General features: G+C 45.7%; 4 protein-coding genes across 5 annotated transcripts; 3 read left to right on the top strand and 1 right to left on the bottom strand.

Annotated features, from left to right (window-relative positions):
• Positions 1–203: 203 nt before the first annotated feature.
• On the top strand, positions 204–19086 carry SARM1 (sterile alpha and TIR motif containing 1). The gene is made up of 9 exons (XM_054008368.1): positions 204–1034; positions 11493–12111; positions 12370–12582; positions 13188–13279; positions 14020–14255; positions 14433–14535; positions 14974–15163; positions 15284–15405; positions 17128–19086. The coding sequence occupies exons 1-9, from the start codon at positions 580–582 to the stop codon at positions 17285–17287; spliced, it is 2190 nt and encodes a 729-aa protein (XP_053864343.1). The 5' UTR covers positions 204–579; the 3' UTR covers positions 17288–19086.
• Positions 19087–21549: 2463 nt separating this feature from the next.
• SLC46A1 (solute carrier family 46 member 1) lies at positions 21550–28425 on the bottom strand. 2 transcript variants are annotated; one of them, XM_054008371.1, is made up of 5 exons: positions 27641–28425; positions 26472–27348; positions 25974–26057; positions 24713–24869; positions 21550–23814 (listed from the first exon to the last, which is right to left on the bottom strand). In XM_054008371.1, the coding sequence occupies exons 1-5, from the start codon at positions 28037–28039 to the stop codon at positions 23757–23759; spliced, it is 1575 nt and encodes a 524-aa protein (XP_053864346.1). In that variant the 5' UTR covers positions 28040–28425; the 3' UTR covers positions 21550–23756. The 2 variants fall into 2 exon arrangements, with proteins under 2 accessions (XP_053864346.1, XP_053864347.1); XM_054008372.1 differs by having other exon boundaries at positions 26496–27348; positions 27641–28095.
• An 11671-nt stretch (positions 28426–40096) lies between these two features.
• Positions 40097–67454, top strand: SLC13A2 (solute carrier family 13 member 2). Its single transcript, XM_054008370.1, has 12 exons — positions 40097–40198; positions 50400–50528; positions 50853–50989; positions 52599–52825; positions 53834–54020; positions 54266–54388; positions 60024–60245; positions 60521–60633; positions 61509–61630; positions 63739–63900; positions 64815–64952; positions 66353–67454. Exons 1-12 carry the CDS (start codon positions 40097–40099, stop codon positions 66488–66490), a joined length of 1800 nt encoding a protein of 599 aa, XP_053864345.1. The 3' UTR covers positions 66491–67454.
• Positions 67455–87789: 20335 nt separating this feature from the next.
• Positions 87790–135271, top strand: FOXN1 (forkhead box N1). Its single transcript, XM_054008369.1, has 9 exons — positions 87790–87875; positions 113647–113795; positions 115156–115659; positions 119149–119259; positions 123749–123876; positions 125309–125405; positions 130920–131127; positions 131773–132303; positions 134900–135271. Exons 2-9 carry the CDS (start codon positions 113673–113675, stop codon positions 135169–135171), a joined length of 1974 nt encoding a protein of 657 aa, XP_053864344.1. The 5' UTR covers positions 87790–87875; positions 113647–113672; the 3' UTR covers positions 135172–135271.
• The last annotated feature ends 8908 nt before the right edge of the window (positions 135272–144179 follow it).

A 144179-nucleotide genomic window follows, 5' to 3' on the forward strand; every position in this document is an offset into this window, starting at 1 on the left:
CCATCCCTGCTCAGGGGATTGCTAGAGCATCTCTGGTGGCAGCAGGAGGAGGGGATGTTGTTGTCATGGGGACAGATCCTCCTTGTAGGGGCGGGACCTGAGATGGGTGACATCACCCCCAGGGGACGTGGGAGGATGCGGAACCGGAACAGACAGCAGTGCCTGGAGCAGGCAGTGCAGACAGCAGCTGCCAATCACTCACCTGGTCCTGAGCGCTCTGCATCCCGGCAGCGGCAACAGCATCCGGGTCTGGGAGGGGAGAAGAGCTGGCACACGCCAAGCACTGCAGCTGGTACCCAGCCCAGCTCCACCCCTCCTCCTCCTGCCATTCCAGCCTCCTTCCCCCAGCCTCCACCCGCTTTGTTCTCCATCCCTCCCCTCCTCCATCTCCCCTCTGCTGCAAGGAGCATCTTCCGCTCTCGCCGCTCCGAGGGCACCAGGTCTTGCAGCCACTGGCCTGCCCAGGAGCCCGTGCACAGCGCTTTGCAGCTAACTTCGTGCCCTCCAGGACGAGTCCCAGGCCAAGGCTCCTGTCCCCTACCGTGGAGGCTGAGCTGGGATGCTGCTCTAGGGGTGCCCATGGTTCTCACCCTGCTCGTCTCCATCCATAAACTGTGCCGTTTTTTTGCCATGTCCAGTTCGGAGAGGGTGTCGGTGCCTGAGTACATGAGCCATGCGTGCTTGTGGCCCGGGGCGGGGGCTGCCTGCAACCACCGAGAAGTGTCCCCTGGGGTGAGCACGGATGTCCAGGTCGCTCTGGATCGGATCCTCCCTTACCTGCACCTGGCCATTTCCTCCATGAAGCAGGCAGTCGACCCCGAGGATCTCAGGAAGGGGATCGCAGAGATCTTCCAGCTGGTGGAGGAAGCCTGGGTGATGCCCACCCTGGGGAGAGATGTGGCCAAAGCTCTGTGTGATGTGATCCGCCTGGAGGGGGGCCTGGACCTGCTGCTGAACCTGCTCCAGGCAACAGAGCTGGAAACCAAGTGCCAGGCTAGCAAACTCCTGGAGCAGATCCTGGTGGCAGAAAACAGGTGAGTCTGCAAAGGGCCCACACCCTGCAGAGCCCTGCCCCCAGCACACCCCCACACAGCCCTCCTCCCAGTGCCCCACACAGAGACCTCCCCCAGCACCTTTTTATTAAGCTTTTGCTTTTCCACCCCTCTTGCTTTCCCTGCCACACACCCATCTGCCCAAGGGCCCCGGCACCCCTCCCTTCTGTTGCGGACTGTGATGAGCTCTGGGCTGCAGGCTCCTGGGGCAGGGCGTAGATAGAGTCATTCACACAAACAGGTGACTCCAGCAGCATGTTCCGTTTGTGTGTCACACGTTTGGGGTCTTTGTCACACCTGGCGTCCCCCGTTCAGGCCTCGGCAGTGAGGGGGACGTACCCTTTGGGAGCCGGCTCAGGGCAGAGGCTGCCCAGCGTGCTCGGTAGCTGAGGATAATGAACCATGGTTACAATGGTCATGCCTAGGGCCCTCCATTGCCCCACCGTGCTAGGTGCTGTACAGAGGGATGGGCCAGTGGATTTGACCAGAAGGCCCTAAAGGCTGGGGAGGTGGCAGCCATGAAAGAGGGGCTGAGGCAAAGTCCAAGGGACTCGCTGCCTGGGTCAGAGCTCTGGCTGGGAGGTGTGTTCAGTAACACAGAGGGCATGCAAGCCTCCGGCTCCCTGAGCTCCCAGAGCAAAGTTCCTCTGCCCCTCAGGATGACGCTCCCTAGCTGGGGATCTTAGCACGGCGAGGGAGAGAACTTCCTCCAGGAGGGTCTCTGCAGGGCTGTGCTCAAGAATTAGACTCTTCTGCTGGCCTGGCAGACAAGTGGTTAGTGATAACTGTGTATTCTCCAGCATAGGGATGGGAGCATGTGTGTGGGTCTAGGGTCTAGGACAGCTTGGATTTTCCCTTCTCTAAGTGTGTGCACTCAGATCTCTGCCCCCTTGAGACTGTCAGCTCCTTGGGGTGGCGCTGTGCTGTCCCCCACATCTGTGCACCCCTGCGCATCCACTGCATCACCAGGGATCATGCGTTCATTGGGACGAGTCACCCCAACGAGTGAAGCTTCTACTCCCGCTGACACTTGCTAGCACACTCTGGCTGTCGGAGCTACAGGTCCAAATGCTCAGAACACGTCCCAGGCTCAGCTACCTGGTCTCACAGGTCTCAGCCCTCGGCGGAAGTAGGCAGGGAGACGAGGACTTCTGCCCCTGACATCCATAGGAACCGGCTCAGGCACCTCTTGTATGGGCCAATGCACGTCCTTGGGTTGGGTCTGACAGCTCCCTCCAACCCTCCTGCTTGGATGAAATGAGACCTGCCCTTCATACTCAGTCACACAGCTCTGCCTGCTCAGAGCTGAGCACAGGTTTCTGGAGCAGGCAGCACAGAGGGCAGGTTAGTGCCTGGATGAGTTTTGCCACGGTCCTCTCTTGCTGCAGCCTCTCTCTGGGCTGGGCTGTGATATCATCTCCCGCAGGGTGCGTCTCATCACAGCCAGTGACCTCAGCCTGCTAGCGTGTCCCAGTGTGCTAGACGCTGCGCCAGAGAGCCGCTCTCCTTGTCCCCAGGACACTGAGTGGCTGGGGCCGGGGCAGGTGGTTCAAAGCCCTAACTCCCTGCGAGTTCAGTATGTTCTTCGCCCAAGCCCCGGTGTCAGTGCTGCAGATGACAGGACCATGGGCCGGCAGCTTCACCCAGACTCAGCCCATCTACCCTGAACTCTAGCGTAGGGTGACCAGATCACACAGGTGAAATATCGGGACGCGGGGGGAGGGGGGGAAGAGAGGGGCAGAGAAAAAAAAAAAAACAGCTGCCGGAGCTCCACGCCCTGCCCCCCCACCAGCTTGCCTCCACTCCGTCTCCACCTCCCCCCTCCCTCCAGCGCTTGCGCCGCCATACAGCTGATCAGCGCAAGCCTGGGAGGGAGGGGGGAGGAGGAGGAATGCGGCGTGCTTGGGGAAGAGGCGGGGCCAGGGCGATGATTTGGGGAAGGATCCAATGGGGCAGTGAGGGGGCAGGGCTGGGGGCGCGGGGCCAGGTTGGGGATTTGGGGAGGGATCCAATGGGGCAGTGAGGGGGCAGGGCTGGGGGCGCGGGGCTAGGGCGGGGATTTGGGGAGGGATCCAATGGGAGAAGGAGGGGGCGGAGTCGGGGCGGGGGGGGGCGAGCCCCCTTCAGGCTCCGCTCCGCCTGTGAGTGGAGGCAAAATATCAGGACAATTCGGCTGCCGACCTACCTTCGGTCGGGATGCGGGACAAATAAGCAAATATCAGGACAGTCCCGATAAAATCCGGACGTCTGGTCACCCTACTCTAGCGGTTCCCTCCTGACTGCTGACATTGGCCTTTCTGCCCCGTCTGTGAGCTAGGCTGTTGGTTTCTCTGGTTCCCTACCAATTATCCCCACAACCTTTCCCTGACCCCTGTGCTGGCTGCCCAGAGTCCCAAGCCTGGTTCCTTGCTCCCAGACTGGACTGTATCTGCTCTCGTCTGTTCTGGACAATGCAAACCTAGGGTCTTGGACCCTGCGCGGAGGAGGCCGAGGCAGGAAGACTGCAATCTGACCTGAACTACTTCTTTTAATGGTTCCTGCAAACCTGACAGTCACGTCGTCTAGCCCACCGGTCCTGCCAGCTGCCCCACTGTCACGGAGTATTGGGGGACTCAGGGCCCTGCACCCCCGGCTTCCTGCGATTCACCATGACTCTCAGCCAGCCAGTAAAGCAGAAGGTTTATTTGGATGACAGGAATACAGTCCAAGACAGGTCTTGCAGGCACAGACAACAGGGCCCCCCTCAGTTAGGTCCAGCTTGGGGTCCCAGGCATCCCAGCCCACCCCCCTTTGGGGGGGTCAGAGCCATCTCTGCCTCCCAGCCATCTCTCCAGCCTGCTTCCAGCACTCTCCTTCAGCGACCCCTCCCACAGCCTTTGTTCAGTTTCCCGGGCCCCGGAGTCACCTGGCCTCCAACCCCTTCCTGGGTTCTCATGTTACAAGCTCAGGTATGTTCCCTCGGGCAGACTCCCATCCCCCGATGCAGACCATCCTAGCCACACTCGCCTGTCAGCATTCACACACCCCAGCAAGAACAGTCCCAGTTCGTCACATCTCTCCCCCCTTCGAGACCGAACTGAGCGGGGTCACTTTAGCCAGTGACCTGGGGAAGTTCGAACCTACCCCCGTTCCCATGGATGCCCCCGCATCCCTCCCAGTCCTTGGTGGGAATTACACCAGGCCCCTCCAGTTTCACGCCCCCCCTTAGGTCGGGGGTGCTTGATGGCACTCGCAGTTCGCATGTGGGAAGGTTTATGCGGCCTGTGCCCTTTTTCCACCCCCATACCTCTGGGGTTCCAACTGGGCTGTGGTCTTCTCCCAGCGCTCCAGTCTGGAGGTCTGTGCTTTGGGCTCTCTTGGTTTAGAGCCGCCCTTTTAACCTTGGCCACCCTCCGGAAAGGATCCTTTATGCTGGGCAAGGGTCCTAAAGCTGTTTTCCCCTTGTCCCAGGCCTTCCTCCCCCTCTGACAGGGGTCACAGGATCCGCAGTACTGTCAGACAGTAACAAAGACCCCAGGCCAGTAAAAGCTCCGTAGCAGCCTCTGCTGGGTACGCCAGGTTCCCTGGTGCCCTGAGAGGGGAATGTCATGGGCCCGGTACAGCAGCTGGCGGCGATACTTCTGGGGTACCACCAGCTGCCTCCTGATCCCCCCTGACTCCATTTTCCCTGGGGGAGCCCATTCTCGGTACAGGAACCCCTTCTCCCACAGGAACCTTTTCCGGCCACCTCGTCCCATGGTCTGTACCGCATTGAGGTCGGCCAGGTCCCTTATCTTCCGCAAGGAGGGATCTCTCTGCAACTCGGCCTGGAACTCAGCAGCTGGGACAGGGATGGCCACCTGCTCTTTCTCGCCCGCTGGGTCTGAAGCTGCAGCCTCCCTGAGCCGTGTCCCTGGGCGTTCCCTCCCCACCAGGTTAGGGTCCTGCGCCTCAGGCAAGGCACCCCCCCCAAGGCCAGGGCGCAGTGCCCCTCACCGGCTCTGACTGCGGGTCACAACCAGTGCCTTTTGGGGGTTGCTTGGCCAGTTCTCCAGGTCCGCCCCCATCAATACCTCAGTGGGCAAATACGGGTGTACCCCCACATCCTTGGGGCCCTCCTTGGCCCCCCACTTCAGGTGTACCCTTGCCACGGGCACTTTGACTGGTGTTCCGCCCACCCCCGTCAGGGTCAGGTAGGTGTTGGGCACCACCTGATCTGGGGCCACCACCTCGGGCCAGGCCAGTGTCACCTCTGCGCCCGTATCCCAGTATCCATTGACCGTCCTCCCATCCACCTCCAGGGGAACAAGGTACTCTCTCCGGAGGGACAGCCCCGCGCCCACCGTATAAACCAAAAACCCTGAGTCTGGGGCATCCAGCCCCCTAGAGGAGCTGGCCTGGGGCCCTTCTCTCTCTTGAGCAGTTGATAAGCTGCCAGCCCCTCTTGCGTGAGAAGCCTGCCCCTCGTCCGTCTGGACCTCTACCAAGTTAACCCTGTGCGGGTTCGGTCTGCTCAGTCTGTCCTTGAGCTTGGGGCACTGGGCCCGAACGTGGCCTCTTCGGCCGCAGTAATAGCAGCTCATGTCCTGTGGGTCCCCTCGAGCCGGTCGGTTGTCCCTGACGCTGGGCATTCCCCGTGGGAGGGGATTCCCCATATTCCCCTTTTGGGAGGTCCCAGGGTGACTCTCTCTCTGCATCGCGGCGGGCCTGTTCCTTTGGGGCTCCTCCCTGCCACCCCCTGACCGGCTCTTTACAAACTCATCGGCCAGCTGCCCTGCGTGTCGCGGGTTCTCTGGCTTTCGGTCCACCAACCACAGCCTCAGGTCGGATGGGCACCGCTCATACAGTTGCTCCAGTACCAGCAGTTTAATCAGGTCCTCCTTCGTCTGGGCCCCATCAGCCCACTTGCTGGCGTATCTTTCCATGCGGACGGCTAGTTGCAGATATGAGATCTCAGGGGTTTTATCCTGACTCCGGAACCTTTCCCGGTACATCTCAGGAGTCAGCCCAAACTCCCGTAGCAGGGCCTTTTTGAATAGTTCGTAGTCCCCTTTCTCTGCCTCTCCCAGTTGGCGGTACAATGCCACGGCTTTGGGGTCCAGTAAGGGGGTAAGGACCCGGAGTCTGTCCGCGGGATCAACCCGGTGCAGCTCGCAGGCCGTCTCAAAGGCCTCCAGGAAGTCATCCATGTCCTCCCCCTCCTTGCGTGGGGCCAGGATGCACTTATCAAAGCTCCGTGCAGTCCTGGGTCCCCCCTCACTCACCGCAGCCGGGGGTTCGCTGCCCTTCAATCTCGCCAGTTCCAGTTCATGCTGACGCTGTCTCTCATTCTCCTCCCGTTCATGCTGACGCTGTCTCTCATTCTCCTGTCTCTGTCTCTCTTTCTCCTCCCGTTCATGCTGACGCTGTGTCTGTTGTTCACGATCCTCCAGCTCTCTCAGTTTTAGCTCTTTCTCCCATTCCAGCCAATTCCGCTCCACGGATGCCGAACGTCGCCGGGAGGATCCTCTGCTGGCCGGCGAGCTTCGCCGGGAGGGTCCCCTGCTGGCCGGGGGGGCCACGGCGCCTTCGGTATTTGCTGGGCTCCTCCCCACCCTTCCCCTAGGCATAGGAAGGAGGGGTCTCGGGAAGCCCTCAGCAGCCGGCTGACCACTCCCAGCTGGGACAGACACTGGTGCCTGCGCTGCATTTGCCATGCTGCTTCCCTGAGATATAGGGATCAGTTCATTCGCGCGATCTTCCGCCTCCAGCCGGGCAATGAGCTGTGCTTTGGTGAGCCTCCCAATGCACAGCCCCCTCTGCTTGCACAGCTCCATCAGGTCGCTCTTAAGCCGCTTGGCATACATCTTCCTGCTGGCCACTCCCAGGGCTGGGTGCTCACCGCTCCCCACAGTTCCCAGGGGGACCCCTAGTGTGCCAGCCCTTCTCGAGGTCACCACCTCTCTGCCAGGGTCGAGCTGCAGACTCCTCCGCCCCTGGGACCACTCGCTGCGATCCCCCCGGGGGACCCTGTTACTGCAAAAGTCCTTCTCGCTGGTCACACACTCCCAGGGGTAATAACCGTCTCTCTCTCACTCTCCAGCACGCCTGGTCCCCGTCAATCCCCCTTCGTTTTACTGTTCCCCAGTCACTTACTGCAGGAAGCGCCGTCCACGGGGTGCAGTAGATCCCACCACTGCCACCAGTTGTCACGGAGTATTGGGGGACTCAGGGCCCTGCACCCCCGGCTTCCTGCGATTCACCATGACTCTCAGCCAGCCAGTAAAGCAGAAGGTTTATTTGGATGACAGGAATACAGTCCAAGACAGGTCTTGCAGGCACAGACAACAGGGCCCCCCTCAGTTAGGTCCAGCTTGGGGTCCCAGGCATCCCAGCCCACCCCCCTTTGGGGGGGTCAGAGCCATCTCTGCCTCCCAGCCATCTCTCCAGCCTGCTTCCAGCACTCTCCTTCAGCGACCCCTCCCACAGCCTTTGTTCAGTTTCCCGGGCCCCGGAGTCACCTGGCCTCCAACCCCTTCCTGGGTTCTCATGTTACAAGCTCAGGTATGTTCCCTCGGGCAGACTCCCATCCCCCGATGCAGACCATCCTAGCCACACTCGCCTGTCAGCATTCACACACCCCAGCAAGAACAGTCCCAGTTCGTCACACCCACATGGCAGCTCACGCCAGCTTGGACATTTTCATCCACAATTCCCCTTCCTCTCCTGGTCTCCAGCAGGTTTCTACCCAGCCGCCGTTCTGCCTCCTTTTCCAGGACTCAATGCCTGAGCCATTGTGCTCTGCACGCACCCTCAGCTCCTGCCTGCTAGGGTGGCACTGAGTCCAGGCACCAGCAGGTAGTTGAGACGGACACTGCCTTGACTGTGCAGCTGAGGAGACGCAGAGCTCCCACCACTGTGGGTCTGCACAGCTGGGTGTCCAAAGAGGCTGCCACCGACGGTCAGGACTCACTTTTCTAGGACAGGAACGGAGGCAGAAGGATTCATGCTTAGAAGGTGAATGCACGAGGCACGTTCTTTGCACACGCATCTGTGTGTGAGCGTAGTGGGACTCGTTGCTGTCGGGGAACGGCTGTAATGTGCACGTTCAGCGCAGGAGCAGGGGACATTTCTGAGGGCAAGGTCTCTGCAAACGCTGCTTGGTGCAAGTATCGATCAGCACGTACTGCAGCTGGCCCTGCTATGCGGTCTGGGGCTCATCCAAATTTACAGCCTATTCTGCCCCCTCCACTGCGCCCAGTGGTAACAGCGGGGCCCAGAGAGGCAAAGAGGTTAATGAGGAGAATGCATTAGGATGACATTAACATGGGAGGAAACGTCAGCTCAGAGAGCTTGAATTCAGCCCCTCGGTTCCTGGCAAGAGGGAGCGGCCGTTTGGCCCCGCTGTCGGACTCAGCCAGAACCACACGTCCTGCATCTGGGCCAGGAGACAAGTCTGTTCATTCTGTTCCCAGCCAGACCCCTTGCTGCAGTCTAGCAGGCTGTGCTCTCCCCTAGCAAATGCAGGCTTGGAGGGTCATTGAGCCCAGAACCCCATGGGGGTGAGACCAAGGTACCCCTCCCCCCAGCATTCCCAGGCTGAACACTGAGCCGCAGCACTTCACACTAAACTCAGGTTCTCAGCCTGGTTCCTGCCATGGCCGCACAAGCTGCCAGGTGCAGCCGCTCCTACCCAGAATCCTTTGCAATGATTCCCATGCTGCAACAAGCTCTGGCTGACAGTGCCCTGCCCTAGCCAGAGATTCGGAGAATCTCCGAGCCCCTGGTGAGCCTGGAGCCTGGGTGGAAGGGCCTGGACTCTGGACCCCAGCCCCAGGCTGAGTCCGTTTTCCAGAGCTATCTGAGTGGATTGCTGTCCGATTTAGCCCAAGGTCACTGTGAGCAGCACAGAGAACAGGAGTTCCCAGAACCACCCATCTCACCTGCACTGAGGGGAAAGAGGGGCTGCCTGCGTTGCATCCCTTGAATTTGGCAGACAGAGACTTTGCTGACCCTCCAGCCCACCCCTCTGTGGGCTCCGTGGCCCAGAAACGCAGTGGTTTGTCCCAGCCACTGCCTGGAGCTGTGATCAGTACTGACTGCTCCAGCGCTCCAGCCACGCTTGTACTGGACCTGCACTCCGCATTAGCCTGTTGGTGGCATGGTGCAGAGGCCCCACGCACTCTGTCACAACCTGGCCAGACACCGGTCTGCTGGGAGGGGCCCCACTACTTGTACTGGAGCTGCGTGGCACCCTGGCACTGTTTCTAGCTCTGGGTCTCCAGGGCTCACTCCCAGCTTCCGGTCTCTTGTCCGAGCCCTTCCTTAGGATGAGGGTCTCCATAGTCCTGTTGCCCCAGACCCTGGAACCAGCCGCCCCGGGTGCTTCCAGATGCTCTCCCAGAGCGCTGGGCTCCTGGTTTAACCCCTTCAGGGACAATGGGACAGGGATGCAAGGAGCTTCCTAACCACATCGACTTTACTACAAGAGCACTAGAGAGCTACAGATCTTTGCAAATAACTAAAATCCCAACCCTCCATTCCCACCCCACCAATCTGATCCCTCACCTCCTGGGAGACCAAGGACTGGTCAGCGTTTCCAGCTGGGGAGAGTCCCTCCCGCCCCCCCCCACCCCCAGCCAGTGCCTCTAGCATGTCATGGTGGGTGGCTAAATACAGTCTCTGTTTGCCATGTGGCCAGACGGAGAAAGTCCATCTCCTTCCCCCAGTCAGACGTCTGCACACACAATTCATTGTTCTTGGGCCAGCTGTCAGTTGTGATGGCCCCAGATTGCTTGTCACGACTTCTGTCACAGTCATTCAGCTCAGCGTCCAGGACTTTTCTGGGCTGGGCATCTGGTTGGACTGCGGCCTAACAGACCATGTTCTCGTGGGCACAACCAGAACCGGGGACAGGCTAAGGACAAGGAGACAGTGGCGCTTACAGTTTACTACGACATATGCCCTCCGCCCCCATCACATGCTACACAGTTCCTGGACAGACATCAGAAGTGAGTCATGGGCACGAGCTGTGGGCCCCAGCAGGACATGCCCCAAGTAACCCATCCCTAGTCAGGGTGTTGGGAAGCAAGGAGGCTCTGTGACGTGGCGAGAAAGCCCCTGGACAAGCACTGGAGACCTGGCTGGGGAGCAAGTGTCGCTACCAGAGGCTGCTCCCAGCTTTCATCGAGCGAACGCCCCCCTTGGGCTCAGAGGCAAGTGAGAAGGGAAACAAGAAGCACAGACAGGAACAGGGCCGGCTTCAGGCACCAGCTTCTCAAGCAGGTGCTTGGGGCGGCCGCTCCGGAGAGGGGTGGCAGGTCCAGGTATTTGGCGGCAATTCAGCGGACAGTCCCTCACTCCGCCTGGGAGTGAAGGACCTCCCGCCAAATTGCCACCGCAGATCGCGATCGCGGCTTTTTTTAGATCGCGATCACTGCTTTTTTTTTTTTTTTTTTTTTTGGCTGCTTGGGGCGGCCAAAACCCTGGAGCCGGCCCTGGACAGGAAACAGGCCTGCAAAGCACAAACTCAAGAGCCTTTGAATAAGGGCCTGGCTGGCAGTACCACAATGGCCTGGAGCAGAGAGCCAAACCGCAGCAAACCTGGTGCTCTAGGGAGCTGGGATGAGGCTGACGGACAGAGAGGGCTTTGCCGAGGGTTGTAACCACCTGTGCCAGTCAAATGGACAGAACCACCTGAAGAACACGTGCAGGAGCATGAGAAGTGTAACCGTGTCTGTAGACCCCAGGGGAGCGTGTCCTTACACATTCCTGCTCACAGTGGGGACAGCGAATCGTGGACAATCCAGCTAACATGCCAGAGGAAGGGAGTGTGGGACTCTGCTTGTGTGTGTGTCTATCTGTCTCTCTCCCGTTAACTCCAGGGTGACTCCAGACCACTTCCAGAGCATTAACAGAGCCGGGCACAACGGGCCCGTCTGGGTTCTGAGGACCCATGAAGAAGGGTCCTCTACGGAGTAGGGAGATGGCTGATGGTTGGTGGGAGCTTTGCTGAGAAAATGGGGAAGGCTGGAGGATTTTAGGGACAAGCCTCATTGGGGGAGGGGAGTCAGGTGAGGTGTAAATCAGGAAATTCACTTGCTGCTCATGTGATGGCCTGGGATGGGATCCCTTGGGAGCTGGGTCTCTGGGTCATGCTTCCTCAGGGGGATCCAGGTGCTCTCTGGATCTAAGAGGATTTGTAAGGCTCTTCAGGCATGAGAACAAAGTGGTTCTTTAGTACCAGCCCTGTATGTATCTAACCACACTATGGAGGGGCAGGTATCCTGGCAGCCAGTCTACACGGGAGACAGCATTCCGCCATCTGTGCCCCTTGGAGCCATTCCACTGCCAATAGAAACCTCTGTCCCTCCTGGAGTACATACCGGTCTCTTAGTGCCATGTAAAGGTGACGGGTTCAGTCTCTGGTTGCCCTGGCACTGCCATTCTCTTTGATTTCACCCCTGCTTCTCTTTCACCCAGGGACCGGATTGCCCGGATTGGGCTGGGGGTGATCCTGAATCTGACCAAGGAGCGAGACAGCCCCCAGGTGGCACGCAGCCTCTCAGGTATCCTGGAGCACATGTTCAAACACACTGAGGAGACCTGTTTCCAGCTCATTTCTGACGGGGGCCTGGATGCCATCCTCTACTGGTGCCGCTGGACCGACCTCGTTGTACTGCGCCACTGCGCCATGGCCCTGGCCAACTGCGCCATGTACGGCGGGCAAGCCAACCAGCGGCTGATGATCGAGAAGAACACGGCAGAGTGGCTCTTCCCACTGGTGTTCTCCAAAGATGACGAGCTGATCCGCCTGCATGCATGCCTGGCCATCACAGTGCTGGCCACCAACAAAGAGATCGAGAAAGAGGTGGAGCGGTCGGGGACCTTGGCGCTGGTGGAGCCCTTCATCGCCTCTCTGGACCCGGAGCGGTTTGCATGCGACTTGCTGGACAGCAGTGACAATAGTCAGGGAAGGACAGCAAAGGACCTGCAGCATCTGGTGCCCTTGCTGGACAGCTCGCGGCTGGAGGCGCAGTGCATCGCTCTCTTCTACCTGTGCATAGAAGCCGCCATCAAAGCCAGGCAGAAGAAAACCAAGGTATGGCTGGGTTTGGGGAGGCAGGGTTACCTGGGACAAGTAGATGTGGGAGGAGGAGGGGCACTGAGGTTGCATCCAATCAGCCCTGCAGCCTCTGGGAAATGGGGCATCGCTTGCTCCCCCTGTGTGCTCACAGTTCTGCCTATTAGGGTGCTGTGGTAGTCCTGAAATGCCACGTGCCAGGACTGCGCAGCACGAACCAGCGGGAAGGCACTCGGGGAAACAAGGATGTGATGGCTCCTGCTCTTCTGTGCCCAGATTTTCAGTGAAATTGGGGCTGCTCAGAGCCTGAAGAGGATAGTGTGTTACTCCACCAACACCACCGCCTCGTCGCTGGCCAAGAAGGCGCTGCGCATGATGGGTGAGGAGGTGCCTCGACGGATCCTGCCCACCGTCTCCAGCTGGAAACCCATCGAGGTGCAGACGTGGCTGCAACAGACTGGATTCGACAAATACTGCCAGAGCTTCCTGGTAGGGCCATGCTTGCGGGGAAAAGGGCAATGGAAAGGCCCTTTGCTGGGAACACACAAAGAACCCACCTTGTAACTGTCTGTAATAAGGAACCCTATAGATCCAACGTCACCCAGAGCAATGGAGCAATTCATGGCCACTGCCACTCCAGGGCAACATCTCCACCTGGCACCTTCAGCCTTGAGGAGAGCTAGACGGGACTAGGCCCGTGTCTTGTCTCACCAGTGCTGCAAGCCCCAGAGCAGGAAGCCAGCCCTCCATCCTCATGCACGGCCATCCCAGGGCAGAATCCTGCCTGATCACAGCTGGGGCAATAGGCCGCCGTGTGTCACGTCTCACCCAGACCCGATAGCCAGAGCACGCTGGAATCACAGAGCAGGAGTGTGGAGGGAGAGGCTGTTGACGAGCAGTCCCATCTCTGGATGGCAAAGAGAATGGCTTAGGGCACCGGAGCTGCCCGTGAGCCCCCATGTGGGGCTGCCCACCGTGCACTGCATGAGCATCTCATCCATGCCCCCAGGCTGAGTCTCCTCCCTGGCGCAGGGCTCCATGTGCATTGTGCAGCAGGCCGTGGTGGGCTGCTCTGACACCTCCTCTCTTGGCAGGAGCATGAGGTGGATGGGGACTTGCTGCTGCGACTGACGGAGACGGATCTGCGGGAAGATCTGGGGATGGCCTCTAGCATCATCCGGAAGAGGTAGGACCCTTGTGTCCAACAGCAGTTGCTGCAGAGACAAGTGGGAGAGTCTAGGGCAAAGCTCTTCGACTCTCCCCTCCGCTCCCTGCTGTGACAGGAGCACCAGAGGCAGCTGCCTCTGACCTCACACTGGGAGAGGCTGGGCTCTTGGGGAGGGATAGCTCAGTGGTTTGAGCATTGGCCTGCTAAAGCCAGGGTTGTGAGCTCAATCCTTGAGGGGGCCATTTAGGGAGCTGGGGCAAAAATCAGTCTGGGGATTGGTCCTGCTCTGAGCAGGGGGTTGGACTAGATGAACTCCTGAGGTCCCTTCCAACCCTGAAATTCTATGAACTCTGAGGTTCTACTGTACACAAAATGGACCTAGAGAAACACCACCAAAGGCCCTGTGCCCAGCTGTGACTCCATCCTGCTGCTGGGGGAGTTCTCACAAGGTGGCCAATGCCACAGGGAGTGGCTGAATGGGAGGGGCTCTCCTCAGCACAGGAACTGGGCTGGGGCCCTGTGTGCTACTCAGAAAGCTGCAGACTGACCCTGGATTCTGCTCCCCCGGCTGCAGGTCCTGCCCCTTCACGTCTCAATGCAGAGATGTTCCATCAATCAATCGTCTGTCTGTCTGTCCATCTCTCTCATGCACCCTTCACCACAGGATCTGGGCACTCTCTTCTCTTCCTGAGTGCCTGCCTGACCCCGAGCCCCATCAAATCCCTCTCCCCCTATGCTTACATCCATTGACTTGCCAGGTTTTTCCGGGAGCTGACGGAGCTGAAGACATATGCAAATTACTCCACCTGCGACCGCAGCAACCTGGCCGACTGGCTGGGCAGCGTTGACCCCAAGTTCCGCCAGTACACGTACAATCTGGTGACTTGTGGCATCGACCGCAACTTCCTGCACCGTGTGACGGAGGAGCAGCTGCAGGAGGACTGCCGCATCAATGTGGGCTTCCACCGCGTGCGCATTCTCTCTGCCGCCAGGGGTAAGGACCTGTTCCCTTCTCAGCACAGAGACACCGGGGGCCAGTCTGGTCACTGGTCAGACCTGGCCAGGGCTGGTCAGCTCACTGGGTCGGGGGCCGGATGGGACTAGTCTGACTGCCGGGTGACCATTCACAGATCACCATTAACTCTTCGCTGCTATCCACACTCATATCTAGAAATGCTTCACTCTCCCCTGCCGTGCAGTGGCTGCAAATCCACCTCTGAGGGGCCTGATGTGTTTATCAGCTACCGACGGAGCACTGGCTCCCAGCTGGCCAGGTGAGTGCCGAGGGGATCGCCCCACGTGGACCCACTCCAGGGGTCTGTGTCATGGTGCTGATGGCTTAGGAATGACCCAGGATCTCTCTGTGGGCAGAGAAGGACAGAGCAGAATCTGGAGGGGACAGTGCCTGAGGCTCAGTGAGAGCAGAGCAGACTGGAAGGGGAATTCAGCCCCCAAACCCCATCCTGCTTCCCTGCTGATGCTGACTTGCACCTTCCTCATTCTACCCCCCTGGTGGCCCAGTCAGAGCAGGGCTTAAAGCCTCCCTCCCTGTTAGTTCTGTGACAGCCCACACACCTCGAGCCTGCGCAGGCCTGAGCCAGCAGCTACCGTCTGGAGGCTGCAGTTGGCTCTGTGGAAGCCTGTTCTCTCGGTGCCCCTGGCTCAGATGACAAGGACAGGGGGTGCCCTGATGGTGTCTCTCTTGCCCCCAGCCTGCTGAAGGTCCATCTGCAGCTGCATGGCTTCAGCGTGTTCATAGATGTGGAGAAGCTGGAGGCGGGGAAGTTTGAGGACAAGCTGATCCAGAGCGTGATGAGCGCCCGCAACTTCGTGCTGGTTCTCTCGCCAAACACGCTGGATAAGTGCATGGGGGACCCTGACCGCAAGGACTGGGTGCACAAGGTGAGAACCCCCGGGCAGGAGCGCAGAGGGACTTGGTGGCACCGCGGGAGTGGGAGGGGCTGGAGATGGCTCTGGCTGCCATGTGGGAGCCATGAGGTAAGCTCTGGGCTTTCCCCTCAGGAGATCGTGACGGCCCTGAGCTGTGGGAAGAACATCATCCCTGTGGCTGACCATTTTGAGTGGCCTGATCCCCAGGATCTTCCCGAGGACATGAGGGCTGTCCTGAAATTTAACGGCATCAAGTAAGTGCGGGCGTGGCCCTGTCCCAGCCGTGCTCTTGTGGTGGCTGCTGACTTGTGTGGCGTGCAGGCAGTGCGATGCAATCTGAGGCGGTGGGCGGGTGAGACAGCAGACGCAGGCCGCTGAACGTCACTTCAGGGCAGGGGGTGCCGGCCTCTCTGCAGCTGGGACCCATCTTATCTGGGAGGTGGAATTTTCTTCTCCTGGTCTCCCTTGAATAATTCTCCTCCCTCCTTGGTGTTTTGGCCCCTCAGCTACCTGCAGGCAGATCTCGTGTCTCCTGTTATCCTTCAGCCGAGCAGGGCAGACTGAGCTCTGTCCATCCCTCCTCCTGACCCAATTGCTCCAGCTCCTTCATTGCTTCTCCTCTTCTTCCCTGAGCTCTGCTTGCCACTCGTGCAGGATCCCAGACGCGTCCCAGCACCCGTGGCCCCTTGGCACTTTGAATGGCATCCCAGGAGGAGTGGGGGGGGGTCCCTACTGTGCCCGTGGCCCAGGCTTCCCAGGGTTGCTACCACGGGGCCATAGCATGAAGGAGCCTTTTCTGTGCTGCTGGGGTTCAGCTCCCTGCCTCTGCTAGCCACAGGCAACCCAAACCCTGCCTCTCAGCCCACGTGGGCTCCACTGGCCCCCATGCAGGTGCCAATAGGACACTTCAACCCCCGCAGTGCCCAGCCCCGGGGCACTGGTCACTCGGGATGTTCCCAAAGGAACAGCACGCCAGCTTCCCAGTGACCTGAGACCCCGCTCTGCGTCACACACAGCACTCAGGTTTGCTTCCTGAGAAAGCAAGTGTAAGTAGCAGAGAACAGAGAGTCATAGGGCAGCCAATAGAAACACTGGAAACAAAGGGTTACTTGTAAAATCAAATCTTCACATGCCTGAGCCCTGCTCTGCTGAGCTGCTGTCACCCCGAAGTCTTTCCCCTGCGCTGTCCCACTGGGATGGCCAAGACCCTGCTTTCATGAGGCCCAGCCTGCTGTCTGCACCCCCAGATAGATCCTCTCTCCTCCTTTGCTCTTCACTGGAAAACAGACCCCTGGTTACCTCATGAGCTCCCCCGTAGCGGGTGACTCCACATGCTGCCAGACTCCCACTGGGAGACACACAACACACAATGGCCAATGGGGGAGAGAAGTGGTGGGACCTGACTTAGGGACGCTGCCTGTGGGTGACCTGCCTGTAGCTACAGTGCCCAGCGTAGACAGAGACATGCCTCCTTTCACAGGACCCGCACGGCCCGTTGGCAAGTAGGGTGACCAGACAGCAAGTGTGAAAAATCAGGACAGGGGTGGGCGGTAATATGAGCCTATATAAGAAAAAGACCCAAAAATCGGGACTGTCCCTATAAAATCGGGACATCTGGTCACCCTATTGGCAAGGGGATGATGTAACACCCGTACGTGAGCGCTGGGGAACTAGAATGTAAACACCAGCCCCAGGGTTTCCTGTAACCCGTATGCACCTCTGTGCCCTCTGCCAGTTGGTATCGAGGTTCTTCGGTCACAATGGCATCCGGGGGGGGGGTCTGACAGTGCCCATAACCCGGGCACACTGAACAGCACCCGTGGCCCAGTCTGACAGTACCTGTGGCCCGGGCACATGAACAGCATCCGGGGGGAAGGGGGGTCTGACAGTGCCCGTGGCTGACGCATCGAGCTCACCTGCAGACTTTCGAGTCCATTGAGCAGGGTGTGATAGTCCGTTTTCTCCCCTGGATGCAGATGGTCCCATGAGTACCAGGAGGCCACAATCGAGAAGATTATCCGCTTCCTCCAGGGCCGCTCATCCCGGGATTCTTCAGCTGGCTCAGAGAACAGCCTGGAGTGTGCAGCCCCTCTCGGGCAGACCTACAGCCAGGCAGGGCCACCCCATATCCTCTAGGGCAGTGTTGTTCAACCAGGGACCTGCTTGCTGCTTTCCTACACTGCATCAGGGAGATCTCAGGGCGTGGCGCCGGTCCTCAGCCCGGCAGCTGAGAAACACGGTGCTAGGCACTTCCCAGAAGCGCTCTCCCCAAGTGGGGTTAAATCCTTCCTGTTAGAGCTTCCTGCTTCCAGGGCTGTGCCCTGGGCCTACCCCTGAGGGACCTGGACCACTTCCCTGGCTCAGACAGTGCAAGAGGAAGGGCCCTTGGCTGGGGCAGCAGCCGAATATCAACTCTCTAATTACCCTCCCATCCTCGAATCCAGCCCCGGCACCAAAAGGGATGTTCTCCCCTTAAGAGCAAAGAACACTTCCTATCTGCCTCCTACAGCCTGAGCCTGTGGGGGCCAGACAAGAGGGCCCGTCCCAATGCCCCCGGGGCAGGGAGACAGCTGTTCCCCTTCCCTCGCCATGACACCCACTCGTCTGACTCCCCCAGCCTGCAGAGAAAGTGATGGAGAACGCAGACCCCACCCAGAAATGTTTGCAGGAAGGAGGGGAGGGGGAGGAAGGGGCAGTTGAGAGGAAGTGGCCCATGCATAAGGCTACGATTTAGTCACAGGTATTTTTAGTGAGTCATGGACAGGTCAGAGACAATAAAAGTCATGGCCAGTGATCTGTCCGTGACTTTTATTAAAAACACCCGTGCCTAAATCTTAGGTGCTGAGGGGGGCAGGGGTGCTCTGGCAGTCGCTGCTGCTCCTGGGGGTGGGATCAGCCTGGGGCCCCACCGCCGCTCCTCCGGGCAGTGCCTGGGACCAGTTGCCTGGGGTCGCCTGAGCAGCGACCAGCGTGGCTGGTCCTAGGGACGCCCCAGCTGCTCGGGCGGCCCTGGGCTCAGCCGCACCAGCCGCTGCAGAAGTTACAGAGGTCCCAGAAAGTCATGGACTCCGTCACCTCCGTGAAAGACTCGCACCCTTACCCACGAGCTGTGTATTCACGAGGACTTCACAAGGAGCATCACGCAGCTGGCACAGGCTGCCATGTGGACTCCAGCTCCTGCACTTACACGCCCTGCTGGTGCTTGGGGACCATTACCAAGGGCAGCAGCTCAGGGAGCGAGTGGCACCACAAAGTGCCAATGGGCAGGAGAGGCCAAATGAAAGCAAAGCCCTGGAGCAATCCCCTTGTTTTATGTCAGGTCCCTACAACCTGCCTAGGTGGAGACCTCCCCTCCCCCCATCCCAAACAGCAGCTCCTGCCACCTCCTCGCGGCCTCTCTCCACATGCTGCCCAGCCTGGGGAGCCCTTTGCTTCTAGCTCAGGTAGAAATCTTTCCCGGGGGCCTTTGCAAAGTGCATCTTGTTTTTATCACCTGACGTCTCAGTTCTTGCCACTCTGGTGCCCTTGTAAAGCATTGTCAGGCCCATGTATGCAGGGCACAAAGCTGCCCGGGGCCTGGAGCGCGCTGCTGGGCGCGGCGTGGAAGGACGTTAGCTGCTGCATTGTACCTGTGGGATCATTATACACCGGCAAGGCACTGGGCTGTGGCTGTGTTTTATTCCTGCCGGCTCTGCTCTTCATCCCAGATTGGTCATGGCTCCTGCTCCGCTCAGAGGGAGGGGTCTGCGTGAGCTTCCCTCCAGCTTAGGCTTTGTTGGCTCCAGCGTTAAGTGACAGGCCGTTAAGTGACAGGCCGTTTCCTCACCTCCCCCATCCCGCTCACGAGCCCGATCCTCTGCACATTCAGAATCGGCCAGCAGGGTATTGGGGATGGGAGCAGAGGCCATTGCCAAGGCTGACGGGGGTTTCCTGGGTGTGGGCTGACAGCAGGACCTTGCAAGATGTGGGGCCAGGCACAGTTGTCCCATGTACTCTGGGCCCCGTTCACCGGGGGAGCGGGGGCTGTACTGCAGCTGGAGCTCAAACACAGGGCTTGTTTGCTTTACTTTGCCCCTTTCTGTGGCATCTGTGGGTGCAGGGAGAAGCCTGATGTCAGGCAGCCAATGTGAGATGGTCTCAGCTCGCTGTGCTGGGGCCTGGACCTCACCCTGCACCTACACCTCTGATCTTTGGCTGCTGCTGGAAGCTGCTCTTAACAGGCCCCTTTCTGACGCAGGAACTGGCCGGGGCTTTTCTTGGAGGAGATTTCGTCTCCTCCAAAGGGGTCCCCACTCTGCAGGCTGAAGCTGGCTGCTTGGCGCCACACCAAGCCCAGCCCCGCCCTAGGAAAGGAAAGGTCATTGGCCTATTGATCAGTGACAGCATGGTCCCCCTGCACACCCAGCGAGACAGACTTCCAGCTCCAGGTGATACACTGTGACCGGATGGCCAACAGAGGGCGCTCCTCGGGTACCACAGACATCACTTCTCATCCCCATCTTCACTGCAGCTCTCCTGCCTGTTCCTTCCTGCTTCCATTCACAGGGCAGCTCCTGCAGCAGCCCCTGCAGAGCGCAGCGCAAACACTTCAAGCCTGGCTGGAGCGTCAGGCCCACGGCAGGTAAACGCCCGGAGGCCTTGCACAGCACTCTGGGTACAGGAGCCGCCCACCCGAGCGCTGAGCGGGTTGCTTAGTCCCAGCAACACTGCGGAGCAGTTACAGCCGCTGAGCCCTCTCTGCCCACAAGCCGGCAGGCTCCAGCCACATGAGATGGGTCCAAAGAAAATGGGATGCGGTGAAGGAACATTCATTATTAATGAGTGGAGATGATGGGCTCCTGAATGAAGAACTGCTTTCAATTAGAGGCATTGGGGTTTGAGCGAGTGATGCCACGGGCCAGCAGCAGGTGGGGTGGCACAGCAATGTGTCTGCAGGTGATGTGATCGGAGACAGCCATAGGCACAGGGACACGGCCTGCCTAGGCTCTGCTCCCTCCGGCCTGCACCTTCTCTGCCACCCAGGCCTAGAGGGTGGGGAGGAGCCCAGCGCATGTCACTTTGGCACCCGACTGGAGAGTCTAACCCCAGCAGCACTGCAGGCCCCACTCAGGCCTCTCCTCCCCATGTGCTGAATGAAGGGGTGGAGCCTGTTATACGCTGCACTGGCCCAGAGGCACCTGCGTGGATTTTAGGGCAAGAGGGCACCATTGTTCATCAAGGCCAGCCAGACTTCTCCCTTGGGAAGGCACGAACCATCAGGCCTTAGGAAACTCCAGCTAGTACAAGATGCTGCAGTACGTCTCCTCAGCATCACAGGCTACTGTGAGCCCATTCAGCCTGTCCTCCACCCTTTACACTGGCTTCCCATAGCCAAGAGAGTCAAAGACGAGGACCTGTAAAGCCTAAGGCACAGGATGAGAGCCATGGCAAACAACTCCACCTCTCAGGCACAGTGGAACTTCCTACCATGAGGATAAAGTTGGTCTGTGTGGGAGACAGAGCTTGCTGGGGGGCTGGTAGGAGACTGTGCACAAACTCCCCGGGGAGCTAAGGATCAGCCCAAATTCCCACTCCCCGAGGCACTGTGCCGACCTGCCTTCTCTAACGCAGACCGAGCAGCGTGGCTATAGCGAGGGGGGAACCCTACCAAAACATTCCACTGCCCACATATTCTCTCCCGGAAAGAGGTGAGAGACAGAATAAACCACAAGAGGCAGCTGCTAGCCGTGTTTCTTCATGCGCGAGTAGAAGGTGCTGAGGGCAATACAAGAACCTGTATAATATAGACTAGAAAGGCTCCCAGCCTCCCTTTTACCCTGGCCCTGGATGTCCCGGGCAGGGATTAATGTGAGTGAGCATGGTGCCCATTGTATTCTAAGGACACCCATACCTGCTGCTCACAGCCACACTGTGGTAGGTCGTGCACTGGCCCCATGCTTGAGGATCTGGGAGGAGAGCCAACAAAAAGAGCTGTTGTTCTTCCATAAATCCTATTGGATTCTTCCTTTACACACAGTGGGTGACTGACACACAAAGCGAGCATGGTGGGACCAGTGAAATCGAACTGCACAGACACTGCCAGCTGGTGATCCTGGCCAGGAAAACGGACCTGCAGGCCCAAGGGGACCAGCTAGGATTTAGTGGCCTGATGCTACCTTGAGGAATTCAGATACAAATTCATCCACAGCCCTGAACTCCCGGCATGCCCCGTTTGTAGGGAAAGTCAGCGTTGGCCCTAAGCTCAGAGTTGCACAGGCAGCCCCAGCACTGAGCTTTATATTGACATAAAGCATCCGACCACGGCTCTGCTTCTCCCATTCTCCCCTCACGCACCTTCCTGCTGCCTGCTCCTTCTCTCCCCACTCCCCACTCCAGCAGAGGCGAAACAAGAGCTTGGGCTGATTTGGCAAACACTGCCTATTATATTTACAGGCAGGTAACAGAAACAGAGCTGCTGTGAGCTTCACTCCAGTGCCCAGGAAAAGGTTAACCCAGTGTGTAGCTGCTGCTAGCAAGTCTCAGGGGATCATCTCTAATCTTTATGGCTCCAGGCTCTTTGATGAGCTCATTCTTCACCTGGCATCAAATTATTCGCTGCTGCTTTTCTCTCCAAAGTCTTCAACCCAAGAGAGAAAAGCAGGAGAATAACGGAGAGAGATAAGCGGGGAAGGAAGTCTGGACAAACTGGAGAGAGTCCACAGGATAGCAACACAAATGATAAAAGGTTTAGAAAACCTGACCTATGAGGAAACATTTAGAAAATGGGTATGTTTAGTTTTGAGAAAAGACGACAGTCTTCAAATGTGTTCAGGGCTGTTATAAAGAGGACGGTGATCAATTGTTCTCCATGTAGGACAAGAAGTAATGGGCTTAATCTGCAGCCAGGGAGATTTAGGTTGGACATTAGGGAAAACGTTCTAATGGTAAGGATAGTTAAGTATTGGAATGTGTTACCCTGTAGGATCCCCATCCCTAGAAGTGTTTATAAGCAGACACCTGCCCCAGCTGGTCGAGGTTTCCTTAGTCCTGCCTCAGCACAGGGGGATGAGTTAGAAAACAACTGCTCAAGGTCCCTTCCACCCTTAAACGTTTATGATTCTATAAAAGAACTCTGCTGCCAAGGCCAGCCTTTATGGGCCACGAGAGGAACTAGGGACTTGCTATTCTGGGAATGAGCAATCTTGTCCTTGTCATAAATCTGATTAGAAAACGGCACCGGCAGCACCTTGAAGCCTTGCATAAGGGGTTTGTTATCAGCAGTGCCACTTAGTTACTGTACAGATCATATATTCAAGAGGAAACAAGTTTAACAGCTGTTAGAAGAACAGCTGTGAAGGCTTTGAACACCATGGGCTGGGGAGAGGTGGTACTACCCCAGCAGGGGATAGCTGAGCGAGTGACAACGTGAAGACATGATGGCACCTGTCACCCTCTGGGAAGAGGAGCAGCAGTCAGCTCGCTGACAGAAGAGTACATCCCACAGAACATATATTTTCTCCCTGCAAATACACCCCCCGCCCTGCTCCCGCATCCAGCTCAGCCTAGTGATGGGATGAGACTGGTCCTGGCTCTGCCATTCACTTACTCTGTGGCCTTGGGAAGTCACTTAATCCACAGTTATTGAACTTAGGTGCCCACAGTTATGGATGATGGGACAGGTTTAGCTTTAACCCGTCTACCTCAGGTTCCAACCTGCACAGCCCACCTTTGCAAAGAACATTGAAATCCTGGGCTGAAGGGCACTAGGGGAAGGGCCTTGGCTCTTCCCCGCTCAGCGGCACACACTGCACTGCACCTGATGCGAACAGCTGAGCTCCACGGGACTTGTGTGCAGTGCCATTAGTGCTTCCAAAGGGCCCCATGAATGGGTTCTGCAGCTAGACAGGCAGGAAGGGAGAATGTCCCTCCAGACGCTCACACACTCCTGGGAAGACTTGCTTCTCACTCTCAGCACTGCTACAAGAGCCTGGCCTGAGCAGTAACGTGCAAAACAAGTCTGTTACCCTGGTGCAGATGGGGGCCAGGGGCCTGCCTCCCTCTCTCTACAGTCTATTCAGCCAGTGCTGGGCTTCCTCTACTTCCATTGTGCCCTTCGGGGGCCATCTCTTCCTGGAGGGAGGTGCATTTGGTCTCGAGTTTCTTTTTCCATACTAATGGCTTATTGGCCACTCAACAGGGAAGAGCTCACTCTGTTCAGAGGGGAAGTTGCTCCCTGGCATCACTCACAACCCCTCAGCAGGAGCGTACATTCCCCCCTGGGCCGCCAGCATGCCCTGTTAGTTTTCACTCCTCTGTCACCTGCAAATGGGCATCAACAGCAGCTTTTTCTACCCCTTTATTTTTAAACTCACTGGTGTTTTCCCCGACAGGCCAAGCCAGTAGGACCATGAGGAGCTAGCCCTGCTGGCAGGATCGTGTTTTTACTGGCTGATTAAAGCCATGATTTCCAGCTACTTGGAACTTTAAATAAGCAAGAACCTTAGAGATCTCTCACGCTCATTGGTCAAATCGTCCCAGCAGAATAAGCAGCAGCTTTCCGACCGGTTTGCTCAGCCACACAAATAATTTTCTTTTGGTGAATCAGTGCTTAGCCTTGTGTGGGGGATCAGGAAGCATCTGTAAAGTGACCGTATTCGGGTGTGGTGTCCGAGATTTCTATCCACCTAAGAGAGAATGGACAGCGTCAGAGCTCTGCCTGCACAAAGCAAGGGCTTTAAAATCTCAAGGGAACAGAGAGGAAATGGCCCTGCCAGAAAAACTCCCTAGGGCCAGCCATTAACGCACTTCTCCTGTAAACCCACCCTGGCCTCCCAGCACCGACAAGGTCAAAAGCAACCTCACTCTCTTGCTTTAACTAGGGGGGCAATTGAAGGCAGACAAGCTGTTGAGGGTGCCCAAGCTCTTCGCTACAGCAGCTGCTGGAGGAAGGGGTGAAAGAGCAATATTGCGCCAAAGCTCCCAGCTCCCCGCCTCGCACCGCCGCCGGCGCTCTGTGGATTGGTGCTGACCTCTGGGGCAGCACAGGGCTCAGGAAGATATAAAGCAAGAAAAATAAACAATCATGTTTGAATGGAATGACAGCTAGTGGCTAGAGCCAGCGCAGTGCAGGCAGGCGCCACGTGAGCATTGCATATGTAGCTGGGACAATGTGCCTCAATCCTGAGCTGGCACAGCCCCTGCCGTTCCACTCCCAGGCCCCACATTCAGCGCTTGAAATGCAACTCCGTTCTGAGCCGCTTCCGCCCCCTACCATCCACACTCACATGGAGTGCAGGGTGTGTGTGTAGGGGGGGGCTGCAATGTGGACACATAGTGAGTAGGAAGAATCCCACTGAAATCAATTTACTTGTGAGCCAAGAGAGAACTTGGCAGAGGTTTCCCCAGTTGAGATACTTGGACATCTGCCTCCTGTGGCACCAAACTTCTTCCAATTAGCAGCATTTAGAACAAGCCTTGTAAAGGCCTCTCACAAGCCAGTGTCCTGCAAGGGACACCACCAACCACTACAGAGCCACATACAAAGGCTTTTAGACTGACTTATAAGACCAGGATCTGAGTTACCCAATAAGAGCAGCTGGAACGAGCAGAATGATTGCCCCAAAGAGAAAGGGGAATCCCTTCATGAAGTGCAGGCTTGCAGGGTAGAGAGAGTTGAACACTCCTGTGGCCACAAGTGAGCAGAGACCTTCCACGCAGGCAACAGAGGCAAAAAGAGCACCTGGAAGGACACCAAGGTCAGAGCTTAGCAATGAGGCTCCTCTTTTGGCCCCCTTAGACTGAACACACCTGACCATCTAGGTGCATTTCAATCTGGATCTTAGTAAAATATTTTCACTCCGATCAGGAGGTGGCCCTTTTTCTCTGCAGTGCAGGTGCCAAGGGCTGAGAGCAGAGACAGGCATGATGGGCCAAGTTCAGCCCGAGTGTGAGTAGGATAACTCCACGGCCCTCCATGAGTTGCACTCACCAAGTGCTGAATTTGGATGCTGCATCAGACGGACTGTAAATCCCATGAGGCAGAAACTAGTTCAATGTAAGTGCCCAGGACATTTTATCATTCAATAAATATTAAACACAGCAGAGATACTGCAGGTTTCATTTTATAACCTTGGAATCCAATTTACACTAGCTTCATTCTAAGAGGGGCCCACGTTAGCTGCTTGGAGGAACCAGGACTTTCATTTAATCCCTGGGAAGCCATTTCTGGGCTGCAAGTGACTGCACTAAGCCCCTCCTCCCCTCTCCTGACTCTGCAGTGGCATTTCCAGCCAGGTCCATGTACAGGAGGCAAAGAGGCCCGGCTCTCCCCAGTGTTATGGAGAAGGGTAACCCTACATCCTGTGGTCACATCCTTTAGTAGTGCTGAGTTCTTCCAGTTGTTGCCAGCTCACACAGGCCAAAGCCATACCGGGGGTTACTAGTGTTTCCAGAGTTTATTTTTCAACCCAGTCTAACTCCTGTTCCTGTGAAAGGTTTTGAGACCAGGGGGAGGTCATCAGTGACCCAGCCCCAAACTTTAATGTGATGCTTTTCACTTTGACTACATCTTCCTCTGCACATTCTAGGCCCAAGTAGGTTCACTGTATTGCCTAGAAAAACTGCCCACAATGCCTGTCCTGCGCAGGGCCTGGGGATGTGTGCATGTGCCGGGGGGGAGGGGTCAGAAGAATGCAGAGATTCCCTGACCTGGTCCTTTTGGTGCCTCCTGCCGGGAGAGGCTGAGACACACTCCTTGGGTTGTTTGGTTTTTAATGTGTTGCGCAGACATCACTAGGTTGAATGTTTCAGGGCCTGCTGTGGGTTACATTGGTTGATCACTTACCCTGATCTTTCTCATCCACCAGTTTGGACAGCTTTGCCCGGATCACTGGAGTGGCTGCCATTGAAAGAAACAGGATGCCATAACCTGTGAGTGAGAAATAAGACACACCCAGGAGGTTTTCTTATCTGTGGAATAACATTGCTAGCTTAAAACAAAACCAACCCCACAAATAAAGCACCTGTAGCTGCCAGGGAGACTGCCATCCTCCTGCCCATTAGCCCATGCGTGCCCTTCAGCCCGCCTCCTTCTATGGCCGGCCCCTTTGAGGATAGCTTAAGATACCTGGTTTGTGTGGCTTCTGGTTGGTCTACAACTGTCTGTAGTGACTCCCTCTAGCTGCAGAACCACCACGTGGTGGTGACAGTAAATACAAGGTGTGACAGGCTGGTGATCTCAGCAATTTTGGTATGTGGATACTCTGGGGACGTCTACTCTGCCTTTCTGTCTTTCCAAGAGGCTGCCATCCTCTCCTCACTCCTCTGGCAATTTTTAAGCTACCTGGATTTTGGGATTCAGCATCACCTGTGAACATCAGTGGTGTTGTAGAAGCAAGTGAAATCACAACCAGCCCCGAGATGTTGGAGAGCAATCCTAACTCCGCTACCCAGGTGTCTTCAAGGCACAGCTGCAGTGCCCGCAGCCCTGCCAGGCTGCTCAGATACGTCAGGTAACTAGCCGCTGAGCCATAGCCAATCAGATCAGAGCCCCAGCAGAGTGGGGAGCTGAGTTCGTATAGGACAAAGACGTCCCTGGCTCCAAAGTGGATGGTGACAATGAGAAAGAACGTCAGAGAGTAGAGAGCGAGCTTCTGCCTGGATCTCTGGTACCCTGGGGCTGCATACAGCTTGTACACAGACATATAGTGACTGAGGGTGAACAGCTTGGCCGGTTTCCTCTCCTTCACCGATTCCTGGAGACAAAGAGCAACATAGAGGGCAGTGGCAAGACTGACAGCAAACACAAGCCAGAAGGGATTGATGTAGCCCTGAGCTTTGCGCCACTGCCCTCCGATGATGCTGGCCAGCATGCCTGCCACACCCAGGCACGCCTCCAGGATGGCGACGCGGAACGTACGGGAACGCTGGTCGCTGATGTCAGCCACGTAGGCAAAGCAGCTGGCCAGGATGAGGTTGTAGTCCCCCATGAGGCCGCACAGGATGCGCCCAAGCAGGAAGTAGCCAACATGTAGCCTCAGGTACATGACAAGAAGATAGATGGCAGCCTGCAAGGCCATGCCCACGGCGGGCAGGATGAGCGCTGGACGCCGACCCACGCTGTCACTCCATGGCCCAAAGAGAGTCACCGAGAAGAGACCCACAAAGAAGCCTGCCAGGTTGATGTAGAGGTTCCAATGGGAAGCCAGGGTCTCCACTTCCTGAGACAGAAGGACAGACACAAGTAGGTGAGGCCCCGGATGGCACAATATCTGTCCATCACGGTCTATGTTGGCACCCATCGCCTTGGGGTCTGACCCTGGCCTGCAGACACCGCCTCTTGCAGGGAGGTGCGAAAATATGGCCCAGCTCCTCCCAGCTGTGCCTGGCTGGGCACAGGGGGTGGGGGGGCAGCCACGTCAAACCAGCGCCCCTAGTTCCAGCACCTCTGGGGCCCGCCCGCTCCCGGGCACCCACCCCCCGGCCCGGCCCGGCCCGGCCCGCCTCGCCCACCTGCTGCCGAGGGTCCCCCGCGCCGCTCGCGTTGCCGCAGCCGGGCGAGCCGCTGGCCGCGGAGCCGTTGTAGCCGAGCTCGGCCCCGAGCCGCTCCCACAGGTACTGGGTGCAGAGCGGGGCCTGCAGGCCCAGCGCCACGGTGCCCAGGAAGAGAACCGGCTCCACCGTGGGGGCGGCCCGGGGGCAGCGCGGCCGCCCCCCGCCAGCGGGGCCCGGGCTGTCGGCCATAGCGGGGGCCGGCGGAGCGCGGCGCGCCGCCCGCAGAGGCAGGAGGCGGAGGAGAGGCAGGCTCCGCCCGGAGGGGACGGCAGAGGACCGGGGCCAGGGCGGCCAGACGCCTCCCCGCCAGGGCCCCCATGCCCGGCGGCCGGGGCCGCCTCCGCTGAGAGCATCCATGGGAGAGCGCGGGGCTGCCCCGCGGGCTGGGGACACAGATCCCCGGGCGATGCGCTTAGCCCTTCCCCGCAATGAACCCCCGTGCCCAGGCTCTGCCCTTGCCCGTCTCCATTTAACCCCGGCCCCTCGGCTCTGCCCTTCCGCTCCGTGTCCACGGGATCTGGGAGCACAGCTTCCACTTGAGTTAATTCCCTTCGTCTCCTTCTCCCCTCCCCACCCTCCTGGGAGCGAGGGCAGTTCAATGAATGGGGGCCAGGGGTCATTTCCTCCAGTTTTTCCCCTTTACTGCTCTTCACCTGCTCAAACCTCCCTCAGCTTTGGAAAAGTTTCCAAGTAGCCAAAGGGGAAAAAAGGGAAAGTGAAACTAACACCCCCCTAAACCTTAGACATTCATTCTGTTGAATTCAGTGGCAGGAGAAGGGGGGGGGGGGGGAAATAGATGTCAGCATTTCTGGTTTTGACAAAGGAACACACAAGTTTTGCTGAAAACAAAAGCTTTGCAGAAGTCTTGAGTTTCGAAAAAGGCTGTTTTTAAAATGGGGGGAGGGAGGAGTTGTAAAGAATAAATTGCACTCAGCTCCTATTATCTGATATGGCAGCCAGCAGCCTGCTGTGAGCTCTTCCAGTCAAGGCACGATTCCAGTTCCATAGGGGTAGAGCCTGCAGAGCAAGGGTGAAAATTCAAAAGCACCTAAGAGAGAAACACCCAGGTCCAGACCCATAAAGGTATTCCAGTAGAAGTTAGGGCCTAAATATCTTTGGGGATCTGGGCCCCTCTGATTTTGGAATCTGAGGGGGAAGGGGAATGTTTAAGGCCATCAAATCAAGGAACTGTTCCTGGTAAGAAAGGTAAGAACATGTACAAGTGTTCTGAGGATCAGGGCCTAATTTACATGACATTACACATGTTGGAGTTGGCACTGTGTCTTTTTTGGGCAACAAATACTTAAACTTATGCCATGAAACTTCCTCTGTATTTTCTCCTTCCTATTAGTTCATAAACTAGTTTTGAAGAACACGCATTCAAAATAAAAAACAAAAGCCTGTTATAGGTTTTCTTACAAATTGAGGGCCTAAACTAGTGATCAACACAAGAAATCCAAGTGACTTCAGTGTGTTTCTGACCATTTGCGGGACTGGGCCCTGTCTGGTGATGAACTAATTAATCTTGAATGAGTTCATGAATCAACAAGAAGTGAATTTGCATGTTTTAGTGATGAAAAAGTTAAATTTTTATCTTGGCCAGGTTTATGATTAAATGATTAATCTTCAACAAGCTGGTGATGAAATGTTTTACAATGAATGTGTTTGTTACAGGCTAGCTATCAGGTTAATGACCATGACAATAAAAAAAATCTGTTTCAGCAATTTTACCACAAATGATATAACTGTGTTTGCTTATGAAGACTTGCTGTACTTCATGTACTTCTTGGTGGCAAAAATAATTTATGTTGCAAAGCTAAGGAGATGGAACTTTAAGCATTCACATTTTTCTATTTCTTATAAACAGAATCACTGAACTTACTGTTGTGTCACTACTTACTTATAACATAGCATTCAACGACAAAGAGTCCTGTGGCACCTTAGAGACTAACAGACGTATTGGAGCATAAGCTTTCATGGGTGAATATGTCTGACGAAGTGGGTATTCACCCACGACAGCTTATGTCCAATACGTCTGTTAGTCTATAAGGTGCCACAGGCCTCTTTGTCGCTTTTTACAGATCCAGACTAACACGGCTACCCCTCTGATACTTGATAGCATTCAACCACATTCACATTAGTGATTGATGAATACATTTAAGATAAACTGACAATTTATTAAAATATTTTCCCCGTAAGGTTTTCTCCCTTCTCAAAGAACAGTTGTAAAATAAAGTTATAGTTAATAATTGAACAAAAGTCTGGAAAGTCAGATTGTTGTTAAGGTTATTCAGGAATAATTTCAATTAAAATATAATATGTTGGGATTTCCTCTGAGACCTTTTCCATTTGGCGTATCCCAAACACCTTGTCTAGTACTGGGAGAACACGTCATTCCAAAACATTCAGACTCTGGATTTTGTCACTCAGGTTCCTTATTTGGCATATAGCAAAGCTACGCTGAGTTGATCAGACTCAAGCATAGGGGGTGGGTATAGGGCATTCCACACATCCAAAGTTACAAAGATAACCTCTTCCTTTACATACATTTCTATGTTACATTGCATTTGCTGGACATGACACCACACATTTTTGGATTGGATTGGTTACTTTGCAGGAGCCAATCCCATACAGTGAGCTCTGTCCATATGCTGCTCATGTGGACCCTGATCTTTATATTCCAGGTTTATCTCGTCCATAGTCCCTAGCATCAAACCGTTGCTTCTTGTCTAGCTAGCACCGAAATCCTGGACTCCAGCACACTGTTTGTCAAGCCCTATTTACAACTTAACCTTCCATTCACCTTCCCAGTTATGCCTACTAAGAAATGAAGCAAGTTAGGCCCACAAGCCAGGCCTACATAATACGTGAAATTATTTTTAAAGGCTGAAAATAACTTAGCAACTTTAACTTGTAGCCATTTTTGGCTGAGTTACTTTCATATTTGAGGATATTTAAATAACATTCATCTTCCCTCCAGCCTGGCTGTATCGGAAGATATTTAAACCCGTTTACCTGGAGAATGCTGTATTTCAGGAAAGTAAAAAATGCTGGGTCCTTGAAAGCTGAGGAAAGCTCAACTCAAAGCAATGTACTGTCTGTGTGCAGACTCTTGCATAGTGCACATATAAGTTTGCTGGAATGGTTACCCCAAGGTAACCTCTCCTCATGAGTCTGCACAGCAATTCACAATGCAGGAGGAAGGCAAGCTGGTTTTTAGGCCCTCTGTCCCTCTCAGAAGAGCATTTTGCTGGGTCCTTTGCGATCATCTGACATTTCAGACTCTGGCCTTTAGATTAACATTATTGTGACCTTGCATCTGAAGAAGTGAGGTTCTTACCCACGAAAGCTTATGCTCCCAGTACTTCTGTTAGTCTCAAAGGTGCCACAGGACCCTCTGTTGCTTATTATTGTGACCTGTTTTGCTCTCTAGTTTATGTAACTGGGCCAGATCCTCAGCTGGTGTAAACTGTTGTTGCTCCACTCAAGTCAATGAATATATGCCAATTTACACCAGCTGAGAATCTGGCCCACTGTATTCCTTCCCACCCCGCATGGGGTCTCATTGGTGCTGCTGAATGCTAATCCCCTCAACTACAGGTCAAAACACCCAGGCCCTAGACTAGAGCTAGGGCAAGCCCCTTTTGTCCTTCACTTCAGGTGGATGACATTATTGCTGGAGATGTTCATCTTCCAAAAGAGCCTGATATTTACAATTCTTGTCCACGTTTGCTACAGTATTTTTATAGTTTCAGCAACTAGAATGGAGAGGAATGCAAGGCCAGGCAGAGTCTATCCTGAGCCCCCAGCTGCGACACAGAAATAGTAGGTTATCTTCTTTTGAGGGAGAATAATGTTTGTGTGTCTACCCCTGCTGTTGCTTTCCCCAGGAAGCATATGCAGCTTTTACCCACTAACCACAAGCTCTGGATGGAGAGAGCTGCAGGACCCCTAATTCCACTACTGCCAAATGGCACCACTAACTCACCTCTCAGCAGGCAGACACCCATGTACGGCACCTTGTCTCAGCCGGAAGAATTGTGGGAGCTTTGGTGGAAATGAGGAGTGGAAATGGAGCTTCCAGGGATGTGTGGCTATGGAGGAAGAAAAATAATTTGTAAGCTGAGGTCTTTTTGCACTGTCATTTCTGTCCCAGAGACAGGCCTGTAGCTGAGGGCTGACTTCCCACTAGCCACAGAGAGCTGGCAATAAAACTCCCTTTTGGAGTCTGATTTCAAATTTTGGAAATAAAAGCATAAAGTACTATAATGAAGAAAAATTACTTTGCCATTGACTAGTCTCTTGGTTTATAATACATTAAAAAAAATAATAAAGTGCCCCTCTTCCCCACCACCAATGCACTCAGATACTGTACAAAGGGTTCGCAACCTTTTTCTTTCTGAGGCCCCCCAAACATGCTATAAAAACTCCACAGCCCACCTGTGCCACAATAACTGGTTTTCTGCATATAAAAGCCAGGGCTGGCATTAAGGGGTAGCAAGCAGGGCTGGTGCCCAGGGCCCCGTGGCACAGGGGGCACCGTGAAGCTAAGTTGTTCAGGGCCCCGGGTTTCAGCCCCATGCAGTGGGACTTCAGCTGTCTGCCCTGGGCCCCAGCGAGTTTAACACTGGTCCTGCTTGGTGGATCCCCTGCAACCTGCTTGTGCCCCCCCCCCCCCCTCCAGGAGGCTCAGGACCCCTGGTTGAGAACCACTGCTGTACAATACTTCAGGGTAAGAAGATGCTGAAGTGTACGGATGATAGTTCAGTCTAAAGCCCCTCCTAGGAAGATGGAGATGTTAAAACTCGGGACTATTGATTGTTTAACACAATGGGGTGTTCCTCTTGCACACACTGAGTCTGAATCAAGGGAGCAATCTGACTCGCTTTTCTGCAGTTCTGGGAGCTCAAAGCGTCCATCAGCCCATTGTAACTGCCCTAGGAGGATTCTTTGTTGAGGGATCCTTTGGTGGTGGTGAGCCACTATGACAGTTCTTATGCCACCCTCTGCGCCTGGCCATTGGCTGATCCAGGAGTCCCTTGGAGCCACGGGCAGAGGGCAGGTTGGTCTAAATTAAGGCAGGGATGGGGTCAGCTGCAGTTTAAAGCTGCCTCTATTTGCATACCCACTCTTGAGCCTACACTGAGCACGGCTTGGCCTGAGCAAAGACTCTGGCCCTGTATTTTCCTAAATGCAGATTTGGTTGCAGTTCCATGATCAGAACATTCTTATTCACTTTAATTGCTATCAACTGTTACGTAAAGGGAGGTACGAGATTTTTTAAAAAATCCTGTTTCCATTATGAACTGTTTGTGTGGTAACAATGTCCCTCTGTATTTATCAGCTGCTTGCCCCTTATTTATGGCTGTTGCTATACACGGACTTACACTGAATTGAAATTAATTTCTTCTTGTCCTTAGAACTTCCTCTCCACTGCACTTGTGCTTTCTGCATCTTCCATCCTGGTTATGAAATCAGGCTGTTTTTATAATGTAAGTGAAGTAGGCCCCGTCTATATTACATCAACAGCCACCATATTTCTTTGGGCAATTGAAGTTTTGAAAAAAAATGACAAATGACTGATTACAGGGTCTGGAAACAGGGGTGAAAGTAACTTACAGGACTTACTAGTAGGGCCAGAGTCCTGAGCGGGGGCATTGCCTCACCCGGAAGAGGCGTGGCCTCAACCAGAAGAGGCGGGGCCGCTCAGGATTTAAAGGCCCTGGGGCACCGGCTGTGGCTGGGAGCCCCAGGGCCTTTAAATCACCCCAGGGCTCCCAGCTGCAGAGGTGGCTGGGAGCCCCCGGGGCTCAGGGGCAAATTAAAGGGCCCGGGGCTCTGGCCGCCGCGGAGCTCTGGGCCCTTTAAATTCCAGCCCCAGCCCGGCACCCGCTACCCGGGGGGGCGGGGAGTGATTTAAAGGGCTCAGGGCTCCCTGCAGAGGCCAGAGCACCGGGCCCTTGAAATCTCCGCTGCGGAAGCCGGTGCAGTCCGGCACGGCGTACTGGCTCTTGCCAGTACGCCGTACTGGACCGTAGTGGCTTACTTTCACTCTGTCTGGAAAGTAATCTCATAACAGTAGTAGGTCACTGATTCTTTCAGAGCATTCACACATTGGGCTTGTAAATTGCACAATGAGATTGTAACTGTGCTGGGAAATGTAGTTATTTAACATCTGCCATCTGAGGATCTTAGAGCTTTATACAAATATTATTAATTAATTCAGCCTCCTGTCTCGTACTCCTCATATTACCAGGATGCTGCATTGCCTCCAAGAGCTTAGAACAAAACTGAGGTATCCTGACTACCAGTGCCCTGATTCAACCATGAGACCGTCCTGCAGTGACATGATCATTTTCTCTCCAGTGACTGAGTGAAAAAAAAGGCAAGATTAAAAACCCACCTTCCCTTTTGGGCTTCTGAAAAACTATGAGATTAGTTCACAAGAGTGACATTTTTAAGAAGTAATGCTAGAACTCAAAGAAACTGAAAGAACTCAAATGTGAAATTGCGGAACTAACAACTATGGTTTGTAACCTGTCCTTTAAATTGGCTTCTGTACCCAATGACTGGAAGATAACTGGAAGAACGCCAATATTTAAAAAGGGCTCTAGAGGTGATCCCAGCAATTACAGACCGGTAAGTCTAACCTCAGTACCGGGCAAATTAGCTGAAACAATAGTAAAGAATAAAATTGTCAGACACATAGAAGAACATAACTTGGGCAAAAGTCAACATAGTTTCTGTAAAGGGAAATCATGTCTTAGTAATCTATTAGAGTTCTTTGAAGGGGTCAACAAACATGTGGACAAGGGGAATCCAATGGACATAGTGTACTTAGATTTCCAGAAAGCCTTTGACAAGGTCCCTCACCAAAGGCTCTTATGTAAATTAAGTTGTCATGGGACAAGAGGGAAGATCCTTTCATGGATTGAGAACTGGTTAAAAGACAGGGAACAAAGGGTAGGAATAAATGGTAAATTCTCAGAATGGAGAGGGGTAACTAGTGGTGTTCCCCGAGGGTCAGTCCTAGGACCAATCCTATTCAACTTATTCATAAATGATCTGGAGAAAGGGGTAAACAGTGAGGTGGCAAAATGTGCAGACAATACTAAACTGCTCAAGATAGTTAAGACCAAAGCAGACTGTGAAGAACTTAAAAAAGATCTAACAAAACTAAGTGATTGGGCAACAAAATGGCAAATGAAATTTAATGTGGAAAAATGTAAAGTAATGCACATTGGAAAAAATAACCCCAACTATACATACAATGTGATGGGGGCTAATTTAGCTACAATGAATCAGGAAAGAGATCTTGGAGTCATCATGGATAGTTCTCTGAAGACGTCCACACAGTGTTTGGCGGCAGTCATAAAAGCAAACAGGATGTTAGGAATCATTAAAAAGGGATAGAGAATAAGATGGGGAATATCTTATTGCCCTTATATAAACCCATGATATGCCCACCTCTTGAATACTGCGTACAGATGTGGTCCCCTCATCTCAAAAAAGATATACTGGCATTAGAAAAAGTTCAGAAAAGGGCAACTAAAATGATTAGGGGTTTGGAATGGGTCCCATATGAGGAGAGATTAAAGAGGCTAGGTCTTTTCAGCTTGGAAAAGAGGAGACTAAGGGGGGATATGATAGAGGTATATAAAATCATGAGTGGTGTGGAGAAAGTGAATAAGGAAAAGTTATTTACTTGTTCCCATAATATAAGAACTAGGGGCCACCAAATGAAATTAATGGGCAGCAGGTTTAAAACAAATAAAAGGAAGTTCTTCTTCACACAGTGCACAGTCAACCTGTGGAACTCCTTGCCTGAGGAGGTTGTGAAGGCTAGAACTATAACAGGGTTTAAAAGAGAACTGAATAAATTCATGGAGGTTAAGACCATTATTAGCCAGGATGGGTAAGGAATGGTGTCCCTAGCCTCTGTTTGTCAGAGAGTGGAGATGGATGGCAGGCGAGAGATCACTTGATCATTACCTGTTGTTAGGTTCGCTCCCTCTGGGGCACCTGGCATTGGCCACTGTCGGTAGACGGATACTAGGCTGGATGGACCTTTGGTCTGACCCAGTACGGCCGTTCTTATGTTCTTATGTAATCGGTGAGTTTAATGGGCCTGCTAATTTCTGTTGAAAACTCCCAAAACTCATAATTCCTCCAGACACAAAATACTTTCCAATAAAACAAATGTTGGCAATATTACTATAGAAACACAACATTAATATCAAGGCAGATGTGCATAGGATACTATTTGGAGAAAATCACTAGATTAAAGAATGTTAGGTTGCTTGATTAAGCACCAAAGTGAAGATTAATTCTGTTCACATGCATTATGATATAGTCTTTAATTACATTGTCAGACACTTATCAGAGGGGTAGCCGTGTTAGTCTGGATCTGTAAAAAGTGACAAAGAGTCCTGTGGCACCTTATAGACTAACAGACGTATTGGACATAAGCTTTTGTGGGTGAATACCCACTTCGTCAGACGCATGCTGACGTCAGACGCATTCATATCCTGTATGAACTGTTGCCAGTCATGCGTCAGACACATTGTCAGACACTGATTCTCAAACAATGGAAGTGAATATTATACAATTTTTTCTACAATCTTGCTGAAATCTTGGATTCATGTAGTTGTGTGTCCCACTCTGTATCCCAGACAGTGTCCATGAGTGGTGATTACAAGATATGCAGTCATTAAGACAGGGCTCCTGCAGCTGTGTTACACTTCAAGTGCAAGTTCATGAATCAATGACTGATTTCTAGAGCTTGTTTCTCTCCTTGGCCTGCTGCGCATTGTATAGTCCACCTTTACTTTACTGTAGTTACAAGTTAAGATTAATTGCTAAGGAATGTTATACAAAGCTGTAATCATGTGTCCGTTATTGAGCTCAGTAAAGCAACCAGGCATATACCCTGGAAGGAAATTTACATTACTGCAGACAATATCTATTTGCAGGTACTTTATAAAACAGATAAATTGAAATGGATATTTATGTCACTATATACACACACAAGAGGAACAATGAAATCAATGCAAAGAGCCTTTACCTGTGTTACGTCTGTTTATTGTGTATTCCACCAAGAATTCCTGTTGCGTGCTCTGACATTACAAGAGATTACTCTAGCATCATTTTAAAGTATGAAATGTTCCTTTGGGTCCCTCTTAACCTCATCACCCAAGAAAACAAAAGTTGACACAGGGTTTTCTGCACAATAAGTACAACAATGGCACTTATCCTTTTCAGAATCTGAGTTGCGGGAGTCCCTCTGAAGGCAGTGAGGTTCTTGTGTTTGATTTTCCTCAGTGTCTTTGCACATTGGATTTTGGGTTTCATGACATTATTTGTAGCTGTTTTGCTGGTGCCAGAACTGTACTAATGCTTCAGGCCTTACTTTAGGAAAGTCTGTGCTTATGTCTATCCCTATTCAGGACAGTACTGAAGCATGTTCAGTGGGACTTAAGCACATTCTTAAATTTTGGCATGTGCTTCAGTGCTGTCCCAAATAGGGGTGCTTTCTGGAATCAGGAACTCAAATTGGTCCTCCATTTCAGATGTTGCTTTTGTGGCATGGACCTCAATATCCACTATCTTGAGCTGGCTTTTTAAGGAAGACACATCTGCTTTTGGCCACATTTCTGTGTCACTGTGTTTCATCAATTATATATTGTGAACAAATAGAAAAGCTTTCCTCTGTTAGCATCGTTTTCAGAGACAGTCAACATTTCAACTTGATAGACCCCAAAATGCCATTAGAGAGCAAGTGTCCACAGTGAGGTGGAAAGAATCTGAGACTGAAGTCTTTTAAGATCCCAGACACGCCAGCCTTGTGATTTACACAGAGCACTGACCACATTTATATTCTGTATGAACTGTTGCCAGTCATGTGGGCTTTCTGAAGCATTCTTGCAGCGGTGGCAAAGACATTTGAAGAAGACTGCACACTGAATCCGGCACCTGGAAGCTGTGGGGTTTAAATGAACGGCTTCACAAGGACTCCAAGTTTCCCTGAATCTGTTTTGCGTAAGGACTTGTCTACATTAAGTAATATTATTGTGTTTCCTTTGAATGTGATTGTGAAGAATCAACTTAGGGACAAGTTGCTGGCCATGATTTGTCGTGGTGTGTGCTGATGAGCCTCTCCTGGCCAGCACCGTGCCAGATAACTCAAGTCTTGACAACCTTCTTCAGACATGATTGAACGTTATAACGTAGACATGTTAGTCTCAGTAATATTGTTCCTAAAGGGCTCCCTGATGGCATCATCTTCTTCCACTGTTGGTGATACCATAGTAGGGACCAGCTTGCTATCAACAGTTCCATCCATTTCTTACTGAGATCAATGTGAAGTCTGTCTATACAAGGCCTTAGTCCGCACTAGCTGGGCTGTTAATTCTAGTGCATGCTAGCGCGTTGTGCCCTAACTGGCCTGTGTGGTCCCTGCTGAAGTTCCCTAGTGCACATTAATATACTCCCATTTCAAACAGTGCTGGGTTAATGTGCACATTGGAATGTACGTCCCAGCCAGTGCAGACTAAGGCATTGTGTAGAAAAGCTCCTAGTGCATCTCCTTTTTTGTGAATTTAGCCCCAATCCTGAACGTCTAATTCCAGGCCAACCGCTCAGGGGGAGGTTCTGCGTGAGTGAGGAGTTCAGATCTGGGTTCTTGTGAGGTGACATCACCTGACCAGAGTAGGGGCAGCATACTCCGCTGGTGTAAGCTGGTGTGACTCTAAAAGTAAGTGGAACTGTGCTAGTTTACACCAGCAGCAAATTGGGCTCATTTTGTGGTTTAATTACTGTAGAAACTTTACAGCTTAATTACCTGATGCAATAATTACACCATAAAAGGAGTCCAATTCTCTTCCTAGGGTCTGAGGTCAGAAGGCTGGGATCTCTGCAGTCTCCCTCTGTAGCCCCATGCCTTGTTTACAGCACACAAAACTGCAATGTGGGGGATCTGGGCTCCCTGCAGACCTCTGCACTCCCACTCATCAACTGCAGGGCATTGTGGCCGTGCCAAGAACGGCCCTGATGGAGATGGTGGGTTGTTTAGTTTGACAAAATGAAGGCTAAGGGGGGATATGATTGCTCTCTTTAAATATATCAGAGGGATAAATACAAGGGAGGGAGAGGAATTATTCCAGCTTAGTACTAATGTGGACACGAGAACGAATGGATATAAACTGGCCGTGGGGAAGTTTAGGCTTGAAATTGGACGAAGGTTTCTGACCGTCAGAGGGGTGAAATATTGGAACAGCCTTCCGAGGGAAACGGTGGGGGCGAGGGACCTGTCTGGTTTTAAGATTAAGTTAGATAAGTTTATGGAGGGAATGGTTTAATGGTGAAACATTTTAGCTGAGGAATACTGAGCAATGGCAGGTAAATAGTATAATGGCTAACAAGGGTCAGGCTGGAGACTCTTGCCTATATGCTCGGGGTCTTACTGATCGCCATATTTGGGGTCGGGAAGGAATTTTCCTCCAGGGTAGATTGGCTGAGGCCCTGGAGGTTTTTCACCTTCCTCCGCAGCATGGGGCAGGGATCTCTAGCAGGAGGGTTCTCTGCCAATTGAAGTCACTAAAACACAGGATTTGGGGACTTCATCAGCAGAGTCAAGGGAAGAGTAGGGACGGTTTTGTGGCCTGCAGCATGCAGGGGGTCAGACCAGATGATCATAATGGTCCCTTCTGACCTTAAAGTCTATGAGTCTGTAGGACCTAGTGCTCCTGCTCCCAGAGCGCTAGGGCTGGAATTCCATCTCTGATAGGGTTAGGGCTTCTGGTCATTTGAATTTTGCCCTGGTAGTTTTTGCTGTCACAAAAAAGCCTGGATGGAATCCCAGCTGCCTTAGTGTTTGAGGGAGAGGCCATACTTTCCTGAACTCCAGCTGGAGTATTACATACATGGATAAGCTCCCTAATCATTTGAAGTATTTTATTAAAACAAAATTCTGAGCTGACTGTAGAAGGATTCTCACCTTCTGTAGGATTCTCCCATTCAGGGACTAACATTTTATTATGAAAGATAGGAACGTTAGCTGTCTTTGTCAATTCAGATTGACTGCTAGCAGAAAAGTGAGCACATATGTTTTGCAGTAGGATATTTGAATGTGCTCATGACCACCCTTCCCTTTGTAGTGACGTGAGACTGGTTGGGCCACAAGGGGTTAATTCTCTGCTGAATTTATCAAGCATCAGAAAGATTTCCCTTAGAAAGTTCCTGGTCTGTCCTTCCTTCTCTGTCCCCTCCCTCCTTTGTTCTCTTTTCTCTTTCACTCTGATCACGGTTCTAAAAACAACTCCTACCTGCCAAGGTCAATGTTTAATGTTTCAGAGCCTTTATATAGTCCCCATGAACAGACCTGTGCATCTTTCAGCACTGGGCTAGTTCAGCACCATGACTACTGTGTGGAAAGTGATTGTGGCCCACAGGAATTACCTGATTGCTTTCCTAGTACCTTTTCTGCTTCTTCCTCTCCCGCTGGTCGTTCCTACCAAGGTAAGAACTCTTAACTGCACTCAGAGACTCCGAGTTATTTGGAAAGCACTGCTTCTTGTACATTACAAAACCAAGCGGGAACCACAGGTCCATTCCCTGATTAACTTCCATTGTGTCTGAGCTGGACAGTTACCTTTCCAGCTAAGTCCCCTTAGACCACTAATGGGTCACCTGGAATACTACAGCAAGGAGAACCTCACTGGACAGTCTATCATGAAAATGTGTCACTGAATTACCGTAAAAATGTAACTTGCTTCAGATGATGGCCCTGATTCAGCAAAGCATTTTTGCACATGCTTAAAGTCCATACCTGTGTGCCTAACCTTAAGCACATGCTTAAATGGCTCCTGAATTGAGGCTTATATGCTCAACTTTTAACTTCCCTCCTGATTTTCTCAAAAAAATCCTTTTCTGCTACTTTTCTAGTGTTGTCTTGAGACAGAGGAAACAATGTCAGGATTATTTGTTTTATATGTCAACAGGACAAGGCATTTCTGAGCTATGGGACAAAAATAAGGTGTGTTTCACTTTTTTAAAAGTTTTGGAACTTTTTTCCTTATGGAAAATAGTTTTTAAAGAATGATTTGGTTTAGAATCTTCAAAAGTCTTGGGGGACACTTAGCGTTTATGATTACTTCTGACAAAGGTAAATTCAAATGTTGGAATTAGTCACTATAGACTTTTAAATTCTGATCATGCCAAGATATTCCATTGGACTTTAAAAACTCTGCCAAAAGTCTGTTAGAGTTTAGAAGATCTGCTAACAGAGTGCAGCCACCACCCAGTATTTACACACTGTCAAACGAGCTGCACTAGTTCAGAGACTACAAACTCTGCTGGCAGGATTTGATTTGGATACTCCTTTGTCTTGTGTTTCAGTCACACCTGTGTGGTGCAGGGATGGTATTATCCCCATTTTACAGATAGCAAGCTGAGGCACACAGATTAAGGTTAAAAATTCCACTAATTTTGGGTGGCCAATTTGAGACACCAGGGACCTGATATTTTTGAGTACTTAGCATTATATTGACTTTACATGTTTAAAGCACAGCTCCTATTGACTTCCGTTGCAACTGTGAGTTTTCAGCATTGCTGCAAATGAGACCCCAGGCTGTCAAGTTGGGCCCCCAGATAATGAGAAACATACAGTTACTGACCCTCTGTGAAAAGTTTGGTTTCAGTGATTTGCCCAGCATCACACTGGGATTCTGTGGCAGAGGCAGAGATAGAATCCAGTTCTCAAGGGTGGCATTTAACTGCCTAACCATGAAATAATCCTTTGTCTCATTCACTACACGCCTTCGAACTTCTGCAACAAAAGAGGCAGGGTCCTAGAAACATACTCCTCCACTACACAGCCCTGATTCACCTCCAGAGCACAGTCTGTCCTACACACTAAATGAGTTACGGATCCTGTGGAAAAATCGCATGTGATCATGTAATTAGACTTCATCATAATGCATATACATCAGGGGGCTGAATGAAGGTTGCATATGATAACTTCCTAACTGTTGAGTGCTTGACTTTGTAAACTTAACATTTATTCAGATTTTTGAGTAATTTCCTGGGTTTTTAAAAAAGCAAATTGAAAAAAAACCCATAAATTCCATCACGTGTCATCATATTGGCACCCACATGAGTTATGAGCAGGGTTGGAACTTTTAGATCCATGGCACAGATCTCTGCAACTGAAGCAAACGAAGTAACTGACAGCAACAGCAGCAGTAGGTTGTCATCCTCTCTGCGGACCAGCACAGAGGGAGATGAGACATACACGTTGCCAGTGGGTTTCACAGATTTGCTGGCAGCAGAGGAATGATGAGACTCAGGAATCTTGGTTCCATTCGGATTTTCAAGGGACAGCACAAGGCACAGCCCTGAGACAAATGCCAAGTTTCAGCTTCCTGCTCCAAAGCGGGGGGGGGGAAAGGGGAGGAGGGGAGGGGAGGGGAAAGCACTAGAACTGTTCAAAAATGGTCTCAAGAATTTTTAACATGGACAAAAAATGTATTTTCCCCGAGCCTTGTTCTCAGAAATGGCTGACTCATGTTGGCTGAAATTTTACACAAAACTTCAGCCTGAGGCAGACAGCTGGCATGTAAAATTTCAGCCCAAATGGTTGAAGTTTGGCAAAGTTATGAGCAACTGAAAACAGGGTTTTATAATGGGATGTGGTGCACAATCTTAATAGTAGCAGGTGCCAGCAGTCCTGCCTATAATCATATATTTAAATACTTTCTTTAAAAAGCTAAAGAAATTCACAGACAAAACATTGTGTATACAGTTTGGCTCTAATTTAATACCGTTGCATGGAAATAACATTATTAGATGTTGCAATGATAAAAATAAAGTAAATGCTTGGAAGTGTAGAAACTCAAAGGTCCGGATGTGGAAGCACCCTTAACTCTAACTCTGTCAACACCATTCCATTGGCTTAACCACGAGATCTTGCACGATCTAAAAAATAAAAAGGAGTCATATAAAAAATGGAAACTAGGACCGATATCAAAGGATGAATATAGGCAAACAACACAGGAATGCAGGGGCAAGATTAGAAAGGCAAAGGCACAAAATGAGCTCAAACTAGCTACGGGAATAAAAGGAAACAAGAAGACTTTTTATCAATACATTAGAAGCAAGAGGAAGACCAAAGACAGGGTAGGTCCACTGCTTAGTGAAGAGGGAGAAACAGTAACAGGAAACTTGGAAATGGCAGAGATGCTTAATGACTTCTTTGTTTCGGTCTTCACCGAGAAGTCTGAAGGAATGCCTAACATAGTGAATACTAATGGGAAGGGGGTAGTTTTAGTGGATAAAAAAAAAAAAAAAAAAAAAAAAAGAACAAGTTAAAAATCACTTAGAAAAGTTAGATGCTTGCAAGTCACCCGGGCCTGATGAAGTGCATCCTAGAATACTCAAGGAGCTAATAGAGGAGGTATCTGAGCCTCTAGCTATTATCTTTGGAAAGTCATGGGAGACGGGAGAGATTCCAGAAGACTGGAAAAGGGCAAATATAGTGCCCATCTATAAAAAGGGAAATAAAAACAACCCAGGAAACTACAGACCAGTTAGTTTAACTTCTGTGCCAGGGAAGATAATGGAGCAAGTAATTAAGGAAATCATCTGCAAACACTTGGAAGGTGGTAAGGTGATAGGGAACAGCCAGCATGGATTTGTGAAGAACAAATCATGTCAAACCAATCTGATAGCTTTCTTTGATAGGATAACGAGCCTTGTGGATAAGGGTGAAGCGGTGGATGTGGTATACCTAGACTTTAGTAAGGCATTTGATACGGTCTCGCATGATATTCTTATCGATAAACTAGGCAAATACAATTTAGATGGGGCTACTATAAGGTGGGTGCATAACTGGCTGGATAACCGTACTCAGAGAGTTGTTATTAATGGTTCCCAATCCTGCTGGAAAGGCGTAACGAGTGGGGTACTGCAGGGGTCTGTTTTGGGACCGGCTCTGTTCAATATCTTCATCAACGACTTAGATATTGGCATAGAAAGTACGCTTATTAAGTTTGCGGATGATACCAAACTGGGAGGGATTGCAACTACTTTGGAGGACAGGGTCATAATTCAAAATGATCTGGACAAATTGGAGAAATGGTCTGAGTTAAACAGGATGAAGTTTAACAAAGACAAATGCAAAGTGCTCCACTTAGGAAGGAAAAATCAATTTCACACATACAGAATGGGAAAAGACTGTCTAGGAAGGAGTACGGCAGAAAGGGATCTAGGGGTTATAGTGGACCACAAGCTAAATATGAGTCAACAGTGTGATGCTGTTGCAAAAAAAGCAAACATGATTCTGGGATGTATTAACAGGTGTGTTGTGAGCAAGACACGAGAAGTCATTCTTCCGCTCTACTCTGCTCTGGTTAGGCCTCAGCTGGAGTATTGTGTCCAGTTCTGGGCGCCGCATTTTTAAAAAGATGTGGAGAAATTGGAAAGGGTCCAAAGAAGAGCAACAAGAATGATTAAAGGTCTTGAGAACATGACCTATGAAGGAAGGCTGAAAGAATTGGGTTTGTTTAGTTTGGAAAAGAGAAGACTGAGAGGGGACATGATAGCAGTTTTCAGGTATCTAAAAGGGTGTCATAAGGAGGAGGGAGAGAACTTGTTCACCTTAGCCTCTAAGGATAGAACCAGAAACAATGGGTTTAAACTGCAGCAAGGGAGGTCTAGGTTGGACATTAGGAAAAAGTTCCTAACTGTCAGGGTGGTTAAACACTGGAACAAATTGCCTAGGGAGGTTGTAGAATCTCCGTCTCTGGAGATATTTAAGAGTAGGTTAGATAAATGTCTATCAGGGATGGTCTAGACAGTATTTGGTCCTGCCATGCGGGCAGGGGACTGGACTCGATGACCTCTCGAGGTCCCTTCCAGTCCTATAATCTATGAATCTATGAATTCCTCTCCCTGTCCATCAGCACTCTCTTTCCTCAGCCACCAACCTCCTCCATATTTCCAATATGGACCATAAGCTATCAACTCCATCTGGTAAAATACAATAATGATATAAAAAGGAGTACTTGTGGCACCTTAGAGACTAACACATTTATTAGAGCATAAGCTTTCGTGGACTACAGCCCACTTCTTCGGATGCATATAGAGTGAAACATATATTGAATATATATATATATATGTGTTTCACTCTATATGCATCCGAAGAAGTGGGCTGTAGTCCACGAAAGCTTATGCTCTAATAAATGTGTTAGTCTCTAAGGTGCCACAAATACTCCTGTTCTTTTTGCGGATACAGACTAACACGGCTGCTACCCTGAAACCTGTAATAATGATATAAAGAACCAGAGCTCTTCAGTTATCTGAACATTGGCGTTATGAGATTCTAACCCCAGCTCACCAGAAATCCCAGCAACCACTATAGTGTAGATACAGATTTCCACCAGCACCTCCAGCACATATGGGGCGCTGCTCCCAAACACAGACACAGAAGTAGTTCCGCTGCCTGTTAACAGCGAGAAACACCAACCTTACACTTCAGATACTGCCACATACAGTCTAGAAACAACAGTGGATACTGCGCACACCCCCAACCCCCAACGAAGGCAGTGGGAGCTGCAAGCGCTCAACCTCCGTTAGGGTCAAAGGCCGAGAGGCAGGGCCCTGTGTATTCCACCATTTTGTGACCAGGGAATTCACCCCTGGCTGCAGAATCTCAGCTTATGGGAGAGACTTTCAGTGCACAAATGGGTATTAAGTGCTTGATTCCCATTGATTTTCAATGGCAGTTGGGTGCCTACCTTCTTTTTGTGCCTTTGAAAATATCCTCTGATGTTTATTGCCCTTATGGTGGCAGAGATAACCTTAAAATGTGAACAGATTGCAAACTGATGCAACGTTGCCTGCCTGAGTCTGCAGACATCCTGAAACAATATATCTGAGCAGTGTAACCTGTCCCATTCATCTCAGTCAAGGCCAGAGGGACTCTAACTCTTATTCCATGGGTATAAAACTCTAAATGTTGATGCAGGCAGGCATCTGGCATTTTGTTTTCTGTTTCCCTACCCCACTGAGACCTGTCCTCCAGCACTCCCCAAAGGGACATGTTCCCTGCACCGTTGCATAGAATCAGGAACCAGGGCGTCAAGGAGCCAGACCTGAAGTTCAGCTTGCAGTGAGGTGGGGCCGCCAGAAACATAGGCTGGCCAGCTTGGAGAAAGGTGCAGCAGAAGAGGCCCAGTAAGCTGCTGCAGCTGGCTACAAGCTCCCCTCCTTTCCTGGCACACATGATGGGAAGGAGTTCCCTAGCCAGACCACCTAGGCATCATGAAGGGAACCAAAGCCCCGGGAGTGGAGGTGGGCTGGAAAGCAGAGTGACAAACCTGTCCTTGAAAAATCATTTCTGCCAAAAACAATCATTCACAATTTTTACACACAGAGTATTTTCAACAATGAGCCATAGTTATGTGTGAGTAGGGGAGGTTGTGATGAGGGAAATGGGAATGAAAGGTATTTCATGGCAATAGACTAGATTAACATTGCTTCAGAATTTGGTCCCCTCATGCCACAGAGTACAAGGGGCCCTGCCTGTAGCCAAGCATTTCAAAAGTGATGATAGATTCTTAGAGTTTAATGCCAGAAGGAACCATTAGATCATCTACTGACCTCCTGTATATCGCAGGCCATTAAATTTCATCTAGTTACCGCTGTACTGAGATCAATGACTTGTGTTTGACTAAAACATATCTTACAGAAATGTATTTAGTCTTGATTTGAAGGTATCAAGAGAGGGAGAATCTACCGTTTACTTGAGTAGCTTGTTCCAATGGTTAATCATCCTCAACTGTTAAAAATGTATGCCTTATTTCTAATTTGAATTTGTCTGGCTTCAGCTTTCAGCCACTGGTACTTGTTCTGCCTTTCTCTGCTAGATTGAAGAGCTCTTTAGGATCTGGTAGTTTCTCCCCATGCAAGTATTTATGAACTGTAATCAAGACACCTCTCAATCTTTGTTTTGATCAACTAAACAGCTTGATCTCTTTAAGTCTCTCCCTGTGTAAGGCATTTTCTCCAGCCCTCAAATAATTTTTGTGGCTCTTTTCTGCACCCTCTCTGATTAAAGTTTTTGGATGTCCAACCTGAGACACCTCAATGGAGCCTGATTTTCTGAAGACAGGCACTCAGCTCTCTCTGAAAATCATGCTCCTTGAACATCTCACCCAAAATCACTTGTCACGTTCGCAAATTTTGGTCAAAGAACCAGTCTGCATCTTTTACTCTCCAAAATATGGACTCAGTGGAATATCCCACATACATGTAATCCTCTGACATGATTCAGGTGCGTCTGCAGAGAATAGGTGGTCAGGATACAGGGTCAGAGTTCAGGCCGTGAGGAACCTTAACTTTCAACTATTGATATATAATTGTAGTATTTTAATAATGCTTTATTTTTCTTATTAGTATTACAGTAATAGCTATTTACAACCACAACTAACTGAATCATGGTTTTGTCAGCAAGTATTCTGTAGGTCTGATTTCTCAGTCATTTGCATGCCAAGATTTTTGATTGTTATTATTTGCATTGCAGTAGCCCCCAGAGGCCCAGTTGGGGTCTGGGCCCTGTTGTGTTAGGCACTGCATAAATACAGACAAAGCAGTGCTCCCTGCAGTCTTGGGGATCCCTGCTCTGGGACAGTATAAGACACAAAGATGTAAAAGTATAATGGAAAGAAGACACATAATACATGACTACGTAAACGTTTTTCTAACAGTGTAAAGAGAAGTAGCAAAAAAAAGTAGTTACTGAAATTAAATGGGACTTAACTCAGATAACTGCTTATGTGGCTGGGGAGTGGGATCCAGAACTTTTCACTACTAAGTCACGGCTTCAAACCCAGCCAAAGTTGGTAGTGCCTGGAAGTTACCATTTTATCAGGTCTCTTGTGGAAAGATTTGGTGGATCTCAATTCAGTGTCACAAAGGGTACCAACTGCCATCTATCTGGTGTTCAGCAGAGGCCAAGGACTGACTAGGCCATGGAGAGAGACAGAATATTTCTGACGCTCCAAGTCTAAACATGGCCTTTACAGGTTAAGACTGGGCACACTGCTGGGCCACATGGAAGAAGCTTGCACTCTTACATTGGCCCAGCGGTGCATCTTCAGTGTACAGGGCTGTCAAGCTGACACCTTACACTAAAAGGAAAAAAAAAAAAAAAAGCAAGGGGAAGGAGCAGGACACATAATGCCACACTGAGATGTCTGATCCCTCACAATTAACCAGCATACCTTCTCTAGTAATTAACTTGCTCCATTGGGAGATATGGATGGGGCCCTGAGATAAACTGTTGCGTGAACAAGGGTAAAACAAACAGAATTATAAAGGCTTTGTCTAAAGCCAAAGGAAGGAGAAATTGACAAAGATAAAAAGACAAATAATCAACACCTCACAGAAACCCAGCCACCAAGTGGAGCCTGATGCCTGGAGCTTCACTAGTCCATCTAATAGGATAACCAGCTTTGACTTCGAAGGAGGGTGTAAACTTTCACACATCTCAAAGGCTTATATCCTGAATGCCAGCCTGGAGGACACAGGGTCCCCTGGAGCATGAAACGGATTCGGAGCAGTAGCAGGATGTGCAAGATCTAGAGAGGAGGGTGTGTGAATGGAGAAAGAAGTATCTCTGTCCCTGGGGATAACTGATGACCCTACTGATTGCCAATAGCACTGATATCCCTTTTCCAGGCCTCCAGACAGTTTATATTTTTCATTTTTATAAATCCCAATGGAGTAGGATGTGGGGGACTGTTCTGAGGAGAGAGTCTAAACCAAGGCCCATAATCACTGAATTCTTCACTGTCTCTGGGTCGGAGCCGTACGATGTGAAATATTATTAGGCCCCCCCATACGTTCCCTTTCCTGTCGCTGTGTTCCTGACCAGCTTTATTGGAGGTGACCCTATGCAGGTGGAATGTGCCAGCATCCCAGGACTTGCCAGGGATTCTCACTGACAGCTTTGCCAAGAGAACCCAGTGGCTTCTCACGGGAACACTAAATGGGAGAGATGGATTAATCAACATTGGGAAACTCCAATTAATGTTCGGCTTGATGGAATATTTAACTAGGGAACTGCACTTTTTAAAGTTTCTGTGGTTGCCACTGAATATGGGGGGCCAAAATCCATCCTTTCCTCTCCTCAGAAATCCATGTCTTCCCCGCCCATTCCTACTGCTGAAACCCTTATCCAGGACCTGGTAATCTCTACCTAAAGTACTGCAACTTTCTACTCTCCGGCCTACTCAATCTCACCTTTCATCTTTCCATGTCACAAGCTCTCCATCTCTTTCCATGCCATAGTCATGCTTGCCTCTTGCTTTCCTGGGTCTTCATGGGTCTGTCCATGCCTGCTTCTCAGCTCTTGTCTAGTGCTATTCATCCACTTGGTCCCTGTGCTCAGACCAGTCCGTCCCACTCCCTTTAAAGCATTCACCAGAAGATCGCTGTGCTGTCTCCCACACTGCCAGATAGGTTTGAAATTATCTCCTTGATTCCAGATTCCGCATAACTCTTTCCCCCTTCAAATCCCTCTGCAAACTTCCTGCTAGTCATACTTTCCAGCATTAACCCACACTTCTGTGCCAGTCGCAGAATGAGGGAGATGTAAGCCACCTCTCCTCAGTCCCCAGCACAAGGTCTGAGTCACCATTGTGTTACCACCTGAGGAACTACACCGAAATAAATGTAGGCATGTTGTCATAAAAATTGGAGTAACGCACTGGTAAATCAGACCCCTCGTCTGGTGAGGGCACCCTGCAGCCCATGGTCTCTTCCTCTCTGCGTTATCCCACCCCCAGGAAAGAACCCCCATGCACCATGCTATTTCAGATCACCCCAAAGTCTTGTCATGAAGTCAATATGTTTAATTCAGAAGCTGGAATTGTCCAGAGCACAAGTAAGCCAAAATCCCCTGGAGAAAGGGTAGGGTACAAACATTGGGATTGTTTCACCATGGGGAAGGAAGAAGCTTTTGGATAATTTTGTGGATTGCAAAGGGCATTTTACAACAATACAAAATAAAAAAAAGCAATCCCAGTGATTAGGAACAGAAGTTGAACTGTGATTATAGTTTGTCAAGTAGCCTATGCAAAGGCTGTGGCTTGTTGTGAAAAATCAAATGAAAAGTAAATATATAATGATTTACAATGCTAAAAATCAAGGCTGCGGAAACCAATCAAAGTTCATCTGGGCCACTGCATGAAACACGCCGGGAGAAAAGTGAACTGGACCAATGACTAACTGAGTTGTTCAATCATTCAAAGACAGAAGTAAATCAGGGAGAAGTTGCTACCAGCAGCAAAATCAAGGAGTCTGTTAAGAACTGCCAGCCTCTTATCTGGGCAGGGTTCAAAGTCATAGAAAAAGAAATCAGTCAGTGTATAAGTTTTGCCTTTCCCTATAAAGGCTCTTCCACAAGGTCACTGTATATGCTGCCCCCTTATTTCTATCCCAGATCTCTGACAAGGTCACTGAATGCTTTGCCCTTTTCTCCATGACAGGAGGCAGATAACTGGGATCTGTTCCCCTTCTCTACCTGTGGCAGAGTTGGGAGAAAGAGGCTAGAAGCAGGCCTCTGACTGAATGCCTAGTAAGAGCGTATGAATAAGCTTGTGGGCTAGTGTCTCAGTCAGCTGTGCAGTGTGCTCTGATTGTATGCGTTCTCTTTCAGGAAGCCCAATGTGGTTATGTTATCATCCTGATGGCGCTGTTCTGGTGTATGGAAGTCCTGCCATTGGGTGTTACTGCACTCTTTCCTGTCGTGCTATTCCCGCTCATGAACATAATGGATTCGACTAAAGTAAGAGATCTGGCTCTTACCTATGTGTGTGTCCATCAATCTCTCTGTCTCGGTGTGTCTGGGTGTCTCTCATCTGGTCAGTCCACAGGAACACGATGGTTCCAACATGCAGTGTTGAGGAGGAGGAAACTGCATGACTGGCACCCAGAGAGAAGGCTCACAGAACAAAGAATATCTCTGACCACCTGGAATGAATGCTGGGTCCAGCTCCGGAAGTGAAACCAAAGGAAAATTATTAGTAGTATTGGATGCATGTAGCCTGCATAACAGTGTCTCTGACCCTCCTTCAGCAAACGTTCTCTCTCTGACTGTTTTCTGTTTCAGGTCTGTATGGAGTATCTGAAGGACACCAACATGCTCTTCATTGGGGGGCTGATGGTGGCCATTGCTGTTGAACACTGGAACCTACACAAGCGCATCGCCCTGCGGGTCTTGTTAATCGTTGGGGTCAGACCAGCCCTGTGAGTGAGAACCTCAGAAGTGTGTGTGAGGGGGAAGAAGGGGGCTCAGTGAGAAAACCAGATTCCACCCAGGGAAGGAGTTTGGAAATCTTTTCGTTCCTGATTCAGGAAAGCACCAAAGTACATGCCAACGTCCATCATTTAAGAGCTTTCTTGATCCAGGTCCTTTGTTTGCATTTGGTTCTCATCTCATTTCAGCCAGAGGGGTATGTGGGGCTTGGGAGTCTTCTGGGTGAAGAATGATATGAGTAATGAACTCCTGTATTCTCCGATATGTACTGCAGCCAGCTCTCTTTCTTTCCCCTTTCTATATCTTGGCTGGAAGGACTGACTTAATAGGAAATATTTAACATTATGTAGCTAAATGACAGTGAGAAAGGGAACATCATAACCAGAACCATAGAAAAGCACTGTGTTAATGATTACGATCCTGGAGTGGGGACTGGAGTCTCTGTATTTAAAGAGATTAGAAAATCAGGGGCAATTTGGTTTTGAAATGATAATTGTAAGGCAAAATTACAGAGGTCTATAAAATATACTGAGAAAGCTATATGATCCTATCTACTTTGTCCCATACCACAAGAACAAGGGAACATTTGAGGACATTATAAGACAATAGGATAAAAATAAATAAAACACAAAACACCTTTGTGCACAGTTTGTAATCAGCTTGTGTATCTCATTGCTGTAAAATAACGTAGTAAGATCCAAAGGAGGACTAGACTTCTATATGAATCAGAACGGAATCTGCAGTGATAAGAGGTGGGATAAATTACAAAGATTATTGATCCTCAAGCTTAAAGATGTTAACTGATCACTATCTGGGCTCAAAAATAAATTATCTCCCAGGCGACAGGGTTATACGATTAGCTGTTCCCCCAGGTCACTATCACCCCAATTTCAGATCTGCTCAGCTGGGCAAAGTTCATCTCATCTTGTGTTAAGGGCCCTCTGCTCATGCATGGCCTTGGTACCATTCTGTAATGATGATCAGCGTAGGATGTACTGTACATCACAAGCCGAAAGCTCTGTGCTGCTATTCTCCCCTAGTGCTAATGGCAGGCACTGTACTTCGTTTCCTAGCAAAGAGGGCTCTCTCTCTAAGGAGATCCACCACTGGAAATGCTCACCCTGGCCATGCCCTGTACCCCAGCCCAGGACACATTAGCTAGTCAACAGCTAATTAAAGCATTTGCCCAGAGGAACAGGAGCTGACAGGACAGTCTTTATACCATAATAAAACCTATACAGAATTCCAGCCACAGCATGGAATGGTCTTCATTGTAGTCACGAATGGATCCTGCCAAACACACTGTTGCAATATGTATCTTTTTCTCCTGGAAACCTCTCCTCCTCTTTTCTCTCCATCCTCTCTTTTCGCTCCCTCTTCTTCCCTGACTTTCATCCTTCCTCCTCCCCTGAGAAGAATCCTGGGCTAGTGGTGAATTTACATGCAAACAAAATCCAGGCCATTAAGTGACTGAGAGAATTGAAGATAATTTTGTCCTTCTTTGTGTCTGTGGGGTGGGAGAGAAATGGAGCACTTTGAGGAAAGACTTTGCGCCCTTGACTTCTGAAGTGAGCTTCACATCAATCCTCTTCATTGCAGGCTAATTATGGGCTTCATGTCTGTGACTGCATTCCTGTCCATGTGGATTAGCAATACTGCCACCACTGCCATGATGATACCAATAGCCCAAGCTGTACTGCAGCAGCTGCACAAGTCAGAGCAGGAGACCAGTCCAGTGGGGCATGTGGCTGAGAGCATCAACAAAGCCTTCGAGCTGCAGGAGGTGCCAGATAAATCAGATGCCTCTCAAGAGACCCAAAAACAAGGTGCGTAGCTGTAGGTGTTTTCTCCTTTAGGAGTAATGGTGGATATGCAGGTGCCTTCTCCATCTCCACATTAGGTGCTTCTGGCCTCAACATTCATCTCTGCTTCTAAATTTTAACTTCATAAGGGAGGAAGATGTCTGTTGCATACAGACTATATCAGAGAAGATTTCTGATATGAGAGAACTCTTTAATCTAGAAAAAAAAAGGTATAATAAGACCCAGTTGATGGAAGCTGAAGTCAGAAAAATTCAAACCGGAAATAAGGTGCAAATGTAAAGCGAGGGTAATTAATCACTGGAGTAACTTTCATAGGGAGGTATCAAATTCTCCATCACTTGGATTCCCTAAATCAAGTTGTTTGTCTTTCTAAAAATATACTGCACCTCAATCACAAATTATTGGGCTTGATACATGGATGGCAGTATGCAGTTCTTTGGCCTGTTTCATTAAGGAGGTCAGGTTGGAAGATCACAGTGGTCTCCTACTGGCCTTAAAATCTCTGAATTTGTGAACAGGCAGCTCCCTTTCTTTATCAGCCTTCCTCTTCTTTCCTGACCCCTTGATTCTACTCAAGTGTCCTTGAATTTTAATCACAAGCTTTTCTTAATCAGGTCCAGATGTGGGATGAGCTGCCTGTTCTCCAGTTGCCTGTGTTCCTGAATGCGTTTTCTTCTCCCACTCCCCCCCGCCCCGTTCAGACATTGCTGATTCCAGTTACTAGTGTAGCCACGTGGTGTTATCAAACATCCACATTTTGTGTATTATTCCAATGTTCTCAAAAAAAACTGTTTTGGGATTTTGTATCAATGCAAACATTAAATGGGACTGAGGCTCAGAGAACTGCCAAAGTCTGCCCTGAAATGACCATGTCTCGATACCATTCCTCACCTTGGGATAGCCTGTTGTTCCTAAACTGGGAATACTGTGTTGTGCAGGCACAACAACCTTCCCCATTCCTGTCTAGCCCAGCTTGTGTAACTCTTCTCCTGTTCCTGCCTCTGCACCCAGATAACGGACATGTGCTCACAGTGGAGGAAGAAGAGAAACTGAAAGATCTGAAGCAGCTGGAAGAGGAGAAGCACCTGACATTTTGCAAGGGAATGAGCCTCTCTGTTTGTTATGCAGCCAGTATTGGAGGGATCGCAACCTTGACTGGTACTACCCCCAACCTGGTGATGAAAGGACAGATGGATGAGTGAGTACAGAGGGGTTTGGGACTGCACCCCCAGAATTGCTGTCTGTTAGTAGTAACCTTGGGCTGGGGCTAAGCTGCAGCCAAAACAGAGAAGGAAAAAGTAAATTTGACACCGTTCTGAGGAAGGGAGAACCCGGACAAGCTCATTTTTGGTCTGGCCCCACAGCCCCCTCTCCTCTCTGGGCCACAGATTATGAGACAGAAATGAGTGCAGTTGTTGTAGTGACATCTGTTTATACTTCCAGGCTCTTTCCTGCCAATAACAATGTGGTGAACTTCGCTTCCTGGTTCATGTTTGCTTTCCCTACCATGATACTGTTGCTGGCTCTTTCCTGGATTTGGCTCCAGATAATGTTCTTGGGATTTGAGTAAGTACTTTATGCTCATTGAAACAAATATAAATTGATGCTTCTGCCATTGATCCTGTCACAGTTTCAGAGTAACTACACCTGTATTCCCTGCTCTGTGATCTGCTCCAGGAGTTCCCAGTCACGTTTCAGGTCTCCAGCCATCTCCTGTTTCTGGGTAGGAATCCTTGTCCAACTCCCTTCTGACCAGGGGTTTTAAGGCTGCACACTCCCTGATCTATACTGTGATCTCCTTAGCAAGCCAGTCTGCCTAAAGGTCAGCGCCTGGGCTTTGCTTTCTCTTCAGGTCTATCACCAGTTACAAGTTACCGCTCAGCTCCTTCTAAGCAAGCATATTTATTCTGAATGTAAAAGCATTACAGAGAATGCATATAAATGCAATAAAAGAAACTACTTGCATGGTAAAAAGCTGACCAGAGTCACTCCCAACTTCAACATAGGGGTCATTGCCTCAAACCCCACCGCAGGATTTTCCCTGTGTTTACATGTTCAGAACAGTCTTTAGATCCAGAACCAGCATCCAGACTGAGCAGATCAGCTGTTTCTTTCTACAGCTGGGGCCTTTGATCTCCAATCTCCAGGAACTGGTAATCACCCAGCAGTCACCTTCTCCTTTGGACATAGCTTCAAAAGAGGGTTTTGCATAATCAGAGAATTTGTATTATCCACTCCCCAAGGATTCCCCAGGAAATCCACTTACCACTTACCCATACAGGTAAGAACTGCAGAGAAACAGTCAAACAAAAAAGAGTCCCATTCAGTTCCATCACATGAAGGCAAACAACTAAATAGTGACCCATTTTAAGTGCTTGTATACAAATGCTAGTAGTCTAAATACTAAGATGGGTGAACTTGAGGGCCTGGTATTAAATGAGGATATTGATATAACAGGCATCACAGAAACTTGGTGGAACGATGACAATCAATGGGAGACGGTAATACCAAGGTACAAAATATGCTCACACTCATGGGGGAGTGGCCCTACATGTAAAAGAAAATATAGAGTCAAATATAGTAAAAATCTTAAATGGACCAAACTGTACCATAGAATCTCTATGGAGAGAAATTCCCTGCTTGAATAATAAGCATATAGCAGAAGGAATATAGTACTGACTCCCTGACCAGGATGGTGATGGGACTGTGAAATGCTCAGGGAGATTCGAGAAGCTACAAAAAAAGAAAACGCCAAAATAATGAGCGATTTCAACTATCCCCATATTGACTACATATATATCACCTCAGAACAGGGTGCAGAGATAAACTTTCTAGAATCATTAAGGACTGCTTCTTGGGGCAGCTAGTCCTGGAATCCACAAGGGGAGAGGCAGTTCTTGACTCAGTCCTAAGTGGAGCACAGGATCTGGTCCAAGAGGTAACTATAGCTGAATTGGTAAGTAATAACGACCATAATGTAATTAAATTTAACATCCTCGTGGGGGGGAAATACCAAAGAAACCCACCACTGAAGCGTTTAACTTCAGAAAGGGGAACGACATAAAAATGAAGAAAGTAGTTGAAAGGAAATTAAAAGGAACAATCCCAAGTGAAATGCCTGCAAGCTGCATGGAAACTCTTTAAAAACACCATACTAGAAGGTCAAACTAAATGTATACCCTGAATAAAAATTAGAAGAAAAAAAATAAGAAGAAGATCAAAAAATTGTCACTATGCCTAAACAGCAGAGTAAAAGAGGCAGAGGCAAAAAGGCATCTTTGACTAACTGGAAGTCAAATCCTACTGAGGAAAACAGAAAGGAACATAAACTTTGGCAAGTCAAATGTAAAAGCATAATTAGGCAGGCCAAAAAAGAAGTTAAAGATCAGAGAAAGGGACACAAATATTAACAGCTAATAGTAGAAGCAGGAAGCCTGCCAAACCATCAGTGGGGGCACTGGAAGATCAAGGTGCTAAAGGAGCACTCAAGGAACACAAGACCATTGCAGAGAAGGTAAATGATTTCTTTGTATCATTCTTCACTGCAGAGGTTGTGGGGGAGATTCCCATACCTGAGCCATTCTTTTTAGGTGACAGATCTGAGGAACTGCCCCAGATTGAGGTGTCAGTAGAGGAGGTTTTGGAACAAATTGATAAATTAAACAGTAAGAAGTCACCAGGGCCAGAGAGTATCACTCAAGAGTTCTGAAGGAACTCCTAACTGTGGTATGTAACCTATCACTTAAATCAGCCTCTGTACCACATTTTTAAACAGCGATTTTTAAAAAAGACTCCAGAGCTGCTCCTGGCAATTACCGGCCAATGAGCCTAACTTCAGTACCAGGTAACTATAATAAAGAACAGAATTATCAGACAGATAGATGAATAAGATATGTGGGGGAAGAGTCAACACAACTTTTGAAAAGGGAAATCATCCCTCGCCAATCTATTTGAATTCTTTCAGGGTATCAACAAGCATGTGGACAAAGGTGATTCAGTTGATATAGTGTACTTGGATTTTCAGAAAGCATTTGACAAGGTCCCACACTAAAAGCTTTTACGCAAAGTGAGCAGTCATGGGATAAGAGGGAAGGTCCTCTCATGGATCAGTAACTGGTTAAAAGACAGAAAACAAAAAGTAGGAATAAATGGTCAGTTTTCAGAATGGAGAGAGGTAAATAGCGGTGTCCCCCAGGGGTCTGTACTGGGACCAGTCCTAGTCAACATATTCATAAATGATCTAGGAAAAGAGGTGAACAGGGAGGTGGGCAAAGTTTGCAGATGATGCTAAATTACTCAAAACAGTTAAGCCAGGGGTCCCCAATGCGGTGCCCGCGGGCGCCATGGTGCCCGCTGGGCATCTATGTGCCCCCGCGTCCTGGCCGGCGGAAGAGCATCCGCCAAAATGCCGCCGACAAGCAGCGTCATCCAGAAGCGTCGCCGCCGAAATGCCGCCGATTTTTGGTGGCATTTCGGCGGCGACGCCTCTGGATGATGCTGCGTGTCAGCGGCATTTCGGTGGCGATGCCTATTGACGTTGTCACTTCTCAGTGGCATTTCGGTGGATGCTCGTTGTCTGGCACCTGCCAGACGAAAAAGGTTGGGGACCACTGAGTTAAGCCAAAGATGATTGTGAAAAGTTTCAAAAAGGGATCTCACAAAACTGGGCAACAAACCAGCAGATGAAATTCAGTGTCAATAACTGCAAAGTTATGCACATTAGAAAACATAATCCTAACTATGTAAATCCAATTATGGGGTCTAAATTAGCTGATACCTCTCAAGAAAACTATCCACGATGACGCCGAGATCTCTATCTGACAACATGTGCTCAGTATACAGCAGCAGTCAAAAAAACTAAGAGCATGTTAGGAACCATTAGGAAAGGGATAGATAGTAAGAGAGAAAATATCATAATGCCACTATATAAATCCTTGATACGCCCACACCTTGGTACACCTGGTTGCCCCACCTCGAAAAAGATATATTAGAATTGAAAAAGGTACAAAGAAGAGCAACAAAAACGAATCAGGATATGGAATAGATTCTGAATGAGGAGAGAGTAAAAAGATTGGGACTGTTCAGCTTAGAAAAACAACAACTAAGGGGGGGATACGACAGAGGCCTATAAAATCATGACTGGTGTGGAGGAAGTGAATAGGGAAGAGTTATTTACTCCTTCTCATAACACAAGAATCAGGGGCCACTGAATGAAATTAATAAGCAGCAGGTGTAAAACAAACACAAGGAAGTATTTCTTCACACAAAGCACAGTCACCCTCTGGAACTTGTTGCCAGGAGATGTTGTGAAGGCCAAAAGTATAACTGGGTTAAAAAAAGAACTAGATAAGTTCATGGAGGCTAGGCCCATCAATCCCTATTCGCCAGGCTGGGCAGGGACACAACCCATGCTCTGGGTGTCCCTAAAGCTTTGACTGCCAGAAGCTGCAACTGGATGACAGGGGAGGGATCACTTGATAACTGCCCAGTTCTGCTCATTCCTTCTGAGACATCTAGCACAGTCAGAAGACAGAATACTGGGCTAGATGGACCATCTCTGACCCGTATACCATTCTTATGAAGTCAGGGCACCTAACCCCTCCTATCCATTGTGCTGCTGTGGCTACATTTCTGTTTTTAGTGCACTAGTCTGATCAGAGCTAGCCTGGGAATGTCTTCCCAAACTGGAAATTACACCTCCATCCCAAAGTGTAGCAATACCTTTTGTCTCTCCCATCTTAACCCCCTTCTCCCAACACCTTTGAGCCCACTTGCCTCTCCAGCTACTGCCCTTTTTCCCTGTCATCTCTAAGCTCATTGAATGCACTGTTTACAATCACTATCTTGAGTTCCTCTCCTCCAATTCCATCCTAGACCCTCTCCAATCTGGCTTCGGCCTCTTCCACTCCACCGAAACCACTCTTGGCAAAATCTCTCATGACCTGTTCCCAGCCTGCCTGTCATTCAGGCGCATGACCTTGGCATCATCTTCAACAACTAGATCTTCACATCCAGACTATGTCTAAATCTTGCTGATTCTTTCTGCGTGACATCTCTAAGATGCAACTGTTCCTATCCATCCACACAGCTAATACTCTTAGGGTACATCTACACTACAGGGGGGAGTCGATTTAAGATACGCAAATTCAGCTACGTGAATAGTGTAGCTGAATTTGACGTATCGCAGCCGACTTACCCCGTTGTGAGGACGGCGGCAAAATCGACTTCTGCGGCTTTCTGTCGTCGGCGCTTACTCCCACCTCCGCTGGTGGAGTAAGAGCGCCGATTCGGGGATCGATTGTCGCGTCCCGATGGGACGCGATAAATCGATCCCCAAGAGGTCGATTTCTACCCGCCGATTCAGGCGGGTAGTGTAGACCTAGCCTTAGCATCTCGCATCTCCATTACCAGAACAACCTGCTCTCTCATCTTGACAAATGCAGTCTTGCCCTGCTCCTATCCATTCAGAATGCTGCTGCAAAGATCACTTTCCTAGATGGTTGCTATAAGCACGTCATCCCTCTTCTTGAATCCTTCCGCTGGCTCCCCTCTTCTCTGTCGCATCGTACAAAAGCTGCTTGTTCTCACTTCACAGACCCCACCTATCATCTTTTATTCACTACTGAAATGTCAACTCCTGCCTCCAGTGGGCCTGTGATGTCAGCCTCCATTGCCCACTTGTTAAATGTTCAAACAAGGCCCTTGGTGCTTTCTCCCAGGCTTCTCCTCACACTGGTGAGGATCTGTCCATATTCACCCTCAAAGCTACCTCATTCTCCATCTTCAAATCCCTCCTCAAAACTCTCCTTTGCCTCAATGCCTACAAAAAACTTGACACCAGTTAACCTGATGGTGCACTGAGACCACAGCTGCCCATTTTCTCATTGTTTCCTTGTTCCCACCATCTCTCTCTCTCTCTCTCTCTCTCTCTCTCTGTCCATCTAGTGTCTTTTGTCTCACATTTAGCCTGTATGCTCTTTGGCACAGGGACTGGCTTTTTATTCTGTGCCTGTGCAGCACCTAGCACAATGGGGTCCTGGTCCCTGACAAGGGCTCCCAGGCACTATGGACATACAAATCAATAATAGTGGTTTTGGCACTCCGAGAAATGCAGACTTTGGATGCCAATTCAGTATGTTCTTTTAAATGCTGCAGATACCCAGGGAATTGCTATGACATCTGCTTCTCTGTTTTATTCTAGCTTTCGGAAGAATTTTGGTTGCGGAGCTAATGCGTCTATGAAGGCAAAGCAGAAAATGGCTTACAGGGTTATCAAGGATGAGCACAAGAAGCTGGGCCCCATGAGATTTTCAGAGATAGCTGTCACAGTCCTCTTCTTATTATTGGTGGTGCTTTGGTTTACCAGAGACCCTGGGTTCATGCCAGGCTGGGCAACTAATGTCTTCAACAAGAATGGCGAAAGGTATCATTGCTTTTCTGTCCCCCCAAACAGCAGCCAAACACTGAACAGTAGAGATCCAGTATGAGCGTGCGGGAGAGTATCCTGCCTTCTCACCTGCTCAAACCACATTGGCTCTCTGTTCCCATCTGGATAAATCCTGCATAGTCTGTGGCCTAGCCTTTCGGCAGTACCATGCCAAATCCAGATGTAAAATCTTGCCCCAGATTGTGCTGCCCTAGCTCCTTTAATACCCCCGCCAAACGTACTAGACTCATTTCTGGATCAATCTCTTGCAGTTATGTGACTGATGCGACAGTTGTCATCTTCATTTCACTTCTGATGTTCCTAATCCCTTCAGAGATCCCCACCTATCTATGGCATAATAGGGCTCAGCAAGCGCCACAACAAGGTAAGAACTAGCTCAGTACATCAGAAAATCACAATAGGACACAGGAAGTTTCCCTGCATTTTGGATTTACAAGGGGAATTTCAAACACTGAACAATTCCAAGGAGCCAAAGGACAGTGCTGGGGAGGTATCTTCAGAGCTGTTTGTGGTTTCCTGCAGGACTGAAATTATATGCTTTCCACCGTGCATTTTGCTGACCACAGAATGAGTCTGTTTCTGGTGCATCCCATGAAGTGGGCTGTAGCCCACGAAAGCTTATGCCCAAATCAATGTGTTCATTTCTAAGGTGCCACAAGGACTCCTCGTTCTTTTTGCCCAGCAAAGGGCATTATATGCCTGAATCATCACTGCTGAAGCTGGAGAGTCAAGGAGGAGACATAAGATTTCCTGGGGGGATAGTTAGCAGCTCTGAGGATATGTTCCCACACATCTAGTCCGTTCTTCCACCTTCTGGGGGTGAGGGCGAGTTTCCTATGACTTACTCACTAGTGTTTTCTCTAGTCTAGTTTAAAAAGTTTGAAGTGATGAAGCTTCGTCACTTCCTTTAGGAGGCAATCCCATAGTCTAGTAGACCCCATTCCGTGTTGCTCCAGCTCTCCACTCCCAGGAGGAAATGCAAGAAGTGGGGAGTCTCGCAGGCTTCAGACACTAGTAGTGTTGCCGTGTTTTAGCACAAGCTAGGAGCATGGAGCTGAGGGAAGGGCTATCTTGGGGGCACTGTTGCTGTCTGTCAGGGGAGCAATGGAACAGCTGGACCAATGCCCACAAAGCTGCTGCAGCTTACACTTTCCCCTTGTGCTTGGGAGTGGCGTGCAGAGATGCTCCCTTGGATGTGCTCTCCATCCCTGTGGCTCACAGATTGGTTCTGGATTTTAGATAGCACAAGGCAGATTCCAGTGCTCCCTGCTCTCTTGGACTGGAAGACGGTTAATCAGAAGATGCCCTGGAACATTGTGATTTTGCTGGGAGGTGGCTTTGCCCTGGCCAAAGGCAGTGAGGTAACTTCATCTGTCTGCTTACCGGAAACATTTATCTAACTGGACAAGGTTTTATTTTGCCCTTTATTTTTGTTTGCACCCTGTGGAACACCAGAGGGCACTCTAGTAGCACCAAATGCCCATTCTCTCAGCTGGAGACCAGCATTAAGAACACATCTTGTGCTCACTCCTGAGTTTCTACTGCTGCTGTGCACAGGTGACACAGCCACTACCCAGGGAGGCAGAACAACTAACTGTGATTCTGAGCAGGGGACTCATGCGGGAAGGGCCAAACACATCAAATAATGCAAGTCAATGATGATTTCTTGGCATGACAAGCTGCCCAAGTGTTGCCCAAGTGTGAGGAGACACAGGCAGGCAAGATCTGCCATGATGGGATTCCAAACCATTTCAGGTTCTTTACTGTTCAGTGCTGGATCTGTGCAATGCAGCATTGCCACCTAGAAGCCAGCTGGGCTAAAGGCCGCCTGATGCAGAAACCTCCCATTAAACAGAAGTTGTGCAGCAGGTGTGACTTGCATCCCCATATACATTTGTTAGCAAGCGTGGCTGTGAAATGGAATAGAAAAGAACAGAAGGAAGATGGTAGAACGTAGTGCAGAGTCTAAGTCAGAAGACTTTTCCACTGTGATTCGGAGAACATGAGTAGCAATATGTGCAACTGATGGGCCAACCATGGACAACTTGTTCCTCTCTCACCTCAGATTTGGAAACCAAATATTGGAAATTGATGGAGAACAGTGAGATACTGAATTGAATTGAATGTAAGAAAGCACCATGTCTAACAAATAGTAATTTGTTTTGTGGTAACAACGAGAAGCCCCAGTCAGGGATTAGGATCCTATTTTGCTAGGCATTGCACACACCGATAACAAAAAGATCTTCATATAACACAAGAAACAATGGGTGGCTACACCAAACAGATGGTGCGGTGAAACACATGGAAACAGCGAGAGGATTATGATTAGTGTAGTAAAGCAATGGTCGCAGCACACCAACAGCCTGGTTATTGTTGAGTTTTGTAGGCATTGCAGCAGGGTGAGGTTTAAGGAGAGGTTTGGAGGAGGATAATGTAGTACTGTGCAGATGTTAATGGGGAACTACCCTCATACATCAGAAGTGGCATAGGAGAAACTGTTTATGGAACAATCTGATGAATAGGAAATAAAGACTTGTACCACTGGTGGTCCAGAAGAGGTGGTTGATGGCTCCATGCTGTGTAAGAGATAATAAATAAAGCAGGGATAGGCCACGAAGGAAGTTACAGGCGAAGACAAGTTGTTTGTGTTTGATGTGGTGGGAAAGAGGGAGCCAGTGGAAGGCTGCAAAGAGTGAGAGGATGTGGTCAGAGTGACAAGGCAGGAAGATCATCTTAGTGGAAGTGCTTTTAATGGATTTGGAGGAGCTGGAGGGGCAAGGTGGCATTTGTCAAGACCAGAAAGGAGGAGGTCATAGTAGTCAAGATGTGGAATGAGAATGCGTGAAAATTTTAGCTGTGTGGACAGAGGAAAGGCTGGATCACAGAGACGTTATTCAGGAAGAATCATCAAGATACAGACATAGTCAGGGTGTGTGAGTCTACAGAGAGAGCTAAGTCAAAACTGATGTCCAACTTACAGGCCTGTGTAACAGGGCGGATGCTGGTATTGTCTACAGTCACTGAGATAGGAAGGAGGAGGGGTCAGAAGGAGTAAGAACTCAGTTTTGACTATGTTGCATTGAAGTTGGCAGCTGGACACCAACAAGGGCCTGTCAGAAAGAGGGGCTGAGATTGTTATTTGGACAGGAGACAGGTCCAAGTAGTGATCACGTACAACTAATGCCCTGCACAGTGTAATGGGAAAGAACTCCTTTATACAAATAAGGGACAATACAGTATTCTTTCCCTCTCAGTGGCGTTAGGATGAAAAAAGTGTGCGTGTCTTATTCATTCCCTTGAGTTCTGTTGCCTGTGAATAAAGACTAGCTGCTTTTCTCCAGAGAGCAGTCTTTGAGTGAGACAGTGGGATTGGCAGGGGAAATATGTTTACTGAGTGTAGCTTGTTATGGCACTTGCCCAAGGACATGTCCACTGTGCTGACCGACCTCTCTCCATCCCTCTCTTTCAGGAATCTGGTTTGTCTGTATGGTTAGGTAGCAAACTGACCCCTTTGCAGAATATCCCATCTCCTGCTATTGCTTTGCTGTTATGTCTCCTGGTGGCCACTTTCACTGAATGCACCAGTAATGTGGCTACCACCACCCTCTTCCTTCCTATACTGGCTTCCATGGTAAGTGCCACCTTTTCAGATTGCTTCTGCCAGAAAAGTAAAAGAACCGTCAATCATGTTCCAAGTACAAACCTACTCAGTTACTCAAAACCCTAACAGAGCCAACCACAGGCTCATGCCCTTGATCATGTGATAAGGTTTAGGATATAGATTTATTACATATATTCTAAAATAAGGTGTGCAGGTGAAAATAACAGGACTGATAGGCCAGGCAATTGCATTCCTTTTATTCACAGCAAAGGCAATGGCAGTGTTAACTTTCCCATACCACCACATCAGTGTGCCTCATCGTGACTTTCAGGGTCACCTCTAGGGGTGACAGCATAGATCAGTCTCCACAATCCAGTCAAACCTTTGCAGCTCCACTGAGAGTGGCTATAAGGAGACCACTAGTGCCAGCTGTGGGGGTAGTTTTAGGATGTGAAAATCTGGCCCCAGCAGGAACTGGAGTAAGAATCACCAGACATATTTTGCATAAGACACTGAACAGTATGACCTGTAATTCTTTACTGAAGAGAGCCAAATTCCCCCTTTCCCAACCACTGCCCCTCAGAGCTTGTGGGCTCTTCTTTTAAGTGGTACATTTACTTAGCTCTTGACGAAGGACTTTGATGACCTTTTCCCTTTGTTTACGGAGTCTGGACTGGACTGTGATAATTGTGATTAACAATTTATATTACAGTAGTAGCGGGCTCAGGGCCCCAGTGTGCTGCTCACTAGGAGCTCCTGCTTCCTGAGCTCTGCGGGAGTGACTGGAAGCTTCTGAAGCAGGACGGAAAGTGTCCCGGAGTGTCTGGGAAAGGGAAGGGTGGGGCATGTGTCACGGCTAAACACAGCCAGATTCTTCTGGCCCAGACTCCCTATGAACTTTGCTGGTATTAAAACTGTCTCTGTTCTTCTCACCTCCTGCACAGGCTCAAGCCATCTGCCTCAATCCGCTCTACGTCATGCTGCCATGCACGCTCTCCGCATCATTGGCATTCATGCTCCCAGTGGCTACTCCTCCCAATGCCATTGCCTTCTCCTATGGACAGCTCAAGGTTATTGACATGGTGAGCAGCAGGGCACCCCTCATATTTTCACTTACACTGTTTTTTACCTTTCTCCTTTTTTGTCTTAGTTTTTCCTTGACAAGGTATTACAGAGCGGATTGTACCCTGCTAAAATCAAATGGAATAAAGAGCCTAGACCTGTGCATTAACATAGGTCACTGGGACCATGAAGTACACTCCGAGCCATATGAACAAGAACTGCCGTTGAGCTCTTAGAAAACAGTCAGAGACACTGCATGGAAGGAGTTTCTTAGGGTGCTCCAACAGCACCTGGGAATTGATGGGAAATGGATGTGTGTAGCTGTGCAGATCAACTAAATACAAACCGTGATAATGGCAGAAGGGTTCCTATCATATTGCTCTTCTGCACAGCTTAGGCAAAGCCTCAGATGTTTGTCTCTGCCAGTTATTCAGTGCATTCCACCATGGCTGGACTTGCCTTTCTCATGATAGCACAGAAAGAGAAGGGCATCTTTAAAATTGACATATAAGGGCAGCAGCATTGCCCCCCCAAAGTGAACATCAAATCTAGATGCCAAATCAAGAAAGGGCTGCATAAGTGTGTGGCTGGGATTCCAGGTCTTCTGAAAAGACTTAGCCCTATCCAAATAAATACTCAAAGTCTTCTTAACAGCTAGGATATGGAGCCCAGTTTACTCTGATGTGAATGAGGTTTTGGAAAGAAAACCAGATTAATGGTCTGGGTTAAGTGATTTAGCATCAGCTACAGGCAAAAACAGTGGTATTGAAATTAAACTTCTTGGGTTTAATTTATGACAGACGAAAGGCCCAGAGATGCATAAAGGGGCTCTAAGATTCCCAGAGCAAGCTGGGGGAGAATTGCCCCCAGTGCAGGAACTGAGGAGCACAGCCACAGACTGTACTGTGAGGATTCCTCACAAGACCTGCTATGGGGCCATGCTGGTAGGGCTGGGAGAGGTGGGCTGGAGGAGAGGCCGCAGCTCCACAGCACTATGCAGGGGCCACTCCAGCCTTCAAAGCAGCTCACCATTGGGAAGGCACAAAGGTGGCATAAAGTCATCTCAGGCCTCCCTCCCCCTAGGCTGAGAACTGCGTGGTATGCCTCGAAGAGGCTCCACTCAGAATCCGATCCCTTGATTCCTGTTTGTTTTGCTCTGCACACTGCTACAGGAAACAAGGGATCCCAAATTTACAACCCCTTCCCCACCTGGGCCTCTGTATCCCCAGCACAAAGCCGAGCCATTCCACCCAGGCCATCTTCCTCAGATGGACACGGCTGCCCAGCCTGGGTGCCAGAATAAGGATCTACAGATCAAGCCACAAAAGCCATCCATACAAACTCCCTACTCCTGATCAGCAGAGCGGAAAGAAAAAACAGACTTAGTTCAACTATTGACACTGTTTCTTTACAATTCTAGGCTAAAGCTGGGAGTGTTCTCAACATCTTGGGTGTCCTGACAATCATGCTTGCCATAAACACCTGGGGCTACCCCTTGTTCAATTTGAATCAATTTCCAGTATGGGCAAACAGCACGTCAGCAGCTTCCTGTTACTAATACAGATGGACAATGAAACCAGTAGCAGTGTCTGATGGAGCAGTATTGTTCACTCTGACCAGCAGCACCATCTACTCAAGCTTTGGTGTTGTACTGGACCAGACACAACATCTAGAAACAAAGTCACCCAGATGTTAACAGCAACACAATTATCTGACTCTTCTGCTGTATGCAAAAGATATAGCCTTGTGCTGTGCAACCCTTGCTGGGGTCCCAGGCTACCTCTCTCTTGAGAACCAGTGGGAAATTTCCCCCAGTATCAGGCACATCCATTGGCTCTCAGATTTTGCCTGCAAATTCAGTGTTTGTTTTGAGTGTACAAGAAGAGGAAAGGAAGTGTGAAAGAGAAGTGTATGTAAGAGGTTGGAGGGAGACATTTGCACCTGATGTTGTGTATGCAACGGTGTGTATTTGAAACCTCTGTTTGTAGGTACAGACCTCTCTGTGTATGTGTGCTTGTGCATGGGCATGGTGAACATAAAACGGTAAGTGTGATCTGCAAGCACTCCGGCAATGTATGTATTGTAACAGTTATGGACAAATCAAAACACTATCTAGCCCATTCTATTTCTCTGTAATTTATTTATTTTAAATTCACTCTGTAGTTGAAGTTCCTAAGAGCTTCTGAAAGTAAGAGGCTGTTTTCACTATGACTATTTATGGAGGCTCAAAAACTGTGCAGGGGTAGTCTATTTTTTTGTCAAGATCCAAATTTGTTGGTCAAGGTATAGTCAAGGTCCAAACTCCAGAGAAAATAACAAAAAAGAAAAAACCAACAACAATAATTATAATAATAAGTACATAAAAAGATTTTGGGGTTCATTCAAAAGTGTCTGGCAGTCCGGATTTGGCCCACGGTCCGCCTATTGACTACCCCTGCTGTAACAACATGACACGAACTCTAGCATTCTCCTGAGAATGGGAAAATTCTTGTTTCCTAAAGTATTGGTTGAATTAAAGAATGTGTATGCAAATCCTACATTCTGGCTAGTTTTTCTGTAAGAAACCAATCTTTCTGCTGCCATCTTGCACGTGTCAGCTCCCCAAACCCTTGCCCCCCTCCCCACGGCAGAACCACCATAACAAACATTTCTTTTAACACCAAGGAAACAATTATGGAATATCCCTTGGTTTTCAGCTTTCAGGTCAAATTACAATAGTGCCTACGTGACGTAGGAACGTAAGCATGCGCTGACTTTCAGTGAGACTTACCACATTCCGAAGAGGAAGATTTTCAAAGATGCGTAGGTGCCTAACAATGCACATAGGCACCTGGTGGGATTTTCAAAAGCACCTAAACAGGTTAGATGCCTAAAGCTATTGAAACTGAAATCAATGAGAGTTTAGCATCTACCCTACTTAGGTGCCTTTGAAAATTCCATCAGGTGCCTATGTGCGTCTCTAAGCACCAAAATACCTTTGAAAGCCTGGCCCAAAGTCATATAGGCACTTCTGAAAAGGTTACCTTTCATCTCTCTATTTACCATGTCCACTAGAGAGAAGATGGACAGTACTATTTATCTCTGGGAGGAGAGGAGTATATGATAATTACCACGGCCATTAGTAGGGAAATGCAGAATGTTATCTGCAAATTTTTGAGAGAGAAACCATTGTCTCATACAGAAGCCATACCTAATGCAGGAAAGAGCACAGAGAAATGGAAAATCAGGATTCATTTTGACAGGCCACTTCCTTGCCTGTCTTTGGGAAAATCAGGCTACAGGTTCACAGAACACTCCTGATGTATTTGCATAAAATCTGCCTTGTTCAGGTATTTCTACACCATACACTCCAGAGCACACCCTTCCCCCCACTCCCACCCCTCCAGGTTTGATTCTAATCACCCAGCTGGTAAAACAAGTATCAGTCTACAGGTACACAATGTGCCAGCTGGAGAGCAGGTGCCTCTAAAACCGTAGGCTAGAAAAGGTTTATCCTGTTCTGCTAATGACCTGCCATTTCATTTGTGTGCAGTGTTAGAAGTCAGATGACCTGACCCATCTGGCAGAATTCAGATTTATACAAACAAATATTTGATGCCATCTACCAAGGTCCCGGCAGTCTGCACAGGGAGGGTTTATGATTTGCTCGAGCATTTACTTCTGTAGTCCTGTGTGAGATGACTACAATAACCAATGCCTTATTCAGAGAAGGAATCTTCTCCTCCTCCTTCAAATATGCAGTAATTCTACCCATACTGAAGAAACCCACTCTGTATACATTGATTCTAGCCATGCACTATCCTGTATCAAACCTTCCATTCCTGAGCAAGTCCATGGAGAAGCTAGCCAAAGGCTAACTGCAAGCTCATCTAATTGAAGCCTGGATTCAAGCCAGGACATGAGTTGGAAACAGCTTCAGTGGCACTGATGGATGGTTTCCTGTTACCTATGGATGGAGGGCAGACATCTATTCTCTCCCCTCTGCAATATTCAGCCAATACACTCTCAACCAATTGTCTCACCTAAGAGAAGCAGCAGCGCTCCAGGGGAACGTGATAAAATGCCTTAAGTCTTTCCTGGAGGGGGACACAAAGAGTACTGATGAGAAACGGCACCTCTGTCACTGGACTACTCACTTGTGGAGTCCCGCAAGGATTCTCCCTCCAGTTGTATTCAGCACATACATGCAGCTTCTAGATGAAACAGTAACCCAACATGGGCCTAAGTGTGTCAGCAATATGTAGATGACTCAAATGACACACATCTCTACTTATCCTTCACGATGTACAACTCTACTATTACCACCAAGATGGCTCAGGGTTTGGAGAAGATCAGCTCATAGATGAAGAACAGCTGGTTGAAGCTGAATCCAAGTAAAATGGAGGTGGTGCTGGTGGGCAGAGGAAAGCACTTGGTGGCGTTTGCTGCCACAGTACCGCCTCCTTTGGTTAAGATACACACCCATAATTGGTGTGCTCCTGGCTTCCTCACTGATGCTAAGCATCTTCCACATGTAGTAACACTTTCTGCTATCTCTTGTTGGCTAGAACATTCTGTCCTATTCTGGCGGACGATGACTTGGATTTACTTATACATGCCTTGGTCACCTCTTGTCTGGACTACAGCAATCATACCTGGGCACAAAGCCATCAATCCTGAGGAAACTCCAACTAGAACAGAACACATCTCCTCAGCAACATAGGCTGCTGTGAACACATCAAGCCTGGCCGACGGTCTTTATGTTGGCTTCCCATAGAATACTGAGTCAAGTTCAAGGTCTCCATCCCTACCTGCAAGGTGCTCAATGATGTGGGACCAGCATATTTAAAAGATTGCTTAAAGCTCCAGAATGAGTGCTATGGGCGACATCTCCACTCCTTGGTCACAATGGGACTCGGTACCACAAAGGTAAAGCTGGTGTGTGCAGCAGACAGAGCGTTCTCATGGGCTGGTTCAAGACTGCGAAGCAAACTTCTACAATAGGTATGTGGCTAGGAACCCTGAGGGGCCATATTTTGAGATGAAATTGGTGACTGAAGGCCTTCTGCCAGACAGCATGGTGGTGAAAGACAGGGGATCCACCCAGGAAAAATTGAGAATCCAAGTTATCTTATTATCTCGAGGTGGCTTTGATGTTGGTGCCTATTTATTTCTCCACCCTATGAATTTTATCCTGAGACATGACTCCAACTCCTCTGAATGTTTCTTCTCCCCAACTTATTATCATCATGATTAGAAGACTAAAGGTATGTATATACTGCAACAACAAAAACCCACATCAGCGAGTCTCAGAGTCTGGGTCATCTGATTCACGGAGCTCACACTAAGCGGCTAAAAATAGCACTGTAGATGTTCTAGCTTGTGCTGGAGCCTGGGCTCTGAAACCTGGCAATGGGGGCGGGTCTTAGAGCCCAGGCTCCCGCCTGAGAAGCAGCGTCTACACTGCTAATTCTGGCCCCATAGCACAGATCTGAGTCAGCTAACGTGGGCGCTGAGACTCACTTTTTTCTCAATATAGATGTATCCCCTGATGAAGAGGTGAGCATCTAAAAGTGGCAGGTTTCACTGTCAGTCTGAGTATTAATGGAGGGAGTTCCCTCCCGGGGGCCAGGTGCCACAACAGCTCAGGTTCCTGCTCCTGTCAGTCTCACTCCTTGTGTTGACAGCTCCTCAGGGCTTTAAAAATTATGACCAGGATCTTGAATTTGATTGGGTATGGAACCAATGTAATAGCTAGAAGACAGGGCTGAAGGGTTTGCATTTTCCTTTCCCATAGAATAGTCGGGCAACTGTTTTCTGTGACAATGGAGCTTTTTCAGAGTGCTCTTGTACCATGCTAAACCATTCACCTTCCCTCCCTGTGTTTAGACCTATCCAATATTATCCATTTAATCTTAGTATTTGCACTACAAGCATCACCATGGAATCTGAGTGCCTACCAGAATGAAAAAGCCAAACAGATGGTTTATCACAGACCTGTATTCCCTCTTTGCTCTTCACTTCCAGGAACAGGAGGGTGTGTGGGTTTGCCTGTTTTGTATTTTTCTTCTCCGTTCTTACAAATGGTTTTCATATTCCTCTAAATTGCTGTTTAGCTAAGCTATAAATATTTAATTCTTATAGTATGTCCCAATAACTCTGTCCTTCCAGACTCTTAAATCCTCCATATGATTCTCTGACTTCTTTCCTTTGTGTCTACATCTTTAAGGTGCCGAGCTGTTCAAAAGTAAATGCAGTATTAAGACAGTTCTTGAGGTCATTAGAGTCAGAAGAAAGATGCAGCCTGGGGTGCCCAGGGGCAAGTGGGTTAATGTTGTGTATTCCCAGTGTCATCAGCACATGAGTACCCAGGATCAGCATCCCCTAGGAAATGGCTCCAGCAGACGCTGCAGGATCAGGGACACAGAGGCGGTCAGAAATCCCAAAAGGGACCCTCCATCTTTTGAAAGGAGAGATGTGACAGGCCCTAGCCTACTGAAACCTGGGCACTGCTAATGAAACACTCACAGTGATACTACAAAGTGAGGAGGAGCGCTGTCAAAGTCAAAGTTCAGACCTGTATTTGTCCCAGAGAGATCTAAGAACTGATTCCAACCTGAACTAATGGGTGTGTTGGCAGCAAGTACATGCAGGGCACTTTTATTGCCCGGGGTGTGGCTAAGGTTAGAGCAGATTGAGGTACAGCTGAGTACAATGTACCTGTGCAAAAAACCTAGAACACATCACCAACCCCCGTCCCAGTGTTCTGTCCCAAGCACGTGGCAAGTGTTTCTAAGCCACACGGTTACTGTGGTCACTCTCAAGGGGCGGCTCCCCTTTGTGTCTCCATTGCTATTGTCCTCAAGGGGTGGCTCTGACTTCCCTACCCTATGATCAAATTTCACAATCTTTCCTGAAACTGTCAGCTCAGCACCTGCTGCCGAGCGTGTGATTCACAAAGCTGCTCTATGTCTCAGAGCTGACACTGAATTTGCTTTGCATAAGAGAGGTAAGTGCTATATTTGTTAATGAGAGGACGGTTGTCTGCATGTCTGTCTGGCTAAAAAGCAAGGGCACTGCAAAACCACAAAACACAGGTTTCCCACAGCACATGCCAGTGAGTAAGTGGGTGGCTCGCAGTTAGCTCCTCCATATCCCCTTAGAGTTATAATGTTGAGCCTTGCCATGCCCAGACACACACCTACCCATGCAGCTACAGGCACACACACGTATACACACACAAGAATCTGAAGGATTTACTCTGACACACACATAGCCATTGTACAGGAAAACACCAGGGAATATGATGGGCACTATGCCAAATAATAAAACAATACAAATAACTTCCATTTATAGAGTGCATTTCGTCATAAAGGATCCAAAAGCACTTTTAAAGGGATATGCAAACGGTGCACAGGAAATTCTGTCACGTCAGGGATAGACTGCAATAGCTATCCTGGAATACAAAGCCATACTATAACAGAGTTTGGAACAGGGGAAGTGCAATCCTATAGCCTCTTGATCCTGCAGAAAGACATTACCGAGAACCTCAGCCAGTCAAAGATATGCTTTTTTTAATCACAGCCTCTGGGGATCCTGGAGTGCATTCAAAAGCCACAGTGGTGTGTTCTATCGAAGCTATGTGAAGTAGAAACATAGCTGTGTCCTAAACTTCTCTCTCACAAATAGATATCCCTTGAGGGAGGGGCAGGGAATTCACTACAGTCCCCAGAGATGTATCCCAATGTTGATTTTCCCTTCCCCAGAGGGAGGGAAGTGAAGAGAACTTGGTTTGTGCAGGCAGGCAGGGAGCCTTCTCTCCACAGCTTGTGAGTTTTTAGCCTGGTTTAGCAGGGGTGCTGAAACCATTTTTATAGTAGGGGTGCTACTGATGGAAACTGTATTTGGTGTCTATTATTACTTCTTCAAGCTAGGGGGTGCTGCCATACCCCAAGCACCCCTGTGCTTCAGGCTGTATACTGCATTATTGTGAGTCACTGCAATATTATATGTTGTATTATTGTCCCATTCCTACAGGACAAGAACACCCCCCCACACACACACACACCCCACCACCACAATAGCTCCCTTTCCTAGCAGAACGTATGGAGAGGGATTTCTCCTCTCCCCCCTGGAAATGGTTCCGCCAGGGCACAGGTGAGACACATAGGCAGTGGTGGGAAACTTGCATTCTCTTGGCTTGCTTTACCTGTTCTGGGGATAAAGAGCTTCAGGTTCTGTGGCTGTCAGTTTGGCTGCAGAGTATTCTCGTTCAATGTTTTTTGAAGCAGAAAGTGATTTTAAATGTTTGTATTGAGGAATAACAGAGCTTGGAGATGGGGGAGGGAGAGGAAGAGAATCAGTAATGCAGGGAATTGGGAAATCTGAAACTTCAACTCATCAAGGAATTTCAGAAACCTGGAATCCTTTCCAACATGGAACCAATAAAATGACTTGCACTGTGATTCATTCAACTTTATGACTTGAGTTAATAATGACCAAGGTGCCAAAGCCTGGAAATAAAGTGGTTGCCATGCACTAATCACCAGGTGTCCAAAAGAAGAACCACTTAATGAACCTTAATCAGTACTGCCAATGCTGGGCATTTTCTCTTATTAAACACATTTATTGTTAATTTATCCATTAATCATATTACAAGACTTTGGAAATGTAAAGTTCAGCTCAGGGGTGGGCAAACATTTTGGCCCGAGGGCCACATCTGGGTATGGAAATTGTATGGCGGGCCATGAATGCTCACGAAATTGGGGGTAGGGGGTGCAGGAGGGAGTGAGGGCTTTGGCTGGGGGAGCGGGCTCTGAGGTGGGGCCAGAAATGAGTTCAGGATTTGGGAAGGGGCTCCAGGCTGGGACAGGGGGTTGGAGTGCAGGGGTGGTGGTGAGGGCTCTGGGATGGGGATGGGGGTGCAGGAAGGTGCTTCAGACTGGGACCGAGGGGTTCGGAGGGCAGAAGGGGGATGAGAGCTGGGGCAGGGGGTTGGGGCGTCAAAGGGGGTCAGGGGTGCAGGCTCCAGGTAGCGCTTACCTCAAGCAGCTCCCAGAAACAGCAGCATGTCCCCCCTCCGGCTGCTACGTGGAGGCACGGCCAGGCAGCTCTGTGCGCTGCCCTGTCCACAGGTGCCACCTGTGCATCTCCCATTGGCTGTGGTTCCTGGCAATGGGAGCTGCAGGGGCGACGCTTGGGGTGGGAGCAGTGTGCGGAGGCCCCTGGCTTCCCCTATGCATAGGAGCCAGAGGTGGGACATGCCGCTGCTTCCGGGAGCCACACAGATCCATGGTATGTGCAGAGTGGGGCAAGCCTCCAACCCCGCTCCCCAGCTGGAGCAGGACAAGCCCTGGACCCCTGGCGGGAGCTCGAGGGCCAGATTTAAACATCTGAAGGGACGGATGCGCCCCCCCCCCCCGCCCCCCCCGGGCCATAGTTTGCTCACCCTGGTTCAGCTGCTAATCAGAGACCCTGGACGGATTCGTGTGCAATGTGCCATCTAGTGGCTGGAGATAGTTCTCCTAATGCACATTCCTGAGTGGAGCTATTTGTCATCTAGAGATTTTGGTGCCAATTTTCACCTGAAAACATCCTCGAAGTGCCAGTAGGAAAACACATGAGATGAAGAAAAGTTTAACTGGTAATATTTGTCAGAGGAGCTGCATTGCAGAACTTCTGCTGAAATAAAAATATAATAATCATTCAACTGAATAAGAACTGAGTCAGAGCCGGAATGAGAAACTGAATGGACACAAAACTGAAGAGAAAGAACAAAGGCAAAGAACAGCTCATCCAAGGATTCCATCAATCCTGTGATGAAGAACACCTGGGTTTGTTATTGTCAGTTTTTCAGGGCAGGGACATGTCTTTGAATGTGTGTACAGCACCTAGCACAGTGGGGCCTGAATCTTGATGGCTACTTGTAGGTGCTACTGTAATATAAATAACTATGAATAATAATATTAACATCTTGCTCCTCTTCTCCCCTATGCTCTGTTGCCCATGTCAGACCTGTACTGCAGTGTTACAGGATTTCCTTCTAGCTCCATCACCCCACAATGCTCTGTGTCTGAGCTCAGACTTGCAGTGTAGTCTTTTCCCTCACTCAATGCCCAGTCTAAACCAAGCAGAGACCCCAACTGTCCATTCCCAAATCAACCAAGCGGCTTTCACCAATGATCACGTGCCCAAAACTGGTTAGACAACCTTCCCTTCCCAATTCTGATCTAGAACAGCTAGACTGGTTTGGTTCATACCAATATCAACATGGAGCCAAAATTTCATGAATCTCAGACTTTACGTGGTGTTTTGCTTCTTCAATAAAGCAAAGTGAGAAGTAGTTAGAAATGTCTCTATAATTAGGCTCCATATTAAGATGGACCCTCGCAGAGGATGTCAAAGGAACAAGCTGTGTGCAAACACAAAAGGAATACACCTCCAGTGCAGACTGCTGTCAGGGCAGCAGCTCTCCTGTTGTCTATCAAGTGGGCCCTGGGCAGACAGTGATGGTTGTGCTGCTAACACTGTTGGGATTCTAAAGAGAAAGCCAAGTTTCCCCCTGTGCCGCAGGATTGTCCTGATGAGACTTGCCAGAAAATTCAAAAGGATTTGATTTATTTGTAAGACGTCTGTCCCCTGAAGCAAGTTTGGATTTTCTTCCTTGTTCTATCTCTGGCAATATCATTCCTGCCACATGAAATATACAATCATAAATCATTTGCCTGTATTGCAGATACCACAGTTGTACAAAGCAGGCTTCCTTGCACCTGTGCTCTTCCTATCACTTTTTTCTGCGGAGCTGATCAAAGGGCTTTGTGATACCAAGAGCAACCACTGCTACTGAAAAGGCAGCACAACCCCAAGAGATACCACCTCTTCCCCTTGACATGGTCTGTGTAATTTCTTTCAAATCTTTATCATCCCGGTCAGATTAAAATTGTAACATCTCTGATACTTGTTCATATGACTTTCAGGGGCTGGATGGCTGAAGGGATCCTGCAGGCTGAGAGACTGGAGTGGAAAGCTTTTCTCCTCTCGTTGGCAGTGAAAGTCGTTACTTATCTGATGGCCATTCAGTGTTGTGAGTGAAATGAATTGGAAATCTCAATCCAATTCTTGGTAGACAGGTATCCATACACTAAAAATACCCACCACAACTAGAACTAATTGTCTGGTGGACAGTCTCCATAGAGAGGCCAGATACTGAATGGATCATGGAAACTGAACTCCTCTCTCTTGCTTAGAAGTGGTCCTTCCATGTCAGGGATGAGGCACACTGGAGGGAAGTATGGAAAAAATTGCTTTGCCGGAGCACATGCTGTACCTGTTCGGGGAACAGAGAGAGAACTTCGGCCTTGAAAGCTGTTAATCCAGTACTTTTAATCAGAGCTAAATTCAAGTGTCTAACTGCCCTTTTGCTTTCAGTACATCCGGAAACATGCCAATGTGGCACCATCAGGCCAAAACCATCTGCAGTGGAAGTAGCAGGTTTGTAGACAGCATGTAGCATGACCAATATAGAAGGTGGGTTCTGTGATATATTCAGAAAAGACTGTGGTATACAGCTGCCAAAGGGGCAAGTTCTGTATGCCACCCCATCCCTGGAAATAGCAGTCCTTTCCCTGCATTCACATGGGGTATGTGGAAGTACAGGAGTTCATGGTCATGCGTCTATATTTTGGCAGAAATCCTCTGAAGGAAAGCATGCAGATTATTACCTAGAAGTGAAATCTCTGGTCCTGTTTACTCTGTAAGACACACCTGTATCTCATAAATATGAGCTTGCTAATGGGGGCCGGAGCAGGGACCAACATCTTTAGTTTCCTCCACACCAGGTGCTTTCAAGTATGTAATATCTTTCCAGCCACTATTTTGGATTGGTGCCACTTTTGGCCCACTGTACCTGCTGAACAGCCCCTGCAGGGAATGACTCCAGAACATGCCTATGCTCCCTGCTCCAGCAAGATCGGTTCTTGGAGCCCTGACGGGTGCATACATAAGTCAGTCAAATCCTGACACCTCTCAGCCCAGCTGCAGTTCCTTCAAGACACAAGACGACATGGCACTAAATCTTATGCTCAGAATTTTGCCCATTTTTCTTCCTCTTCCCATCCCTCCAAGATGTAGCATTTAATTTCCTGGTGCTGTCAGTGTGTTTGCAATTTCTACAGAACATAAAATGTGGCATCAAGAAAGTGCACTGCCATCTCACACTGCAGCCACATCATGAAGCATACAGAGAAGAGTAGAGGGTATCCTATGTAAAATAGGCTTGGTGTCTTTGTGTCCCAAATACTTAGCCTCATGGGATACTAACCAGGCCTATAAAATCCAGAAAGGTGATGAGCCTGATTGTTCATAACATTCCTTAAAGGGTGGTTTCTCCTGCATGTGATTCTGGACAAATATGTTACAGGCAAAGAGGAATCCACATAAAAAGGTCAAATTTCCCACAGAAACAAAACTATATTTCCCATGTGTTTCTTCTTAAATGGATGGCAAGTTGCTTTAAAGAACATTATGATGATAGAAAAATGCTGTAAGTTTCTCTTGTGACAAAGAATTTTAATAAGTGCAAAAGCAGGCCCAGGTGATATGAGTTGCAGGAGACAGGGCACACTGGTGTTTACAGACAGGGCTGTGCTGATTTCCTGACTCTATTTCTTTTGAAGTCACAACTTCTCTTTGGTAACAGTGCCAGATAACGTGATGCAACGTTTACTGGAGCAGAGCATGTAGTGAGAAGCAGTCTGAGCAGGTATGTTTTACCACATAGGCTATGATACAACCAGCTATCCTGGGACAGGCTTTTTAAAATAGTTTTATTGAAGGGAAAGACTAGAACATACAAAGAAATATAGTTGTGTCTTCATCATGCTTCAGTGCAAGCAGGAAGTTAAGTCTTGTGATACATTTTATTTTAATCTTTTGTTCATGACTAAATGGCATTTTGTGACTGTTTAGAGAACAAGCACTAGAAGAATAAAACTGGAGGTGACAGATTGTAGTGATGGGGTGGAACTGACTTGTATTGCACAGAATGGATGGAATGGGGTTGCCTTAGTTTAGACTATATGAAGTGGGTGTAATTATATTATCATTATTTGGTGAGATACGACATTGTGCTCAGCACTGTACAAGATATAGATGAAAGCCAAGTCTCTGCTTTCTGAAGTTTACATCTTCATTGGTATGAGACAGCATGAGAGTGAACTGATTACATATAAATCGTAGGAAAATACTTCTATTTATTGGATTTTATTTAGATTTTAATTTGTCATGTAAGAAATATTTGCATGTGCAGCAGTTGTAAAAGAACTAAGTATGGCACCACCTGCCAGGCTAATAACAATAATTACAAATGTAATAAATTGTTCATTGGAAAGGTAACAAATTGTCAGATCCTTTGAAAATCACATTGGCCCAAGGCAATTCACCACAGACACATTCACCAGTGATGAGAAAATAATGGCAATGAAAGGACAAGAGCAGTTTTCAGGACTGAAACACTCATGACAGATCAGAAAACATTAAAACTCAGGACATTCCATGTGACGTGTCCCCACCTGTACAATGATCTGGAGAGAAGCCTGCTTGAGAGAGAATCTCTCATCTGATACATTCTAATTTTCCTTCTCCTTAGGTCTGCATGTTTGCACCATTTTACGTTCTCCACACAATGTAAGCTGCAGATTCCTGGATGCCTGATTGGCAGTTAGATAGCTGGAGCTGGACCACAGAACTCTGAGAACATTTAGAGGTGGGGAGACCCAGCAGATTTAGGCTGACGTTTTCAATGTGCAGATCTTATCATCAGGATTTCAGCCACATGTTTCACACCAAAGTTGGCAGAAAGGGTGAATCAGCCTTATTCCCATGAAACCCCAGCAGGTTGCACTCTGAATGGACTGCAGGGTTTGGAGGAATATGTAAGCACATAAAAAACCCGCTTAAGAAGTTGAAACAAACTTTATTGGAATAAAAGTGTAACATTCACTTGCAATAACTTCTTCTGGTGCCTCCTTAACTCCCTTCTACTTCCTCTACAACACTCGTCCCAACCCTGATCTGCACGGAACCCCCTTTGGGCTGGGTTCTTCTGACCACCCTGCATCTCACTCACTCAATTTTAGTTCCCAAGTCAGCTCTTCTGCCCCACCAAGGTTTCGCACCAGAGGCACGCGGCTGGTCTGTTAGACAGGAGCTCAAGGAACAGCTCCCCCAGTTGCCCAGTCTGGAACTTTACCATCCATCTTAACTCTGAACAAAACACACAATTTCACATTGTTTTAAACATGCTCCTAGGAAAGGCCTCTCACTGTACACAAACAAACGTCAGTACTGAAAATATGGCCTCATTCTTTCATGGCCCTGCAGGGACTTAGCCCCGCCCTTCGCTGCATCCCTAATGCTTCATTTCCAGTGTCTGAAATTGAAAAGCAAATCCAGGAATTTGTGAGTGCACAATACTTGCCTCAGTCCCATCCCTTTTCCTCCCTCCTCAGGAAGAGCTGCAGACACTCAAACCCATGGGCATAGGAAGATGTCTGCTGCTGAATCCTGAGCTGGTTCTCTCTCCCAGGCAGCAGCAGAGAGAAGAAAATCAAGTCAGAAGTGCTACATAAGCAGTTCTTCCTGAGGCCACTGGTGAGCTCACAGGCCCAGTAAGTCATCTAGGAGGGGCCCATGCGAGGCAGGCGCCTGCTTTTGTTCTTTGCTTTGTATTGGCAAGGGAGTGATATTGCTGCGGTTCAGCACTCCACATATTGACGTGATTCACTCCGTGTTTCACTGAACCATTTTCTAGTTTCTAGAATCCCGTAATACCTGCTGGGATTTTCCCAGCTACTGTCTGCCCAAGTTTAAGGTGTTATGTTCTCCACTGCAGAAGGGGAAGACAAAAGGAATTCAAGCAAGAGGTGAAAATTCTGAGATGAGATGATGGAGACCCCCTGACAGATTTCTGATTTCTGGCTATATCAAAATCCAGCCTCAGACATCAGAATGAGCCAAATTCTCCCCTCAGATATGCACATTCAATTCCTATGTACTTCAACATGAGCTTGTGCACACGTATCTGAGGGGAAAATCTGGCCTGATGTCTCCAAAGTTTCATGCACATGATCTTAGATAGGTCAGCTCAAGATACTGACTGATTGTCAATTACTTACACTCCACAGTCTCCCCGCCAAGTCTGCAATAGCCACAGATTTCCCCAAATCCAAGCCAGTTGTAAAAAGGATGTGGTTGGTGTGCACCCCAACGATCCGTCCCAGGTCCTGTTTGCCATTGAAAGGCCATCCAGTAAGTGGCTAAGTAAATCCCAGCAGAGCATTCCTTATGAATGAGCCAGGTCATTGAGTTCAGCTCCTGTTTCCTATTTCAAAGGCAGCGCACTAGCTGGCTAGCTCCTAAGATATAAATCTCTCTCAATCACCTGAAAAATTTGCCACTTTTACCTGTTGACACTACACATACAACGGTGATTTTGTAACCAGATCATGACATTTTCATGTTTCAAGAAACATATTTGAGTTGTGTTCATGCAAGAGCTTTTCCCCCCACAACACAACCAGGGTTTAATTATGTTTGTGTATCCATGCCTACCACACCAGCCTGTGTCTTTGTCAGTGCATCCTGGCAAAATCTGGGCAGCTATGCCATAATGCGTCAGGAGGTATAGAGTGCCAAGAGGACATGCACACACTGGCACCAGCAGCACATGGAGCAGTGCACTCTGCAACATCCTACTACACAGAGAGACGGAAAGAAGGTGGACCAGCCATACTATTTATTGGGAATGGTTCGGGATTTCAATTTACCCTGAAAAAACAACAACAGTAAAAAAATCTGTGCTGAGCCAGTTACAGAAAGACAATCATGTGGTACCCTAAAAGCCTCTGGCAAGGGAGAAACCTGTTAGCTGCATAGTTAGCTAAATATTAACCATATTGCATGTGGGGAAAAACATATTTAGAGCCACTAACCGGTTACAAACTTGGTTAAAAAGTGGAGTGTAGACAAGGAATGCCATAAGTAATGTTACTTCTAACAGCAGTATTCTTTTATACTCCCCTATACTTAGTTATTACAGGAAATACTTCAATATTGCAAACACAGAGGTAAAGTTACTTAGTTATCCTGTGGCCAGGGCTGGATTAATGCAGGGGCTTTAGGGGCTGCAGCCGAAGGCCTCAGGCTAAGGGGGGCCCCGTAGGCCTGTGGGCCAGATGCGGCCTGCTGCTTCTTTTCATCTGGCCCATGGTCCATGCCATGGGCCGGACACTGGTCCCCGAGCCTCGGTGCCCCCTGCCCCACCAACCCCCGGGGCCTGGAGCTGCGAGCGCCGGCTTGCCAATGTACCTCTGCGGCCCCTGTGTGAGTGGCATTCAGGGAATCTCTGTGCGCTGCCCCCACCCCCAGCACTGGCTCCGCAGCTCCCATTGGCCGGGTACCATGGCCAATGGGAGCTGTGGGGGCGGCGCCTGCAGCAACAGGCAGCATGCACCATGCAGAGCAGCCTGGCCCCTCTGCCTAGGGGCTGGACATGCCAGACACCTCTGGGAGCAGAGCAGCACACAGCCAAGGCAGGCAGGGATCCTGCCTTAGCCCTGCTGCACTGCCGACCAGGAGCTGCCTGAGGTAAGCGCCTCCCGGCTGGAGCCTACACCCCGTACACCCTCCTGTACCCCAACCCTGTACCCCAGCCCGGAGCCCCCTCCAAGACCCTGCACCCCCACCTGCACCTCAACCCCCTGTCCCAGCCCGGAGCCCCCTTCTGCACCCAAACTCCCACCCTGAGCTCGAACCCCAAACCTCCTGCTGCACCCCAACCTCCTGCCCCACCCGAGAGCCCAACCCCCAGCTGGAGCTGCATCCTCTCCTGCACCCCAACCCCCTGGACCAGCCCTGAGCCCCCTCCCCACTCCAAACTCCCAGGGGCTCCACAAAATCTAATAGTCCTGGGCTCACAGGAGAATTTATCCGGCCCTGCCGGTGGCAGTATGGCCTAGTGGCTAGAGCACTGGACTGGGACTCAAGAGACCTAAGTTCTGTTCTCAGCTTTGTCACTGAGCTGCTGGGGGACCTTGCGCAGGTCATGTCCCTGCTCTGTGCCTCAGTTTCCCTATCTGTACAATGGTAATAATGGTCCTGACCTCCTTTGCAAAGTGCTTGGAGAGCTACTGATGAAAGAGCTCTCTGAGAGTTAGATATGGTTAGCAGTAGTATTATTGAAAGGCAATTGGCGGGTTTGTACACTTTCCAAAAAGGATCTAGGAGGCCCTGTGAGCTAAGTACTGCATTCCTATGCTTGGGTCCCACATCGGAGACTTGAAGCAGGCTTTCTGCATCTTTGAAAAGGATTTGAATGCAAGTGTGAAATGTGTTTACATATCTTACAGCCTGAGAAGTAACACTTTACATTACCTGCAATGTTATTTGAGCTGCACACAGAGCAGTGTCACATGTCACTCACAGGCAAATCCTGAGGCCAGCTCAGTCACAACACAGGAAAGGATGCTTCAGCAAAGAGAAGAGAATATGAAAATTGTCCAAGAGCTAAAAGGTGCACAGACTACTTACTGTAATCCTGGCTCATTCAACACACTGAGAAAGCACCTCAAAATTTAAGACAATGGACAATAAAGAGGGAAGATATCAAGATGTGGAAGAATCAATCTGAATCAGAGCATGAGTGATCATTTCATTGTTTATGTCCTAGTATCACATGATCAAATCTGCAAAACACACTCAAAATCATTAATGTGACTCAACAAGATTTGGAGGAGTCACCTGGTGTAAAGGTCTCTAGTTACAAATGTTCTTAAAATGCCTACAATCCCTTAGGTCCTTTAAAAGAAAATGATCATAACTAACGGCTCACAAAGAATCAGAACACAACAATATGCTCATCAGAACGTCTCTGGGTCTCAGCTCTAGAAGGAGCTGTGTAAAAAGAGGCCACAGGGCTGGGAGAAGGGAGAGAGAGGGTAAGTTCCCCGTTCTTTCCCCTCCAATACCAATACCTAAGTTACCAACTTCGTTGCCAGGTCACATGAGTCAGACCAAACTCTTCGCCTTTCATTAACCTGTTATGTCTCTTGATTTTGGCCCTAATCTCCCATATTCATGATTTTTTCAAAGAATCTTTTTATTTACCCACCTGCTGTGCTGTGGATGCCGATGTGTGGCAGACTCTTGCCTTTTCTTGGCTATATCATCCCAGCTCCTTCATCCCCTGCTCTGAGTCTGCCATGCTATGCATGTAGCAAGACAGCTAAGAATGGAGGAGCCACAAGACAGAGCAAACAAAAGACAGCCCAGCCTGCCTAGCTACCACTTATCCAGCAGCTTCAGGTTAGGAAAGTTCTTCTCTGTTGTTGACACTGTAATGGAGAAGGGAGGGGAAATTATGAGAAGCTCCCTTCAAATTGCAATCAGGTGGGGAAGGGAGAAGCTGCCAAGATATTTCCAGCTCTGCACTAATCACAGTGGTGTGAGAAGACAGAGAGCTGATGACACCTCATAAGACTTCACAACATGATTTTAAAATCTCCTTCTGAACACATCTTTGACCTTAACAGTTACCAACTTCAAGATTAGAAAATATTCCTCCTTGAGTAAAGCTAGAAGGGCCAACAGCCTCTGGAGCAATCCTGGTCCCGGCCATGGCATGTGCTACTGAACCACTGCAATGGCTCTAGCAGACCCAAGGTCACAGTGTGAGGAAAAACTAACCTATGCCAACCATGACAAATTCTCTCGGCCACACATCCCAGGCTACACACAAGCAGTAGGCAGACTGCATGTCAGAAAAAAATATTCTTAAATGACATGGTGACATTAACATGTGTCTGGTTCACCTGGCAGAGTTTCATCTAGACCAGAAGGGCACAGGTTCAAGTCCAATATCAGGCCTTGGGCTCATCCCTAACACTAAAACAACAGAGACAAGATAAGTGAGATAATATCTTTTATTGGACTAACTCCTGTTAGTCAGAGAGACACGCTTGTGAGCTTATAGAGAATTCTTCTTCAGCTGTGTAAGCTCGGAGCTTGTCTCTCTCACCAACAGAAGTTGGTCCAATAAAAGATATTACCTCCCCCACCTTGCCTCTCTAATATCCTGGGACCAACACAGCTACAACAACACTGCGTACTAAAACAACAGAGCAGTATTTGCTGGGAGGGGCTGTTGACCTGCTGGAGGTGTTGTTCTTTAGAAGAGATATTAAATCAGCAGTCAGGAAGTGATAGTTCATATTGAACAGTTTTGAGTAGTTTCGTACATTGTTTAATCTTAAATTGACATGGCTGGATATTGCAATTAACAGATAGAAAGTTCTACAGAGCTCAACAGCAGAACCCTGTTATTTGAGTGCCAGATTTGAAACCTACATTCCAAATCAGCCCCCTTCAAGATTCCCACAGAATATTGCGACTCTCACATTTTCCTGAGGTTGTGAAAAACCAGAGGGCAAAAGAGAGAAACCTTTTGTCAGAGAGAAGGACTTAGAATTGTAGCAAGGTTACAACTTGGAGGTTTCAAACTGCCAAATAAATGTACTTGAAATTGTTTCTGAGGGACCAAAACGGGCTGCAATGTATGTAGGTTAATCCAAGGTGTGTATTCCCTAGGGATATCTCAGAAGATAAAGAGCAAGCCCTGACTACTATTTAAAGGCAGTACAGCAGACGGTTAAGTTACACCCAGGTGTGTCTTCCCTGAGGTGATCCCAGGGGAGGGATCCCAGGCCGCTTTTCCTATTGAAAGGTTGCAGACTAGCTGGTTGGGTTATGTCTATAGTAATTTTGTAACCATATTGTCTAAACGTTATGATACAAAAATGATTAAAACAAAATCTACAAAGCTGCTCATAATGAGTAGCATAAACACTGTGGCCACCACAGCAAACCAAAGTATAACACACCACATCAAACACTATTCCCAGTCACATCATAACCTGCCGATGATTGAACCTGGCCTCTGGTGGGCCACAAAGGGGACAAGTTCCAAAGGGGGGATCCTCCGCTGAGAGAATTCCAGGGACTAACAATAATGGCCAATCTTAAATGCCATGGCAGGATTCCAGTCAGGTGACAAGTGGTCTTGGAGCCTAAGACCATTCAAGGCTTTCAAGTTTGTCATAAACACCTTGAATTGCACCCAGAGAGCTAGTGCAAAGCTCTGAGCCCAGGTTTCAATTCTCATTGCAGCATGCCCCACTCAGAAGAGCATGAGATGAAGACTCTGGGACAGGGGACAAATTGGAACAAATAAAAGATCTTGATACTCCTCCAAATTCCACCCACTTGAGATGCCCAGATGAGAAGCCACTGAGTAGATAGTGCATGCTGTCTGGGCTTCTTGGGATTGGCTCCTTCTTGAAAAGAAGTGTTGTTACTGTCCTAAGTGCTACCCGGCTCATAGAACCACACTGAGACACCGCTTTCAGTAGATTGTGCAGATTTTCTTCACTTCCCTCTTTTCTTTTCCAAAACACCCTGACCAACAGGGATATGTTAACAGTGTTGACATTTTAATAATCCTCACCAGGCCCCTGAGTTAACGCCTCACTAAAACAAAAATGGGAAGTTCATATTTCTCAAAGCTATTTTTTCAGAGTCAGCGAAAACGTCACTATATTAGTTCTATTTGGTTCACAATATAAAGGTTTTCTTTGCAAACATGAAGGCTAACATTTTCTTTTTTCAAAATGGAAACTTAGATTCTGGAGCACAAGCTGGCAGCTTGGAAGAAGTGCCAGGGCACTGAATAACTGCTTACCACCCCAATGTAGACCCTGTCCTGGAGGAGTCCAAAGGGATAGCTCAAAATACAATTCATGACAGTAGTCTAGTCTGAATGTAACAAAAGCTGCAGATGATTGTTATTAGGTCAGCATTAGAAAGGGAAGGTCACCACAGTTTGGCCATAGATTAAAAAAAAAAGTACTGAGGCTACCTGGGAATCCAGGAACAGTAATGGATCCAGTAAGAGCATCTTGGTGAAAGGGGCATATGCCTTCAAACAATATTGCAGACACTGTCTCAGCCCATTCCTCTAAATCCTCACCCTCCCGCTGAGCAATCACTATTTCTCCCTTATCTAGGTTAACTCACAACCAGTTCACTTTCCTCCAAATCCCCATCTTAATCAGAAACTGGGAAATAATGAGACTGTAGGGCCTGGGTTCAATGAAACAGCTGTGTTGTGCAGCCCAAAAAAGATCACAGTCCCTTCGAACAGATTTACATACATAACCTTGAGGGATGCTAAATGTGAGAGCCATTGGATAGGGCAAGCAATTACCAGTACTATCATCTGAGATCTTTCAGACAGGAAGGAGCAAATCCACTGAGATCCACACTCACAACCTCCACAAGATCCTGTAGATCAGTGGGTCTCAATCTTTCCAGACGACTGTACCCCTTTCAGGAGTCTCAAGCCTGAGCCGCGCCGTCCTGGGCTGAGGCCTGAGCCCAACATCCAGGGCTGAAGTATGAAACTTAGCCTCATGGAGTCCCCTGTGGCATGGGGCCCCAGGCTATTGCCCTGCTTGCCACCCCTTAACACCAGCCCTGCACTTGCAACCCCCCCAAACCCATCCCATGACCCCCAGGTTGAGAAACACTGGTCTAGATGAATTGATGTACTCCCTGGAAGACCTCTGCTGTAGATGAACTGACAAAACCCTGAGGTGAATAGTGTCAAAAGTTGCTGCTAGATCTAATAAAACCAGCATGGATAACTTTCCCTTGTCTACTGTGAGGAAATTATTAACTATAGATAGAAATGCAGCTCCTATTCCATACCCCCTACTTTTTATGAGAATTAGCTAACTTAACAGATATTTTCTTTCTATGATTCACATGACAGAGTCAAATTAGGGTGCAGTGTTTGTACCATCACTTTGCCTTCCATAGCAAAGAGTTTCTGCTTTATGAAAATATCCGAATCTTGTACAGTATCTCATCATAACAGTGGGACATAAATATGGGTTGTTTCTGCTGTTTTGTGGGATGATGATAATTATATTTAGCATTTATATAGGGCTTTTCATCTTCAAAGTGTGTTACAAACATTAATCAATCCTCACATCACCCTGTGGGGTAGGTAAGTATCATTACAGTAGTGTGATCAGGTTTTTACAGGGGACTCTAGCGTGTGTATGACCCAGGTAAGGGAAGTGTATACAAACATGTACTTCTATATCTGCACATATGTATATCCACACCCTCCTATACACATCGGTACAAACAAATGCACACCCACACAAATCCACATACTTGCAGCTCACTCCTATTTTTATGCCTGTGGTGCTGAAGGTTTTTAGTAAGGAAAATTCCCTTGAGTACACTTGCCTTGTGCTGAGTTTCTTAGATTGAAATGGTCCAGTGTGTTGACATTATTCCACAGTGGAGCCACTGTACTTTCCCATGATGAAACATCAGACCAAACAAAAGTATGGGAGACCCTGTTTCTGACAACTGAATGCCTTTGCCAGTAGTAAGGTGACATCCAACTGAGGAAAACATGTTTTTAATCAACCTACTTAGGGTTAGAGGTTTGCAAAGCAAAGTAAGAGGTGGGCATTTCAAACTGAAAGAAAAGCAAAGAGGCAGAAGGGGGAAATTGCTATCTCCAGACCGTCAGAGTTCAATACCTGTCCAACTTCTCTCAAGAATTACCAAGAGTCTGTGCAAAACGAGGGGAAAAACCTGCAGCTTAGTCATTTTTGTATTCTTATTAAATGCAGGATTGCCTCAGGCTAAGAGGAGCTGATATCATAATTATTGGCTTGCCTAGCCAGCTGCCTTCCCTCACCTGATGTAAGATCAGATCTTTCCAGCCTTTGGGAGTCTCGGCACTGCTGAGCCTCCACTCTCTCCTACAAGGCTGTTTGCATGACCTAATCCCATCCTGGAGCAGCAGCACGCTGTTTTGCTTCAGTAGAAAGGTAAGAGGAAACCTCTGTCAACTTCATACAGCTTTTTAGAATTCATCCATGAAAGCCAAAGGGAAGGGGGCGCAGAACTCTCTTATCTTGGCTCTTCTATTTAATCTGAAGTCTCTGAACTCCAGGCTGAGTCGGGTGGATGGTCAGCATTTATATCCCTTTCCCCTCCGGATCAGTCTAGGCTCTTGTCAGCTGTGAAGGGGGAGCATTAAGAGGCGGAAAGAGTCGAGTAGACACCAGGTAAGCTCAGAGTTCTGTTTTTCTTTTACTGGGAACAAGGAGTGTTGGTGACTAATGTTTAAGGGAAATAGTGACATACAAACGAGCCCTTAGCTGTCCTTAGTGTCTGTACCAACTCCTGGCCTGCCAATTGCTTCATTGTTACAGGGAAAATCCAGGGGGATTTACCATTACTTGAAAAGTAATAATAAATATTAATATTCACAGGACAGAATATGGGAAGCATTCGCAAGAAAATAAAATGGGTAACTCTCATGCCTTGTAGTATTAGAATGGGATTTATTTAAATTACATTTCCAATGGTAAGTCAAAAACCAGGAAAGCAAAATGTTTTGAGGCTAATATTGTGACCCCTGTTTTGGTTTAAGTATCACTGGTTTTGCCTTTTGTATTTTGCAATTTTTGGGTGGTAGCTGTGAACTTCTTTTCAGATTTGCTGCTGCACTGAAAGGCATTTCAGGATGGACACCTTAGATTAATTGAGAAAAATTACTTATATGATGGCTGCAGGTTGAAAGTTGGTTCTGTTTCTCTAACGCACATATTAAATCTGTAGCTGTCTAATCTATCCCTGAATTTCAGACTACCACAAAGAGAACCATGTGTGTTACAAAGGAGAGTAGTTATCAAACTTATCTGTAACAACCAGCCATCTCTGACCCTCCTAAGGGTGACATCAGATTAAATCTTGTTTGAAACAGAATTTACTGTACAAACACTTTGGCTTGATTTATCCGAATCACACATTTTCTAATTTGAATATTGGTATAAACTGGGATGAACTGGGTCAAACTCCATTTTATTTTTAATTTACTAAGAGTGTGAAAGAGAAAAAAATATTGAACTATCTGGAGTAGAAATGCTCAGGTTGGTGCACCTTGCTCTCAAGCATCTGGTGAACTGTACAAACAGGTGCATCCAGGTGCCATGTGAGTCAATAGCTACCTCACTTTCATTTACTTTACATCCAGATGACATGAGGTGGACATGAGCAGGATTAATTAACATGCTTCATGTGGTGCATTAATGTGAAGATAGAGGTATTCGTACCTTCTAATGTCAGTGTCTATACTGATCCATAGCTGATAATGTATAGCGTGAGATGGTGCTAGTTTGTACAATGAGCACAAATCATTGTACATACACCTAGAATAACACCAGGTTGCTAGATAGATAACCAGATCCACATACTTTTTACTTAGCTAGCAGCCAGTTGAATGCACAGAAGAGTATATGCAGGTGCCCAGATACCATGGTGATGGGCACGGTATAAGAACCTGAACAGAACAGAATAAAACACTGAATCGTTATTGTAAAACACAGGGCCGAAGGAAGAAATCAGTGGACAAGAGACAACTAGATAAGGCAATGTGTCTCAGTTCCATTCATTACAGTTCCAGGTTTTCTCCAAGACAATATGGTTGCTGTTCAGATACACCCCAATATTTAGGAGGAGACAAACTGAGAGGAGGCCCCAGGAAGGGACATGTTATACTATTTTGAAACAGCTACAGTGTGAAAACAGAAACAGGAAAATATAATAGTTTAAAGCTCCTAGAAATCAAAGATTAACAAGAAACCTTGGGCTGTGAACCTGGAAGAGCAATTGGAGAAGGGGTCCACAATAGGACAACTTTCAAGAACAACTTCTATAACCCAGTTCTCTCAGGTTGTTACAAGGCAGAGAGACAGGATGACAAGCAATGCTGTGGGGCTCAAAGTCACACAAGGCCCCCAGAAAATTATGAAACAGAACCCCTCTCACGGTATACAAGGTAATGAAGGCTACACCCACCTTAGAACCCATTCACTGGGAGAGCCTCTGAGAGTTGGAACATCTGTAACCATAGGTGACTACAGCCAGACTTTTAATATTAAGGGCTCCAGGTTCTGAACAGCACATATGATTCTCATGTGGTGTCTGTCTGAGCTCAGTAGGTAATGGGCGATAGGAAGGGTCCTGTTCGGGAGATGAGCACAGATGAAATAGTGCTTGACATTTAGCATTTGAGTGAGAGCCACAAAAATAGCAAAAGGAGACAACTCCTCAGCAGGTAGGAATTGACTCTTTTGTGGCCATGTTCTGAGCTGTTAACCAGAGACCCTGAGCCTCATGGTTTGGGTTAAACACCCCTCCCTGATCTCTTGAACCTTGCAAAGAATTACTTTGAAATACAGAGAGATTAATTATGGAGATAATGCAGATTAAATTAGTGGTATGAATAAAGCCCTCCTGTGACACACCTACCTTTAGGCATACCCAGGGCCACATCTTCCAAGGTGTTTCCATTATATAGTTAATGTGTATAAAGCAAACTGTTAGTTCTCACAAGCTAAGCAGGCTTGAAAAGCATCAGAGTACTTAGAGGGGAGACCACCACTAAACAACTCGAAGCACGTGGCTGCTGGAGGAAGTGATGCTGATGATTCAGTAGGTGGTACTCTTTCCTCTGAATCAGGCTTGAACCAATCCCCCAGCATGGTGCTCAGGGGCACTGTGCTGCTTACATAGCAGATCAGATGTAAAACGAAGGTGTTGATCAGCTGTCATTATTAAAGATCCCAGACACTTTTCATAAGAATAGAAGAATTAACCATGGCGTCCTGGTCAATTTTAAAGTCAGGTCATCTAGTTTGTCTGCTTTCCCAAGCATGATGTGCTGCTCTTCAACTCCCCTCCTCACTAGTCTCCCCTTACCCACACCAACAAAGCTCCTTGTCTTTGGCTAAAGGGCCTTGTACAACTTAGCCCACCTATCTCTTTGCTCTCACCTGTTTGCTCCCCTCTTGCACTTCCCAAGCGCATGACTAAACATCCCAGTCACCTCTTTCACACTGTCAGTAGCTTCCTCCATGTTTCCCTCTAAGCCTAGAGCCCCTGACGTGACTCAGTCTACCAGGCCCTCTAGCTATCTGAAAACACAGTCTTCCCCAAGAAGCTTGTATACACTAGTTCTCCCCTGAATTAGCATTTACAGAAATACAAATATTACTAAGAAATATAAAACCATTCTCTATCCTGTTTCCATTTAGAATGTAAGCCTTTGAGAGCAAGGACCATGTCTACTTACCTGCCCAGAAAGCACCTAGCACACCTTTTGCTGTATATAAAGAATTGGAATAAAATAATATGAATGTAAATATGTTCCAGTTACCTACATTTCCTAAGCAGAACTGAATACTGCATTCCTCACTTCCTGTCTTAAAATGTTGTTGAATATTGCTGAGTGCTGTTAATGTGGTTGGGAAAGTGATCCCTGTATAGCCCTTGATGAGGTTTAATTAATGTATGTAAAACATTTTAAGTTGCTTGGATGAGACAAGGCTCTTGCAGTGCAAAGTGTTATTATCCTTCTGGCAGTGAAGTGCCCAAAAATGAACACAGCTTGCTAGGGTGAGGTCTCATCAGAGCCTTGTAAGGAAGTTTAACATGCTCTCATTTTGATCCAGTTTCCCTCTGTACTGCTGCCGTACCAGCTTGTCACAGTCTCTCAAAGGAGCCCAGCTAGTGTCAGCTTACTACTTCCACACTTACCCCTTGCTTTCCTCCTGGAACGGGGTAAATATCCCTGCCCTGCAAACTCTAGCTGCTGGTTCAGCAGGTCTGCCAGGGCAGGTCCCTGCAACATTCCCCTCTCTGGGCAAATGGTAGGATGCCAGAAATATTAGACAGGAACCTGTTCTTCCAGGAATGTAAGTAATCCATTGAAATAAATCATTTACTATTGTCCCAGCTGAGCTAATTAAACTGCTAGGCACTGACCTCCATCCATGAACAAGACTTCCAGAAAGGAACAGTGCAAACACCAGAGGAGAGAGGGAGCCTTAATCAAAATCTTTCTGTCCCATGTTGGGCTGACAACCCCGTACCATTCTCCGAGGTCAAATCACTACAAGAAGTTTTCCCTTATGGACAACAAGGTCCCCCAGACTCAGGACTCTCTACAACAAGTGCATACAACTAGGAGAAATAATTTATTTAGAGTTAGGGAGAGTTAAGCCCTGTTAACACTATCATAAAATTAAATCATTCTCAAAATAAGATTTACCTTGACAACTCTTGTTTTTCCACAAGATTAGAAAAACATACCCGAGGAAGTGTGCAAATCTCTCTGCTGTTCCCTGTGATTTAACTTCACTGGGTTTAAAATGCATAACCATGTTACTGCAAGTTAAGCTAATTTTATTACTGTAATAGTGTCCATGCTTTCCCATTGGGAAACAGGGCACATGTGCTCTTTAATGCATAAAATCATGGGACAGGGTCATGTCATATCCCAGAATTCCTCACACTCTGACTTGGCATTTCCCAATTAGCTGTCTACTATAATTTAAGGCCATTAATCAATGGAATATAGACCCTAGTTCCCCCTTTAGGAAATAGAAGCAGTGGGCTAGGGTTCTTTGGAATGCTGAGCAGCTGGAGAACCCCTGAACTGGCAGACGGGGGAGTCACTCTGAAGTCAATTACCCAGATACTTGAATTTTGTTTTGGTGATGTCCAAGAAATATTGTCTTCTGATCTCTTTCTGAGAGCCTTTCAAATTATTGCAACAGCAGCTTAAATACTAAGGCCAACATTGTCAAAAATACCCTGTCATGTTGGAAGCCAAATTTGGAACAGGTTGGGCCTAATCTTCAGGGGTGTTGAGCACTAACATCTCTTATTTAAGTTAACTGGAGTCAAAGGAGCTCAGCACTTCTGAAAATCAGGTCCAAAAGTGTCTTAAAGTTGGGCACAGAAAAATTAAAGCACCTAAAATCAGCAGCTACTTTTGAAAATTTGGGTTAAAAGTTAAAAGAGATGTAACCCTTTTATTTATTAGTAGTAGTTCAGTAGTATCATAGCACCTAGGAGCTCAAGCTATAGACCAAACCCCCATTGTGCTAGGCATTGTACAACCACAATCTCCGCCTCAAAGAGTTTACATTCTAAATATAAGATCAGAGACAACAGATGGGTACAGGTAGAAGGAGGAACACAAGGAAGCAATGAGGCAGTATCGGTCAGCATGACAGGTAAAGGTCTCCACACATCTTGCTTTTCCCATAGAATTCATTTTTGTTTTTCTTTAGTGGGGGGACAGAGGCAAAGTCTGAGTGGGACAAATTCGGAGATACCTATCACATGGAACACAGCATCCTTCATTATGAATTTGTAGGAATTATGGGATTCCAGGACAAGTGCTTGGGATCTTTCTGTGATTTTAACCTAGTAATAGCATGGCTAAGGTCATGTCTATGCTCTGGGCGCTAAAGTAGCATATATTGTAGCAGAGTCACTGCCTACATTGATGGAAGGGGTTTTTCCTTTGATGTAGGTAATCTACTTCCCCAAGTGGTGGTAGCTAGGTCAACAGACTATTCTTCAGTTCTCCTAGCTGCATCTACACCAGAGGTTTGCTCAGTTTAACTACAGCACTCAGGGTTACGTTGGCATTTTCTACACAGGAAGTGAAGTTAATGCACATAAATTAAAGCCCATGAAATCCTTGGCGTTAAGCTACAGCATACTAAGACCACTTTACTTCTGAATGAGACTGTCTACACCACGTTTAATGTGCTTTAGCTTATGTGCATTAACTTCACACTTTTAGTTAATTTGTTTAACTTTTCTGAGTGGCCCTGTGTAGACAAGCCCAGCACATGTCTACATGACACCATACAGAAGATAGGATATGCCAAACAAGAATACAGCCCTTATTTTTTTTGCTATCTACAGGCATGAGTCACACAATGCAGAGCAAAGCAAGAGATATGATACCAGAGGGACAAACAAAGAGTAGCAGAGTGTATAGGGGAAGGATTGTCCAGTGGCTAGGCCACTAAGCTGGGACTTGGGAGGCTTGGATTCAATTCCCTGCTCCACCAACGACATCCTTTATGACCTTGGGCAAGTCCCTTAGCCTGTCTGTAAAATGGGGCTAATAGTACCCCCTACCTCACAGGGAAGTTGTGTGGATACATACATTGAAGATTTTAAGGTGCTCAGATATGACGGTGAAGTACATTGATAGATTCTATACCATGCCAAATTTCTGCTTGGTTCTGCAGTGAGTGGAGCAGCATCGGGAAGCTGGTTACGGCTTCCTGAAGCTCTGCCCGTCTGCAGCACAGAAAATGCACCTTGCTTTAACCTCCACTAGCTACCAACAATTTTCAAGAGACAGTATGCAACTTTCTCCTTGGCCCCAATGCCTGCTCAGCCAGGGACTCCCCTATGCAAGGGAAATCCTCAGCAAGGAAAATTGTGCCAGATTCCATCCCCTATGTGCTATGAGAGTGGGCTGCGACTCTGTAGCTGGAAGGCTTCACAGAAAAAGTGGGTTTTAAGAAGGTATTAGAAGTTCCAAGCACAGAAGTGGAGTGAAGTTCAGAGTGTGGGAAGTCAACAAAAGGAGAATTTAGGAGAGATGATTAAAAGTGTGAAGAGTGAAATAGGGTGTAATAAGCACTGGAGCTGGAGTGGAGTGAGCGCCTGAATTTAATATTGTAGTATTGGCAGTTGCAGTGTTCAGAAATCATGAGAATTTGAAAAAATGAATAAATGTGGGGTTCTTTTAATTTTCCTTCTGTTGTTTTTTTTTATCACCTTGGGTTCAGGTTTCAAGCTTTCCTCCACAAGCATGGAGGCTAGAAGCATGCTTTATTTTTAAAATGAAAGCTGAGTTTCTCTCTTATTTACATGATTCCAGGAGCTGGGGCTTTTTTTGAAAAATGTGACATTGTGCGAGACTTAGGGTAAAATGGTGAGAGCTGCTCACACAGCGCTTAGGAAAAAAACAGGAAAGGCTTCAAGAAGGACTAGTAATTAGAGAGAAACAATGTGGGATATTCCAGGGCAGAGATAGACAAGTTTCCATTTTCTTCAGGCTAATTAAGCAAATCAGAGTGGATGTATTAATTGGAATAGGAAGTACGTGTGACATATTTAGGGTTCAAGCAGGCACCAATGTTTTCATAATACAAGTGGGCTTAGGTTTCTCTTGCAGGAGTTAATTCAGTTCTTTATATTTTTAAGCTTTATTCTCCCTCTAGTTTTCCATTTCTTTCCCCCTTCTTTCCCCCCATTTTTGCCAGCTCTGCCACACCACAAGTCAGAAAGAATGTACTGAGCAGTATGAGAGAGTCAGCCAGCTAGTCACTTAGCCAATCCCATCACATAGCCTGAAAGAATAGCTTGGATTTTTGGCCTGACAATAAAATGCATGTCCCTCATACCATAACCAGTGGGCACCATCCATTAACGTTCTGAGTTCTGCTGAGAGAAACATTAAATCAAAGGGTATTTATCCCTGAATTAAAACAGGAAAGTCTAAAATAAAACCAGTTACTAAGCCCACTTGCTCATGGCAGGGCATTGTTCTGCAAATGAAAACTGAACACCTGAGTAATCCCTCTGCTCAGGATCCTACTTTGATTGACATCTTAATAAATAAGTACTTAGGCCAGGCTTCAGCTTTCATTTCCTTATTTCTGATGTAAAATCTTTTCTTTTTTTAAATGGTGCATCACACTGTGCTCCAAAGGGAAGATAAACGACTTTCGGTTTACCTCAGCAATACTCACCTCCCGCCAGTTCTGCAGACAAATCATTCATTTCCCAGGAGATCTGCACAGTATCCAAACCCTAAACAATACCTGACCTCTTGACTTCAACAAACAGAAAATGGTCAAATCAACAAGAACTGTATAATGCATGTCTGTTCGGGAATTACCAGAAAATCTCTTTTGTGTCTTTTGGGGCAGTAGTTGACACTGGTATAGGATGCACACAGGATCATAGCGCCAAAGCTGTGGCTTAGAGTTCATGTTTCCATTAGAAAACCAGCTACTCCCCATGCAATTCCCCTGTTGGAATTCTGCTTGGCTTCCAGCACATAGCATCTTTTTAAAATAAAAAAAAAATGTTAAAATGAGTGTAATTGGAATATTAATTCTAGAAATGGGCATGGGTAACAGCTGATGCTTTTGAGACCATCTTGAATTAACATCTCAAATAAACAAATGAATGAATCAACCACACTTTAATATTAACCCAGCCAACCAAAACAATTTACGTCTGTTTAGCTCCTGTGCTGTGGAGCCTTTTAATATTTTGAAAATGTGAAGAAACAGTAATTTACAAAGTAACTGCTGAAGATACATATGTTGCTCACTTCTTTGGTGTCCATAATACCATTACTTCATATCCTTTCAAATGGCACTGGTTACTTTGGACTCAATAGATGAGCTATGTATATAGTTATGAGAATGGGTTCAAATCATCTCACCTTTCTCACCAGTGAGCCCCTGCTACAGAACACCTTTTGGTTTACAGTTACTCCCGGCTCTACAAAAAAACCCCACAGTTCTTTTTGCTCCATTTCCTTATTCCTATACATTTTTTGCATTTATTTATTAAGGCTGGGCTATTTGAGGAGCTCCTTCACTCAGGCTCTTTGTCACTATTGGGCACACACATTCCCCCTCCAGCTCCCTGACTCAAACGGATTCCTACACAGACTGACGGTTCCTCTAATGGAAGGAAGTGGTTACCCTCCTCATCAGCAGATCTTTATTTTTAGAGGAATTAGCGTCCCTCCTTCCCAGACTCTGAACCAAATTTGCAGGTGAGTTTAAGCAAGTCCAAGAAACTCTAGACGGGGTCTAAATTGGTATAATTTATGCTACAGCTACATTAGGAGGATTTGCCGGTATAACTATGCCAGCAAAATGTTATAGTGTAGACAAGTCCTTATATTTCTTTTCCTTCAATTCCCCACTGATGTTTAGACTCCCTTGGGGCCTGTCTAAACACAAACTGTCACTGAAATATATCAATTGGTTTTAATTAACATCTTTTGTAATTATGGTCCAAGCCTGAATAGACTCTCATATCAGATTAACAGTGTTCTACCTTAATTTATCATTTTGCCAATTTAGGCTAAATTGAAATAGAATTTTTAATCCAAAATAAGAGTGTCTATACACAAATTTTCATCAAAATAACAAAAGGTGTGAACTAAAATCAAGAACGTCCTTATACTAAGGAGCCAAAATCAGAGGTGATCCGTGGGTTAGGTTCCCACACACAATCTATATCTATGAGAGTTTGGTGTAATTTACACACCAAGGTGCTGAAAGATGAAAGAAGCTGTAAATTAAAGTAGCCTGTACCCTGTTTTAACATACACCTTTTGTCTCCTCAGTGTGTAAATTACAGCAATCTAAACTCCCTGGCCTGGTGTAGAGCAGAGTTTTTGGTCCTGCTGTAACTCAAGTTAATTGATTTCCACTTTATTCAAGTAGATTAACAGAATAGAAAATGCTAATCTAGACACTCAACAAACATTTGTTCCAGGAACAAATGTTTACTGGGCATTTAAATTAGCATTTACAGTTGTCTTGATTATCTTTCTATTTCCATTCTCAATTTGTTGTCTCTTCCTCATCTGTGTCCTAGTTGCATTTGGGCCCAAAGGAAACAAATCTCAGGGTCCAGCCAAACCCAGATGAAGAGGCTACTTTTGGGATTTAATATTATTCTAACTGTGAGCTGTGATTAGGAGAGCACAGAATGGGATGTAGTGAAGAGAATTTCTGAAGACTTCCTCTAAAATATCAGACTTTATTGTTCTGATGATTTCAGAGTATTTTAACACTTTGGAATTAAAATTAAAACAAGCGAAGACTTTTCAGTCATTAAAAAAAAAGGTTAAATTTGAATGTACTGCAGTCCTTACCTTATCCCCGAGTAAATCCCTTGTTAGGTTTTAGAATCTTACTCCCTTCACAATAAGGATTGTTGTGAATCAGATTAATTTCTTTCCCAGGAAAGGCTAAATATAGACATAGATCATGAATCATGGAGACAGACAAACCTGCTCTGACCAATACACCAACCACTTTGGAAAGGTAGTGGAGTTAGAGCAGAGGTAGGCAACCTATGGCACGTGTGCTGAAGGTGGCACACGAGCTGATTTTCAATGGCACTCACACTTCCTGGGTCCTGGCCACTGGTCCAGGGGGCTCTGCATTTTAATTTAATTTTAAATGAAGCTTCTTAAATATTTTAAAAACCTTATTTACTTTACATACAACAATAGTTTAGTTATATATTCTAGACTTATAGAAACAGACCTTCTAAAAATATTAAAATGTATTACTGGCACGCGAAACCTTAAATTAGAATGAATAAATGAAGACTCGGCACACCACTTCTGAAAGGTTGCCGACCCCTGAGTTAGAGTCTAGCCTTAGAAGCAGTAAATCTTTATTGAATTATTTACTGGTACCATACTACACTTTTCTCTTTAAGGGCAGATTATTCTTGAGAGTCAGGTCAGTCTATGGCATAGCGAAGAAAAGTGCAAGTTTGTAGAGGAGTGGCTTACACCACATTTTCACGAATTAGGATGGAGATGCAAGACTGTCACACTTATTTCTACCAAACTATGATAATGTGTAATTATAATAATCATCAAAACATGGTGCTTAGATGCCTAAGCAGAGCAAAGCAGCCAGAAGCGCGGTCAATGATCTAGCTCCTAGTGTGAAGTATTACTAGAAACAGCAATGGTGTTTGCCATTGTTCAATAATTTCCATATCAAACGTTTTCCCACCTTAAAAGATGTTTTTTTCTAGCTGCCCGCCCTGCAAACTCAGACTGGAATCAGAAAGTCAAAGAGGATGTACATCATCTCCAGTAACGTTCTGCAGCCAAATCATGGCCTTAGTTACATGTGTGCAACCCTATTGTCTTCTGATTATAAACTAGATTAACCAATTCTAAAGCCAGAAGGGAGCACTGTGATCTTCTAGTCTGACCTCCTGTATAGCACAGGATGGAGAACTTCCCCAAAATAATTCCTAGAGCAGAGCTCTTAGAAAGTTTTGCGATATGCCACTTACTTTAAGGGACTTGTTTAATTGGGTCATTTTCTTGTCTCTGGTTGTCTGCTCTGCTGTTTTAGAGTAGCACTAAGCATTATCTTGGTATATTACTCTGGGCACCTGGCTCCCTAATTCTCCCCAACAGAAGCAAAGACTGTTCACTCAGAGGCATTTGCAATTTTCTCAAGTTTGGGGGTATTGTTCCTTTCTGGATTAGATACCTACATCTTTTGTGCTATGATGTGTTTGTGCATATGACAGGCTCATCACCAGAAGGAATTTTTTAGTGGTGAGAGAGCTCTCTCTTTCCTAAAATCACTGGGGCCTGTCCATAAATGAGAAGAGTTGGGGAATGACATTCATAGTGGGATATAATCTGAGACTCCTCCTGAAACATGACCTGATTGCAAACTCTCTGGATCCCATGGGGTTATATTTGTATTTCTTTTGAAGAAAATGTTGTATCATGAAGAGGTATTTTTAGTTACCCTTAGTGTGGGACTGAGAGAGGGGAATCTATTGATAACAGACTACAAATACAATAGTAAACTTCACCCATGAGGAATCAACTGATAGATTGCCTGGATACCCAGCAAACAGAAAGGGGACCCAGGGAGACAGTGATGGGGCTCTGGAATTTACAGCTCTATGACTTGACTGTACGGGTCACTCTGGCAAGCAGACCCATCCCTTTGGGCATACAGTCAACCATTCAAGGTGGGAGTATTTATTTTATTATTTTAGAAGTTCTTAAGAAGCTGAAATATCTCCAAGCCTGGAACAAACAGAGATGGCACTTGCACTTCTGTAAGCGTGAAAGCCTTCATTTATTCCTTGGGTGTGAGTGTGATTGAGAAGGGGTGGGAAGTATTTTTACTGAGGTCTGAGTACATTTTACCTGTCTGCTGTGTAATGGCTACTCTTTATATTTGCCCCTTTGCTTGCTTTCTATAACGCTACTTAGCACAGGGGCTCATAGACAGAAGGTACAAAATGAAGGGCAGCTAATGTCTCATGAACGGTGATTGTATGGTATTGTTGATATAGCGGTCAAAAGTGTGCTGGCTGTCTCCCCAAAGAGCTTACTGTCTAAACAGACAGCGCACAGACAAGGGAGGCGGGAGTAGGGTCTGTGCTGTCAGAGCCAGGGCCGACTCCAGGCATCAGCATAGGAAGCTGGTGCTTGGTGCGGCCAATACAAAGGGGCGGCATTCTGTCCGGTATCGGTGGGAATTCGTCGGTGGGTCCCTCATTCCCTCTCTTCCTCTTTGAACTGCCGCTGAAGAGGAAGAGAGGGAGGACCCACCGCCGAATTGCCGATGACGAAGCGGCACGATTGAGCTGCCGCCGAAGCAGCGTGATTGAGCTGCCGCCGAAGTGCTGCCGCTCGTCTTTTTTTTTTTTTTTTTTTGCCGCTTGGGGTGGCAGAAAAGCTGGAGCCAGCCCTGGTCAGAGCCTTGTTTTTAACCTTTGTCTGTTTGCCTCTTATTATTTAGGGTTTAGGGTTTTTTCAAACCCATGTTTATTTGATCTCACTCCTTCTCTTTCTCTCATCAGCACAATGTGGACATCTGATAAGAGTTGAAAGAACTCCTAGCATTTATATTATAATATCTTTCTCCTTCTGAAAATGAAACTTTAGCTTTGGGAATAGGAAGGGCCTTGTTAATAGTTGGGGTTATTCTTCCACATAAATTGGTGCCTCCCCATGGCACCTGTTCCTCCACATTTGGTGCTTTGTGTGAGATTTTTCCATGCATCTCTAGGGATAAGCGACAGAAGCTTATATCCCTCCAAATCCTACAGTGTGCTTCTGGGAGACAGCTGGATTAGTTAGTAGTTGCTAAATGGATGCTGAAAGGCATTTGATCTTGGGAAGTCAAAGTAAATATTTAAGGGTCACCTTTTTTCAAGGGCTTTATCAACAGAAACTAGAAATTTGAGCCAGAATTTCTTCAGTTCTAACCACATGCAATTCCTTGTCTACACTGAGGATTTCAGCCTCCAGTGGCCAGCCACCAGTGCAAAACTCTTGCAAAAACAGGTAAAACCACCAGTGTAAATTGCAGCTTATAGGAGCTTTGCCTGTCCACACTTGGAACTAGTAATGGTGAAGCTACACCAACGGCTGCAATAGGAGCAAATCCCAAATGTAGACAAGGCCTTGAAGACAGCATCTTAAAGAGGACAAGAACTAATGCTCAAAAGAAAAAGAAAAAGAAAAAAAAAATCTCAGAGGTTTAGCAGCCACTGGAACTTGAGAACTTGTCCGGGGGAAATTCAGTGTCTATATCTCTGCTGGCTTCTCCCCTTCTTAGTGAACACATCACTGCTCAGTGAATCAGTTGCCCACGTTTTTTTACATATTCAACTTACAACCATACCAATAAAATTCCCAAATCCATTCCCTAGATCAAATAAAGGTAATTACAGAGCTCACTGTGGGCGATTCCCAGTGGGAGGGTGGGAGTGGCCATGGGTGGGGCTGGAAGGTGAATACTGTAAATGCACAACAGAGAAAATGGGAATGTACCACACCCATCGTAAAACATGCTGTCACAGTCAGCAACAGAAATCATTAGGGTGGATCTTTATACACACCTTTCTCATAAAGAAAGAAAGATGGCACAAGATCCCAAGATGAACTCACAAGCCACAGGGAGCTGAGCGTGACTCACTCACTGTGGGAGAGGAGAAAACTGGAGAGGATTATGAGACTGTTGAAGGAGCAATGTCTTCATGTTTTCTGTGAGATCCCTTCCCCTATGGGATGGACTGGGTACATCATATTGCATAGTCTCATAGAGAATTCATTGGCTATGTCTCACATTCGCAGCACCTCAATAGAAGACACCTCAGATGTGTGACCATACATTCTAACTCCCAGCCCATTCCATGTTACCCTGTGCATCCATCTCAACCTTGTCACAGGACCCAGGCTTCTCCCCACTGCTTTTCTCCTTTCATCTTAACTGCTTTCAGCCCCACCATATGCAATGGCTTCTTCAGCACTGCTTCTGTCCATTGATTCTTGTCAGCCAAAAGACAGTGCTGATGTCTCTTCGGTGTTTCTCTTGCCCATACAATGCCACTCCCAGCCACACTGCAGGGAGAAGTGTTGCTCCTGTCTAACTCCTGGAGAATTCGGTCAGATTCATGCTAGTGAAGATGCAACATTGTTCTCTAAATCTGTTTTGCACTGTTTAAACCTGCCGGCTAAGATGGTTATCCTGGGAATGGCTACACTTCAGCTGGAAGTTTGCCTACCAGCTCAGGCAGACTGACAGGTGGTAGCTGTACTTGAGCTAATGTGCTAATAATAGCAATGGGCACATTGCAGCAGGAGTGGTGCAAGGGCTAGACACCCAAGTATGGATCCAGGGGGGTCAAATGGGCTTGTACTTGGGCAGTTAAACCATGCTACCCCCCATGTCCACACTGTTATTTTTAATGCACTAGCTCAAGCAGAAGTAGTGTGCAGTCTGTCTACCCGGACTGGGAGACATGCTCCCAGCTATAGGGTAAACATACCCACTAAGGGAAACATTCAAAGATTCTCTGTCTATTTAGAGTTGGGTCTGATAGCATGGTCAAATCTATAGTATAAAGTAATGAAATCTCACATGGCTCACATTGAAACCAGCACAAATGTGTTCATCTCCAGAATAGGAAAGTGCTGAGCAATGGATGGGGATTTAAAAAATAAATTTATTTAAGAACATAAGAACGGCCATACTGGGTCAGACCAATGGTCCATCTAGCCCAGTATCCTGTCTTCTGCCAGTGGCCAATGTCAGGTGCTTCAGAGGGAATGAACAGAACAGGGAATCATCAAGTGATCCATCCCCCGTCGCCCATTCCCAGCTTCTGGCAAACAAAGGCTAGGGACACTTCAGAGCATGGTTTTGCATCTCTGCCCGTCTTGGCTAATAGCCATTGACAGACTTATCCTGCATGAACGTATCTATTTTTTTTTAATCCTGTTACAATCTTGGCCTTCACAACATCCTCTGGCAAAAAGTTCCACAGGCTGACTGTGCATTATGTGAAGAAATACTGCCTTTTGCTTGTTTTAAATCTGCTGCCTATTAATTCATTTGGCGACCCCTAGTTCTTGTGTTATGAGAAGAAGTAAATAACACTTTCTCATTTACTTTCTCCACACCAGACATGATTTTATAGACCCTATCATATCCTCTCCCCCTTAGTCGTCTCTTTTCCAAGCTGAAAAGTCTTAGTCTTACTAATATCTCCTCGTGTGGAAGCTGTTACATACCCATAATCATGTTTGTTGGCCTTTTCTGTACCTTTTCCAATTCCAAAATAACTTTTTTTGAGATGGGGTGAACAGATCCCCTGCACCTCCCACTTCCTTCAATTCACCATGACTCTCAGCCAGCTAGTAAAACAGAAGGTTTATTAGACGACAGGAACACACTCCAAAACAGAGCTTGTAGGCACAGACAACAGGACCCCCTCAGTCAGGTCCATCTTGGGTGGCAGGGAGTTTAGACCCCAGCCCTGGGGCTCCCTCCATTTCCCCAGCCAACTCCAAACTGAAACCCCCTCCAGCCCATCCTCTGGCCTTTGTCTCTTTCCTGGGCCAGGAGGTCACCTGATCTCTTTGTTCTCCAACACCTTCAGTTGGCACCTTTGCAGAGGAGGGGCCCAGGCCACCAGTTGCCAGGAGACAGATTGTCAGCCATTCTCTGTGCAGACAGCATCACACTGGCCCCCTAGGGCTCTGCAACAGTCACCCCCCTTATCCCACCACCTAGATACTTAAGAACTGCATAGGGGAAACTGAGGCACCCACACAGTATTCAGAAAAACATTAAGAACGTTCCCACTTCGTCACAGGAGAAAAGAGAGAGAAATGGGTTGGGGAGGACTTGGGGATTGAAGCTCTGTTCAGTGATGCATCGCCTGATGAGTGCTTTGCAAAATGTATGTGGCCCAGATATGGATGACCCTGATGAGAAGAAAGACTGGCAGAGAATCACATGGGGTGCAAGTGGTTTTGGACTAGAAAGAGTGAAAGAGGAAAACCCACAAAAGGTGCAAGGAGCCTAATATGGTGAATGGAATATAAATGGAAAAGGACTTGGTCCAATTTCTGCACAGCTTGCAAAATCTGAAGTCTCCTGTCACTGAAGAATTTAAAAAAAAAAACTAAGGAAATTAATTCCCAGGAAAAAAATTCATTACCTGAAAATATCACTTACTTAAGCCAAAAAAAAAAAACAAAAACAAAAAAAAACACCTGAACCAAATGACCAAATGTTGTATTTTTTCTCAAAACACAAATGCTAGAAAGCCAGAAAATTCCAAGTTAAGTTTCTGCTTTGCAAAAAACACACATACACACACACACAGCTAAAAACATTCCAAAATATGCAGATGTAGCCAGGGTTCACCAAACAACCTTAACCTGGCCACTGTAACACCACCCTAAGAACAACTGAAAACTGTGATCCCTTATCCATCCATTATACAGGTTTATTTCATCAGGGACCACAAAAATGGTCCTCTTAATTAACCTGTGTGATGGATGGATAAAAAGTGTATCAGCATTTTTGATTAGGCTCTGGGTGCTGCTACAGGACCAGAATTAAGGGTGCTTGTGTAACTGTGTATTTTCCACTTTTAATTATTTTTATATTTGCTTTTTTTTGTACGGTGTAACCTTGACTTGAAATTTCTAAGCTAACATATGTTTATACAAGATATTCTTACTTTTTTGTTTTGTCTGAAATGATAAATTCTTTCAACTTTCCCCTCTGGTTAATGAAATATTGTGTTTCGGAACAGAGTAGTTATCGCTTCCCGGCTCTTTGAGCTCTGGTCAAGTGAAAAATTCTATTAGTTTCAGAATTACTCACTTAGGCTTTGGTAGTATTTGGGAACAGTAAAGTTCTGGCACAACTGGTGAACATCGCCAAACCTCAAACATCCAGCAAACTTCATAAGGTTAGACTTCAGTTCAGTACGTTTCATGAAAATGAGAGAGATGCTAAACTGTATGAATCTGTGAACTTGGTTCAATGAGGTGGGTGTGGGAAGCAAAACCAGATTAAGACAATCTATGCCCTTAGGCCCACCAACATGGGGCTCCCCTGGGCCCTGACCCTACTCCTTCACTCCCAGAGAGACAGTGGTGTGCACTCCCATGACTTCAGGAGTGGCGGCAGGCCCCCCTCTACCTTGGAAGCACCATGGCAGCAGAGGAGTACCCTTTCCCTCCCAGAGACAGCTGTGGTGGCAGAGGGATTCCCAGTACTTCTCCCAGCAACTGGGGTGTATCAGCTTGTGTGTGGGGCTGGGCCTGCTACATTCTTCTCTTCCCACTACAAACAAAGTCTGTTGGGGATGGGGTTGGCGAGCCCCTCTCCCCAAGCAGTGAGTCTTGGAAATAACATCCTGCTGAGATGGATGGGGGAAATGCACACCTGTCAGAGCTGTGGCTTCAGGCTGCGTGCAGACTCTGGCAGAAATCCCTCCTTCTCTGACACTCAGGTCAGGTTTTCAAATTCTCTTTGCAACCAGGACAGCTAAAAATATACTTTTTAAAAAAGCTGAGTTTCTGATGTGGTCACATAACTCCCATTGATGGGGCCCTAGCCTTGGGTCTATAGTGCCTATGTTTTAATCTATCCCTTGTGAGGAGCAATTGTGTTCAACTGTGTTCAACATATTAAACAATTAACTACCTTTCTGTGGAGTACAGAGTGAGTGAGCAGACTGCTGCCCCCATTAGTGTAATGGAATGCCCTGCAGCTACCTCTTCAAACACCTTTTAAAAACAGATTTAGAAGAAAAGCACAAGATTCTGGATGCAGTTTGTTGCAGAGGTAGTTGTGATGCATTTTGGGAAAGTTGCACCTGCAGTACATGAAAAACCTGCGGTGAAAACTCTGCTCTCTCCAACTAGGAAAGTGTCCTCTCAGCAGGGATCTGATGTTTTAATAACTCCCAGCCTCTGTTACAGTACAGAGGGAGCATGGACGGGGTGAGAAAGAGACTGATTGCTTTTGTTTCCACTGGTTATTAGGACACAGTAATTACTCAGTGCCCAGACCTGCATATGGAAAGCACTTACTGACAAACAGCCAATAATTTCTTTTTTTTTCCTAATTATCAATGTATGTTTCTACAACAGTAAACTTTAAAAATAATAATAAAAAACAAATTCCAGAAGGGAGTTCTAATGGTAGATGCAACTCACTTCTGCACCAAGAAGTGAGTTTTATGGAAGCCATCTATCTATTTGGTATGGCTTTTAGGAAGAACTGGGAGTATAGGGTTTTGGGTGGAGTGGGTAGTTTCTGTTGCTAAGCTTACTAGCTGGTATCTTGGTAGCACAAAATAATAAGAACTGATATATTTATCGATTATAAATTGACTTACTGTCAGGGTGCCTAGAGCTTTTGTATAGGCTGGTATTTGGACCTTAAATCAGAATAATAATATAAATAATCAAACATATCACACATGTATATGTACATACATACACATGGAATCCATGATGCTGTAGCATAGTACAGTATGAGTTTTGGATGGCTGCACTACTCACAATAGTTGAAGCCATGAATAAGTTATACTGATCAACTCAAATGAGAGAATTATTGATAGGTGCAATAAGTAATGAAATAGTATTTTCTAATGCTTTGCCTAGTCTACTTTTAAAAGGCCCAAGCAACAGGACCCCCACCAGTTCCCTTAAGGATTATCCCACACAGGTCAATAATTTTCGTTATTCCTATTTATATTCCCAGATGCCATTCTAAATAATTCTCCTCTCTCACTGGAGTTTACTCCCTTCATATTCTCACAGGGCATTTATCATGTCCCTTCTTAGGATTTGTCTACACGATGGTGAGAATGTGCACTGCAAGCAGTGATTTCTAAAGCGTACTAAGGGTCTTGCACATTAACTGGTCCGTGTAGCCCCTGGTGATTCATCCTAAATGTTCCCTAGTGCGATTTAATTTATGTTAAAGTGCACTAGGAACATTTAGGGCACATTATGGTCTACATGAACCAATTAATGCACAACACATTAGTGCGCTTTAGAAATCATAACCCATTAGTGTGCATTAACCCATTGTTTAGACAAGTCCTTAGTCACTGCCTAGACAACCTGCATGTATTTAGCCCCTTCGAATCTTTACTCATATAGCAGTTCCTCCAGCCTTCTAGTCATTTTAATTGCTCTTCACTGAACTTTCTCAAATTTGCTAATGTCTTTCTGGCATTGAGGTGTCCAAAGTTCAGTGCAATGTTCGTAAGAACATAAGAACAGCCATACTGAGTCAGACCAATGGTCCATCTAACCCAGAGGTCCCCAAACTGTAGGGTGCACCCCTTAGGGGGCGCAGAACATTCAGAGGAGCGCGGCAGCCTTGACCTGCAGCCACTGCCCCCTTACCTCATCCACATCTCCCACCCTAGATCCACGGTCCCGCTCTCGGCTCAGGGGACGTGACCCTGAAAAGTTTGGGTACCACTGATGTAACCCAGTATCCTGTCTTCTGACAGTGGCCAATGCCGGATACTTCAGAGGGAATTAGGGTGACCAGATGTCCCGATTTTATAGGGACAGTCCCAATTTTTGGGTCTTTTTCTTATATAGGCTCCCATTACCCCCCACCCTCCGTCCTGATTTTTCACATTTGCTGTCTGGTCACCCTAGAGGGAATGAACAGAACAGGCAATCATCTAGTGATCCATCCCGTCGTCCACTACCAGCTTCTTGCAAACAGAGGCTATGGATACTCAGAGCACGAGGTTGCATTCCTGACCATCTTAGCTAATAGCCATTGATGGACCTGTACTCCAGGAATTTATCTAGTTCTTTTTTGAACTTGTTATAGTTTTTGCCTTCACAACATCCCCTGGCAACGAGTTCCACAGGTTGACTGTGCGTTCCAGGTGTGGTCTCACCAAAATTACATAGATAGGGTCTCCCTGCTCTGACTCAATGCCCAAAACTACACTGCCCTATGGCATTGGAAATTCGTGGCTAATCTGCTGTAATTACCCTTAGGTTTCTGTCCGCATTACTATTGTCCAGGTTTCTTCCTCCTGTTTGAGATTATTTTTCTAAAATTAATCTTGTTTTGTTATTGCCCCACCATAATCATGTGTCTAAGTTCCTTCCTAATGTTTACCTCTAGTGTTATCTGTGCATATCATTAATAATTTGTTTACCCCTCTCCCAAATCACTAATGAAGCTATTAAATGAGACTGGGCTGAACCCCAAACCCTGAAGCACCCCACTAAACTACACCCTTCTTTGATAAATTACCATTTGTCACGACGCTTTGTTTATGTTCACTGTTAGTTATCAATTCACATGCCAGGCTCAAATCTAAGCCTATATGTAGTGATCCTCTAGCTGGATCTGCTCAAGCAGACTTCTGGAGCTATGTGGAACCCCAGTGACTTCAACTACCTGCATATAAACGGGTCAAATGGCACAAGGATTACATCAGCAATTTCTTGATACCTTAAGTAATTGCTTTTTGGAACAACTAATGCATGAGGAGATGCTATTCTCAACTTAGTCTTAAATAATATACACAAGTGATTTCAACAAGTACCTATAGTTTCTAGCTACTAACTAACAGTGGCCCCAGTAAAATTAAGTTCAGCACCCTCAGGGGATGAATCATACCAAAAACTAGCAGTGACACTAAACTTTAAAAACAGGAGGTTGTTGTTGTTTTTTAAATGAAGACTTGTCAAAATGGTCTTAAGTGAGGAAAATAAAATCCTTAGAGACAGCGTGAAAGCTACTTAAGTGTACTATAACTGAGTCCCAGAAGCAATAGATACCTCTAAACAGAAAAGGAAGCAGGAAGGCAATGAGAAACTGGCATGGTTAAATGGCAAGTTAGGTTTGTGCAAACATATACACATAATTCTACATATTGACATCTGAAAATATGCCTCTTCCAATGTTTTATTAAAAATAGAGAGAACTTTAGTAAGATGGATGTCATACAGGGTGACCAGATAGCAAGTTTGAAAAATCTGGACAATTTTTTTCCCCAGGGAGGATGTGGGGGAAGAGGTGACGGGGGGATATAGTTGGCAATATAAGATAAAGGGGGAAGAGGCGACAGGGGGATATAGTTGGCAATATAAGATAAAGCCCCTAATATCAAGATGTCTGGTCTCCCTAAAGTCATGGGGCAACAGGTTCCACAACTCAGGGCCCACCACAGCAAAGTACAATCATCAGCCAACCTGAGACACTATCCTTTACAATTCAGTAATGTCCGAGTATAGATTTGTCAGGACAGGAGGACTCGAGAAGGAGGTCTTTCATATAGCCTGGCCCTGCTCTCTTCAAAGTTTTAAAAAGCTCTGATTCTTGTTGATACTGTCTCTATTTCTGAAGGTCTCCTATATAGTGATGCACTACTAGGAAGAGACATAGACATGGGAGGCTTTGGTACCAAAATTAGGGTTGCCTCTGAAATGCTAGGAATTTGAGATTGATGAGTGGAAAATATGTCACTCTAAATATCCAGTTGGAAAAGTGGAAATCTAAAATTCCATGGCCCTTCTGAACACTTGCCTATAAAAGGCCGCTGGAAAATATCCCAGATAGTTGTCTCTTTACTGAGAGGTATCAGTGTGAGTTGGAGAGGAAAAAGATGATTTAGTGCTTTGGGGAGGGGGGAGAAGAAAGAAGCACATCACAAAAGCTGGTGTCAAGCTAGGATCAGTACGCTCCTTAAGGCAAGCTGCATGAAGAATGAATTACGAATTGGTGAACATCCAAACACACCTTCCTCTCATGAAAGCTGATCTCAGCCCCAAGGGATACAGAAGGCATTTACAGTAGCACCCAGCATTCAGCACATCTCTGAGTGCTCAGATGGCCCGGTGCCGAGCTCTGGTGAAGTGTGTCGCCGGCAGAGTGTCCTCCAATATCCAGGAAAGACACAAAACCAAGGATTGTTTCAACTATGGCCTGGTGCCAGTGGCTTCAGTCATGCAGAGCTAATAGATCAGCTGCTGCTGCCCAGCTTACCCAAACACTCAGCTGAGGTTACAGTTTCTCGCTTTATTTTATTTATATTTTTAAAGATAATTATCTTATCATGGGAGCCTGGGACTGTCATGCAACATTTACAAAAGCAGAAATAACATGGGATTTGGAGAAATGATTTCAGCTACTCCTAAGGGAATAAGATACGTTTTTTAAAATCAAAGGGTCATTGTTTTCCGTGACAAGTTAGCTCTACCTCTAGGGAGTTCATATCCTTCGGAGTCCCCTCCCTTCCAAGAGCAGCTGGGTCATGTTTATTATACTATACAGTCAAGCCTGCTTATTGTCAACTTGCACTGAATACAATTTTTTCTCTCTTAAATGGGATTTTCCAATAAATGGAAAGCCAAACCAACTAGGTAGAAGATTTTTTTCCTCAATCCTTTATGGATAAGGAATAATGTCTGTCCCCTCATTACCCATTTTCAAAAATCATAGAAATAACCTTAGAACAAAGAAAAACTACATCAAAGGCATTAATGGTGCACTGATTTTATAGTTTGCATTTAGTGTACCCTCGAATCTGTTCATACATAGAACCAGTAGTTAATGAAAAACTCGTTTGTTCTGAGTGCTTCAGCCAACATATAGGATTGTTTGAGACAGGAGCAGTGTTTTACAATTGACAATATATAGAAAAATGTTTGACAGTTGTTATTCAACCGGCATATAAGTATGATGTTCATACAAAATAGTTTAATTTAGTGCTGAGAATATACTTTCAAATTAATAGGATATTCCACTAACTACATTTTCTTAAGTGGGCTTGATCATGTTCTGAAAATCTGATTTTAATACAAGTCCTTAAAGGCAATTAACCTGACTAATCTCTAGCACACAAAAACAAGTGAGGGAATGGGGAAAGCACGTGATCTGCACACACACATATTTTCTTGACATGCAGCAGGGAGGGAAGATGCTTTGTGTATATTTTTGGTGGGCGTTCCAAATGCAAAGGCAGATAAGGAGACAAAGGCTATGTGCTAGGGGTGTGATTCCCAGCTCGCGTACACTTACTCATGCAAGCTCTCATTGAGCGCTAAAAGTATTAGTATACTCAGGGTAGCATGGGCATTGGCAAGAGGCAGCATAGACTAGCTATGCCAAGTACGTGCCCATAGAATTCGGGCAGGTTTGTACTTGGCACAGCTAGCCTACACTGCCACCCTCCACTGCCTGTGCTACCCTGGCTACACTATCCTAGTGGGCTAACTGGGGGGAGGGATAGCTCAGTGGTTTGAGCATTGGCCTGCTAAACCCAGGGTTGTGAGTTAAATCCTTGAGGGGGCCATGTAGGGATCTGGGGCAAAATCAGTACAGGTCCTGCTAGTGAAGGCAGGGGGCTGGACTCGATGAGCTTTCAGGTCCCTTCCAGTTCTATGAGATAGATATATCTCCATATATGAACTCGGTGACAGCTAGCACGAATATGTCTTTGTGAGCTGGGAATCACACCCCTAGCGCAACTGGTTTGACAGTGTATTGTTACTAGGGTTGCTTCTAGTTCAATACTCAATAAGACACTTCCACTGCTCAGGGGAGACTGATTCTAGTCTTAAGATGACAGGCAGGCTGTTCCTTTCATGCCAATCTCCAGGAGATAGCAAAACAAAATCCACAGGCTAAGGCTGGTAAAATTTGGCTGCAGTTAAGGACATTATATGGAAAGATCAAACAGTTCGTTTTCCTTATTCACAGTGTACTAACTCCCCATATAATCCAAATGTATTCATTACCATTTTCAGAATGGCAACCCAATGGCTTTCAAATAACTAGACCCTGAATGTCCTGGTTCAGGCAGGACCTTTCCTGACCCATGGCAGGAACTCGATTGTAACGCCTCTGAACACAGGACCTATGGCAGACAGAAAAAGAAGCTGAGGTTTGGATGTTATTTACTAGTGACCCTCAAACAAAGTTCTTCTCTGACTTGCTCACTTCAGTTACATCTCATCAAATTGACTTCTTGGAATCAAGTTACTTCTCATCCTGTATCAGTCTTACTGAGAGAGTCTGTCAAATGCTTCTTAAACACAGTATCACCAGGCCTTTAGTGTAGCTGGACCAATGCTTCTAATCAGATTCAGAATTTTTGGTCCACAAAATGAGGTAATTGGTCAAAATTCAAGTTTACAGCCCAGGTCAGCCACCAAGTGAGAAATGAATATTGAGAACAGGGCTACCAGTGCTGAACATCTACAAATATATCTGATATGTCCAAGTTGTCCGCATTTCCCACCTGCTCCTTTCATCACAGATGTCAATAATTAGAAGCTCCCTCCCTGTCAGCCTCCCGATAAGTTGCTCAGAGAGGATCCTGGGCCCAAGACATTTCTGAACTTTAGCTAACATCACTTGTTCCTGATCTAGTAGAGATCTCACACCAGATTTCCATTCCCCAGGGTGTTTTATTCCCTTGGTCAGTGCACATTGCAGCCGACCTACTCATCATGACATAGATTTTATTCTTTGAACTATAAAGGCAAAAGAAAAGGTTCACATATTAAAATTATATATTGTTTTTAACCAAACCTAATAAACCCTGCAGTTATTTACCTAACGGCCATTTAAACATGTAGCAAAACTCCACTGATTAACTCTTTATGTAAAGACAGGATTTTAAATTTGTACATCTGGAATCCAACTTCCGTAGTTCCAACACAGCTCAGACATGACAGGCTCTCTCTGTAGGACAGCACGTTCAGCACAAGGTCATCTGTGATATATAGGCTAAGCCATCACTATTACTGCCTAAGAGACTCTTAGGGAGGTCACAAAGAGCAAGACCCAGGAGAGCCCATAGCACATAACAAGACATTAGAAGATGAAACTTGCTTCTCTTCACACAAAGCAATAGTATCAGAAATGTCCCAGTTCAAAGGTTAGAGGCAGAGAGGAAGATGTGAGTGATGACACTACATAGCATTAAGTGATGCTGGATCCTTACACATGTCAGCTACATGTAATGATGTAAGGCAGAAGTCAAAAGGTCATGTGCCTTTAACCAACGAAAAAGTGGAAGTGGAAGTATATGACCCCTCCCAATCTAAGCAGTGAAGAGATAAACCTTCCCTTTAAATTGCCCTGCCCAGAATAGTATGGGTTCATCTGCATAAGAGCCTCTCAACAAAGCAGCGTTATTATCCTCAGATAACACCCCCCAAGCAGTGTAGTTTCATCAGTACAAGCATAATCCTCGATGGAAGAGCAGTGCACTCCACAGTAAGCCAGCGTGGCTATCACACCTCTCATCAGAGCACTGTAGATACACCTGTATAACACTTCTCCCTATGCAGAAAGTAATGGGAAAATGCCTGTGTGCTGGTAATTCTGTAGAGTTTTGGGTGGACAGGGTGACTAGACTGGATATCTGCAGTCAGAATCTTCCCCAGAGAATCAGATGATTTATTTCACAATTCCAATTTTAGAAATACTCACAATCTGAGGGAGAGGAACATTGGTCAGGCAGGTATGCAAATGGTGAAGCCCAAGAGCTTTGTTTGTGACAAGAAAGGCTGTCTGTTTACAGTAGACAGCTTTTTAAAAGCAGATATACACTGATATTCATTGCAGTTTGGTTCCATTACAACAGGATTTCTACCTGGCTGGGACTTGGTAATGGTTTCATTGCTTGAAGATCAACCTAATATTAAGTTCTCTTCTTCGGACACTCTGGAGAGTGACCAACAAGACAACCTCATGCAGACACAAGGGGACCCAAGCTCCCCAGCTCAGCAAACTGTGAGTAAGACATGCAATCTTTTTTCTCCTTTCCAACAAGGACAAGCCCAGCTACAGTGCTTAGCAGTTGGTATACTGGGACTCAGATTTGTCCATCCAAAGAAATAACACAAGAATAAATTCAGAAATCTTTATGGTAACAGAAGGTACCAAGAATGCTGGATTGGTGTACAAGAGCCAACATTTACATTGTATTTCTGAAGTGTCAAAAGCTTACCCATGGTGCTGAATTGTGAGCCCTCTGGTAACTCTTCTACTGGATTCTCAGTACTCAGGTACAAAAACAGGCAATTTACCTCTCATAGGAATCATAGTTCTTTTACAACTATGGGTGGTTTTGAAATTATTTTTATACTGTTTCTTTACTGAACCATAGAAATTGGAGAGTCAAAGGATAAACCCATCTTGTCCATCCCCTGCCAATGGAGGATATCACCAAGTGCTTGCTTCAGACTTGGTTGTGACTTTAAGTCATGAAATGAAAGAAATTCTCTGACTGTTACTGCTCACATATTCAACCTGTCAGCTTGCTAAAAAAAGACTGTTGTAATGGTATAGCTCATGATTTTGGCATGTCTGTGTCCACCACCTGGTTTGGTACGTTGCATTCAACTACAGTGAAAGCAAATATCATGATTCCAGCATGAAAATTCCAGGTGGTGGATTAACAGTATAGTTGTCCAAACAGCTTGGCACCTCTATGATTTTATAATACTTCTTGGTGAAACAAAAATGGCCTACCTGCAGACATGTTTCGCTTAATTGAAGAATGAAAAGGGAAGGACAGTTATAAAAGAATATTATAATTGGTTTTCATTCATACATCAAGCCAAAAATGGCCCGGAGTTGGATTTGCTTTTTGGATGAGTCCCTGAATGAACAGAATTTCTCTGTGAAAACCAGATTAGGACTGACTGCTGATGTTTAGTTGCAAGAAATGCTCAAATTGGCATCACACATCACGATACATCAGCTTCCCCTTAACATCTCACTACAGTAGCTTACTGAACTAAATGAATACCTTTGATTGTCACAGCAGCAACGGGTGTAGTGCGCCTAATCCATTCAAATTGGACGTGTATTTAGAAAAATTAAAAACTAGGACTCTTGACAAACAAGTTCTTATGTAGATTAGTGATCACTGAAACATTACCATTTTTTTATGACATGCTGCAAGTTCTTCAAGGTCCCTCTCTCTGCAGGGAACACTGTATTTTCATGCAGATTTCCCTGAAGGATCTTTCTGAATCTTCAAGTCCTTCCCTGAATATGCTTCTGTAGCCCAGTGTTCACTGTATATTGAAAGTATCAGCTCTTGGAGTTCAATAGTCTTTAAATGTATGTACATTTTGCCTTGCAGGATAATCCCAGTTTCAGTTGCCAGTCATATGATCCAGACAGCAGGACAGAAAGAAAGAGTTCAGAATCTTCTCACAGCCCAAGCCCCTCTTCTCCAACCCAGGATCAAATCCATGGGAGATTTCCTGCCAACCAAGGAATTCACTCTGGCAAGTGCAAATTTAAAGTCTCTCCCAATGCTGAGAAATTCAGAAGGTATAGCTATGAGGAAAGCACTGCAGGAAACTATGGCAGGTTCCTCAAGAGCAACAGGAACCCCTTCCATCCTTATAAGAGGGAGTTCAGTGAAGATGTCTTCCAAGAAACTCATCCAGCCCTCACACTGGATAATAATTCCTTCAAAAATGCAAGAAGCATTGAGGGTTTTGAAGATCTACCAGGATCTACAGGCACCGGCGAGTCAGAGTCCTTTCCCACACATATTCAGAACATTTCCACAGAACCAACATGGTGCAACAATCTCCAATACAACCTCACAGGCCAAGATCAGAGTTCCCAAGTCATGGTGAGTTACCATACTACAGAGGGCTATCATCAGGGTCCTCAACTACTTTTGGAAATAATTCCTGTTATCCATGGCATAATGGTACCAAGAATTAGTCTTTCAAGGTTGCTGGCGAGAGTTCATAACTCTCATAACTCATAACTCGCCAGAGTTCATATCTACTACTTTTGTTGCAGTTCCCCATGCAACTCCCTTTCCTCAATTAAAGTTAATTCTCAGAAGTCCATAGAAATGATTTCCCTATAAACCCAATATGTGGACCTGAAATATTCAGCTTTCCTGACAACTAAGATTCAGGTAGACCTCCCTGAGTGGTGGCTCCCATTTAGTTGGCATGCTAACATGGCAAATTGTACTGCTATATGGCATTCAGAAGGCATGTTCACAAATCGCAATGTTTCATTCCAATACTATAGGCAGCAATAAACGAGCTTCAGGACAATCTAAGATCATATTACTATAAGGAGGTTTGGGCTCTTTATATTTCATGCATGTTTTACCTGCTTTGAGATTGATAAAAGAGTAAATATAAGGAAAGGTATAAAGTCTGTAAACTCCTTTAAATTGCAACTCTTTGAAATCCATTATTTCAGTTAAGAGCAGGTTTCCTATCTACATTTCTTCCATTGTTCATCAGAAAAAGAAAGTTTTAAGGCAGAACCCTAGTGACAATGAAAAGACGGTTACCTACCTTTTGTAACTGTTCTTCGCGATGTGTTGCTTATGTCCATTCCAATACGTGTGTGCGCGCCACATGCATGATCGTCGGAAGGTTTTACCCATCTGGTGGGCTGTGGAGCTCTCTGGAGTGGTGCCTTTGTGACAGTGTATATAGGTCCCTGCCCACCCGCTGCCTGCTCAGTTCCTTCTTACAGCCACTGACAGTCATTGGAGCAACTGGTCTCTTGCTTTGCCAGTGTTTCTTAGCGTTTTTCCGTGTATATAGTTATTATTTTTCACTAGATCGTTAGTCAGTTTTATTAGTTAGTACGTTTAAGTTGGGGGGTTTCCCCCTGATATTTTCCCCATCACCAGGGCATGCCGTGGCCCCAAGGGTTCAAGCTCTGCGATAGGTGCAGTAAGCCTGTGCCCAGAGGGGATCCGCACGCTGCTTGTCTAAAGTGCCTGGGAAAGGGTCCTTTGCAAGACAAGTGCACCATCTGCAGAGGCTTCAAGCCCAGAACTAAGAGGGAGAGAGACTATCAAGCTCCTCTTGATGGAGTCTGCTCTCCTGCCTCAACCAGTTTAAGAGCTGGCCTTGGTGCACAGCGCCCTGGCCTCGGTGCGGGACATCTCAGCACCGAGGAAGGACTTGCATAAGGAGCATCGGCACCACTCCCCTACGTGGAAGGCCGACTCATCAATGCGGCACCGTTCACAATCCCCGGCCAGGGTCAAATCTCCTCCAAGCAGCCCCCCAGCTTGAAGCCGAACTTTTGATGATGCACCCGGGGACAGAGCACCAACCCAAATCCTGGATCCTTGCCCTCCCTTTGTGAATCATCTGTCCCACTTCTACTGTGCCTGGGCCCAGATTACTTCAGATCGCTGGGTCCTGAGCATGGTAGGGGGTGGGATATTCTATCCAATTTTGTGCCCGCCCACCTTCTCCGTCCCGCTGTAGGGACCCCTCTCACGAGCAACTCCTGCTACAGGAGGTGCAATCGCTCCTCGCGCTGGGGGCAATAGAAGAGGTTCCTCAGGAGTTCAGGGGCAGGGGGTTTTGCTCCCAATATTTTCTCATCCCCAAGGCCATGGGTGGGCTCAGATTCATATTGTTTCTGACTTACCTGAATATGCTGGTGAAAATAAGATTTGCATGTGACCTTTTAATAATGAATTTTGATTGTTTGTAATTTGCAGTTCTCTCTTGTAAACTTGAAAATTACATTTCCATACTTGTTCTCAGTCTGGCTATTCCTCTTATGCTGCTGAAGCAAAAATGTAGCTTCCTTTTATCACTTATACACTACAGTAGAACATCAGAGTTACGAACAACTGAGTTACAAACTAACTGGTCCACCACATACCTCATTTGGAACTGGAAGTATACAATCAGGCAGCAGCAGAGACAAAAAAAAAAAAAGAGTAAATACAATACAGTACTGTTAAACATAAACTACTAAAAATAAATGGAAAGTTTAAAAAAATTGACAAGTTATGGAAACTGTTTCTGTGCTTGTTTCATTTAAATTAAGATGGTTAAAAGCAGCATTTCTCTTCTGCATAGTAAAGTTTCAAAGCTGTATTAAGTCAATGTTCAGTTGTAAACTTTTGAAAGAACCACCATAACATTTAGTTCAGAGTTACAAACAACCTCCATTCCCAAGGTGTTCGTAACTCTGAAGTTCTACTGTATATGCATTCCTTTGAATAGTCCTAAGTGGTTAAAAGACACTGCAAAGGCAGTAGGAGAACACACACTTTTTTGATATACAACACAAAAATATCAGTGATTATTTTTAAAGGGATGTAGCAGATTTAAAAGAAGATATTTAGAACACTGAGGTTGCCCTGCCAATTTGCATCGGTTGGTAGGGAGCTCAAATCTTAATCAAGTTGCCAGGATCATTTAAAGAATGCCAGCTCTGTGGTTATTAGAAATTATCCCACTTACTCACATATTATGTGTTTAAGCTATTGATCAAATCTGTCCATCAGTCTTTATAACGTAGCAGTATAATTGAAAGGAAAATTGAGGTTGAGCTTCTCTCTTTTTCTGAGGTAATCTCCCTAAATGTATTGCTGCTCTCTGTTCAGTCTTCACTAGTACTGGATTTTGCTTGTTATCTGTTGTTACTCCTGGAAGGATAGCCAAGGATTTTGAATATTCTAACCACGTCAGCATCCCTGAGGCAAGTCTGTAGGACTCTGGCAGCACACTAAGTGAGTGGAACCCTAGACCGAGAGGTGGGCACCAGGGGAGAGGCCTATGCTGCTAAAGCCTGACCAGCCTATCTGCTTTTCTTGGCAGTTTTAGAGATGGCTCCTATTCTACAACTGGATTTTCTATAGCAATCAAGCCAGCTGATGCAGTCAGTCTAGTTTGACTTTCCTCTGCAACCTGTTTCTCCATATATTTTGATTCCCAACTCTCCCTCCAGCTTTGTGCATTCCTTCTATTGACAGCCTAAAGGAGTGAGAGAAAGGCAGAAAGAGCTAAGGAGTGCAGGTTATTCTGGTCGGTGAAGAAAAAAGGACAAACAGAAATGATCATTTTCTGGATTTTTCATATTTGTGTTAGAGGATTTTAACAACAGCCCCTTTCTTTCTAAATAGCAACTGTACAAAAATCAATAAGAGGATGTGCCTTCTAACAGCTCCAGCAGATGAAATACATTCCTGTTAATACTTCTCGTTTGAGGAGAAATAAGTCCAAGAAGGGCAGAGAAAACATCCAAAGGCAAACTGGAGACAGTAACTGAAAGGCTCGATGTATTTACACGTCTGTCATTTTCTGTAATAACTCCTTATCTGAATATATTTCAGCGGGATTCAGAGGTCAAGCTTAAGACGCCTCCACTGGAAGGGCAGCCCAGTCTGTACTGTTACCAGCCTCCAGTGCAGCAAATGTACTGTCCCTCACACCCATTTCACCAGGTACGTGCAATGTGTGGACAACTGAATTAATTGCATGTCCTACAATATACTGGTCTGGTGACTCTGACTATAAAACACAAGAACTGGGTGAACAGTATCAACTAATTCTGCACTTGCTGGGAAGTTCCTACATGAACAGTCTCATGTTGCTTATGAAAAAACTGTCAAGGAGAAATAGAGATAAATTAATTTTAAATATTTAAAACACAGAAAAAAATAACCTATAAAAATGTTTTGGTATTGCTTATTTATTCTCTTATAATGACTCCTAGAGAAAACTGGTTCTGTTAACAAGTTAAAAGATTTTACATTTGTAACTACCAGGTCCATCTAAACCCTGGAAACCCACTGTACTCTGACAGTTGCAACAAAAATAAAATATATTTGATGTACCCTCAAACAAAAATACACATAGAAAAATATTTTTAAAATCTGGGTAGTCCACACAGCTTTAAACAGCCAAGTGCTGCTATAGCTACAAATCACCTTATCTGTACTTGATTGCCATAAACCATTTATTTTGCAGCTTTCTCACTATGATAGTGTACACCTCCTAAGATCTGCAGAAGGGGAGCCTACCTCCTGCAGATTTTAGGAGGTGCATAGATGTAGGACACCCCTTGAGTAAGTGCACAAACTCCTGGAAAACCTTAGATGATTCCTTGGGGGTCTTCTGAACTTCTAGCCACTGAGAGACTTTGCGCTCTGAACACCCACAGCAGGTCTCGGGAAGCTCATGGCCCCCTGACATAGGCATTAGGAAGCTCATGGTCCACTGACCCCTATAAGCCCTGCCTTAGCATGTTCTTGGGGAGCGTCCCACACCCCCATAAAACATAAGAGGGGCTATGGGCGTCCCAACCCTAGCTACATCCTCACAAGCCTTGGGAAGTTCATCAGTGCATCAACACTCCTTGGCAGGCTCCGTGGGAAGGAACAAACCTATTAAGGTGTGTAGGAGGTGGGTCAGGGATGGCGCTGTGAGATTCCTAAGGCTCAGGTGGGGAGAGGGTTTAGTGAGCCTCCTGAGGTACACAGGCGTGCAGATAGCAAATCTATGAAACCATGTGTTCCTATTACTATTACCCTTGTCTTCCCTCTGCCTCCACTCCCTCCATTATGTTCTGTACCTACCTATTACCCTTTGTAGTTAATTAGATTATAAGCTCTTCAGGACAGAGACTGTCGTTTACTACGTGTTTGTACAACACCCTGCACAATGGGGCCCTAGTTCTGGCTGGGGTCTCTGGGCACTACTGAAATTCTATTAACAAACAATGTAGAGGCTTGTCCTCTCCTACAGACCTCTGGGGGTCCACAGGACTGGGGCAATGCCCACCATATCTTTTCCCCACCCCTCCCCAAAATTCCTGTTCTCTGCAGCTCCCAACTCCCACACCATGCAGACATCCTACAGTGTGCAGGAGCTGAATACCCTTCCGACAGACCTTAGGAAGTGTGCAGGAGCTAAATATATCCAGGGTGGATTTGGAAGAACAGAAGCCTTGGGGCAGATGTCAGAGAGAATAGGTTTTCCTTCTACCCTGGCTATGTATAAGAAACCTGGCTAGGGCACAATGTCACTCCCTGGCATGCTGCTGTGTCTCATTGGAGCCACCAACTAGCCAAAATTAGCTTCTTAGTTCCCAACAAGCTAGGTTGATATTACAATTTTAAATCTTAATAACTTTTAAAATAATTTCTCTTTGGTTCTCAGAACTCGTTTCAACCTGAAGAGTTCAGCGAATCATAATTTTTCTATGTGACTTCTTTTTTTAAGCTATAAAGTGGCAAAAAAGCATTAAATTATTTTTTTAATTCTCATGAACAGCTCTTTTTTGGGTTCATAATTCATGAGACCTTTGCCAGATTAACCTAAAATTTAGTAGAAAAATTGCACCATCCAGTGATAGTCCGAATCTACCAGTGTTGAAGTGAACATTCCTTTTTTGTGGAACTGAGAGGAGTGAGTCCAAAACCAGACTAACAATGAAAGCAACTATGAAGCAGCTATACAGACAGTAAAATCAGATTTCAGCCTGCTGTCATGGCACCATTCTGCCTCCACATCATATAAATATACAGCCATACACTGCATGTAACTTTAGCAGAAATACCATTTTGGCTGCTAATTAATCTGCACATTCTTTTCATGTTCTTTATTCCCTATGAAGGCAGATGTGTGACTTGATGCCAATATTGTTACTACATGTTGGCATTAACTAGATTAAAAAAAACCTACAGTGTAACCTCTGAAACACCGAAGGGAGTAGCTGAGCAAGACAAGAAGGGAGTAGCTGGGCAAGACACAACAAGCACTACATGAAAGGAAGTCTCCATCCACCTGTAGGCTGGCACGGTGACAAACCTCTCACATGTAGCTAGTTTCTATTATAATTTTCAGCATTTGCTCTTTTTATATTAATATGATAAAGGTAATGGCAATATATGCTAGCGCCCAAAGATGAAAATGACAGGCATGAGCAGCCGAGGCTGCAAGAGGTAGAATTACTGTCCAGCACCAGACACCAAGGTGTAAGTGCTGCATATGATACAAAGTTTGGGAGAAATAGTATTGTAATGGAATGCTGTCAGTCTTCAGCAGAGCAGAACCACCACCAAAGCTTTGCCCTGCAAACCTCAACTGAAGCAGAGCAATTTGGCTTAATAAAAATGAAACACAAGCAAATGGGGCATTTAGCCAGACAGAAGGCTGTCCAAGTCCTGCCTCACATCTCAATATAGAGGTGAGAGGTCAGCACCCTCATTAATTCTGCCAATAATTTAAAATGGTCTCCCCTTCCCCTTTAATGAGCACAAGATAGAAAATGAGTCATAAGGAAACACTTTCTTATGGACCTGAAAGTAATAGCAGACATGCAGCACTTACTGACGTCACCCACCCACCATAAAACATGGACACCTTTCATGCCAGTTATGCCATGTCATAAGCAGTACAAGCCCATCATACCAGACCCTTCCCCAGCCTCCAGTCCCTCAAGAAGGAGCAATGAAACCAATAAAACAGAAATAATCTTTAAAACACCCAGTTCTTGCCTCTGGTAATGACATCACAGTCATTTCCATCTCCGTCTCCTTTCCTTCCAAAGAGCCACTGAAACCAATAAAATCAAAATGACTGTATAAACGCCCAGTTCTCTACCCTGGTAACAACTTTGAACCCAGGAGGACAAGTCAGACAGCCTTTGGAGATGTAACTTATGGTAGTTCCGAGGGCTGCATCTTTGCCCAGTATGTATGTTACTGGAGCAGGATATAGAAAAGTGGAGAAGTTCTCCATGTCCTGTTTCTTTCACTTTTGTTTGTCACAGTTGCAAACAAGTTAATATTTTCAGTAGGTTTCTCTATATGGTTCTGGTGTGATTGCACCTGGAATACTGCATTCAGTTCTGAGCAGCTCAGAACGAAAAAGATACTGGCAAACAGGAGGAAATTCAGAGAAAAGCAACTAAAGTTACTAGGAAACCGGAGGAATTGAACCATTAGAAGTATAGCTTGAGGGGACATGATACCTATTGGCAAATATTTGAAGTGTGTAAACAAGGAGCAAGAGAAATTATTGGTCCAACGAGATATTAATTAGTAATAATAGGGTAAAATTAAGAAAAGAGAAATATAAGCTACATAATTAAGAAAAATGTCCTCACAGTGAAAGCTGTCAAAACTATAGAATAATCTACCAAGGGAAGCAGTTAAAACCTCATGGCATGGGACTTTTGAAAGGAGGCGGGATAAAGTATTAAAAGGTGTGCAATTGAGAATACTGCTGCATTTACTGCACAGTTTGTTTTCTCCATCTCCAATTTGCGTAATTTTGTTACAGCAAAAGATATAATCAAAATGGGACGGCCATTGATTCAATTATTTACAATGCTTGGATTGGCACAGAGTTCAAATCTCAAAAATAAGCTGTTTCTTGTTCTTAAGCTGTTAGAGACTTGATAGAATGAATTGCCTCATTTTTTTCTCAGGCCAGTGGAAGAAGATGCTTTGCTTATTTTAGGATTTATTTGTTTTCATGTGTACTCTGACACCACTCATCCTTTAGAAGTTGCATCATCATGTCTAAATTTAGTCAGCAAGCAAGGAAGGCTTTGTTGTGCTTACTCTGATGGCGCAGAATGAATTTGCCCCATTGGGCTTCTGTCTTAGTTTATCTCATCTCCACTTTTAAAAAACATTCCTTCTTGTCCCCAGAGTTTTTTTTAGTAGCTTTAATCTTTTGTCTTATTTTAGAGTTTTAGTCTTTCATGGTGTATTTTATTGTTTGAAGTATTTCATGCTGTTTTGTTTCTTTTTAATCTAGTAATTAATGTAATATTTTATTTCTCTGTGTAGTGCCATATTGGGTTGGTGGAAGGTATCCTCAGAAATATGTTTATTGCTACTATTAATAAAGACAGTTTCTGGGAGTTTCTTGCTTCTTTTGCTTTTAAATCAATTAACTTGTCTTTTATCATGTTGTCAGTATTCGTCAGGAGGCAGTTATCCTGTAACCTATATTACCTCATCACACTATCCTTACCAGAGAATCGCTCCTCAAGGGAGTCAAGAATCCCAGCAGCCTCTGTTTCCTAAACCCATCTACTCCTACAGGTAACTACCTGTTTTTTTCCCAAGTCTAAAAGTTAGGGGAACCATGCTATTTAGACACAGCCTGCCCCCAATACAGAATTTGCAACATAGTGCTTGCTCCCATTTGTTTGAAACTTACGAATCATGAAATGTCCTAGATTCTGGAGCAAAGATAGAGGGAAAGTCATATGGAAAGGCGCTCACAAACATTTCACATACTTTTGAGCACGTAAATAAAAAACTGCAGTATGTGTGTGTGCGTGCGCACATATACACTCTTTAGTTTTAAAATATAAAATATATAATATTAAATTATGTGTTTGTTTTCTCACGAATATGGGGCTCCTGGCAACTAATGGTTTTTCCAGGATATGAAATAATGCTAATTCTTTTCTGCTGAATGTGGGCAATTAATGGGAAAGACAGGGAATATGTCACACACACACACACTCTCTCTCTCTCTCTCTCTGGACACCACACACACATGCTCGCTCTCTCACTCTCTCTCTTTGGAAACACAAGGGACAGCTGGTAAGCAATGTTTTCTATGAAGTTAGAGTGTTTTCCTTGTAAAGTGTGGGCTTTTTTTCCACTCTTGTACCATCTGCTTTTTCAGTGAAACTAAACCCTACAGCACTAGTGCTGCCTCCACAGTCTTCTCAGTCCCCATTGTCCTGGAGTATCTGAAATAAATCTAGTTGTCCTGCACACAGGAGGTCCTTTGGTGACCATATAACCTGTATTAGGGCTTTACACCGCCGCCCATCTCCAGTGTCTGTGTGCCATCGCAATAGCAAAGACCCTAGCGGGAACTCTTCTCCAGAGGACAGTTTGCCAAAGTAAACTACTACAAGTTAAATTCAAGTTTAAGACCTTTATCATTGTCAGTCTGACATTCCCGATGGGGTCTTTGGCAGCCTACGCATTTGAGCTCAGTGTTAACAAATTCACGCAGTTGCAAGACCCACCAAACTAAGTTTGAAAACCTTGGACCCGATCCTACACTTCATTACACTGGTTTTACACTGATGTAACTCAACTGAAGTCAGATCCTTTAGGTGTAGAGCAACAGTTACTGCTGCAATCCTTACACAACATAATGGATAGCCAGGAAATTGCTTGTAACCACTTCATGCAGCCTTTAGGAATCACCAGGATTCATCTTATTACAGTGAAGATCAAACAAACGAATTGCACATGCTGTAAAGTTGTCTTTTTTTCTATTACCAAGAAACCAAATAATACAGGCTGCAATGTGAAGCTATCATGCCTTTTTATAATAAATTGATTTGTGTTTTATTTAAATATAACTAGTCACATAAACATGATTTTTCTATATATTTATTTACATTTTTGAAAGAGCATTCTAGAATCAGACATGCACTTTCCTGAAGAGAGATTTTCATGCCTGACTGTTAATCTTGCCGTCACTGTTTCTTCTTTGTTCCCAAAGCATCCTGATCTTCATGGCGCTCAAAAACAGTAAAACAGGGAGTCTCCCTGTCAGTGAGATTTACAATTTCATGACGGAACACTTTCCTTACTTTAAGGTGAGCTCTTCATTTTAAAAATTGCTTTCAATACCTTTCTGCTTCCCCCTTTCCTTGAGATCTGCCTGTCAGCACAGGGTAAGAGACCAGGTCCATTCTACTGAAATGGATAGTTGGCTTCTTAGAATACAAGAGCAATATCTAACCAATGACATAGTATACATCTCATAGCCCTTTGGTTTTCAAACTGGGGGGTGGAGGGAGGTGGAAACATGCTGAGGTTATCAGGGGGCCACAAGCAGCAGAGCAGGGACACTTCCAAGTCAGCTGCATCTTGCAGGCCACCACAGGCCTCATCTAATGACACCATTAGAAGGCTGTAGCCACCACTTCACTGTGGTCAGGGAGGGGGCTCTGCTCAAGTTCTGGTCAGGTAGGCAGCCTTGAGGCGCCTGCACTGCAGGGGAGCCAGATTTGGTGTGTGTCTGGTGGGTCTTGTTGTAGGCTGCGGCTTCATGCGTTGGAAAGCAGCAGGGCAAAGGAGGCAGAGCCTCCCTGGCAGCTGCAAAATAGTCTCACTGGAGCAGCAGATAAGAAGGGGAGGCAGCTGGGCACCTGGGAACGGCTCCTGACGGGGTGTGGATGGGGGAAAAGGAGAGGAGTGAACCAGGGATGCCCCTGCCTCTCTATTTCCTGCAGGCACCCAGCACCCACCCACACCCTGCCTCCCCTAGGCACCCAGCGCCTGCCACCCCCTGCATCTTCCCATGCAACTCAACCCCTGCCTCCCTCTCTCCCCAGAATCGCCAGTTTAGATGGCTGGGCTATCGCTTTCCTGTCTTCCATGGCAGATGGAAGGGGTCGCATAGGACATGACTCTCCGAAGGGGGATACAGCCAAAAAAAAAAAAAAAAAAAAAAAGTTTGGAACCTCTGCCTAGTCCATGAGTCTAGTGTGTACTCAACACACTACCCTAGGCTATGCAGAAGGGATGAGTATTGTATAGGCACAGCGGTTCTCAAACTGTGGATCATGACCCCAAAGTGGGTCGTGACCTCGTTTTAATGGGGTTGCCAGGGCTGGCGTTAGACCTGCTGTCACAGCACTAGTCCAGAGCAGCAGCAACAAAAGACCATCAATCCCCATCAGCATCATTATAATACAGTTTAATGCAATGTGCACTCTTATTTTATACTGTTATGTCACAAGGGACTCAGCTATTTGACCAAAAACAAACAGGAAATTAAACAACATGACAGTGACCTGGAAAAGTGTTTTTTTGTTTGTTTGTTTTTTTAAGGCAGATCACAAGGAATCTAGAAGTTAGACAAAATATGCTGCTCCAAATCAAGGAGTAATTCAGAGTCTTGAATTTGTTCTCTAAAAAAATGACACTTCCTTCCCCTTATTTTTAACACCAGGTACATGAATTAATAGCATGCTAAACTATGATGCCTCGTAGCACAATGCACAAATTATATGATCTAAAGCCAAGTATTGCATCTTTATTTGAGGACTATATTATTTTCTAGAAGAATAAATTCAATACATTTCAAATCAAAAAGTCAGTTTATTAAAAACATATCAAAATATAAATTTTATAAACATAACCATAAACACTCCTGTATTTATTTGCTAGTTACTGAAGTTACACTGCCTTATGGTTCACACCAGATTAATAAAAGAAGCTGTTCCAGACCCAATGCTGCTATTGCTAATATAAATACATAGAATTCTTAGGAGTGGGAGAAACTTGCTCCACTAAGTCCCTCTTCCTGTTCCTGCCCTTTGAATGTGTTCCTGATATAGTGTAAAATAGCAGTGAAACATCCATCCTTTCCTTAAGCACATTTTTCTGCATATATTCCACTACAGCCTTTGAGCATCAATTCCCCACTCCAGTAACAGTCAGAGAGAAGGTGCCATTTCTGATACCTTTCCCTCCCATTCATGACTCCACAAGATGTCAACTCCTTGGAGTGTGAACAGTTCTTTTCTCATATCCTTGTGTCCCCCCACTTAAGTCACTTAATTCTAAATTCCATAATTTCATCCCAAACATCCTTAAAATAAACATAGAAAATGACAGAACTGTATCTTTTACTTTTGGGCAATCAGTTCTAGCTCTATCTAATCTATAAAATTACCAGAGTCATCCACCATACAATAGGTTACTGCCCTATGAACTACTTGTTCTCTTGGAAGTCTTCATCAAGATCCTTGTGAAGTAGTTCCCTTTATGTTATCCTCAGCAGACAGGCAAAAATAGTTTTGTTTTTTTTCTATCAAAAATCACTCAGTAGTTACCAGAACATGGAGCCAAGGGGTGGGGAAGCAATTACAGCTGGGGAGAAACCATATAGTACAAATGCACATGGGATCTTGCTGGGAGACATTAGATGACACAAGCCCAGTCAAATTAACTTCTACTCACTGCCACAGCAAATGCAATTTCTATGATGCAACAGTCTCATTTCTAGTTGAAACAGAACAATCCAACTCCTACGTCCTAAAAAAAAAATCCATTCAGCTAAAGTGGAATTGCTCTTTGAAGTACCTCTCCCTTCTCTTGAGAGCCAGATTTAAAAAGAAAGAGTTTTGCAAGATCATAAAACTCTTTAAACTTCAAGAGGCGGTCACGATCAATGGGTCTGTGCAGAGAAACACTAATTTATGTATAGATAAATTGGAGATAAAAATACTGCCAGTGGTCTGGAGGTTAGAAAAGTTTGTGGTCTGATGGGACCATAACACAAGGTATTTTCCCTCTCTTAAATTCTACACTCCCTCCCACCATACTGCTTGGTGTGAGACAGGAGCCAGTTAGTTACCAGGTTTCAACTGTAGAACAGCAGCTTTGGTGATCAAAGCTCATTAATACTGGACAAGAAAAGTCTTAACTTAAAAAAACAGTTACCAAGAGAAGATGCATCATTAACACATTGTTGGACCATTCTGACAACTGAACTGGGTAAAGCGTTAGATTTTCCCTGACAAGCATCTTTGAGATCTTGATGTCAGAACCAATTCATCGCCTGGCATCACTCTTCAGAACCAGTCCTCTTACTAATAGTTTTAGGAACATCTAAAACAAAAAAGTATTTCAAAGCATGTGCCCCACCCTTTCTGAAAACCTCTGGGAAGCATATGCCACTCCCCACTTTCTCTACTGCTGAGCAGAAACATTAATTATCCTTACTAGGCAGGGACAGGGCAGACATATAATCTTTCATTTATTGGGCTAGAAATAAAATCTCATGTTCTGCTTTTTAAAAAGCTATATCATTCACAATCAAGTATACACTGGACGTAAGGGGAACATCTTTATTGTTTATATTTGGAATTGGTTGGCATCAACTTAAAGATGACCTGCAAAGAGGAACAAAATTGGGCTACTGCCCCTATTTGCTGCTTTGTGGTGGATAAAGACGGCCCAATTTTTCTGCTTGTTTTTTTTAATTAGAATTAAAGTCCTCACTCACCCTGAAGATTCTGATGAACTAATAAAATGGTGATGTCACATGAGTCAAGACAGTTAAAGCTGAGCTATTAAGAGGGGAATGGATTTTTTTCAGATTGGCTAACACACTGTTTTTTTGTTTTTGTTAACATCTATTTAACCTCTGTCACTAATTAATATTTTGAATAAAAGAAGCCCTTGTTAAAGATCCAACACCCTCACCCACTCAATTAAGGTCTCAAGGACACTCAGTAAATAATCCTTATACCACTCAGTTGTCCTCCAACAAAGCTAAGGAAAACCAAATTTTAGATTCCTGATACCACTTCTCTTTTCAAACTTCAGTTCTAAATAGACAGTGATGAAAAAAATCCAGTATGTGAAATTATACCTGTAAGTAAAAGAAATGTCAGATAGAAATGTTTCTTCTTGTTTTGCATTTCTAGGCCTATACAATGGAGAAAATCTTGCTTCTGCTGTAGGTTTTTTCCTTCTACTCTCTCTGAATCTTTGTGATTAAGTGCAGAATTTCCCCTCAGGGCAAGGAGGGAACGGTTTTTATCTCACTGATCAGAGAGATCTTGAATAAAAATGGCAGGGGTGGGGGGGTTATTTTATTGAAGCAATTATATGTATTGTTCAATCTAAGAACCTCCCAATTTTAACAACTGGCTTAAAAATAAAGGTGAAAAAAAGGCAGTAGTCAGGTGTGGAAACTGTTTTGCCTCATCTAGAAGGCTAGTGACTCAGCCTAATAGTTATACAATTTGCTAACACACAAAATTACACCCATAGTAACATGCTAAGTCCTAGTTGATGTCTATTGTGACAATCAGGTGAAGTCCAAATAATGTGTAGCCATTCGGTTATTTGCTTGAATTTTTTCTAGATGTTCTGAAGTGGACTAAAGATGAACCTTCTTTGTATAGTTAATTCTTCTTTTGATTTTTGTGAGCTCACTATTGAATGATCCAGTGGCCACTCCTGTGCAAAAATTGCTAGTTGGAACTTGGTGACTGTCCCACAAACTTCCTTGCATCTTAAAATGTCATGTTTTTCCATCACTGCTAACCTCTGGCATATTGTCCTTATAATCCAAAAAGAAGAAGCAACACAACTATTATCAGCCAAAATCTCTACCTAATTATGATTTCAAAAGCACTTTAAAACATTAAACAAAATGAAGGGCAAACTTATTTGCCAGTGCTAGGTACTGCCATGTGAAAAGTCATGGGTTTATTCTGGTCTCAGCCTTTTGAGGCTGCAAGCAGCCTTACTGTTTTGAGCTATGAACTTGCAAATCTCATAAACAAGAGCTGGTCAGTACTAGGACAGCAGACCAAAAAAAAAAAAAGGAAAAACTGAGGGTGCTGCAGGAAGTGATAATAGTGATTATGGGCCTAACTGGAAGCCCACTGGAGTCAATGGAGGTCTTTCCATTGACTTCTATGGTCTTTGGAACATACCCTCAACATGTGACACCATTCTCTGTGAATCAGCATTGAACCAATGCCCCACTTATGATAAGTGGCACTGAGCATCTCTTGGATGAGGAAAGGATGTTGTGCTTCTAGAAGGAAGGCCTTTTGGGTAAAAGAGAGGTTCTGTCTGACCATACGTGATCATTAAGGATCCAACAGTACTTTTCATCCATTGTAAAATACTGGACATTATCATGTAACTACACTTCATAAAAAAATCGGCTTGAGAATGGGAATGAGTAATCATGAGTTTCTACTCTTGAAAAGTTCCTATCAGAAAAATGTTCCTGACAGTGAGTTCTACATAAGATTGTGGAACAAATTCTTAAGGGAAGTGGTGAAAGAATCATTGCTGGGATCTTTGAAAACTAAACTGGTCAAAACAGACAAATACATGCCGGAAACGATCTTGTGAAGGTCCTTTTGGGAAATGAATAGATCTGAACTAATGGCCCTTTTCCAGCTCTAATTTCTTTGGGCAGCCTCTCTTTCAAACCACTGTGTGTTGGCAGCTCTTTACCTTCATTAACAATACACAAAGCTATCCTTTCAGCAGAGAACTTGAGACACCGTAGAGATATATTTGGGAATCTATCGTCCAGTTCATGTCTTAGTTTGAATTTGTTTTTCTAGACAGCTCCAGACGGTTGGAAGAACTCTGTACGCCATAACTTATCCTTGAACAAATGCTTTGAGAAAGTTGAAAACAAGTCAGGTGGCTCTTCTCGGAAAGGCTGTTTGTGGGCACTGAATCCGGCCAAAATTGATAAGATGCAGGAAGAGCTTCAGAAATGGAAAAGGAAAGATCCAGTTGCTGTGAGGAAAAGTATGGCAAAGCCAGGTTAGTAATATGCTGGTGCATTAGTTCTCAAACAGTGATATACTGCCTGCTGCTAAGAAGGGTTCTGTGGAAAGATTTTGAGAATCAAGCAATAGAGAAGGATTTGGGTGCTGAGAAGGGACATGATCCATGTCCAAGGCCTCTTGCTTATTAAATGGGTGGCAGCACAGAAATGTAGGATTAGGGCTAGAGTAACAGCTGTTTTTTGCTGAAAGACTTCCAAACATTCATAATGCTACAGACCAAAAGGCACCCTAGAGCTAAGAGGTGTATTCCCTATCATTTCAGTGAAAGATGCATCTCCCTTGACATCTGTCTAATCTTTGATACAAAAGAGACAGAATTAAGCACTGAGGAATAAAACTGGGGTTATTTAGCATGCAACTATCCCATCTTTAAATAAAAAAAAAAGTACTTTATGAAACACTCACTTGAGATTGATGGGTACTCCCTGGGTCTGTTTTTCCACACTAGGTACTAATCTCATTGCTGTTTTAAGGTTGGCATTTTCTTCTGGTGTTAATTTTCTGAGCAACACTAAAATTCCAGTTGCAACTTAGGGAGACTCACAAGCTCAATGTTGGGCAGGCATTAACAGCCCTACATCAAATTGTAATTTATTTTTGTTCTGCTTTTGTCTTTTAGAAGAACTTGACACATTGATAGGAGATAAGGCTGAAAAACTAAGATCTTCAACAGTGTCCTGCAATCCAACTGGTGTGGCAAGTTCAACAGTTTCCAGACAGATGTCAGTCCAGCCCCATTCTCTGTCTGAGCCATCCCTGTCATCTAATATCCCACAGCCTTTACACGCTATTCACACAACAGGACCTCTACGTGCCAAGAACCCACTACCAAGTTTGCTTGGGGGGCACCAAACTCCATGTTATACATCACCACAGGTTTTCCCTCAGATCTCACCTACCTTAATGCAACAATCACCTGGTATCCCTCAGAGCATCTTCCCTTCTGCAGATACTCAAATTGAACTTAGAGCACAACCTAGCACCACCCAAGACTCACCTTTGCCAGCCCAGACCCCTCCCATACATGGTATGAAGATATTGACAGAGCACTCCACAGCCAGGACAATGCAGGACACACTCATGCAAGAAGCAGACATGAGCAATGATATTGATGCTCTTAACCCTTCCCTGATTGACTTTGATCTCCAAGGTAAGTGCCTGATATTTCACTAAATGTTTATTTGCTATTTGCACACTTATGATATCAAGACCTAACCATAGAAGAAATCTCCTTTTCTCCTTGCATGCATGAAAAAGCAACTACTAGACAAGTGCCATTAGTTCTTTTCTTGGGCTACTTGTCCTTTCCACAGCCAGAGAAGAGCAGTTCACTAGGATTCATTATCTCATGAAGTATAGAATTTAATATTACTTATAGAGAATGTTACCTAGAGAAGATATCATTTAGAACCACAGCTTGGAAAACTGTTTACTCCCTGCAAAATCTGTGGTCCCTAAATACTGCACAGTAATGCAATATGTCAAATGTAGCCCTCCACCTCATCACACATATTTCCTAAGTAAAAAGTATCTCAGACATAGTAATTAGATGAATGTCAGATACAATATCACATAAGAACAAGAAAACATGTTTTTATTTGAGTGCATGGTACATAATTTTTAGTTGCATTCACCCTTATTGTTACAATCCTCTTCCAGTTTTTGGCTAAAAAAAAAAAAAAAAAAAAAGCAACTTACTCCTTATGCAATTTACCACAGATATTTGGGTGATCACCTCACTAACCTCCTAAACGTGGTAAAGTTTGCTGAAATGATTGTGTAGTGCAGACATCCAAGCTCCTGTTCTCAGCCAAACAAATCTTCCTTTGACTAGATATAGTGCTCAAGGCCCAAATCACCCTTCCACTGCAAAAATAATAATCATTGGAAGAGCCAAAGTTAGGTGAAAAATCTATGGCTTAGAGGCTGTAGAGCTCCTGATGGATCATGCCATAGGAAGGGTAGGGTTTGCCCAGCTTCAGGGGACAAGAGGCATACCAAACATCCTCATGGAAATACAACAGAGTACAGCAGTAGAAACGGAAGAGGCACAGTGCAAGCCTGTGAATCCAATAGGGTTGAGTGCACATCATTATCATGGCAAGGCACTGGTGCAAAATATTGTTCCAGCTCCACTGACAACAAGATCTAAGGCAACGGGGAACAATGGTATCAGAAGCTGCCAGACCATCTCCAAATGATCAAAAAAAACCTGTAGCGTATAGATTTCTCCATTAGTTACTGATGACTAAACAGGTGGATTTCTAAGTGCACCATTCTGCACATTTCCAAATACAAAATTCAACAGTCCATTCCTCTCTCTTGGCTCCTCACCATTTCTAAATACCTTATTTTGTGTGTACACAGATTTGTGTTCCCTGTACTCTGTACCTTTGACCCCCCTGGCATGCAGCCACCAAGCACAAGCGCTGCTGTTGCACTGGTTTTTCAGCCATTCCATCTTAAATTACTTTCCTTTCTCTACTCTATGGCCTTTTTTATTCTACAAAATGATCTGGCCTTGGGTTTGGGGTTTACTGTCTAATAAGTAATAAATGAGACTTGTTAAGTTGTCAAACATCTCACAAACTTAAGACCAATACAGTCTTCATTTACATGGAGTACGTCAAACTTATTCTAGGAAGAGGGCTAAATTATATTTCACATTATGATGCATAAACCGTAGTTACAAATTTAGGGAGATATACTCCCCCATATCCACAGAAAGTCTCCCGCAATAAGTGAGTGGAGAATATGGCCCTCATGCAGTAGCTAAACTTTTAGTTAGTGTCACCTTTGCGTTCTGCATCATTCAGTGAGAAACAGCAGTGTACACTTTTAGGACAAGCAGCATTTCTTATGTTTGCTTATTTGACCATTCATACATGCAGTTACTTGATTTGACCACATAACTGCAGTAACTCCATGTGCAGATTAAGCACACAATTGTGCACCAACATTATTTGAAAGTCTGTCCCATTGTAGTTTTGTCTACACTGAGCTGAGGGAAGGATTTCCACCCATGCTAGCTCTTCCCATCACTCGCCAGGCTGCAGCTACACTCGATTTTAAGGGCCTATCTACACATACGAGGCTCCAGTGGTGCAGCTGCACTGCTGTAGTACTTCAGTGAAGATGCTACCTAAACCAATGAGAGGGCTTCTCCCATTGGCATAGGTAATCCACCTCCCATTGGCATAACACTGTCTACAGGTCAGTATAGCTACATCGTCACTCAAGGATGTGGTTTTCCACACCCCGAGCGACAGTTTTACCGACAAAAGTTGCTAGCGTAGACCAAGCCTTAGTTCCACCAGAGCTAATGTATGTCTCCTCAAGGTAGGAATCACACCCCCAATCTTAAAGTGTAGACATACTGAAAGCATCATTATTAGTTGTAAAAATCAATACCCTGCTGTGATGAATGGGGGGCAGTTTGCACTTTTAAAAGCTGTTGCTTCTTTCAGTTGAAAATTCATCAGTTCACATTTTCAAAGGCATGTTCACGACAATATGGGCTAGAAATTAGTTTTAAATTAAAGTATACATGCCGCTGAATGTGAATTTGTCAGCTGATGCTGTAAAACAGTTCTTGCTGTCTGTTTTATCTCACAAGTGCTCAGTAGTAGACATGATGCACCAAGAGTGCACTCACTAGTATCTCTTACATAAAAGAAACAAGCAAACACGCGCACACACGAAAGCTGAAGACGACATCAGTGTGTTGGTTTTGTTTTTTGTTATAGGAAATCTTTGGGAAGAACTGAAAGATGACAGCCTGGCTGTGGATCCCTTGGTTCTCATTTCAACATCCCCAATCTCCTCTCAGTGCTTCCCTTCTCACTATCAGATGGATAGTAACAGCAGCAGCAATACCCTCACCACCCAGAATAGCACTCCACATAGCAGCTTACCCGACTTACAACTCACTACTCTTTACTCTGCCTTTATGGAACTGGATACAGTGTCCACAGCCTACTTGAATAATTCTGGATCCAAGCCTATAGCACTTGTGTGAACCACAAAACAACCCAGTTACATTATTTTTGTCCCAATACAGTCTTAACAGTCATACTGTCTTACTTACTCTTAGCACCTTCTGGTAAAATAAATCAGAACTGAGTTCTTATTCAAATGGACAATCTTTTTTCCCCAGAACTGGTCTGCAGGAAATTCAAGACTGCTCTCATACTATTGGTAGTGTATTTTTTTAAATGTTGAAAAAAATATGGCTCACTAGCTTAAAGCCAAAGTGATGTTGACCAATACAGCCATTAATAGCTTAATCAAGCCACCCATCTTTTGTATTTTCATAAACCAAATGAGCACCTGGAGAAAAGAAACAACTATCAAATATTTTTATGAAAGGTATTTTCAACTTAATGCGTAAATCAAGGCATACAGAAATAAAATCTTCTCCAAACACTTTTCTGAAGTTAGTGATGTCCACAACTTCTGCTGCAGACCACTACAGAAAATGCACATATTAAAAACATTTTCACAACCTCCTCAAAAGAAAGTTTGGCTGAAAGACACACATATACTACAAACTATGCAAAAATTATGAGAGGATTAGCCTCCTGACAAAATAAAACAAAAAGCAATAAATACACTGTAGCAGGAAGTTTCACACATTTTAATGTGTTTAAAAAGGAATTAAAACTTTTTTTAAAAATAAAACCAACAATTTAGTCGAATTTTTACGTGGCGGGAAAATTATTCATATTTAGTCCCTATTTTTATCCAGATGGGCTGAGGAGGAGGAGGTATTTCACAACCTTTGAATCAAGATGTTGAAGAATACACACAGAGAACCAGCCACAACATTTTTGTGAAGTACTGTTGCATTGGATACTTTCTATTAAAATAGGATTTGAAATGGTTATTAAAAGTATGGTGTCAAGAACTTTTCAAATCATTTCAAATGAGATAGAATTTATATTTAAAAATAGCTATACCTGATTCTGGAAGAGGAAAAAAAAGAGCAGCAGAAAATACCAGAGAATAATTTTTGTATGTAGAGGAAGGGTCTGGACAGAATACCAAATCATAATCCTTTGTGGATGATTATTTTTCTGATATAATGTCCATAGTAAGTGAAACCACTTTTGTCTCATGGAATCATAGAATATCAGGGTTGGAAGGGACCTCAGGACGTCATCTAGTCCAAACCCCTGCTCAAAGCAGGACCAATCCCCAACTAAACTTCTTTTCAAATTAAATGCTATTTAAATTTTGCATCTGGGTGGTCTAGTGCAATGGTTTTCAACCTTTTTTCAGTTGGGGATCCTTCTGAATTTCAAATGGAGGTGCAGACCCCTTTGGAAATCTTAGACATGGTCTGCAGACCCCCACAGGTCCACAGATCCCAGGTTGAAAACCCCTGACTCCAAAGCCTTCCGAAACAGATTCTTTATGGGCCTATCAGGGAGTCTACAGGTTTGACTGACATGACCCTTACTCTACCTACTCACAGGCAAAGCGAGCAGAGTGAGAAATACAGGAGAGTTTGCCAAGCTGCCCAATATACAAGGCAACATGGGGAGTTACTAGGTAAATGTACCAGAGCTGGCAGGATGCCTTCTTGACCATCCAAACGATGATAGGAGAAAAACTGCAGGGTTTGTTACTCCTTTGTTAATGGCTGGCAGGAAATAGAGATATGAGGGGAAAGAAAAACTGTTGCATCAAAAGGAGCTGCAGAAAGGCCCAGAATAAATTGTGGGGCAATGTCTTGACATTGTATTGTGATGTCTGCACCATGAGATTTCATCAATGTGAAGACAGGGCCACTTCAGTGCACCAACCCTAATCTCATCACAATGTGAGAACTTCTCTCCAGAATTATATTGTGGCTCTCTGCCATTCTATTGGATGACAGAGTAGCTTTTGTGCTATGCAACATTGAGTACTATTTGTCTAATGGAGCTTCTTTACATCTTACTAGAAATACATTATACCAAATGGTATTGGCTCTTAGCACAAATTATGATAGATTGTTTATACTCAGGAAGAGCTATGTTGCAGCACTTTTTGTGCATTTCATTCAACAGTTTGTGTATTCAATTCACTGCACTAATATACTGAAGTTAAGTTTGGAGGGAAAAGTTATAACTTGTATTAAAAACTGCTGGACTGTCACCCTATTTGTGCTCATAGCATCAGGGAAAAACGAACTGGAAGTATTTCCTGCTTAGAGAGGCATTGCCAAATAGTTTAGTATCAGGGGGTAGCCGAAGAAGTGAGGTTTATACTCACGAAAGCTTATGCCCAAATAAATCTGTTAGTCTTTAAGGTGCCACCAGACTCTTTGTTGTCCAAATAGTTTAGTTGACCTACTTCATTCTGGAGCTCTCCAGATTTCTAAATTAAGTCGCCAATCCTGCAAACACTTAAGCGCATGTATAACTTTACTAATGCAAGTAGTCCTGTGACATCAGTGGGGCTACTCACTTAAATAAAGTTATACACATGCTTTTGAGTCTGCAGGATTAAGGCCAAGAGTTTTCTGGACTTTGATTAATCTGTCCTGTCATTCTCCCCTTCCAGGATTAAAATAGGCCAAAACGTAATCTGGGTAAGAAAATTACTTTGTCTTGAAGCTGCCAAATCCAAATCTTTAAAAGGTGATACATTATTCTAAATATCCATTTGAAAAACATATATTACTATATCCATCGATTTAAAAATTCACAAACACACACAATTGTCATGCTCTTGTGCTCCTTCTGCAGGTTCTACAGTAGTATTTAGCTAACGCAACTCCTTGAGTTGTGCTAACATCACTGATAATAGTGGCAGAAAAACAAATAATCATCATGAAACACTGAGCAGGCCAGGGGAGAGAAATCCATATTTGCCTGAATTAAAAGGTTAAGTGTTGTAGAAAGACATTTTATTTTCAAACTTCTAACAGATTTAGAAACCATGGAAAATTCAGAAATGAGAGTTATTCACTTTCTTAGTTTACCTAAGAAAGCACCTTATACAGAATACAGTTAAGCATGAATTCAGTTTTTAAATGCCTGTTTAATTTCCTGGGTCCTGGCAATTCAGAATTAGACATTTTGCTGAATGTAACTGAGCAAATATGCATGCAACTGTTCCATTTATCTTTTGAGGGCAACAGGAGATGCAGACTCAATTACATTTTGAGAGCAAAGACAATGGTTCAGTAAAGAGCAATAAAGTTTATTTAGCAAATAATGTTACTTTTCAGTATTAAATTTGAAGTAATATATTGTACATATTCACAAAATAAAAATCACATGGGCCTTGAACTTACCAAAAGATCAGCTTGCTCAGTTCCTTGTGTCTGTATGGTGTCCCATTTACTTCAATGGGACATTGCAAAGCTTTGCCAGTGCAAAACACTGTAGGATTAAGACCATAAATCCTGATCCTGCAAAGCATTTAATAATCATGTGTGTAATTTAGCTCAAATGAGTAAGTCACACGTTTTAATAGCGTTTCATGATCAAAGCCTAAGCATCTGAGGGCCCAAACTTGTATACTTACTAGTTGGTGTAGGCAGAGATTTTCAAATGGGCTGAAGGGAGTTAGATGCACAAATCCTACTGACTTTCAATAAGAGTTGGGTGCCTAACTTCTTTAGGCCTCTTTGAAAATTCCAGCGGTAATGTTCACTACTTCATTTGAGGTCAATGGGATTGTGGACAGCAAAAAGTACTACGCAAGTGTTTGCAAGGCCCTACAAAACTAACAATCTGTCCAATATTTTACATTTTACAGAGGTTTTTTTCCCAAGATAATATATAATAAAGTAACAAAAAGAACAAACAACAGAGGTACTAAAAGTATAGCCCTGTCATTCTACATCGGAACAAGGCGAAATTGTAATAAAAATCTATTTGTGACTAAAAAAAATCCCCAAAAACACTGCATATGAAAAAGATTTTTTTTAAATGATAAATTAGTTAAGGGCAACAGTGGCTGGAATTTGCCAGCAATGCATTAAATATCAACTATAAAGGCTCCAAATTCAATTATGGTAAAGATTTAAAAACAGAAAAACTAAGTTCAATTTCTGTTTTAAACTTTTCAACACATGGGCACAACCAATTCACCTACACATTGTGAACTGTTAGATTTGAATTTAATGGGCCAAATCCTCCTCTCAAATGCACAATGTATTAAGTCCATGTGGCTATTGTGCTTGTTGCTGCAATATATTCAGTAGTTTTCTTGTACGTCTAGCAGTATTCCACACTTTCTGGGTGATAGAATAAATTTTCCAAAGAATGAATAGGTATATTAAAAGCAAAAGAAAAAACAGCTTATTGTTTTTTGTTTTCCTTGTAAATTTTTGTGTAATGACTACTTTGATGCATTATGACTGCACTAAAGTAAGTTATCTTTGCTATAATCTGTTTATATAAAAATATTTATTGTAAGCACCTTAATGTTTTATCCAATGTATTTCAGTGTTAAAGTGGTTGAATATTATGCAAAATTACAATTGATTATATGTTTTTTCTCATATTATAAAGAACAATGTTGGGAGGAAAAAGACTGCAAACTATTAACGAATTTGAAATTGACCACTCTTCCAAATTGTGACTTGTTTTTTCTAGCATAACATATATCTAAAGGTCTTACTGTTTTGTTTCAGTTCAGAGTCTGTGACTCTGGTAGCTGGGAAAGTTCCCTTGACATGGGATTCTCTCATCACACACAGATACTATATACCAGAAATGTAGGGCAATTATTAAAAAAAAAAGTAAAAAAAAAAAAAAAAAAAATCAGAGAAGGTATAGTTCCCACCTCAGTACTATTTGGTTTTGAATTTTTTTTTTTTAATATTACCTCTGATGTGATGCAGCCCAGTATAAGTAGACTCTCTTTTCTTCGAACGCTTAATAACAGAACCACAGTTTATGATGCGTCGTACGTGGACATAAGATTTTCCAAAGGTGGCAATTCTACTTTAGTGTCTTCTGTAAAGAAATTTTTTAGGAAATTAAGGAGAGGCGGGGTTGAGGGGACAATATAAATTCCATATTTTTTCCTGCCCATGGCTAGTGGTGTTTGCTCACTAGTCAACCTGGACCAAATGTATTTGTAGATACCAGTTTTTCAGGGGAAAAAAGAGTAGTCTTCTATCTAAGTGTACTTAGCATCACAAATAGCTCACTAGAAAACAAAGGACTTGCTTATGATTTCCTTCTCCAATGGTATGACTAGGAAGCATTTGCATGTAAAAGTTTAGTATGTTTTTAAAACGGTCCCTTTTAAATGCCTGATTTAAACTTCATAATCTCCCTAATTGCCAGTTTATTTTGGTGCTAACAACATTTTTCTGATTTCTTAATTTTTCGAAATTCTCTGAGCTTTTAACTTTACAAGAATTATGGCTAAAGGAGGCTGCCACCCATTCATTTCCCTTTTTTTATTTGTAAAACTACAATCTCATCTGAGGAACATTCACCTGTTTTATTGTCACTATCCACCTTCCAGGATATTTTCAATTAACTCTCTTTGCATCTCACTCAAATACCTGTGCTATATATAAACCACAGTATCTGGTCAACATATATTATGGAAATAGACAAAATTTTAAACTGGCAAATTAATGTAATTTTATGTATCTTGAATATTTTTCTCTGTACACAATCCTCGACACTCAAAAGCATAATTGGTTTGTAGGTGCTTTCAAAAACTACCAACCAAATCCCACCACATGAGCAGTTGATTCAATTAATCAATATTAATGTTTCCATTTTTTGTAATACTTGAATAAGATTATTTTATACCTGTGCTCAAACACTTGTACTTAGCTACTGCATACCAAAAATAATAAATACTATTAAATGAGTGTTTGCTGACTTTCTGACAATTCCTAGTCTAGGACAAATAAAAATAAGCTGTTTACAAGCTCAAGAGGGAAACAGACCGTTTGTCTTTTCCCTGCTTCCCTCAACTCAGTAATATAATTGGAAGATTGAAGAAGTTCTACACTGAACTAATTGATTCTTCTGTTAAGGCAGCTAAAATGCATACAATTTGAACCTAGACATTTATTGCCATATGGAGAAAGAGGCAGGAGTATTTGCCTGTGTGAAGAGTGATAACTGTGGCAAGATACACAAATAGTTCTGACTCACAATTAATCAAAATCAACAGCAATGAGAACAATGTCAAGGCATTTTAAAGTATGTGACCTTATTTTCCCCTATAGTTTTATAAAATCTTTGAATTCTGCAAAATTTAATGTTTAAATTGTTGAATGGATCACTCAGGTGATATAATAAGAAATGGGATAAAGACCCTCAATACTGATCAAAAGTTACCACCAGTTGTTGATGGTCTATGTGAAATGAGTTGATGGACGTAGCCTCATACCCAGCACATTGTGTAGTTCAAAAAATTACTGCAATCTGTGCAACATTCCGTATGTGTAATAAATATTGCTTTGAACAGTGGTTACTGAATATGTACTGTAGCTACTTTTTAAACCTAAATAATTTACCCATTTTAACAAAATATCAAGAAGTATTAATGCTCATTATAGATTAATGGGAAGTAAAATTTCACATTTTAAATCTAAAATACTTTTGAGTTGCTTGCAAAAACAAATTCAAACTCACAATATTTTATTAGACACAAAATTAATCAATAAAACACTTATTATTAAGAGTATAACCACTTACATTACTTCATTTTGTTGGATACTATAAATGCTTGGGGCTCAAAGTGATATCAGCTAAAGGGGTTAAAGAGAAGATAATGTTTTAATTAAATACATTTTCAAGTGTATATTTCTTCCATAGTGAATGTTAGTATGGAGCCAGGCTTTGAAGGAGATGAAACTATGGCCTCTTCAAATAAAGATCCCCTTCTTCAAGGCTTTGGTCTCTGATTAGAAAAGGAATTTTATAATGCCACAGTCTGTTTTGTCATACATTTAGTACCTTACTCCAAAAGTAATAGCACTGACTTCAGTGGGACGAGTTGCCTATTAAGGTACTACTTATGATTAAGGGTATTAGAATCTGGCCCTAAATTGATAACGGGAGAACTTTCTTTGGCCCTTTGACCTATTGGCAGGTTAGTGAAGAATATGTTTTTGTATATATTTATTTTTATTATTGAGTGCTGTTTACTTTCTCATTCACCTGTTTTCCTGTATTAGTAAACACATACTTGCACCAAAATATTTATGCTTGGATAATACGCTTCACATACAGCATCCATAAAATTGACACAAGGCTGTTCAGCACATCTGAACATATATGCTGCATATAGCACGATACACTTATAGAAACATAAGAACGCTGCAGAAAATAAGATTAGTATAGATATTCCCCAGGTCTGAGTTCAGTAAAATTTATACTGGCATTTCTTCCACTGATGTAGCTGCACCAGTGCAAACTCCTAACACAGAACTGGTTTACACTGATGCAACATGATTTGTGCAATACAACGTACCCTAGGGTAAATTCCATGAGTGCAAATTGTTCTGCACTGGTGCAAACAGCATCTATTCTAGGTGTTTGAGTTGTTAATTGAAAACCTGATATGGCTAAGGCTTAACAGTTTGAATTCTCCCACTAATAATCCGGAATTTACATAACTAACTCCTTCTGGTATTAGTGGAAGGAAAAGACGGTCAGTTTAAGTTTCCCCTGTATTGACAAAATACTACTTTTAGCTTTCCTAAAACTACAATGAAAGAATGAACTAACTTACACTGAACAAATTTGGGAAACCAGGCCAAATATACATGCGATATATAGCATAGGAATACAGTACAATATTACACACAAATCAAAATAAATTCCCTCCCATTAAAAACAGCTAAACTTCTGAAAATCTGTAGCAATAATTTTGATGCAAAGTTTATGTTTTGTGCACCCATTTTCCCCAGGTTAGGAGACAATTTAATTTGTTTTTCTTCTTGATACAAATTTTTCTTTATTCTAATAGTCCTTGGCTGGGGTCCTGAGGGTTTAGAACTTGTCCTTTTTGTTGTATCTCCACTTTGTTTCTCTTAGCTAATTCAGCAGCTGCCTGTCTGACCATATTTTCTTTCTGGTCCTTTCTTCTCTACAAGCTCCAAAATGGCACTGGATAAATCCAGGTCTGCAAACAGGCTGTGTTTGTGTTGATAACTAGTTGATGGATTTGCATACTGTTTAGTCTTTGACTCCTTGTAGACATTTTTTCAGAGGTATTTCCCTCATCCTTGTGTCAATGCTGAAAGACTGTATCACTAAGTGGTATCACTAAGTTTTTTCAAGCTGTTGTGGTACTAAATGAAAAAGTAATTGATTAATTATTCAATTTTTTACTGAAATCATAGCTTCTGCTCGTATAGGGAGTAAGAAATCAAGGTAGGACACAATCTAGGAAACTTCAGCATGGCAGTGCAGAGGATTAGCAAAATAGGTCAGACTATCCAGAACTCTGAATTTTTACTGGAAAGTACTGTTATATGAAGTGGAATAATTTTTCCCAACACTCTCCTCATCAAGAAATTCACTGCAGTTTTTACTTTTCTTAGTGGGCATAATATAGATGGTGTGTATGCTCCCTTTATGTAGCCGGGTGTGTTTATACTCAAACGGATCCATCTACAGCTAGTCATAGTGTCAACAATTTTAATTGCCCCCACCCCAAAAACCCTGTATTTTCTCCTTAGCGTCTTTAAGTATAGCTTCTTTAAAGCCAGGTACAGGAAAGAGAGGAGCACAGATCCCTTCCTTCCTGCAGAGCTGAACGGCACTCATTCAGACAGCATGAATCGTGCCCCCGCTAACATCATGACAGTAGCTTCTAAACGCGAGTAAAACTCGACAAGGGCCGCCCGCCTTTTCCGCGCGTTCGACGCCGGCGCCTTTCGGGTGCACGTGCGTCATGTCTGCACTTCTCCCTCCAGCCGGGGCCGGAACGGACACGCCAATGAAAGCGGAGACTCTCCCCGAACCGCGGGAGCCCAGACGCGAAGGCCTAAGCCCAGCACCAGCAGTGGCAACACTGGCACGTGTCGGGCACCAGCTGTCGCCG

The sequence above is a fragment of the Malaclemys terrapin genome, chromosome 18, assembly GCF_027887155.1.
Source record: "Malaclemys terrapin pileata isolate rMalTer1 chromosome 18, rMalTer1.hap1, whole genome shotgun sequence".
Lineage (NCBI taxonomy): Eukaryota > Metazoa > Chordata > Testudines > Emydidae > Malaclemys > Malaclemys terrapin.

Coding starts and splice junctions, on each gene's coding strand:
- SLC13A2 (XM_054008370.1), top strand. CDS start 40,097: ATGACTACTGTGTGGAAAGTGATTGTGGCCCACAGGAATTACCTGATT. Junction 52,826..53,833: donor TCAAGAGACCCAAAAACAAG/GTGCGTAGCTGT, acceptor CTCTGCACCCAG/ATAACGGACATGTGCTCACA. Junction 60,634..61,508: donor TCAGCAAGCGCCACAACAAG/GTAAGAACTAGC, acceptor TCTGGATTTTAG/ATAGCACAAGGCAGATTCCA.
- SARM1 (XM_054008368.1), top strand. CDS start 580: ATGGTTCTCACCCTGCTCGTCTCCATCCATAAACTGTGCCGTTTTTTT. Junction 13,280..14,019: donor TCTAGCATCATCCGGAAGAG/GTAGGACCCTTG, acceptor TTGACTTGCCAG/GTTTTTCCGGGAGCTGACGG. Junction 14,536..14,973: donor ACTGGCTCCCAGCTGGCCAG/GTGAGTGCCGAG, acceptor TCTTGCCCCCAG/CCTGCTGAAGGTCCATCTGC.
- SLC46A1 (XM_054008371.1), bottom strand. CDS start 28,039: ATGGATGCTCTCAGCGGAGGCGGCCCCGGCCGCCGGGCATGGGGGCCC. Junction 26,058..26,471: donor TGCTGAATCCCAAAATCCAG/GTAGCTTAAAAA, acceptor TCTCACTCACAG/GTTATGGCATCCTGTTTCTT. Junction 24,870..25,973: donor GGTGGATGAGAAAGATCAGG/GTAAGTGATCAA, acceptor GTGTCCTTCCAG/GTGCTCTTTTTGCCTCTGTT.
- FOXN1 (XM_054008369.1), top strand. CDS start 113,673: ATGGTTTCATTGCTTGAAGATCAACCTAATATTAAGTTCTCTTCTTCG. Junction 125,406..130,919: donor AACACTTTCCTTACTTTAAG/GTGAGCTCTTCA, acceptor TTGTTTTTCTAG/ACAGCTCCAGACGGTTGGAA. Junction 132,304..134,899: donor GATTGACTTTGATCTCCAAG/GTAAGTGCCTGA, acceptor TTTTTGTTATAG/GAAATCTTTGGGAAGAACTG.